Source organism: Lichenostomus cassidix, chromosome 4, assembly GCF_008360975.1.
Source record: "Lichenostomus cassidix isolate B80296 chromosome 4, HeHo_3.0, whole genome shotgun sequence".
NCBI lineage: Eukaryota > Metazoa > Chordata > Aves > Passeriformes > Meliphagidae > Lichenostomus > Lichenostomus cassidix.
Window position 1 is genome coordinate 7,209,703 of NC_139484.1, and position 140,868 is coordinate 7,350,570.

Genomic DNA, 140,868 nt, shown 5'->3' on the forward strand with positions numbered 1-140,868 from the left:
CTTCTGCAGCCATGATGCTCGGGTTCCAAACCCACAGCTCTAGCCGAGCTTGGGCCATCCGTGGGTAAACCATGACATCTGGTGGCCACAGTGGAGCTCTGCAAGTGTCAGGACCTCTGATACCAGAGTGTCTTCGGAGATACTCCAAACATATACGGAGGTTTTCCTGTGTCACCTGCTCGAGGTGACCCTGCCTTAGCAGGGGGCTTGGACCAGACAATCTCCAGAAGTCCCTTCCAACCTTAACAATTCTGTGAGTCTGTGATTTTGGCTGGGTTTGGTTCATCCGTGGGCACACCACACACGAGCTCAGGGAGAGTCTGGACATCTGGTAGCAAACTGTTCCTCAGAATCACTGTGGCAGGCCCTGATGGGTGCAGAACCATTCCTTGGAAATCCTTCCATGCGTGTGGCCTCACTGGTTGCAGGGCTTTTGTTCCCAGTCTCTAGCGCTGGCTCGGTTTGGCCCATCCGTACAGGTAAACCATGACATCTGGTGGTCACACTCGAGCTTTGCAAGCACTAGGACCCCTGGAAGCAAAACCTTCCCCGGGATCACTGTGGCAGTCCCTGATGGATACAGAGCCCTGCCAGAGGATAAACAGGGACTAAATAATCGCCTGGGCAGCTTTCTACCTCCCAGCTGCACACATGTCCCCAGGCCACCGAGAGGAGAATGCAGCCTGAGGCAAACCTGCTGGGCTGGTCTCAGTTTACACTGAATGTCATTGTGAGTATTCAGCAGGGAGAATCTGTCCCCAGTTGAGGGCCAGGAAAGTTATTAATAAGCTTAAACCTGTGCATCTCAGGATTACTCTGATTAATGTGGAAGCCCCACTTTTCCTTTGGCTTTGAACCATATGTGCATTTGGGGTATAAGGTCTTTATCCAGTGCCATGTTCAGATGTGTTATGCGTTTACAGGTGTTATCACACCCCACAACAGGAACCTGTAGAGTGAAAGATGTGAGCATGCAGCAACTTTGTCCCACTGTGCACCTCCTTCTTGTCTTAAGCTGCAAAGAGCAGCTCTGCAGACCCTTTGTTCCAGGAGAGGACCTAGGAATGGACAGGACAGGCTGAAAGTTAGACTAATGATACAGAATGAGTAAGGTCTTTCAGGTAACATCCATGGAAGCAGGTTAAAATACAGGCAATAAATCTGTCTGCAGAGGACAAGGAGGTGATTTGAGAGTTCAAATATGAAATTGAGAGTCATGCATGAGCTGGGAAGCACCTCTCTCCCCCTGGTCTGTCACGTAGCCTGGACACCCCGGGTCAGCACAGAGATAGGATCTGGTTGCAATGGCAGCACCTGCTGACATGGCTGGTGGGTCCCAGCTGTCCCATGCCTCAGGTCTCACCAGTGATCAGAGCTAATTAATTTTTCTTGGTGCTGAGCTCATCTGTCGCTTGCTGTCCCGGGGCTGGTCTGAGGCCACTCTGTAACACTAACCCTGGAGCATGTGCTTTCTCAGGGACCTTCCCGTGTGTAGAGTCACCAGCCTGAAGAGCCACATCCCTTCTTGACTGGCAGCAGTATCTCCCTGCAATCAGACAGGCTGTCTGCCCTGGGGTTTGTTACACTGCTTCTGGTACAACACGTGCTGCCTGCCAGCAGCGTTGATGACCTGACTGTCCCCTCTTTGCCCAGCAGTGACATTTTCAGCCTCAAGGCACAACACAGCACCAATGGTATTTTCGGCCTTGGCCTGACCTTCACATCAGCCTCAGGGTTCAAAGCCATTGCATCACCATTTGCTCCCAGTAGGATGTCCTTTATCTAGAACAGTATCATAAGGTTATTGGTTTCTTATAGAAGTGATAGGATGTGATCATAAGCTTGTCCAGACCCAGTTCTTGTTTCTGAAAGGTCATTTCAAATAAATGTCATGTTCTAGCACCTGCTTCAAGGAGAAAAGGAGTTGTGCATGTACAGTAAAACCCACAGGCTGCACAATGGAGCTATAAAATTAGCAAATAGCAGCTTGTAAGTGCCACGACTACCTATCTAGTGACAGATTCACTGCCTGCCTCCACAGAGAGGGCCTGTGGGTTTTCAAAAGTCATTTTAGCTGTACCAGCATACCAGGTGAGCATGGGAGCTCAAGCTGTAGGAACTACTTCCCCACAGGCATTTCTGCAAAGGGACACTTTGAGGCTGTTCTGTGCACAGTGGTGCCATGCGTGTGTGAGGTAGAAATGGGCCAAGTGGCATGACAGACTCACACCTTCAGAGGCAATTGAGAGGCATAGCGAGAAAAAAGGGATCTGTTGTACTTCTCTTTCACAGCAGGGTTTGGCTATAGAAGCAAAGTGCACAACTTGGCTCCCCCACAGGGGCTCTGCTCTTGTTTGAGGGCAGTTGTCCTTTTGCAGCTGCTGTCTCTCTGCACAGAAATGCACAAAGCTGGGGTCACCCAGTCAGCATTCTATTTAAAGGAGATGCTGCTTGCTGAACACTTGGGCACTCATGAGGAAGATGAGAAAAAGGTCCTGGTTCTCCTCCAGGTCTCTTAGGGGCTAAGGGAGGAACCTCCCTATGGGACAATGGCAAATGACAAGGCAGGTGGTATGAGGCTATCTGACCTATCCCAAGATGTGTTTGCCAGCCTTAAATCCCCCTCAACCACTGGCCACTCACGGCACTGACAGCTGTCCCCAGGGCTGTAGTGAGCAGCTATGTTCCACAGACCCCCACAGCTGCCTCTCCTGAGTGCCCCAAGGCCAGGGGGCTGATTGTTTGGCAACCAGTTTCACCTGAGTGCCCCAAGGCCAGGGGGCTGATTGTATGGCAAGGAGTTTCACCCCTCAATTAGTATACAGTCTCCCCACATTCAAACTTCTACCCACTCCTATAGTTTAAAGAAAGGGAGACAATCTTTCTAGTAAAGTATTCACAAAAAGAAATATCTCTTAGGCTTGTATGCACTGCTGAACACTTTGATGAAAAGAAATTCTAGGAAAAACTTCAGGCAAATGAAGAGGGTTTGGCAGTTTTTGAGCTTGCAGGAGACCAGCAAATGGCAGAGGCTGGTAACACAGGTCAGGCTGCTTTTGCTTCCCTGAAATCTGTGTTTTGCAAACAACTGGTCCAGAAAACAGTGTAGCACCTGTCTTAAAGAAATGACAAAGCCATCCCATGTTCAGACCAGGCAGCATGTGACTTTTCCTGGAAACACACCATGGAAAGAGTATACATGAAGGGACCTGCACTGCCTGGTCTGGATATGGTGTGTAAGGCCCCAGCTCTGGACTCCAGGTGCGTTGTGGTGCACTGCTGTTAACACACCCTTATCAGAATTACTTGCCCCTGCTCTTCCCTCCCGGTGCTCTCTGCAGCTCAGCACCTCTTTCCATTTCTCTGTGCCAATGTGAGCACATTGAACATGCAAAGGAGAAATCTCTGATGGATTTACCTTCTCGTTGGCAGCAGCTGCTTGCTTTGACAAAGAGACCCTGTGTAAAGGATCCGGATGCTCTGCAGAGTATGGAAAACCACCCTGCATTCGTCACAATGGGACAGGAAAAGATTCCAAAGAATAAAGAATAAATCTAATTTTCATGACACAGCCAAGAATGCAGACAAGCAAATATCTCCTGGGCAAAGGCCACCCATTTGACAATAATACAGTTATCACCAGACATGTCTGCCACCAGGAGGAAGACAGGCCAGTAGGATGGTGCAATAAAATAATCCACAGAACAGGTTTTCTAATTGGGAAAGGTGCTTTGAACAGGCTTTTTTACAACCTGTTTGTAACCAGTTTGTCTGTCTCCTGAACTCCCTACCCCACCTAGCTCTCTCTTCCTTCATTTCTTGCAATTTTAAACATTTTGTAAGTTGTACCCAAAATGAAGAATTTCCTAAACATAACACCACAGAGAAAGGCATCAAAAAATATGTTGCAGCATGCCATCTTTTGGGAAGAGCACCAGTGTTCAGATCTGCCAGATTAACAGATCCCCACCAGCGTAAAGCCAGACCAGCACTAACAGGCCTTTCACAAACTGAGGCTGTGCTCATGACTCTCATCTGTGGAAGGAGGGAGGGAGGGAATGTCCCCACTGCTCCCACTCTACAGGGCCCATCAGCTTGCCACATGTTCCATGCAAAACAAAGCCACAAGGCTTCCTGACACCACTGCTCCTCCCCTGCCCCCTTCACTCGATCCTGAAGGATCTAACACTTCCACAGAAAAGTGCTGCTTCATGGGACAGCTGACAGTGATGGGGAATGGGCTCAAGCAGACATAAGTTGGTCTGCCTTGTTCATGCAAGGATGGGCAAACGGTCACCATCACCAAACAGCAAACCCAGCAGCCACCAGAGCCCTGGGGACCGAAGCTGGCACCTCCTCCAGGGGTGGTAAAATTGATTTCCCAAGAGTGGCACCTGCAGCCCTGCATACTGCACACCACCACATACTGTACTCTCAGAATGCCCAACTTCAGCTTTGCAGGGACATCTTTTACTCCAACCCACAGCCTGTAACTGCTATTTATGCCTGTGAGTCCTGGTCTTCTTCAAATCACCGGTTGATTAAGAATGATTTTGTTTAATTTTCTTCGATCCTTTTAAAAAATTAACAGTCACTGACGGCTGTAGTGTTCCAAAAAACAAAAACTGAATCCCCACTCCTCTCTACTCAGGTGGTAAGAGCCTCAGTATGTGGTATATTATTACATTAATCTGCCACAGTAGGCTGATTTTAAACTCGTGTGTATTATAATGTATGCTTTTTAAATCAAGACAAGAAAATAAAATGAGGACTAAGTAGACATAATCTCTTTATTACCAAAAAAATTTGATGCATTTACCCTTCTCAGTTTTCTTTTAAAATTTTATCTTTTATTTACTCATAAAGAGCCAATAAGTTATATAAATCAGAGTAGTTTTCATTTCCTTACTGAAGTAGTCAATAAGATTTTAACTTATATTTATGCTGACACAGTAGCACAGTAAATCTTAGAATGTACTGGTCTCTGTTTTCCACAGCATTTCTTCACCCAAAGGCTACGTTTCTTGCACAGCTTTCAATGAAAACTCTTCCATATCATTAGCAGAGCGTTGTGGCTCCCGAGGAGGTTCTGAGTGCAGCCAAGGGAGGTGTCCAGGCACACACCTTGTGCAGGTCCACAGGCACGCCAAGAACCAGCCCCCAGGCTGGCACAGACCACCCCAACCCTTCTGCCTCCCACTGCTCTTTAGAGGAAGCCACAAGCTACAATGAAGCTCCATGCTGAAGGCAGGGGTAATGACTCCATGTGACAGATGTTAAACCAAATACTTTCGTATTTAATTATGTTAAGAGCTCGAGAAAGTTAAAACCATAGACAAATGCACAGAACTGTCAATGACAATGAACCAAGCCAGCAACATTGTCATCCCCTGCTTTAAACAGTGTCTGAAGCAACTTCTAAACAAGTACAACTTGGGATATTCATGTAGAACTGAAACTGTGATTTTTGTTTGCTTTACCTAGTACAAAGGATTTTCCAACACTTGAGTAACTTGTAACTAGGCCCATGGTTGTCATTTCCCCATCTGCTTCCCATAAGCAGATGTCTTCCTTTGTATGCCAGTAATAGATTTTTCCCCAATAACAATGCAATCTAGTTTTCATGGTAACACACAACAGCATCCTAGTCTTGCTCCTCTTCATCCCCATCCTCATCCTCATCCCCTTGATCTCCAGATTCAGTATCATCTTCATCTTCAACCTGAAATTAATACAACATCTGTTATGAGCAGTAATATCCCTTATTCTAATCCAACCTTTTAAGGGCAAGACAAATGCTGAGTGCAAATAAGCTTAAAGATAACCTAAAACTACTATGCCAGATCAATTAATGCTTATTAAATGCAACTGTCATCTTGTAATGTCCACAGTTCTTTACTTCTCTGCTGAAGATGGCTGACTACTGGGGACAACAGGCAGTGGTCATCTTTCATTGATGGCTGCCAAAATAAGTTGAAAAAGTAACTGACAGATTTAACTCCCCTCTACTTACAGAAAGGGGCCTCATCAGGCTTGTTGGATCAAGTATTACCGTGCCCACACCTGCCTCAGACCCGAGAACTCACTGGACTGATTGCTTCACTTACCGGTACACCAAGGTCCTTCAATTTGATCTTCAGTGCAGATATTTTCTGATCCTGGTCAGCCAAAAGCACCAGGAGATCATCCTGTTCTTTCTTGGATTCCGCAACTTCTCGCTGCAGTTTACTCTTCTCATCTTGCAATATAGCAACCGTACTACTGGATGAGTCCAAGTGCTGCTTTAGTGATTCCTTCTCCTCAGAAAGGGCTTTGACTTCACTCTGGCAACAGGAAAAATCTCACCTCAGGTTACAATACAAGCATAGGAAAAGCTGACGCCCCGTACCCTATTCTATACCCAACCTTTAGCAGCTCCAACCCACTGTTGGTTCCTGTAGCCTTGCTCCCACACACACTTGCACATCCTTACTCTAACTATTACCAACTTGGATAAAGCAGGAACAACATTAACAGTGTTTACCTTCCTCCCCGTCAAACTCGACTGTCCATGTCAGGGTAAAGCTATACCCTAGACTGTCCTTACCAACTGCTTAAAGGCAGACAGGTTGTCATTTCCAAAGTGAAGGAGACATCCAACTTCCCTTACAGAGCCTGCAACTCTGAGGATGCTGAGGAAACAAACCACTTGCACTAGCCTTGGCTATTTTGGAAGCTCTCCTAATTGAAGGCTGAGTATCCAATGGCTTGGTTTGGTGCTCACCCACTACCAACCTTCAGTTCTTTTATTTCTTGCTCCAGTCGTCCCTCTAATTCAGAGCTGGCTGCTGCTGTTGCACCACGGTCTCCTAACATGGGATCTGCAGTTGTATTCTGTGGACAAGGAATTCTCTATCACTGCTGCACATACTAAGAGAGCAAGCTGAGACATGACACAGTCTTTTTTAAAAAAGTATATGTATTTTCTTTTCACAACATAGCCAAGGTATGGTAATGACATACACCCCATGCTGCAAGGCATCAGTAAACAGATCTGTGCTTCCTCGGGTCTCAGACTCGTAGACACATGTACACACCAAGAAGAACACAAGGTGAAACCTTAATTTCACACCATCTACATTTGAAAGACTTAAAGGGTTTTTTCTCAGCAGACGCTATTACAGGCAATCCACCTTCACTCTGATAGTTTTCAAATGCCACAGAAGTCTTTTTATTAGGCTAAAGATCCAATTCTTTGCATAAGACTACTAAAAATAGCAACATTTTCACCTCAGTCAGCCCTACACAAAGTTATTTCCAAAATGTGGCAGCTGCCTGTCAGCTACAACTGCCACATGGCACAAATTTGAGACAATTGCCTCTCAAGTTGGAGTGCACTTAAGCCAGTACGCCAAGCAAGGGAAGCAGGAGGATGTAGGATGGTTGTGAGGTGGCCTGACAGCTGGTGGGACACTGGGAGATGCCTCTGCCTCATGAGCACACATGGCCAACACGTGTCATGTGCAAAGGCATCTTCCGTCAGAGCAGCTGAGCCTGCCTCTCTCAGACCATGTGTATATTAAACACTTGTTTGTCAATTTTTCCTGTGGCCCATCATGTTCCTGCAGCTTGATTTGTTAGCTCTGTTGTGGAAGTGTCTGGAACATTTTCAGACAACTTGTTCAGGCTCTGTAGCCCAACATTCCCTTTCTAAAGCTGTTTATTAGTTTTGAAGACAGTCACATTTATTTAGCCACAAGGCTTTACTGCTTCATCAGTTCAGCACACAGCCAAAAAAACCTCTGCAGTATTTGGAAGCCTGATCAGACAGATGAACCTATCACTTGCCCTTCAACTGTACATCAACTTTCAAATTAGTATCCTCAAGTGCTTGTAAGAATAATAATCTCTCTCGTGTATGGTATCACACAGTTGTGCCTCACAAAGACTATTTCCTTTAATTAGAGTAGAAGCTTGGAACACCCAATAGTTGATAATTGTTTAAAAACACTGAGGACCAGTGCCATCAGAGAGCACCAACTTGACTAAAAGTCCCCTCTATGCTCATGAGAGATTTGTCTGGGTAACTCATTACTTGATTTGAAACACTGTTGGAATCACTTGCTCATGTGTGCACTTAAAATAAGCTTGGTTTAGGAAAGTAGCTACAGACACTAGCAGGAAGGCAAGTCTTGAAGATTTAGTTCCCATAGATAAAAGAAGAAACTTAGTCACTGGTACCATTACTTGCAGCTTTTGGTTCTCCATCTGAAGCTTAGAGATTTCCGCAGACTGTAGTTGTATCTGACTCCTGAGCATTTCTAACTCCTTTGGGAAACAGAGATAAAACTTTTCAGTTCATTGGATAAAACAAGATATTCACATTATATTTTCCTGAGGTTAAATGCTCCCACACTAACTGCTTCATACTAGCAAATGTAATAGTTAAGCTGCCTCTCATGGAACCACAACAGCTCTTGCCCTAAATGACAAAGCTAGACAGCAACATGCATCATTGTCCACCCTGCTCTTACAAACCCTCTTCTGTGGAATGCCCAACCAAGCCACCTGTCTGAGCTTCAGTCACTTGTATAAAGGTGTTTCATACCACTTGCACTCCCATTGGTGTCCTCTGTGCATTGCCCCTCTTGGTGCAGGAAACCATGACGACTTATTAATCCAGCCACCATTAGCTATCCAAACAAAGAAACCCTCACAGGTATTTTTTGAGCAACAGCTACCTTAAAGAACCGAATCTCCAGTTACTGAAACACTTATTCTGTGCTGTACATCCAGTACCTGGAAACTTTCATATCAGCATTTAAACCTACATTTTGCACTGGATAAACACATTTTGCAAGTCAATTCAAGTGTCTTCTGCTGGCTCAAACCTGCTTAGTAAAAACAACTGATTCATTTTTAGATGCATAACCTTGATGCTCCAAGATTAGGACCATCATCACAAGGATACCTGATGAAAAGCAGCAACACATTCAGAAATCAACGCTCCTCTCTGAAGCGTAAAGCTCCTTTCCCATCCCAAGCTACCCCTGTTCACCCCAGCTTTGCTCAAATACCACAAATTCACCTTCTGCAGCTCATTACTGTGCTCCAAGCCACCAGATTTGCTGGTCTGTGAAGATTGCTCTGTAGTTCCCAATTCCGACTGGGAAGAGTTCTGTAGGAACAACAGGAAAATAGCAGCCTTATTACTGAAATTCTAAATGTAGTCACATTGTCAGAAAAACAGCTAGCTGTTCTTGCATCATCAAAATTCCCAGCAGAGAAGCCACAAGCAATGCACATGAAAGCTCTCTGATAAAATGAGAGCAGCTGGATTTGTGTCCTCAGGTGGGTGCAGAAGAACCTTTCACCAGCAGGAGACATGCACCAAATAAATAAACACAGCACATACTGCCCTGCATTGTGACAATGCACTGAGTTCCAAGGAGATGCCTGCCAATTTTTCTCCCCACCCTTTGGAAACAGGCTAAAAACCACTGATTCCACACCAATTCTTCTTGGCAACAGAGTGGAGCAGACAAGGCTCTGCTCAAGACATCTCCCACCAGATTCCCTATTTCCAGCATGCAGCTGGCCAGGATGGCTTGGCTGCCACCACAACGAGGACATGCACAGCTTAAGGCAAGTTACACTTGAAACCAGGAACTGGCAGCTGGATCAAGTTCTGCTGAGACAGCACTTACCAATTTTTCTATCACAGAATCCTTTTCCCTTAACTGCCCTTGCAGCAGCTCATGCTTGTTTTTCCACTCTTCCAACTCCTCTTTCAGTTTGCTCACTTCTTCTGTCTGAATGCCATTCATCTGAAATGTGTCACCATGGGAATTATGATGCTGGGTGTCCTTTCCTAAACAGCAAGTGTTTACAAGGAAGGTCAAACAAGCAACTCTATAACTTAGTTTCCAACACACCAGTCAAAGTACTTGTGACCCATCCTGCTCCTGTCCCACAAGGCCATACAAGCCATTCTCATTCTAACTACAGGACCAAAGCACAGTACTTAAGAATTCTCTACATATAAAAAAGAATAAACACTGATGAGCTCTCATTTGCAATTCCTTCAGGTATGTATGCTCGCCTGCTGCTTCAGCCATTCAGTTCATCCAAAGTAGCAGCATGGACAAATTCTGAAGAGAATTGTTTCCTTACATGGTTTTAATCATAAGCAATAATGAAGGCAGTTTTTATTTTTTTTTTTTTTCTTCTAATCATGTCATATCTAGCTTATCAGGCGTTTTGACCTTGGTATAAGGAGAACATACTGCCCTTATTTACACGTGAAATTAGCAATTTCTCTAGTGACAGTAACAGGCTTTGTCTTGCACACCTGCCATATAGTCTTCCCCAATTCACACTTTCATTCCAGACCCAAACTTCAGCACACTCCAGGGTCCATCTGGTCATGTTCTGAACCTGAACAGGCAGTGACTGGTTTGGATTAACTTTATCCAAGGCAGAGGCAACCTCTGCCAGCAGTTCCCACAGCAATTGTGAGCTCTTAAACCCAAAAGGCTGTGTCTGCTGGAGCTCTGCTGCAGCTTGGCAGAAATCACAACATCTTTGCACAAGCAAGATAATTTTGTACTGTTACTCATGAAGCCTACCTAGCTGTACTTTCAGGAGATTATACTGGTCCTTATGCTGTTGGATCTGGGAGACTTGCTGTGTGACTGTAGCCTGGAGCTGTTCATTTTGAGATGTTAAAGTGTTGATCCGTTGTTTTAGTTCTTCAAGCTCCTGGTCCTGTGAAAGGGAAAAAAAATGCACTTATATTAGTAACTCTTGAATACAATTCTGTCAGGAAGGTGAATGAAAGCAGCAAAACCTGAGCTCCACCACTCAATGCTACCTGGGAGAGATGAGCAGGAAAGCCCCCTGCAAACCCAGATAGCCATACCTAGGAAAAACAGCCAGGAAAGACAGCAGTAGCCTGTCACACCAACTACAGGAGAACAAAGGGAAATGTGGGCAATTGGCTGATTGTAATTTTTATCTAGCACTCTAAAGCCTACATTTGCTTAGTCTTCTACTTCAAGACTCTTAAAAGAAATCATGTTAACTACAGACATCACACTTTCAGTAAAGCCTCTGATAGTTTCCAAGGGCACCTAATGCCTCACATACTCCATACTCTGATCTCTTAACTCAAAACACCTGCTTCAGTTTCCCATTACCAGTTTAAGTTAATTTGCTTTGCTCCTCTACTCCTCCATCTAAACTGCAGCAACCACGAGTCAACTACCACTGGAAAAACGTTTTGAGAGTCCAATCCCAGCAGGTATACCCAAACTTCACCAACAAACCGTTTCTTCATTCAGCCCCATTTCATTTGTCATCTTTGAAAAGTGAGAGCACAGAACTAAGACTTGCATCTCTGAAGGGCTGTGAGTTTTCCAGTTACTCATTTGAAAAGAAACACTCCAACACAGCTAAGAGCATGTACCCCAAGAAAAAAACCAAACTTAACCAGTGTTCTTAAAACTGATGTTTCAGTTGAACCTTGACATAACTGCTGTTAGGAGCATTCTATATTGCTAGATTCCTTGTTACTTGTTCTGGACCAAGAGGGACAGAAGTGCACCACAGTGCCTCCAAAGGACAAAACAAACAGCTTTTAGAAGCACATGTATGGTCCAGCTCCCTCTTACCTGCTCTCTAATGACTTTTTTGTAGTGAGTTACAATGCTGTCATGCTGCTCCAATGTCTTCTTGACCTCCTCTTCCTTTTTATCTTCCTCGCTGGACTTGTAAATAGCTTTACTTATGACACCTGTCAAAAACAGTGTCTGTCAACTAGAGCCCAGTTCACATCTTGGGCCTCAAAATAGTCTCACAGCCTCACAGAGTTTGAGTTCATAGCATTAGAAACTCAACCTGCACGTTAAAAAAGGGATTGCCACAAAGGTTTAATAGAAATGGTGATTTTTTTTGCAGTTTGCACATTTACTGCTTTACTCTGTTTCAGACAAGTAAATGGGTGTTTTGAGTACTTGCTCTCAAAAGAGTTGTGTTTTACTTGCACTATGGCTCCACTACAGCTCCAACCCAAATCAATTTGCAAATAAATGAAAAACTTATGACTGCAAGGGCAACACACAGATGAAGCTGCTTGGACAAATCCATCTTTACCATTGCTGCTTTAAGGTTTTTTCTTTCTCTAGACCAATTTAAGTTTAGAGCAATATTAATACAGGACAGGATTAATATAGGGATGATGACAATCTGTGAAGCACAGACTAAAGAAAGTGTCCATTTCCTAACATGCCAAGAATTTCACCATTCACCTTTTTTTTTTTTAATCAATTAGAAACAGCAAATACTTGGATTATGTACTTCAACAAATGAAGCTTCTCTATGACCATTGTATGTGCTCAATACCTGAGTTTCCATGTGAGCACAGGTAAACACCTTTTGGCCACTGTGGTAACTCACAGAATCTATTAATAATCATTTCAACTAAGAATATCAGGCAATCCAGTTAGAATTACTGAATTTACTGAACACTTAAACTGCAACTTGAGTATATGCTTACTTACAGCTATTAAAATAACCTTTAGTGTCATCACACTCCTTTCAAGAGGGTAACACTCAACATATTTGGTAGCTCATCCATCAGTTTATGACAAGAACTAGAGAAATGATTATACCATCTCACCTTCCAATTCCTTTACCAGCTTTGTAAATTCATGGTCAAACATCATGTGGTCTGGGCTAGAGAAACTAGGCTGTGGTTTCTGAGCAGCTCTGGAATACAGTTCATGTTTGCTTATGAAGCCAAGCTTCTCAATGAAGTTCTCTCTGCCAATCCTCTTCTCAATCAGCTGCTTCAGTTTCTCTCTGCAAGGAAGAGACAAATCAATGACAGTGCAACAACTGGACAAGAAATGAACCCATCAAGGTGGGTTCTGCAGATACAACTCTAATTATCTGTCTCAAGTCTTAACCGCACTGTTGTCCCATTTAAAAGCCTCTTAAACCACCACCTGCCTTTCACAGAACCTTTGCCCACTGCCCTGTTATTTCTCTATCATACTTACTTCCTGTAATTCTCAAGGGAATTGTCATTGTAGTAGATGGAAATGCCAAGCAAAAGTGCACACAGGCCTTGGACAAGCTGCTCCTCTTCTCCAAGGTTTTCAGCTATCTGCCCTGTAAGCTAGAACTCTTGATAAGGATACTGGAGATACTTCATAATCACAACACATGTAACACTTCTCCCTGTATACATTCCCTTTTATTTATACACATAAACCCCAGCTTTGTTAAGAAGTAAGACAAAAGAGCTGACAAAACCCTTGCTAAGTTAACTCCTATTTGGAAGAACTTTGGTAATCAGTGGTATCCCATAAATTTCTCGGTAGCTGCCAGTTTAACCTGAGATTTACTTGTTCCAAAACACACCGGCAGATAAGGTGCCAGTTTAGCTTTATGTACTCATGTACTTGACTAATTTTTTCCTGAAAAAGAAGCATAGAAATTAACTTTAACGGAAGTACAAAGCATTCTTTCTGCTTCTTGAGTGTAAGCTTAATTCACACTAAAAATACCAACAGGCTTGTTGCACTAAAAACACACTTGGCTGGCAGACTGAGACAGTTTTCCACTGTACTTTGCTATGTGCATCCTACACACATGTCACTGTACACAGAACACTGGCAACAAAAGGCTGATTTTGTCTCTTGGCCCAACGCATTTTCTTTTATGTTATACAAAATCCCTGTAAACTGATTTGGACAAACATTTAACTTGAAGATTAATAATCCAAGTAATGTCTAAGCAAGGGGTTCTACTCCGGAAGCAGGTCAAGGATACAAAAGGAACATTGGCTGGATTGTGAAGGAAGTGGGTGACAGCAATGGAGCAGTTGCTCAGCCAAGTACAAAGCAACATCAGTAGTCCAACTCTGGTCTGTACTTTGCTGCCCTGTAAAGAATAAACACCCCCATCATTACCTTTCCACAGAGAGGACTAAAATACAAAACCTAAGCTGTTTTGGATCAGAACTCACCTACTTCCACCTTATCATTTTATAAACTACAAGTCATATCTTTCAAAACACCCATTCATTAGTTATACTGACCAGCTTTAACACCTGGATAAAACAAGCATTAAACCATTCATATTCAACTGTTTTCAGAGCAAACCAGCAAGCAACACAGATGTGAAACATCACTCTATGCAAATCAGCACCAATATAAAAATCAACATGTTAGTTTTGCATTTTTAACACAAGGGTGACTTGAAGGAACATACACAAAATCCCTTAAAAAGAAGGAACAAAGTGTACATTAGTCAGGTAATGATTCCCTAGAAAAGATGAATCACCAAGACCTCCCCTGCTAAGTATAAACTGCCAGGTGTTCCTAGTGTTCTTTCCTAAGTAAAAGAACAATAATCCTGTAATGGACTTGGGTTCAGACAAGATGCAAATTAAGCCAGTAAGACAAATGCTAACTGCAGCATTTTATTTTTGTTAGACAAAATTAGTTTTCATCTCCAAATTGACTTGTCTTACTAATTTGTCTCTGTTGCAGCTATTTGAGCACAGCCAAGCTAAAACAAGCATCCATCTGTGATCAACAGGGTAAAACACAACACAATTCCACAGCAGAAACACCTGGTTTTGTGCCACTAATAACCAACTCAGCAGTACTTTAAGTAACAGCCTGGAAGTCAAACAACTCTTCAGGGGTCACCTGCTCATAATGAAATCCCTGCTACTCAGAACTTGCAGGGCCAAGGTTAACATTTCTGCTGGTAAGTAGAAAATACAAGGTGGCTGGAAGGCAGGTGAAAGCAGTCAGGACATCAGCAGCATATCCCCACTTCTGATGGTACCTGCTGTTTGCTACAGGTCATTCAGAAAACACTATTTCTAACAGTTTTAGTTTTCCTTGTAAGAAATCACACCTATTATGTGAACAGACGGTCAATTAGTTTGCCCCCCTAGAAAGAAAGCACCCATGCTGCCCAAGATACATATCCCATAGTTTTGGGGAGCACCTCCAAAGATCCCCATGGAGGCACCAAGAGTTTGTTATGCCAGGGAAAACCCAAACCACTGCAACACATAGCTGTAAGTGGAAACACATCAAAAAGCAGTTAAAGAAAACCTCCCCAGCAGACCCCAGACAAGAGGGAAAGGCCTGCTTTTGGCAGGAAAATGCCCAAGCTGTGCCAAAACATACATACCCGTCTGTCGATCTTATCACCCTGCAAGTTACACACATATTACTTGAGAACCTTTAAGTGGAACATTGCATAAACATCCCCCCATATTTGAGTGCCTTTTATCATGTAGGGCTGAAGAATGACAAGCACTTGTATTGACTCAAATTTACCTTACACAGAAACAGCATAAAAATGAATGCTGGCTATTTTTAGCTAAAGCAGGTGAAAAGTCTAGGAACAAATTCAAAATTCCAGCCATTATTTTCACTTGCAGGAAAGTCTAACTGCCACCAGAGTTAACCACTTCCTTACTACCACACAGGCTTTTTCCCTAAATGGTTCTAACAGAGGTGAATGTCACAAGGAGGCACGGGCTAAGGAGGTGAACTTGACTCACTTGACATTTGCTGAGCCAGGTATTAACGTGTTGAACAAGCCCAAAAACAAAAAAGCTTTTATCCGTGCATAGCAAAGCCAACCATCAGTACATGACAGCCTGGTATTTTCATGGTGTTTCCGGTTAGCAGGTTCAGGTTAAATACCAAACAGTCACTTCTTCAGTGAAAAGACCCAACGTGACTGGGGATTCTGCCAGCTGGCCTTGCCCTTTAAACCAAGTTTAGGGCCTTGATGCTTTGGGGCCTAGTCAGAACAGGCAGCATCAAGCAGCAATCTGATGGAAAAGCAAGATTTGCTGCTCTTCTCCTTCCCCTGAAGGAGTGAGTGCTTTAAGCAAAGCTTCAAAAACAGCTTGCAAAAGAATCCTCCTCCTCCTCATTAAGCCAGCACTCGTGTACCTGCTATGTCCCTGCCCAGGAGGGACAGTCCCCCAGACACCTGGAGCTGTGTCCCTGCGATGTCCCCTCCCAGGAGGGATGTTCCCCCAGACACCCAGAGCTGTGTCCCTGCGATGCCCCTGCCCAGGAGGGACGCTGTCCCTGGACACCCAGAGCTGTGTCCCTGCGATGTCCCCTCCCAGGAGGGACATTCCCCCAGCCAGCCGAGCCGTGGCGGGGCAGGCAGTGCCGTACCTGCGAGAGGATGTTGGTGCACTGCTGCAGCAGCGACACGGGCGGGTTGCCAATGCTGGTGGCCAGCTGGACCCGCAGGAGCTGCTCCTTGAGCGTGGCGTTCTCCTGCAGGGCGTGGGCCAGGGCCACGGCAGCACACCAGTTGGACAGAGAGTCCGTGGAGAAGAGGCCCCCGCAGAGCAGCTGACCCGCTGAGACGGAGTTACCTGTAGCTACCAGAGGGGCCAAGAGGTACAAGGGAGATTAAAACAAGCCACATAACTGGCAAAATATTTAAGACAACACAGCTAAAACCCGGAAAAATCAAACTAATGAAGTTTTAGACAAATCTAAGCCAAATCACCCCACCTGGATCAGTCACTTAACAGCAGGTAAATTATTTTTCCCGAGACACCAGCTGGTGCATTAAACAGGCCCTAGTTCAGAACTCACTGCAGAGATGGTGCCCTGGCCTACCGTCAATAGTGGATGGCAGGAGCGTTGAGACAATTTCTCCTTGTCCTTTTTGGTTTTTGTACAGAAAGCACTGGAAACAGTAGAGAACAGCACAGCGTAGCACAAATGGCTGCCTCTCGTTTACCATGGACATCAGCAGCACTACGATTGCAGGCCTGTTGGGAAACCAAGGAAAAGCCTTTAGAGCTAAGCTGTGAATGAAGACAACTGCAGGCACACAATCTGGGTGTATTCTACAGGAAAGGTGTTTTGGCCTACCAGTGTATCTATTATTATTTCAAACAATGGTATTAAAACCCAAGGCGTTAAAAGTTTTTCAGTTATTTATACACAGATCAAGAGACTGACAATCTGTCCCCCTTGCCTCCAAATCCCTTTAGAATGTCCTCTGGCTGACAGTGGCAGCTCATCCCGATCTAGAATTTCTCAGACATTGCTCAACTGTTGTTCAGGTGCCACATAGTATCAGTTCTAGGCCTCATCTCTCTGCAAACACACCTGACACCTTAATGCTGTATCCAAAACACCCCTTATGAACTTCAAGCTGTTGCTCTGGATCTTAATTCCAAGTGTGGAATTTAAAAATTCCTTTGGACTGCCCATACCAATACATTATTACCTAAAAGAGTTCTTTCTCTACCTTGGTGGATTAGAAGGTGCATTTACAGAGGCAAAGTAGTCTTGATTTGTCTGGCATCCTCGGATGACCTCTGATACAGTATTAATGGTCTAGGGAAAGGGCAGAGAAAAAAGTTAAATCCATGTTTAAATGTGAGCCATGATCTACCACCTAGATCTCTCAGAATTATTCCAGATTACCCTGACAGTTCAGTATTGAAAAGCACATATGAAGTCTCAGCTCAAAGACTTAAGTAAAACTAATGTGCATGAAATCAAGGCACTTAACAGCTGTGAAAGATGCTGAGCAAAGGTTAAGGGACAAAAAACCTCACAGAGTTATGTCTAGATTCATCATCTATGACAGATCAGTTTTGCTATGATAGCAAAAACAGCTCAACTGGACATTTTTATAAAGTGAAAAGGTGAATCCTTTTAAGAAATTAACAACTGTAATAAAGGAACTAGTCCATGCTCAATCCAAGTACATGGTTTTGTCAAGGGAAAAACCCCTCATCCTACATTGCTGGCAGGACTTTTCTAGAAGCTAAAATCCCTCATCACTGGAAGCCTATCAAATTAGAATATTTGTAAAAATATAAATAAAAAAATAAAACCTACAAGAAACCCACCCCCAGACCAGGAAAATCATGAATCAATTTAGCTGCTCTGGGATATGTTGAAATCCAACAGAAAAAAATAGGCAAATCCAAATCCTTTCTGGTTGCAGAATACAATGTAAATGACTCTTCCATTTCTGCAGCCCACACAGGAAGCTGACATCTCTGGCATCTGAAATACTTGCTTGGCAAATATTCAGTCAGTCTCTGCAGCAGCTGGCTATCCCTGCAGACTGCTGTTATCACCCATTTGGTTGCTCCCACCCATACATCCATTTGCCCCTCTTACTTCTGTCAGGATATCAGCAGGAACCCCGGTTGCCATGAGGATTGTGCAGAGCTGCTGTAACAACCCACACTGGAACATGGCCTTCTGACAGCTGCTGGTGGCACCAGGAGGATTTGTGGGAGACACCAGGACCCGCACAAGCTAGAGAGAAGGAAACACTTGCGTGTCAAGAGAGCCTGAGACCTTCTGAATGCAAAACCAAACTCATCTGAAGTTTAACTATGAAATAGAATTGTTTCATAAAATGGAGACAATGAACAGAATGTTTATCTCATAGCTACATACAGCTGCTTGATTTTCAGTTGCATACTGGGGGATTCTTTACATAGAACACCCTTAATTATGTTTTTAGCTTAAATCACTGTTACATTTCAAGTGACATCAAGTTAAGCAATATGCCAGCCGTCACAAAATCACCTCTGACAGGCTTTGTGCTGAAAGCAGCACAGCTCATGAGCACTGGTAGCTAATTCTAAGCTAAAGTAATGGATTTCACAGTTGTGACATTACACTTTTCACTGCACGAGAGCTGACAGAGAACTGGCATTGATAATTAGGAGTTGAAAGCAGCATTTTACCTGCAGCATCAGGTGAAGATTAGTTACTTTCTGTGCAGACCACCCACAGTTGTCATCTCCAACCTCAAACCAAGGCTTCATACGCTGAATGTATGAACCTTCTTTGAAGAAATTCTGATTGGAATTATTATTTTTCAACAAGTTTTGCAACAGGAGGAGACAGTCTTCCACCACTATTCCTGGTGAGATAAAGTATCACACAATAAAGTGAATCAAAATATGCCACATGGAAACAAATTAGCTTGTCCATACCCTGAGGATGTTCTAGATGGAATAGAGCACACATTTCTGAGCTCTTCATTCTTAACACACATTAGGCTTGGATCAATAACTATGAACCTTGTGAAACCAGAATTGTTCTTCCACAAGTCCAAAGCAAATTTCCAAAGCATGTACAGCTCATATCAGTTAAGTGGGTAAATGGGAAGAACCCCCAACAAAACCTCATAATTCCCTTTATGTCCTGAAGTTCACCTGTTCCAAAATCAGACTACACTGTCCCTATCAAATGCATTCAGATGAAGTTCCTCCTGAACTGCATTGTGAATCCAAGGCAGCAGCTCTTCCTGGCTTACATATTCATTCTCTTTAATCACTGGCTAGCATCTTCAACTCATTTCAAAACTACTTTTTAGTTTTTTGATTACCCTCAGATAAAGGCTTCTGCTATCTAAGGAACAGGTAAGTAGTGGGGGGGGGAGGAAGCAGAGAAGTCTCAGCACTTAGGAATTGATATAACAAGTCTCCTAAAATTATTAACTGCCTAAAAATAGCAGCTTTAAATCAACGTTTGCTTAATATTTCCATGCTAACATATCTGGAATAATACAGCTGGGAGAGAAGCATTAACTGCTCCTGCAGCCTACAGAAAGGTCATGAAACAGCAACCTGTCATGTTACTGAAACAGACTGTAGTAGCCTCAAGTGTTGCCAGTAAAAAAAAAAAAAAGCCCCTAAGTGCTGCATTGTTTTCTGCTCATTTTTTTTATTCTTTTCCCCTCCCAACAGGTAACTGACTTGTGAAGGAGCTGACCAGAAAACTGAAGCTAGTAGTGCAACTGAAGGAACACAGCAAGCTGTCATTTCAGCCACTCCAAGCATCCAAGGATCTCGTGGGAGGAATGCAGATGCTTAACTCAGTAAGTGACAAATGCAGCACACACATCTGACACTGCCATTCCAACTACATACATTCACAGGCCTAAGTCAAGCAAGAACACACTAACTCGTTCACACATGCTCAGAGGAGTGACCTGATGTTTTAACTAAGTATGCCAATTTTTCAAAAGACACTGAAACACAACTACCTAGTCAATCTGTTTTTGCTTAATTTGTTACAACCAGTCTGTAAATTTTGATCCTTTTACCCAATGACGGAGCTCAAACCACCCACTAAGGTAAGCCTGGAAACATTAGCTCATTGTTGAAGAGGCACAAGGCTAAGTCTTGGACTTCACTGTACCTCCATCGCTGTTTCCTTCCTCTGTTATGATATCCAGAAGTCTCTCAAAGGCATTTTCAAAGGCAACAATCTTCTGTATGGCTGCATTACTTTTGGTCAATTGCTGTAACAACAGGACTCCCTTGACAGGTGGAGGAGAAGAGAAATCACACTGGGGTTTTAATAGAACTCCATTGCTTTTCACAAGTCACAGCTCTTAGAAGGATGCTGAATCAGCAGCATAATCCTTAGCCAGGATCACAGGACACAACCTCATGCTCTGCAACTCAGCACATTCAAATCCCCCATGGGCACCAGGCAGTGGCTCCCCTGTGCCTCAATACACAGATACAGAGGTTGCCAAGGGGCCATACAGAACTTCCGTACTGATATACTTACATCATTTCGGATAACCTCCCTGGAGTCTGCTAGTAAATCCATCAGTCGGGAAACACCTGCAAGACACAGGTTTTTTAAAAAAGGCATGAAAAGATGAAGCTTTTTCATGCCTGAGGTCTTTAATACATCTTGCTCAAGACTCCTCTAGGCTGCTGCCATGTCTGCTGAGCATCAAGGTCCAAGTTTATCAGCAATGGATTCAAGCACTTACCCATGGGGCTGACCAGAATAATCTGCTGCACTTGAGGCCCTTGCTGCTTTAAGAGAGATGTCAGTAGCTTCACTCCAGGCCAACGAACATGGAAATCAAACTCCTGAAAGGATGAAAAAGAGTATGTTAAGTAATGAACTCCTCAGTATTTACCTCAGATACACTGACAGATGCTTAATACTGCTCAAAGCATGACATGGGTTCCATATGGGAAAAATAAAATACCATGTTTTTTACTGAAGTTGGACTTCAAAGGAAAGGAAAAAAGAATAGAGTATTTGTATTGTTCTCTCTCTCAAGCACTATCATAGTCCTAGTTTGGGAACAAAATTTTTAACAGCTGTAAGTAAAAAGGCAGTCCATGAGGATAAAACCATTGGAAAATGAGTTAAATAGCTGTCACCCTTTCCACTTGAACTGTATCTCAGACATTACTGTTTCATGATGATTAATGATCATCTGAAAAATAATCCGTGCACAAGGGACAACCACTGCTGTTTGGGGAGCAGTAATTTTTATTGTTTCTAATTAAGTAACCAAAATCCTTTCTCAAGTAACAGGGTGAGAAAATGGCCACAAGGTGCACCAGAGGAAGTTTAGATTAGATATTTGGGAAAACCTCTGCACTGAAAAGGTGGTCAGGCACTCAACAGACTACCCAGGGCAGTGGTGGAGTCATCCCTGGAGTGTTCAGGAAACATGTGGATGTAGCACTTTGGGACATAGTTTAGCAGTGACCATGGTGGTGCTGGGTTAACAGTTGGACTCCATGATCCTGGAGGTGCTAAATGGTTCTGTGATTCTATTCCATGTTACCCTGCTTTAAAAGCTGCACTAATAGCCTTCATCCAGGTCAGTCCTGACTCACCCCCAGCCCCACCTTCACTAGATCCCAGCACACCTCACACCAGCTTCACTAAGAGGACAAAACCAGGGCTCTCTCCATTAATAAAGTACCACCCATCTCTCAGCAACCTAAATATAACAGTTACTCACCTCCACCAGAGTCAACAGCAGAGTGACATTTTCTTGCTGTTTAATGAAAATCTCTGTGAACTGACTCCCCAAATCATCAACTTGTTTTGCTGAGTTTTCTTCTGTAACAGTAAAAAACAACATATTACAACACAACTGGAACAACTTCAGCAACTGTGATTCTTATTCTTACTAAAATAAGGCCATGGGTGACCAAAAGATTTTGAGTCACTGCTAGAAATGTTAATTGAATTATTTTCACAACTAACACCGAAACAAGCTTTTCACAAAACAAAAAACCTACATTATTCTAAATGTAACTTTTGAATCTCAGCAGCTACATCCCGACATAGCTCCACTAATCCAAAAGAGCAGCCCCTTATAAGTACCCTACACTGAGGGGCAAAAGCAAAGTACATTTTACACCAAGAGTCTTGACGCATAAGGAATATAAACCATCTAATACTACATGGCCCAAACATCTTAATTATTCTATTTGATTTAGCAATAGGAAAGACCTAAACATCAGGAAGGGACAAAGTGTCACACAGATAAGCATCAAACCTGCCAGTCTTGGGATCTGAATTGATTTCAAATGTGCCAGAATTGAGTGCCATTTCATTATTCACTTAACAGTTACACAGCATTGGGCTAGCACATGAATCGTCTTACTTCATTATTTCATGCATCACTGTTGCATGAATAAAAAACAAATGCAAAAGTATCCCACAAAATGACAAAACCCCATGCAAACAGCTTCTCTGCACCACTGCTATTTTTCTAGGCTGAGTGACAATTTACATAACTGTTCCACAAAACAATGGCATGTAGGTACCACTGGTTGACATAATTAAGGCATGTCAGCTGAAAAACTGAGTAAGGGCAATTCTAATTCAAAGGGAAAGGAGTTTTTTTAAATAAAAATAAACAGAAAATAAAGAGTAAAACAAATTAATTTCTGACCAAATCCAAAAATCTTTGGATTTTTTTCCTCCTACTTGAAGTACAGGATTTATAGCCTTATCAAGTAAACAGTAACAAACCATTAGCAACTGAGCAGCAACCAAAAGGGTCAAAGACCACACACCATCTCCACACTCTGCACCTTGCTGGGCTATGGCAAAACTGAGAAATCAAAAGACTACTACAAAAGTCTGGTGCCAAGAATACAATTTTAATTCAACTAACCTAATTCAAACTGTTGGTGATGGCAATTCAAAGCAAGGTATCACTTTCTAAGGTCTACTTGTGAAAGATTTCCAATGCAGCAAAAGTTTTGTTTGGCCTCGCAGACACCAGAGAAGCTGATAATTTCTCACTTCATAGAGCTGTATTTCCCTCTTGAAGCAGGCTTAGCAGTGCACAGCTTACAAAAGGGACAGAGAACCAGCAACACTCTGCTCTAAATTTACAGCAGCAGAAATGATGAAATATTACAAAAAAATATTAGAAGGGAAGACAGACTATGTGCAAAAATAGCTCCAGCCCAGGCACATAGCATCTAGCAGGACATAAGTCCAATAGTGATCTCTCTAAAGCTGAGGGTCTTATCAAGTCTGGGCCATTCCTGAATTTACATATATTCATTTACATAAATGAAGGTAAAAACTCCACACAAGTTCAGCTTCTACACTTGCTGCTGTAGACTAAGAGGCAACTCAGCTGGGAATCAATCATACATGGATTGCACATCCTGTAGTTGGCTGCAGGCCAAGGAGATAGAGCCCAAAAAGCCTAAATACTTTACTTTCAAAATTGAAGTCAAAATATTTCACTTGGACTTTTCCATGAGATGTGACTGAACATCTTGTCCTTGTCCCAACCTCAGCTACAAATAGCAAGTGTTTGAACTCTTGATCCCAACTGTTGCCCTTGCACAAATTCCAGGTGCTAAGGCAAAACCTAAGCAGTATTCACAACTTGCACAGCCTCTCTCAGGCTGTAGTTGTTTTTTCTTACTCTAGCTCAGAATTCTTCTATGAAAGGGCCAAATCACCTTTTTTCTTTTCAAATATTTCTTCTACTATGTTTAATAAAACACTAAACAGGCAAAGGGAAACTATTTTCCACTTACACCAGAGATCTTGCAACCAGCCTTCTACCCATAATTGTTCCTTAAATCTGCACATTCCCAGGGCTATCTCAAATCAAGCCAACAGCTTCCATCTAGTAATATCAGCTCTTAGCAATTCACTAACAAGCAGCACTGCAAACTAGAACTATTTCTAAAATAAACAGCTGTAGTGCATTTTGATAAAATCAGTTTCAAAAGGAGAACATGCAAAGCATTAGTGATAACCTAGGGCAGAAGTGAACACTGTATTTTAACATGCATTGCTTAAAAGAGACACTGTGAAGGATGCTCATGTGCAGCTCATGCATTGGTGTCCAGCTTCAAGGCTTCCTGCAAACAGAAACTCTGTTCACAAACTTTGGCCCCTTAAAATCCTACCAGTTTGGGGCTGCACATCTTTGACATCCTTATTAAGAATTTATCATTATTGCAGTCTCTGGAGATCTGCTGGCATTCAACATGCCAAGTCATGGCAGAAATCAAATTGGAAACACATTTGAGCTCCAAAGAGTAAGCATAGAGCAGAAGGCAAAATGTTTTCCCTGAGCTCCAGTGCAAGTTTTTACAGTGTCCTTTTTAAATGGCAGCAAGTGTTACTGGCAGGAGTAGCAACTAGGGCTAAAACCAAGTGCCATATTTATATAAGTAAAGGTTCTTTTACCTTCAGAGTCATCTGTCAGTGCAGATAAAACAAAAAGAAACAAGAAACAGGTTTATAAGTTGAACAGCTTTCCACACAGCACAACCAATTACAGCATAAGCTCAGGTTTCCAAAGCAGCTATCCCAGCCTTCCTACAGCAGCCGGACTCCTCCGGGAAGTCCTTATGGAAGGGGTTAAACTAAACCACCCCAGAACCCTTCCAACCCTGGTCATCTCTCATACACAACTCCAGATGGACAATTCTTTACTCTTTGTAAAGATCTGCCAACACTTTCATCCAGTCCACAACCAAGGCCTCTACCACAAACATGAATTCACCAGCACCATGAAACTCAGATCTTGTTCTAAACCTTTTTATCAAGATGGGGGAAGTGGATGAACATGGAAAAGAAAGCCAAGTAAGTTAAGCACAATTTGAAATATGGTTTAGAAAAACATTTATTGGCCTTTGAAACCAGTTTAATGGCCTTCAAAAATCAAACAGGTAGGAGTGGTATGGATTTTCACAGCCCAGCTGCACAGACAAAGACAAGTAGAATCTTTCTAAATCTCTTTCTCCACTGCCACAGCAGGGTTAAACAAGGTTTTCACACTTAAATGTAGCACCTTATCACAGGTACCTGAGATTTTACATCTCAACATCCTTGTTAAATCATGAGATGGTAATGTCCCATTTGACAGTAACCACCAGAACTATCCTTTCTCAACAGCAACAGACTTGATTCTTGGCTTACAAACCAGAAAAAAAATCAGTTATCTGATTTCAACCTGGATGCTGTTCACAGAACAAAATGTTCAAAATTAATAAGCAAGAGATCCAGTGTTACTTTAATGCAAGCTGCATACAAGATTTTTAGCATTGTCCTAAGAGCTATACAATAACAAAGCAAGTCTAAGTAAGCATTAGTAAATCACAGTATTACAGTTGGTAATTTGAACAAAGCACCAGGGAAAGCAACCCCACAGTTAATACAGCTATTACTACCAAGTGCTTACCTTGCTCCTCCTCTTCTAGGTCATTGGATATTACATTGTAGAGCGTGTCCAAAGCATAGCCAATAATTTCAGAATCTGAACTGCAAATGAAAGAACCACTTTTCTTTAATGACTTATTTCCAACTGCTCTTACAACATTGCTCCTCTGCCCAGGCAGTTCCCTTTGCAGCATTAGGCCAAGTAAGAAGAACAGATTTTTTGCAGTACCAAAAAAACAGGAGCTGTCTGCTCCCTGAACAGAGTCAAACTCCTTTTCCCAAATCCATTTCCTGAGGTGAGCCTCAGGGAGTCTGGTGACACCAGGTGCCCACAGGACTCTTCACTGGAGGTGTCTTTAATTTTCTGAGTCACTCCCTCCAACCTGTTCTTATACCAGGAGAAATCTCTGGGAATGCTTCAGACTTGCCAGAAAGTTACCCAAGGAAGCTGCTGACAAGCTTCAGCACCTTACCAGGTGAGACCCTGCCTGCTACACTGTCAGACAGAACCAGAGCCAAACCTCGGAGCTCCAGGGGAACGCAGTAACAGCTGTGAATTCTCGCAAACAGGTGGCCTCTGTGTCACCAAACCCACTAAACCTAATTATTGAAGGGTTTTGAACTCCAGCATCCCCAGGAAGCTGCAGGGAAGCTTTGCTAACCCCAAAGCATTAGTTCACCTGCTCACACCCAGAGTCTTCTCTTAAGCCCTGCTTCAGGAGGGATCTGTTTCTTCTGCATTACCAAGACTGAAACATCTGTAAACCCTATGCTACAACCAAGACACAGCACTCGAGTTTATGGGGCAGAATATAACCATTTCTGCTACTTGCTTTGTTGCTCCTAAGCCAAAAACAAAAAAAAAAAAAAAAAAGAAAGCATAATTGGGTAAAAAAAAAGGAAAACAAAACATACAGTCACAGGGGAAGGTGTCTCCAAGTGCAGAAGGGCACACCTCATAGCACTTTCATTACTCTGCCAAACATCTGAAAAGCAGACTATCAAAACAGGATCTCTCACTCCAGCTCCTAAGTATTTACTCTCACTGATCTCCAAGGCATTCCAAGTAAGTGCTCCACATGAAGATAAATTTGCATTTCATGAGGCTGCTAGGCTGGTTCAGAGCAGAGGCCTGAACAACTACCTAGTTTTAGTCCATGGAAACAGTCTCATCTAGCAGGTAAGATCATATCTCCAGCCTGCTTATGTTTTCCCTTTACTGTCATTTTAGTTCCTCAACACATTACTATTAAGTCTGTGCTTTCCTTTTCATAGAAATGAAACAATTCCACATCTAAAAACATACAAATTATTTCTTAGAAGCTTGAAAAGCAAAGCTACAGCTTGAAGGATTTCATAACTTACCTTGTTATGGAAATTACAGCAGCTCCAAAACAATAAGCAAATTTAATGTACACGTGATTAAAAGCAGGCCTTGTTTCTCTTGTTCAAAGATCTGACATCACAAAATGAGGACAGAAGCATCCCACCTCTGCTGTTCACTGCCTTGCTACCATCTGCTGTTCAGCACATACCACATCTCATTGATTATTCTGTTTAGGCTGAAGCTGCTTTTGCTCTATAGTAAAAAACAGCCAAGAAATAAGACTTCTCAGACATCCATAAGAGGCAGGCTTTGTGCTGTGCAAGAATTCAGCACAAGCCACCTCAGCCAACCTGCCTCTGCTAGTGGTGATTTTACATGACATTCAAACGAGATGTCAGGGCCCTCTCAGTTCACAAACTACAGCAGAACCACACAGAAGTGAAAGCACCTGTGCACTGATTGTCCTGCACATGGATAACTGAGGTTTGTGCCTTAGGAGAAAAAAAAAAACAAAACATCTCTTAGGTCCACGTTATTAGGCTACAAACTTTCAACTGTTTCAATTATCACACTGAAACTCAAAAACATCTTAATATACGTAGAAACAAAGCAGTTAAGGATCAAGTTGACTTCTCACTCCAGTGCCTTCTCTGACACCAACAGTTAGGTGGTATTGGCCCATTCTACAGTCAAATGCCAATTTTTTTTCAAAATAATCCCTGGTGGGATGTAGCAACATCTCAACAAGTCCATAAAAGCCCTCTACCAGATCACTACTTTGTATTACTAAAGAAATATCTGGCATAAGAATTCTAGTGTGTCTAAGTCTGGAATATGTAAAAGCTGACTCAGGTTCCAGGATGCCTGATTCACAGAGCTGGAAAACTTAGGGTAAAGAAGTCAGTTTTCTATAGCACAAGTTTTAAGCACTTGAGCAAGAGACAGAGCTTCAGGCAACCTACAAGTAAACTGTTTAAGAAGCAGAATGATGTCTTCCACTTAAGAAGTGGTATATTGCTGTTTCAGGGTAAAGGCTGTAATTAATTCAAATGAAGACCCCAGGATCCAAGGAACTGAGAACTGGACACAAGCAGCACTTGCATTTTTCTAATCAAATTAAACCTGCTGTCATCTTAAACTTCACAGCAACACAGCCAATGGGCCACAGGGCAGCACACGTGCATGATTCACATGAATACAATGACATGTGAGAAGACAACTTGAGTCAGTCATTGACTTCTCTTTTTGAGCAGCTGCAGTGAGAAAAAAAAACAACAAACGAACAGGTGGAAAAGAACATTTTCCACTTCTGCAGAAAGCTTCAGGGTACTTCAGGCGGACACTGGAAAGGTCCAAAGATCAGGTCTGTGGGCACGCACCAAAAGAGTGTGTCTGTCACACCAGCAGCCTCCCAGTTCAACAGACCCATTACACTGGGCTTTGGTGACGGCTGAGCCTGTGACTCCCTTATCAAACACTTAATCAGTTGAGCTGGTTTTGATTCCCATTGAAAGAGTCCCTAAAGCCTCACCTGCACAATCCCTGACACCAAACAGTAACCCAAACTCCAACACATCCAACACCCACACTGATCAGACACAGGGACTACAACTCTCTCTCAGAGAAGCCACAGCACCCAACCCTTGGCCTAGCTGATATGCTGGCCCACCAAACACGCAATAGCAAATGACTCTATCAACACCTTGTCCAAGACAGCATTTCTTCAGCTGAAAACCCAAAAAGCCCCTGTATTTATTCTTTTTTTCAACTGCAGCCTGAGTCACACAAGATGTACACACAGAACTCCAGCACACACAAATTCCAAAGGATCAACTGGAGCCCAAAAAGCACTGAAAAACCTCAAGTCCCTGCCCTGAAGGGTTCAGGCTGCCTTCTCAAGCCGATCAGCCCCGCCTCCCTTTTCAAAGTTCAAATCTGCCCTCAGAGCAGATAAGTGGATGAAAGTAGGCTCCTTAACCTGGTTTTTTAAAGGGCTTCCCCTTCACATCCCTGACAGTTACTCCTATAACCTTCCCTTTCACTGTTTGCACCAGGTCAGACATTCATTTTCAACTACCCAGTCCACAGAATAGGAATACCATGGAGTTGCCTAGACAGCAACCTCACACCCTCTTCCCAGCTGGCATAACTGGCCAGGCAAGAAAGACCTCAACCAGCAGCCTTGGGCTGAGCACTGAAGGGTTTCGTGTCCTATATCCATAACTGGAGCAGGAGTCCTCCTTCCAGACACTGAACTGCAGCTTTCCTAATTCTCCTTGGTATTGGCATCAAAGGACATGCTCCTCCTTCCAGTGCATGCAAATTTAGGTATTCCACAGCTGTATGGCTGTTTTGTATAAATTTACCAGCTTGATGTTAAAATCCAGACTGAAATATTATCCCCATACATTTGCCTACCTAAATACCAAGTAGGCGCAGTATTTGAAGCTTAAATCCAAGCACTGCAAACAGGTTCCACATTACAACATATGGGCACCATCAGGTACAGCAGTGATTGCAGAGATGGATAACAAAGATATTCCAAACACTGGATTGCATAATTATTACATCCTAGTCCACACAGAGCACTCGGACTCGTGCCATCTGTTGTAGCAGCAGCCTTAGTCCTACTCTCCTGTTTACCTGAACCCTTCCATGCCAATGCCTGCAGTACTCCTCATGGCAGAATTATTCTACCAACTCGTTTTTTAACATACACCAGCAAAAACACACACCTGGTGATTTCATTCTTTTCCTCCCAATTCTGTCTAGCTCACCTTTTACCCAACAACAGGTTGATCTGGGTTATTTCAAACCCTGTAGTTAACATGATCAGTTTGGACTCACCTTCCTACAGCAGTGGGAAGATGCCCCTGATAAGCATTAAGACACACTTTGATAGTACCTTCACTCTAGAGCTTGGCTTTCTGTCCCTCATCCTGGTTCCTGAAATTCTGTTCTTTCCACCTCTGACTAGGCTCCAATGAAGTTTATCAGCACAAAAAGCCAAGGTGGCAGAGGAATTCCCAGAAACCCAGCTGCCCTCCCAGCTTTGTCAGTACAGGGCACCAGGTCTGCATTTGCTGTTTCAGCAGAAGAGAAGGGTGGGGGCAGGGGCCCAAAGTGGCTGCAGGATGCTTACCGGTCTGTCTGGAGAACGCGGATGAGGTGTTCCATGGCTTGTATGCCGACTTCCAACCGGTATTTCTGTTTGAAGGAGAGACAGTTTGTTAGTGGTCGAGCCCAAACGCCAAACAAAGCCTTTCTAGCACTAACTGACAAAGCTACTTGAAATTCATGCCGCTACTCAAGAAGTTGGCTACTTACCTTGGATAATGACTTGAGAGCACGGACAGCATCCCTCCGGTCATCCAGTAACGTGGAAGAAGCTACTCGGTCACACAGCTTCTGGATCTGGAAGCGTACATACAACACATGGGATAAGACAGCACGCCGGGGCTGCAGTGGGGACTGCCGACACACAGCCTAAGGTCAGGAGACACACGGGAGAGCCGCTCCTTCCCCGTTCCAGCCAGCAGCTCACGTCCCCGAGCGGGACCGGGCACCACCCGGGCCTGTCAGAGGGACGGGCACAGCAGGTGCCGACAGGGCGGCCCCAGCCGGGCTGTCCCGCGGCCCCGGCCCTGCCCCAGCCCGGCCGCTTCCCCGCTCACCGTGTCTGCTCCCGAGGGCTGCGGGCCGGCGCTGGGGCCGCCCATGACGCCCCGCAAGAAGTTCATGGCGGCTCGGCTCGGCTCGGCTCGGCCCGGCCCCGCTGCTCCCGCTCCCCCCGCCCCGCGGAAGCGGCCGCCGCGCCTGCGCTGCCACGTGGAGCCGACGCGGCGGCGGGCGGGGCTGGGCTCGGGAATCCCGCCTGAGCGGCGGCTGCGCTTCCGGAGTGACGCCAGCGGGCACTGCTCTTCCCGGTACCGCTCGGGGTGCACCGCGCTGCCCGCGCTGCTCGTGGGAAGAAACCGCCCCGAGCAGATCTGAATGGCAGGTCAGCTCGCAGAGCGTTTCGCTGCACGTTTGCTCACGATGAAAAGCAGATGCTGAGAGCATTAACCTGTCTGAAAATGAAAACCAGCATAACCCTGTAACACAGCTCCCCCCCGGCGGCTCGGGGTCTGTGCATCCAAAACAATCCCTAGGCAAACGCTAAGGCTTGAAATTCAGAAATTGTATTCCAATGAAAAACGAAAAGGTGAAAGCTACTCTTAACTACAAGTAGAAAATTTTCAAATCTTTTTGAAACTGAGTCACCTCAGTGAGAGCCAAAACCTTACTTAGATAATACTGATTGTTCAATCCAAGAGAAGAGCACAAAGTACTTAAATTTCAGATGCTGAATGTCCCCGTTGGATGCTACTGCAACATATTCTGGATTCCTTCTGGGGAGCAACAGCCCAGAAGCAGCACTCCAAACCTTTCAGGCACTGCATCCACACACCAGCTCCCAGCCCATGCTGCCTTCCTGATGGTTACTGGTAGGGTTTGGCAGTGTTCAGCTTACTCTACATATCTAATTAAAGCAATTTTAATTGCAACTGCAGTAAATGGGGACTGAAAATGCCACGATCATCAGTTCCAAAAACTAGCTCATTTCATACTAGGAAGAAAACCCCTCTCACATCGCAATTAAAATCAAGAGCTTTGGGGATTTGATTTTCCTTATCAACTAAAGGAAATTAACCACCCAGCACGTGGCCCAGAGGGTTTTTACCTTGCTGGGCAACAAAGAACCCTTCAGCCGGGTTTTGTCACCAAATAATCAGGTGGTTACAGCAACTATAGCCATGTGAGCAGTTTCCTGATCCAAAGGAGGACAACTGCAGCTTGCAGTCAGCAGCCACAGCCCAGCTTTGCTCCAGCCATGCACACCCGGGCTGTGCATCCTTGACTCTGCTTCTCCCCTCAGCCTGCCCAGCAGCATGCTGGTGCTACAAAACTGAGCTGGAACTCACTCATAACTGCCGTAGCCTGTAAATGCCCACATCCTCTTACACTTTATTGCCCACCAGCAGCAAAACAAATTTCTGAGAAAAGAAAAAAACTCCTTCTCCTAAGCCAAAGGTGTTTAGACATTCGAAGGTTAAGGAAGGTTTCCCCCCTTCCCAACAGTGATGCTTCAAGGTACCATTCTGGGCCAGTGCAGACACACAGCAGAATTCACCTGACATGTTCAAACTGGGCATAGATTCTGGTCCTTAGCAAGAAAAAAAAAAAACAATCAACACCAGGTTCCTCCACAACCCAAAATTTATTTCAGTATTTCCATCCTCACACATACAGCCCCTGAGAAAAAAGATGAGTTGCTTCCGAAAGAGATGTTTGAAGGACTCCAGCTGTCCTCTTGGAGACACAATATTTGCCAAGGGGCAAATCCTGCCACCTTGCAAAGGAATTATTTGGTATTTGACCTGCAATCATGGATTGCTTTATATTTCAGCATAATTCAAAAATATTTGTTTCAGTGAGAAGCCGTGAACCTCTAACAGAGCAACGGATGGGGCACATCTCTCCGCAGATCCCCGCTGTGTCCCAACCTAATCGCACCCTGGCTCTACACGCTGGAGACCTCCGGCCAAGCGACACAGCTGCGCTGGGCAGCACCAAGGCGCTCGGGAACCAAACTTGCCCGGCCATGCTGCACAGCAGACACCGGTGCCCTGAGGCCATGGCAAGGGCCGGACTCTGCCGCACGTTCAGAGAAGAACGGGTCAGTTAAACCAGGAGCAAACACCAAACCTCCCTGCCCGCCGCCATCGCTCCCCTGAGGCGCCCCTGCCTCAGCCGGCGGCAAGGACGCACGCGCACCTGACGTCACCGCGCCAGCCCGGCGGGGATTGGCGGAGCGCGCCCGTGGAGGCCCCGCCCTTCCCCCGGCCGCCCCGCCCGTCCGGCCGCTCTGCGCAGGCGCGCGCACGCAGGCACGCACGGGAGCAGCGGCCGCCCTCCCGCCCTCCCTCGCCCGCCCGGTTGTGACATCGCCGCCGCCGCCGCGCCCCGCTCGCCCTGTGCCGCCCGCGCCGCGGGACGCGCCGCCTGAGGGACACGCTCGCCTCGCCCGGCTCCGCGCAGCTCCCGGCGGCGTGGGCGAAAACGCGCCCCGGCCCCGCGCACCGAGACTTTTGTCCCTTAGGTGAGCGGCGTGGGGGGCGGGGGGCAGGGTAGGCCCGGCGCGGCTCCGTTTGTGTGCTGGGGGGGGTGGCTGTTCCGCGGGCGCTGAGGGAGCGGCGGGAACGGGAACGGGAACGGCGCGCGGGGCTGAGGGAGCGGCGCTGAGGCGCTGAGCGGGGCAGCGCCCTGGCTCCCGGCTTTGCCCTTCGCCGCCCGCCCGGCCGCTGGAGCCCGGCTCGCCTCTGCTCGGAGGGGGGGGTGGCGGCTTTTGTTCGCCGTCACCTTGGCGGCTCTTCCGCTTCTCCCCGGGCGGCGCGGGAGGCTGGGGAAAAGCGCCCCCAAGCCCCGCGATGCTCGGTGCTGGCTGTGGCGTTGGGCCCTGCGGTCGCCGCTTCCTGTCTCACCTCATGCATCGATCGCTGCTCAGGGGCCTCCAGAGGTACGTGGGCTTCGGCATGTGCAGGGTGCCGCTCCGACAGCATCTCCGGCTGCTGCAGCACCCTTAGATGCCCGTCGTCGGCTTAGCGGCCCCTCTGCTCTCCTGCAAGTTACTACTGCCGTGGCATCCTAGCTGTAAAGGCTGTCCCAGCTCTGCAGACCTCACCTTTCTCCGCTTCCCCTTTCCACGGTCGTAACCTGGGCTGCTCTGTGTGCACACGGAGTGATATCGCTGAAGTTGTTGTGTGCACCTTTTATTCTGCAGAGTTGGATGCCTTGAGTAGCTCTTTTCTAAGCTGCTCTCATTTGTCACCTGAGTTGAGCTCATTGTGTTCTCAGGCTTTTGCCTCTCTTCCCTTCGGAGATCACTGCAGTCCCAGTGTGGGTGCCCAGGAGCATCTCCACGACAAAGCTTTTGAATCCCTTGGGTAGCTGGGTGAGCCTGGATCTTGAGCTTGGTGCCAAATACCACTGCATGAAAGAACTATCACAGGAGAGAGTGAGAGGAAATGAGGTTATTGTTTGATTTCAACAAGAAAAACTCAGTCGTTCACGTAGTTTTTGTTATTGTGGCCTTCCATGCTGGTTTGGCAATTCCCAAGCCCTCTGTATATTCTAGACACTTCAGGTTCAGTGTGGAAATGTTCTGCTTTTGTACAGAAAGAAGTGTAAAGATGCCCAGAATACTTTTGAACAGTTGAGAAATAGGGTAAGCTATATCTATCTGTACACAAGTTTCTGAAGGTAATATGGCTGTGTTACCATAGCACTGTGAGTGAGTACAGGATTTGTAAACTGGGATTCCAAGCTGAGAAGCTGTGGTTGCTGACAAACTGCTGTTGCTTTACTTCTGGAGTTGATTTATCGTTCAGGAGGCATTCTGTGTCCACTGTGATTGTGGGTGTGCATCCAGGGCCATACTTCTCTTAGGAAAGCTTATCATTCGTAAGGATTCCTTCTTCTTGTGGACCCTGGTTGCTTGGATATCAGAGGCATAATCTTGGTTTGCCATTGGAAATGTTCTTGGAATATGCTACTTGGCACATGTGGGCTTGCTGTGTGAAGTGGTAATCTGTATCTAGTGATTTTTTTCATTAGGAGAATAAAATCTTTTCTGTGAAAACTAGCTTAAACTGAAGAGAAAACCAAACGTCCATCCTCTACTTAGCTGCTGATGTACATGTGAATGTTGTCCTTTATGGAAGGAAGTGAGGTTTCAAATTAAGCCTCTATTTTCACACTGAAGGTTATTTCACAGCACTGAGAATATGGTGAGGCACCACAGTACCTTAAGGCACAGTGTTGGATTTGAGTCTTCTCCTGTAGCAGTTATGGCACAGGATGTCACTGCTTCTGAGGGAATGACGAACTGCATTGCAAGTCAAGTAACATGGAGTTCATTATGTCAGACTAATAGATGTATCTGATGAGGCACTAGGAGAAAGGCACTGAACCTGGTCTTGGATGATGATTCAGAGATGGAATGGCTTCTCCAGGGCAGGTCACTGTTGTTATTGCCCTTTGGATGGATGTTGGCCCTTTTGGAGTGCACAGCTTAACTGCCCAGAGGACGGTCTCCTATGGCAGCCGTGTGCCTAAGATATAGGATGCTGTTAGATTCCTCCCCAAAAAAACCCAACCACAAACCAAAACCAAACCAACCTCTCAGGAGAGCTTGATTTGACAGAACTGCGTGCTGTGCCTTTGAGCTCAGCCAATTCAGAATGTAGCACATTAGGTAAAGGAGATCATAAAGTGAAGGGATTCTGGTAGATTACACATGTTTACTGGCCCTTGCTGCAGATGGAGGATGCCCTGAGTGCTAACCTTGCAGGGCATGACAGGGAGAAGGTGCTATCAGTACTGGAATGTTGTTTGGGACTTTTGATTGCCCTTTCAGGACTTTTTTCCTTTCCATGGTGTACCTGCCAGCCTGTGCAGAGCTGTGCTCCAGATGCCCTGCCTTGGGCCAGCTGGGCTATCAGTTGCCATTCGGATTGTTAGTTTGATTCAAGGTGTGGCTGCTCACATGATGTGTGGCAGGGATGGCATCTCAGAGTCGTGCTTCTGGATCACAGGAGCAAATGCACCCTGTAAGGCATTATTTGCTTGTCTAAAGTAAGAAATACAGTTTAGAAGTGGTAATCTGGGTTCAAGAGAAACCTATCCAAGATTGTGAAAGCTGCTCTCCCCTTCCCTTCTGTTTCCCATTGGCTCCACTGGTGTGGGAAGTGGCACTGGGCCTCTTGTGGCTTCGCTTAGTGTTCCCACTGCTTGGGGAACATCTTCCTGATTTGCAAGAACATTTTTCTCGAATTTACTTTCATTTTAAGTAGTGTATTCAAGTCTGATCAGCAGCTTGGACAAGAGTTGCCAACTTGTGGACGTACGAACAAGCCATGCTGTTGCAGATTTATATAAAATGATAGGTTGATGTCTGCATGCCTTTAGTTATGGACAAATTGTTCTGCGGATGAATTGTTCAGAGCGTAAAATTTGCTTATCAATAAACAAAATTTTACTTGCGTATAGTTCTCTGTTAAAACTACTGAGGCCCACACCTCCCTTACAAAGCTTTAAAGTTTTTTCTCTTGATGGAGGTTATGTTCAAGTTCAGGTGACTCTTTCTTCAGCTGCTGTCAGAATTCAGTTCAGCCTCATTTTTTCCTGAGTAGCATTGATGAAATGTCCAGGCAACATCACTGTTGCTGGTCTGTCTTGAAGCAGGATGAAAGTGGCTTTGAAATACCTCTTCAGGCACAGCCAAAGCCTTTGTGCCAAAGTTTATTCTCTGGATACCTAAATTCAAGCACTGTAGGCCACCATTCTGTAGCTCAGTGGTAGCCTCAGGTAACAGTGCTTTGCCACAGATGACCAACCACATTTCTGCCTTCTACAGAGCAAGGGAAATAATAATAATGTGAATGCTTGCGTATATTATAGGAGGTGAAGGCTTTGCTAGTGTCAGAGCTGCTTATTGAGCAAAATGCATGCCAGGGAACATTTCTCTACTCAACACGTAGAGGTCTTCACTACTTCCTCAGAATCAAATTGCTGCTGCCCTCTTGTGCAAACTGATGGATGATGATTTGGTGTTTGGTTTAATGTTGTTTTTTTCCATTCAGTTGAAGAAGGGAGAAACACAGCTTTTAAAGTTGTGTGCATAAAGATGATTACAGGTTCAGTGAATTTGAGTGTTCTTACTTGAGTGTGGACTTGAGAAATGATTGTAGCAGTTGATTCTCACACTTCAGCACAACTGTCTCAGTGTGAGCTGTATCTCATCCAGATAGCCCTTAGCTGTTTCACCTTGTTGCAGAGGCTGACTTCTTGCTTTATTTGTCATGGCCACCAGAAGATGTTAGGTAAAGTTCAGTACTATGCAGTTGCTCTTTGGAGGAAATTCTTTTCTACTTTTGTTCGTTTCCTTATCTTTGTCTGCAAATAACAAATAATTCCTTTCTGTGCCAGTTCTCTCATTGTTTTTGTTGTCTTGAAAGAAATCCTGCCTGTAGACTGAAGTTATTGTTATAAACTGGAGTCACACCAGTTGAAGTTGCAGGAAGTATTGCCCTGGCACACGTGCGTGTTCCTCAGTTTTGGAATTGCATTCCTCACCTCTGAGTCTTGTCTTGGGAAGGAAGAGATTCCATGTTGCAGTTTGCCTTTCAACTTGCAAGTCTATTGTAAAATATATTTTGTGGCTCTTGATTCTCCTTGGTTCAAGAAGGCACTGGAAATCTAGTGAAAAGCTAGAGGAATCTGAAGTACTGGCTAAGGTGGAAATTAAATCTCGTCAATGAGTTGTTATGTCAGCTGGATGTAGGCAGATTACCTGAGGATGGGCAGCTGCACGGGTGTTCCTGTTACCCTCTGCGTGCAGCTTAGGGTTTTTAGCCATCGTGCGTGGTGAAGGCAGTTTTTAAACAATCCAGTTGCACCATAAAGAAGCCAGCAGATAAATGATTCTTGGTGATTGCCATCTCAGTGCTCAGACTAACAGCAGTATTTTGTTTCTGGCTAGTGTGTAAACGAGTGCCTTGAGCTAGAAGTTGGTCATTAAGACCTTTCTCAATGGCTGCTCAGGGTGATCTAAGAATGTGGCTCATTTCATTCAGCTGAGAAGAGCACTCAGATTCTTCCTTCTTGGTTTTTCACTGACTCTTGAGTATGTACTGATTGAAACTGGAAATTGAGCTTTTATAGAGTATAGATATTGATGGGGCTTCCCTTGGTGCCTGGTAAGCCATGGAGAGACTGTTCTTTGTTAATTTGGCCTGTTTCAGTTTTTAATGCTGATGTCCTGACTTTTGGCTTAAATTTCACTGATGCCTTTACCTCTAAACCCCTTGGGCCTGCTAAGGATTTTGGGGAGGTGCTATACTAATTGGGACACCTGAAGATTTTAATCTTTTGGAAACCTGGTTTCACAGCACCCATGTTGCTAGCAAGGTGTACCTGTGGTTTTATTTTACTGCCTTTTAATGACCTGGGAGACATGAACAGTTCATTGAGCCTCTGCTATCCCTATTGAGATCTTTGAAGAAATAATGAAAGGAAATAGTGCTGAGACAGGTGGAGCGTTGTACTGAGACATCCTGTAAAATTGTGTGATGGTGTGATGTAAATCAGTGGTGCTGTCACTTGAAATATGGAAGAGATGCATGGTGCTTCTCTCCATGAAACAGGACAGCTTCCAGTGAAGAAAAGATGTAGTGTGATACAGATCTCCTGTAGTGTAATGACTTGTCACAGATTATGTTTTGTACCCAGAGGCATTTTCAGTGTTCATTGAGGTATGCCAGCAATTTGTTAACAAATATACTTTGCTTATTGCTGTATTCATAAGTATGTGTGGTGGCTATCATCTGCTTTTTAACAGGGTCTTTAAAAAAATCGTGGCAAGGGTCCATCTTTGTGTATTTTCCCAAGTGCTCATGGTGGGGATCCTGTCACCAATTTTGTGCTCATCATCTGCTTGTGAGGCAGGGGAGGAAAAAAAAAAAGGATAGTCTCACCTGTAGAAACTGAGACGTCCTTCTTTTAGGGCTGGTTTCTAAGTAAAATTTCCATGTACATGCCATTGCTGTAGTATGAGGTTTTTTGGGGAAGATCCTCAAGTTGCTCATATTTTGTTTTCTTTCCTTTGCTTTCACTTTGAATGTGCATAGGGCTCAAACCTTTGGTTTCCCTTAGTATTCTGACATTTGGGGTTGTGTCTCATCAGCATTAATTACTTCCTCTGGGCTTCCTGTGAGGCAGAACTAATTCTGTTTTCCAGAGTTTTAGTTACATTAAAAATTTTGGATACCCCTGTTGTAGGTTTGCTGGTTTCTTGTCTCCAGGTTCAAGATTTGTGTTTCAGGCTTTGCCTTGTGCCTTACCTGTAAGTTTTTGAGACTTGTTTCAAACCTGATTCCTGACTAACTGCATTTGGGAACAGTTCCTGGTATTGCCTTGTGGCTTGGATTGCTGGCTTGAGATAATTTTGATTGTCCATGAAGTGTAAACTATTTGAGCTAAGTATGTGGGCCTTTTTGTTTGGAGTCCCATTATGCTGCAGGATCTGACATGTTTGTCGCATTGTTCCTGTACGTGTTTTACCTCTATTACAGGCCCTTCTCAAGAGGAGGTTAATTTCCCGATTTCACTTCATATGCTTAATGTGCAGTCTGGCTGTAATTGCTTACAGTCTTTTGTTTGGCACTTGGTTTAGATTGATGGGTCAAGGTTATTTTGGTAAAAAACCAAAAATCTTACTCTAGGATTATCTCATAAGTTGGAAACTTGGATTTTTGACTTGGTCTTCTTTGCCTGTTTCCTTGCCTACACATTAATTTTTTGAGAGAGAAGATGGATGAAGCATCTGTGTGAGAACTGGTGGGAATTTCATGATCACATACAGTGGTAGTCTTAAGTGAGCTGGCAAAAGCAACATGTTGGGTGCTGGCAAGCCATCAAAAAGTTTTTTAGAGTGCTGAGGATTATTTTATGGCATGGATGATCTGCAAGACAGTATGGCTAGGCAGGAGCATAACAGGTTGAACCAGATGAGCCGTGGAAGTCCTTTCCAGCTTAGATGATTCTGTGACAAAATTGAAATGTAATTGGGTTGGACAGCTAGTACCTAAGACTTTGGTCATCTCTGGGGAAAAAAGGTTTCCCTTCCCAGTCTTCATGGAACGTGAATCCAGCCCTCACAGTTACTTCATACTGGTGCTCCCATCTTCATCTTACAGATGTGACAGTAACCTTTTGAAGCAGAGGTACTGGCTGCCTTAAGAAAATGGATTCCTGTTTGCTTTGCAGGGCTCTTGAACTGGGTTTTTTAAATATTTGTCGGCCAAAGGGGTAAATAAATGGTGCAAGAGATTTTTAAGGGGGGTTTTGTTTGTTTGTTTCAGGGTTTTTTTATGTTTTTTGAAGCACCTGTTCTGTAAGAGACTTTGTATCCACTGTTCCCTTTTCATCAAAGTAATACATGAATTGACTTAAATCTTTTTATTTACTCAAAAGAGGTGGGAGAGGGTGTCCTGAATTGGTTGAATATTTTCTAGTGAATTAAGTCCCCGTATGCATAATTGTTTCAATTCTAATATCACTATGTTTATCCTTTTGTGGGCAAGTTGTGATGCATCGAGGTGTCTTCCAACTAACATGAATATTTTCAATTACAGTGTTTGACCCTGAGTACCAAAGAAATGGTGATGGAGAAGCCAAGTCCCCTGCTCGTAGGGCGGGAGTTCGTGAGACAGTACTACACTCTGCTAAACAAAGCTCCTGACTTCTTGCACAGGTAACATTTGCAGTCACCAAGTGATAATGTTTTTGAACAAAAGTGTGTCCTGTTAGTTGTAAATCGGACATCCATTTCTGGGTGGGAGAAGATGGACCTGCCTAACTTTTGGGCTCTTGGAAAAACTGTTTCATCTTACTGCAAAATCCCTAGGCTCTAGAACCAAGTCAGATCATATGGATGTATGGCATGTTATCAAGATATATCCTCCTTGGAAAAGTGTGCTGCTTCTAAGGTGGTAAAGTGGTAATGTGGATGGATTCCAGAGATACCTGCTGAGGTTGGGGAGGCTGGAGAGATACTCCTGGGCAAGCTCCCCTGGTGCAGGTGATACTCTGTGCTCAGGAATATTCTCTGTCCACTTGAAAGGTGGCACAAGTGTCACTAACAACAGCATCTGTGGAATTTCTCTTAAATACCTCTGCACAGAACAGTCCAAGAGGTTTTGGTCTGGTTTGGTTTAATCTTACCCAGTTCTGGAGCTGCTTGTATGAAATGTTTTGTAGCCACTTGCAGTCTCTGCTACCACTTCCCCTTTTTTCTGGCCACAGCCAGATGGGGAGGACATTTGCCTTTGTGTTCTTTGGCTGCAACTTGTTTATGGGTGATGTTCTTCAGAGAGGGTGTCTTGTCCTCCCTCTTTCTCTTGCTGTTAGTCTGAACAGCAACTCGCTCTCTGCCACAGAAAGATGTGGGATTTCCTGGTGCTTGCTGTGCTCTTTGCAGCAATGAAGGAGTTTGGACAACAAATGTTAAAGTTCTTGTTTTATTCTACTAAAGCTTGAGAAGAGCACAAAGGATCCTGTTGCTGGTCATTATCCAAAGCTTGCCCAGGCTTTAGGAGCAGCAGAGATCAGTTTGCCCTCTAAATGGGTGTTATTCAGTGTACTTGGATGCCTACTGCATTTCAGTTGAGTTTGTAAGGCTTTTCTGGCCCCTCAAACGAAAGTCTTTAACTAGGGACTCTGCCTTCCATAGACTTTAAGCAGTTCCTTAAAAGCAAGTTAAAACTCTTGGTCCCTTGTGAAGACCCTTAGGAAGAACTGCTGACTTTCAGGGAGGTTGCTTTGGAATTTAGAGAGAAACGTTTTAGAGATGTTTTCCTATCTGCTTGTGCACTGCTTCCAGCTAAATTTTTCTATTTCCTTGCTGTTAGGAAGTGCTGGGCCATGCTCAAAATCATGGTTATGTAGTTGGTACCAAAGAAGACAATCTAATATTTCCCAGACTTTTTTCTGGACATAGTCAAAGGAGTAAAAGTCTTCGCCTTGTATTTTCACAAAAGTAGAACTGAGAAGAGTTTCTAAGTTCAGTAGGATAAAACAAGACATGGCAAATGTTGAAGTTCTAGTGTTTAATTCTGTATCTTAATGCTGACCATCTGCACTGGCTTGTTTAAGTAGAGAGAAATGTTCAGTGTTCTTGCCACTGTGTGACACTGAATCCATCCAAGTCCTTCATGATGATTTTATTTCATGTATACCACACAAGGGTGAATAATGAAGGTGTTAGCATTTGGACCTCATGGCAATCACACCCAAGGCAAAGCATGCTTCTAAATAAAAACACAGGGTGATATGATGATTTTTGCTGATCTATTAATATAAATGTATTGAAAATGTAAAGCATTTGTCACATGGTTTATAAGCTGGCAATAACAATCCAAATCAAAACAGACTATTCTAGGCTCAAAATGTGTAAATGGAATGAAAGTGCCAAAGGATCTCTGAAATGTAAGAAAATCTTGGAAGCAAGTGTACATATTTAAATATCAAAAACACAAGCTCAGTGCTGGTCAAGGCTGTGAAGAGAGCAGGGTTCAGAGGAGTGGCAGGAGGGTTGTGCCTTGCTGGGCTGATGCCTCTGTCAGAGGCAGGTGATTCTGAGGGTGAGTAACCTTCCAGCCAAAATGGCCACCTTCCTTAAAGGAAGCAAGAGAAAGGTTCAGGTTGACTTAGGAATTTGCTGCACTACCTTGGGCAAACTGCATTGCTGGGTAGTAAGTTTGTTTGCTCCTGTGTTCTTGGAGCCTCTTGAATTGCTGTTTGTGGTGAAAATCCTAATGCATTGAGCTCACAACTTTTGGCTAAATACTTCTTGGATTTGGTTGAATTTTTTTCACTTCTGTGACTTTTGCATCTGTTTGCAGGTTTTATGGCAGGAATTCTTCTTATGTCCATGGAGGACTGGATGCCAATGGGAAACCACAAGAAGCAGTGTATGGTCAAGCTGTGAGTATTAAAATTAGTCCTGTAATTCTCATTAATATTCTGAATAAATCAGGGTTTTTCTTTACCAGTGTCTTTGATTTTCTTACCTGGTGAGTAACAGATTGTGATACTGCTTCCTGTTCAGAGACAGGAATTTGTTAGCTTGAGGTTTTTTGTTTGCTTATTTCTGCTGTCATTGACAGTTGTGTCTGATTCTTCAGCTTTGCATCTGGGCTGCAGAAAATAACTAGGATGGAAACAAAATCAAGAGGACCTGATAGTCTAGTACTGTTAATGTATCTTATTTCAGTTAGAAGTAGTTCCTTAGGAAAGGACTGATCTTTGTGAGCGTCATGAAATTATTTTTTGAATGGAGTTTTGTTAAAGTGGAATATAACTGTATGAAGAAGTGAATGAAATGAGTTGAGGGTTACTTTGGTTGTACTTCATTATCAGAATAATGTCTGTCACCTAGGGACATCTCTTCATGTGGCAGCACATCTTTGAGCAGTGTAGCTTTTTGTCCAGGGCAAGTTTGGTTTCTTCTCCTTTCACCAGCAGAATCTCATTTGCAGCACAAAAATCTTGGCAGTGCAGATGTCCTCCACTCCTGTGATGTTTGGCACTTTGATGATGTGTAGAGGGTTGGTTTGGGGCTTTTTTGGTTGGTTTGTTTTGTTTTGGGTTTTGTTGGTTTTGGTTTCAGTTTGGTTTGCTTTGTTTGTTTGTTTGGTTGGTTTTTAATTTTTTTTTCTTTGGGGGTTTTTTTTCGTTTTCTTTGGGTTTTTTTGTTGTTTTGGGGCTGGTGTTTTTGTTGGATATTTTTGGAATTTTTCTTTATTTTTTTAACACAAGTTTAATCCTGTCCCTTTCAAAGCCCTTAAAAAATTAAAGTCTTCAAATAGGTAATAGATTTTAATACAGCTGGACAATTGGATAGCAAGTTGTATGCTATTTGACTACTCTGAGAAATACTTGAATCCTAGTGAAAAACTTCAAATTAAAAGTTAGATGAGCTCAGGAAGATTGTTCTCAGTGAAAGACATTTCTTGGTTCCTGTATTTATCATTTGAGCTTCAGGGGAGTACTTTCCTTGGGTTAGTTGAGACTGGGGTATTGAAAAGGCGTAAACTCTGTGCAGAGCTTGCTGCAGCTAAGAGGAAGCTGTCTCTTTTTAGGAGATCCACAAGAAGGTGATGTCACTGCAGTTCAGTGAGTGCCACACCAAGATCCGTCACGTGGATGCTCACGCCACTCTGAGCGATGGGGTGGTTGTGCAGGTCATGGGAGAGCTGTCAAACAATGGGCAGCCAATGAGGAAGTTCATGCAGACTTTTGTGCTTGCTCCAGAAGTAAGTATGTGTAAGATTGTGTCAAACTTCAAATCATGATGGGAAGAGCCTGACTTGATGTGTAGCCGCAATTTGTGATATTGAGACAAAAAATAGGATCTGGCTTTAAAACTTGGTCTGGAAGCTCTCATTAAATGTGTCACAGTGTGTGAGTGAAGACAAACTAGTGTACTGGACCCACCCTGAGCTGTTTTATTTTCTTGAGGTGTTGGAGCAGTAATACAAAGAATATTGAAGCTTGTGTTTGAGAGCTGCCATTGGCACAAATAATTTTTTTTTTTATAAGGTGCAGCTCTGTAGATCAGATCTCTGTGCAGTTGTGTACTTTCAGGTCTAATGGTAAATGTGAATATGGGTTGATGCTGCACAAGTTACTGCTCAAATTTAGCTCTTTGTAAGGGCAAAGCTGTATATGCATAAAAGGTGTCTTGTGTTCTTTCTACTTCTTGCCCTTCACTTCATCACAAATGACTGTGTAGTTGGAGATCAATGTTTTAGGTTCATGTTGAATTTCTTTATTGTTTTCCTGCACAAGTGCTGTTCAGGGGTTTTACTATAAAGTTTCTGTCATAGGGAAAATTGAAATTCTGTGAAGAAACTGAGGGGCTGTATACTTAATTAAAACCTGTGACTGCTGTAACTTAGCAAAATTAGTAGATTTTATTCTGCTTGAAACTTCCTTTTTCAGTTGGGCAGAAGCTACTGTTCAATTGTTTGCTTACAGAAGAAGAAAATAACTCAGAAAATAACTGTAGTGACATAGTCCTATTGCAAAATTTCAGTGTGGACCCTAAAACTTGTGTCGGTAGTCCATCTTTGTGTTGACTGCTGATATTCCATATATGCTAAACACTGCATGTTGCTCTTTTACAGGGATCTGTTCCAAACAAGTTCTATGTCCATAACGATATCTTCAGATACGAAGATGAAGTATTTGGGGATTCAGAAGGAGAACTTGACGAAGGTGAGAAGGACTGTACGCGTAGAGTTTGTGTGGTTCTTGTTCCTCGCTGCTGTGTGCAGAGCTGCCAGAAGTGTCTAGTGGAGATGTTGGGATGTAAAGTGTATTGCCTTCTCGTGGGGCACAGAGCTCACAGAGTTGTTGTTACTGCAACTCTGCTGGTTCAAAACCTTCTGTAAAATGAAGGTCCTGTAGGTAGTGCTGTGTTCCCTGAAGGGCTGAACTGCCTCATGGAGGGTGAGGCTTGATAGGGAGTGGAAGCAGTGAGCGTCAGTAGTTCTCAGCTGCATCAGGCAGGCTTGTGTTCCATGATCAGTCAAATTTGTAGGTTAAGCAATTTGAAGAAAAAGTGTAATTGTTTTGCAGATATGACACACAGTTCACTTTCACATCATCATCACATTCAGTAATTCATTTCTACTCAGGGGCTGAATTGGACCTGAAGTGGGTTTTTCCCCTCTGTTCAATGAGGCAGAGCAAGTCAGAGTATAGCCAGAATGTATGTACATGTGCTCACTGGGTAGTTTCTGGAATTTGTTCATCTCAATTCTGTGGAACAAAGCATCTTAGGCAATCATCCTTGCATTGTACTGTATTCATCTTCTTAGTCTGAGGCACTGAGATTTATGAGCTAATAGTGCAATCTTTCTCTTTTACTGCCACCATATGAAAAGAACCTGCTGCTTTAAAAGATCTTCAAAACCTCCTCCCAGAACTTCCTAGCAGTCTCTGTCTGTCAATATGTCTCTGGCTGCTTCATTTTGTGAAAATTGTAAACAGCCAAGCCCCTTGACTGAGAGGCAGGGTCTTTTTTTTTTTCTTTGGCAGTTAATTTTACCATAGTTTGTTGATGAAGCTTTGTTCTGATTGTTACTAAAGTAATAAGCATTTATTTTAACTGTAGCTCAAGTACACTTGCAGAAATGTATGAGTTTACAAGTTTTTGTTTTTGTGTCAGAGTCTGAGGAAGAGGTGGAAGAAGAGCAGGAGGAAAGACAACCATCACCTGAACCTGTGCAAGAGAATGCAAGCAGTACTTACTATGAAAACCATCCCGTAACGTAAGAAGTCCTTTTTATTACATAAAGTTGCTTTTTTAATAAAAATGACAGAATTGCTTTGGCTTTAGGTTCTGGATGTGATTTAACAGGTAGTTTAGAAAAATACACTTAGCTTGATAGGGATCTGTGTTAACATTTCATTATTTTGAGATGTTGATTCTTTATTGAAGAGAGGAAATGAGATATTTTTTAATGATTGTTATTTTCATTTCTGGTCTCAAAAGTGAGGTGAAAAGGGAGCAACCCGCATGTATGTGCACACTTAATGGAATGTTTGTAGTTCAGAGTTGTTGATACAATGTAATTTATGTAACAGGTGGGCTAACAAAGGGGGGGTTGATCACAGAATCACAGAACAGTTTGAGTTGGAAGGGACCTTTTAAAGGTCATCTAGTCCAACCCCCTGCACTGAGCAGGGACATCTTGATATGTTGCTCAGATTTGGATATCACTTGGAACTGAGAGAAAGATCTACTTTGAGAAACTGCTGTACAGCTGTTTTGGAAGCATAGGTCTCTGTCCTGCATGTCTTCCAATCTAAGCAAGATTAAAGAAACAAAGTTATTTATGATTTTTAAGAAAAATACAAAAAACAACCAAATAACCGCCACGACACGAAGCAACAAGCAAAGTCAAATCCCTATGCTTTTTTTTGAAACATAGGAATGGCTTAATAAGGGCCAGAACCAACTTTCTGGTTGCCTTGTTAAAAAAAAACATTTATGACCTCACTAGACATTACCTGCTGAGTGCATCAGTGATAATGCTAAACTTAATGCATTTCATGAGAAATCTAATGGAAAAGTGAAATCTGCTGGAATTCTTGCAGTGGCTTGCTCGAGATAACGCAGGAAGTTTTGGATGCCTGAGAGCATTAAGTCAGGTCTTGTTTTGGGGTTACTGTATCATTTGGAAAGAGGCTGTAAAGGCATTGTTCATAGAGTCATTTGGGCATATGGTGACCTGTGGCAGGAGCTGTATAGACAGAGGTATCTGGAGGTTGGTAGGATTTTGGGGTGGCTGAAGAGAGGAGAGAAGAAATACAGATCCCCTACCTTTCAACCACACAGAGTAGAGAATAATTTGCATGGAGTTTTCTGTGAATGAGACTCACAGCTGCTTGGGTAAGGAAGCTGTATAGCATTTTGGTAAAGAAACAGTAGGTTTCATTTCAAAGTCAGCTTTGTTTATGTGCACAGTTTAATCATCCATTGGTCCTCACTGTATTTCTATTCTTTTAGAAGGAGCAGTTCTTGAGTTGAGCACCTGTTCTCCAGGGTTAAATGGCTATGTGATTCTCTGCTGAGAACTGTAGAACATACCTGTGCTACAGCAGAATTAAAATCTGGTTTTGTGCCCAATATGGGAGTACAGCTTCACTTCTTACTGTATTGTATACATACACACCATGTCATAGCAATTGGAGACACAATGATCTTTTTCATAGCAGAGCTGTTACCATAGCATAGCTTACAAAAAGTGGTAGAATGCAAAGCAGTTGAAAAGCTCATAAAATGCATTTGACTATTGTAGCAATGGGATAGAGGAGGCACTGGAAGAATCTTCTCATGAACCTGAGCCAGAATTGGAATCTGAAACAAAAGCTGAGGAGCTGAAAGCTGAAGTAGAAGAAAAGACCCTTGAGGAGCTAGAAGAGAAGTCTCCATCTCCACCTCCTGTAGAACCTGTTTCACTACCGCAAGAACCACCGAAGGTTAGTTACTAGTCATATCTGTGCTACTAAGTGCAGATGGAAACCAGATTGGCCTTTGAACTTCATCTCTTTGGGTGGCTAAACTGGTACCTCTCTTTAATGTCGTGCTGTATGAACAGCTAGGCTTGACCTTTGAACTTGTAAAAATGCAAAATTTCACTAAAAAAGAAAAAAAATGTTATTTTTAAGTGCTGCTCATCACCTTTTGTAGATTTTATGCTCTGCTTGTAAAGTGTGTGTGTGTGGGTTTTTGCATGTGTAGACATTTTTAAATGTGGAGTTAACATACATTAAGAAAACCCCTAGAGCTACCACCACCAAAAATTTCATACAGTGGGAACCACTGCTCTTCCTTGAAAAAACTGGAACACACTGCCACTTGCAAAATTGCTGCAGCATAGGCTCACAATCAATATGGGGGCATTGATTGTCTCCTTAGAGGTGGGATGCCTAATCTTAAAAACCACAGTGCACACCATGCATCTTCTGGTGTGGTTACATCTGTGGGGTTGGAAAGTGCTGTGAGCACCAGGGAGAGCTGGAGCGAGGTCATTTTCTAGCTCCAGTATGTCTCCTGTATTTTTTTCCAATCCTTTTGCTCTTTTCCATTTTCAATTGTAAATTCAGGCATCCGCTTCCTTTCTTCGTGCAAAAGACAGTTAACACTGCAGAGTTTTCGGTCCTAGGCTTGGTTACATCATGGAAAGCAGTGATCTGTGAATGCTGAGGGCACTGGGCTCACTCGAGCAGCGATAGTGGGCCTGGTACATGCTTGTTCCACGCCTTTGGAATCCACAGACAGCTGGAACTGCAAATCCTTCTGTATCTCCGTTGTAATGCTTGCACAACCATTATTTAATAGTCAGATGTGAACCGAAAGTGTATTTTTAGCAGACGAGTTTCCCTGTAGGAATGTCAGTGGTTTGCCATGATTAGTAGCCTAGGTTTGTTGCATTTCCTGCAGGCTTTCTCTTGGGCTTCAGTGACCAGTAAAAACCTGCCTCCTAGTGGTACTGTTTCTTCCTCTGGAATTCCACCCCATGTTAAAGCACCAGTCTCACAGGTAACCCATCTGTGAACACCTTGGATTGTCTCATTACTTCTGCAAACTGCTTCAGTTTTTTAAATTAACAGATCAACTTGTTTGACTTAAATTGCACAAATTAATTGTGTTAAATGTTGATGCACTCACTTCCTTGTCGCAAGCAAAGGCACAAACACGCAACAGGTGTAACTTCGGGTGATGGTAATGTTAAAATCTGTTCTCGTGGAGACAGGAAATCACTAATGGGTTTTTTTTTCCTAATTTAATGACATATGGTTTGGTTTAAAGGGGAAACACCAACTCCCCACAAAATGTTACTTCTCTGAAGTGTGTTTGAAAAGGGCATTGGTGGAAGTGCCCCAGCAGTAAAAAGAGATAGCACCATTTGTGAGGTGCAAGATTGCCTTGTAAGGCTAACATCCACAGAACTATGCTGGATTTCATTATCCATGGATAATTAGCTAGTCACAGAACCCTGTACCAACTTATGACTGTGTGAGGAATGGAAGGATTCACATTTCCTTGCCAGGACAATGCTGTCTTCCCATTCCTAGGCTGACTGGGTGAGAAGGGAAAAGAGGAAAGCAAATTTGACCTGGTGACAGCTCATGTCCTGCACATGCTGAGGTGGTGTGAGACATTTTGAGACTCTCAATTCAGCTTCCTCCATCTGTATAAAAGTACTCAACGTAGAAAATGTGTCCTTCACCCTTGTGAATTGACATGGTGTGTTGGAGCACTGTATCTTGCGTTGCTCCTGTCTAACCTTTTTGACAGACTGCAATTTTCAGTAGAGTAGCTGAGTTGCTGCAGCTGTTGTCCTTGCACTGGTTTCTTTTCGATTTTGTGCTAACAGAGAGAACCCTGTCTAGGACTAGCATTGAGCCAAATGCATGTTAAAAAAGAAACGGAAGAAAAAAGGGAAATGAAAGAAAACTAACCAAACTCCCAACACCTTACATGGTGTTGCTTCTGATCTGCTGGGACTATCATGGACCTTATCATGAGATAAAGGCTATGTAATGAGTTGGGAAGTCTGTCTGTCTTCATCAGCTTAAACAGAGCTTTGAATAATTAGGTGGTATTTAATTTGTAAAAACTGTGTGTTTGCCAGTACAGAATAGATTTTCCTGATGCAAAACCAAAATAGGTTTTAATTCACTTGCCACAGAGAGGGTGGATTGTTGTAATGTGGCTATAAAAATAATTTCAAATGATCTGTCCAAGAGAGCAGGAGATATATTACAGATGTCCCCTTAAACTCTTGTGTGTTGCCTCTGCTGCTTGTCATGCTTTGTACCTTTTGATTACTTCTGCTTTGACTTTGTGTTTAAGTAATGTTGTGTGGAAGTCTCTGAACGATACTGACATGGCAGGAATTTCAACAGCTCTTCTGTAGCCAGAACTAGTCAGCTGTGAGCTTCTTTTCTTGGACACATTTTAGACATGGTATGTAGAAATCTGCTAGAAAAGGCACCTGAACAAGGAGCTGCAAATCAGTAGCAGCTTTTTCCTGTTCTCATGGATCCATTAATGCTAGACACTGTTCATGTAAGTGGACAGAAGATGAGGATTGAAGATGCACTGGTGGGTGGGTGGCTCCTTTGGGATGCTGTTCTAGCTGGTGTCAGTGATGTTACAAAGAAAGAACTGCCCTGCTCATTTCTTTCTCTGCATCACTCCAGTTTTTCCCCCCTCTTCTATCAAGTTAAAAATATAGCCCCTATAGTGTGAACTCTTCAAAGGGCTGCACATGCACTGTTCTGGATATAAACCAGTTCAGTTCTGTTTCCTTACAGCTGTGGAATGAAGCAGGTCAGCATTTTTTGGTCTTTTTCTAATTCTAGATGATTAGAAATCAACCTACCTACATTGAGAAACCGGGACTTCTCCTTATCTTTATCTCCCCTCTTTATTACTGCATTGTTTGTCGTGGGGGTGCAGAGGGGTAGGGGCAGTCAGGGCCTGATTCTTGTCTTTTGGCTTGGAAGGGATGAGTTCTTTTCCCTCTCCATGTGAGCTCCTGAAGAGAAGGGACAATGTCACCTTTTCCTTAATGGTTGTCAAAGCTCTGCCAGGCCGAGGTTTGTGCAGTACGTGGCTCCTGTGGTAGTTATCTCTTTAATTCCTTACCCAGTGTCTTTCCATCCACTCTATGCTTGCTGGGAACTGCTGGGAGGTGGGAGTTGCAAGGAGCTGCTGCTTGGGCTGTAAATGGCAGCCCTGATCTGGAGTCTTGTGATGCTGCTAATCATGGCAGTGTTTTCAGGAGCACAGCTCTGCACAAGGGCTTTCCTCTTGAGGCACTGAGGCAGCCTTTCTCTGTAAAAAAGGATGATGCTCCTTAGAAAACAACCAGAGAGATCAGCTGTTTGTGTGCTGGGTGAGAAGTTCAGTGAAATGCAAAGCAAGCAGGTACAAGTTCACCGTTACTTGGGATTTAACACCAGGACATCAGTGATTTAGCAGGTTGTGGTTGGGGCTGACAGAAGGACTGAGCATTTAAGCCTGATAGCTACGAGTATCTCAGAAAGCGGGGTCTGAAGGTGTCAAGTTTTGCGTTTGAGGTATAATTTATAATGCGTTCAAGATGTGTGAGTAAAAGATGACAGAGGAGCTCCAGTGACTCATGAGCAAATACAATGGAACAAAATTTACCAGGAAGGCTGGTTTTCCAAGCTTATTCTTAGAACTGAAGAAATTATCTTAGAAGTGTTATAGGGATAGACTAATGCCTAGCTGTGTAGAGCATAAGTGATAGGAGGGCTGAAGCATTCATTTGGTGTGTAATACTTGCATGTTGCATGTAAAATCCAGTCTTTTTCCTGGGAAGTACTCTGGAACTGTCAGTTGTTCTGAGTCCTTAAAGGAAAATAAGGGAGATGTTTAACATAAACTTCTTCTCCCCTGCGCTCTGGGCCTACAGCTGTTCACCTGGTGTTTATTCTTACTTGCAGGTTACTCATGTATTTTTATGTTCCCAAGGATAATTTTGTTTTTCTAAGATAAGAACCCAGGACACCAGCAGCTGCTTAACTGTTGTACAGAAAATGGAATTTAAAAGATATTGGGAGTTGCTTCAATGTGCAGCAGTCTGCATAGAAACATTTTTATTGTTCTATTTCTCATTAAGCAAATTTTTTGCTTGCAAAAAAATTGGAATAGGTGTTCTAGTACCTGAATATGAGGGGTGTACTTTGAGCATCATGGTCTTGACATCAGGAGGGTTGAAGCATATCCTAAGAGGTAGTGTGTAGAAACTTATTTCAGGAAATACTTACTACACTTCTGAGGGCTTTTGTTCTCCTCTTTCTTTTTGGTAGTTTTCATATAGTTGTTCAGCACTGGAGGAAAATAATTCCTCAAGGACTTGGACAGAACACGTGATTTGTCCATCTCTTTGTGTTCATCTTGGACTGCCTCCTAATCCATGAAGCTTGAGCTTGGCATGAGGAAGCTTTATGCCCTCTATGATTTAAGTCAGGCTGAGGGATTTGTGAATAACAGAATGTTGGGGTCTCAATGCCTGGTCAAACATGGAAAATTCACCTTAGCTGTGTTTTGGGGAGATGCTGTGATTGAGAGATGTTCGCTTTGCACCTTTTAACAGTGATAACACTGCAGTCCTGGATTGGTACAGAGGAATTTAGACAGATGAAAAAACCACTCCCAAACACATTGACATCGATGTCTATCTTCTGGAGTTTGTTTTGTGCATGCCACTTAATCATGTCTTGTGTTGTGGGGGTTTTTGTTTTGCTGAGTTTGGGGGTTTGGGTTTTTTTTTTTACTGGGCCAGTGTTAAATAATGTCTGTTCTCTTGTTTTAGCCAAGAGTGGAAACTAAACCTGAAGCTCAGTCTCAACCTCCTCGTGTTCGTGAGCAGCGTCCCAGGGAAAGACCGGGTTTTCCACCCCGTGGACCTCGGCCAGGTAACGTGGATCAGCTTGTGCATCTGCTTAGGACTGGTTAATGAGAGACATCTGCTGGACAGGCCTTGTCTGTACCTGTGATAATGAACTGCCTGTGCCTGCTGCCTTCAGCTGGAAATCAGGGGTTATGATTTGGAGTCCAGGCTGGCTGGAGTGAATGTGCTTGGTGCTGCCCCTAGATGTGTTCATCCAAATTTACACACGTCTTCTAACCTCAGTGGTTCTACCTTCCTCTTTCTGTTGACGGTAGGGAGAGGAGACATGGAGCAGAATGAGTCGGATAACCGTCGGATAATTCGCTATCCGGACAGCCACCAGCTCTTTGTTGGGAACTTGCCACACGATATTGATGAGAGTGAACTGAAAGAGTTCTTCATGAGTAAGTAGTGATTTCATGTGGGGGGACTAAGATGGAAAGCTGTGTTAAAAAGTCATGTAACACTGACTTAGACTACATGGGTAAGCTTTTACACTGTGCCACACGACAGATGTCTGGAATGAGGAGAAGGGTGGTAGAGCTGGCACTGCGGGTTTGGATAAAGTGTCTCTTCCCTTGTGTTTCTCCAGGCTTTGGAAATGTGGTAGAACTTCGCATCAATACTAAGGGAGTGGGAGGAAAACTGCCTAATTTTGGTTTTGTGGTATTTGACGATTCTGAGCCGGTCCAGCGAATTTTAGTTGCAAAAGTAAGTATTGGCATTGGGTACTGAGTATCCCCTTCCAGGGGTGGACCAAAAGCTATAAACCACAAGTAATGTAGGCTATCCTAGCTTGCATTGCTGTTGGCTCTGGCATTCAAAAAATAGCTGAAAGAAAAACAAGAGTTTTGGCATACCCATTCTGTCAGGAGTGCTGTGTAGCTTCAAAAGCTGTGCCAGCGTTCTTCAAACTGCATCATGGAATTTGGTTTTTTTACCTCTACATATACCCTTCACACAGAGCACAGCACTGACTTGTAGAGACCCTTTAGCTGAAAGTGGAGCAGGTAACCTTTTGAAGGGTATCACATGGATCTCTGAATTCCACTGGGGGCTGAGAGAAGGAAGCAGGGTTATTTGCAGTTTTGCTTTGAGAAACTGGAGGGGATAAAGCAGCAGTTTTAATTTCTGCGATGTGGGCGTGAGACCTAGTAGAGCAGTTCTTCAGGTACTTCAACCCTGAAGTGAAAAGGCTAAAGCTGGCAGTGAAGAGGCTGAAGACAATGCTGCTTTTGCTTGAGACAAGCACTTCAGTTCCTTGCATGCCCAAGTGAAAGTAAAAACAATATTATGTAGGGCTAAGGTTGTGCGCTGCAGGGAACCCATAGCAGGTCACATTTGTGTTGGGCATGTACGTGAAGGAAGGCTGGGGCCTGCAGCCAGCGCAGGGTTTTGGTGTGCCTTGTATAAAATGGACTTTGTGTCGTGGTGACTAACGTGTGCCTTGACCACTTTTCCCCACAAGCCCATAATGTTCCGGGGTGAGGTGCGCCTGAACGTGGAGGAGAAAAAAACCAGAGCCGCTCGTGAGCGAGAGACGCGCGGCGGCGGCGATGACCGCAGGGATATTCGCCGCAATGACAGAGGCCCGGGGGGGCCCCGCGGAATAGTGGGTGGTGGCATGATGCGGGACCGTGACGGAAGAGGACCTCCTCCACGAGGTGGCATGGCACAAAAACTTGGATCTGGACGAGGAACCGGGCAGATGGAAGGCCGTTTCACTGGACAGCGTCGCTGAAATCTCCACTGTGGGCAGACAGTCTTGGCAGTGGTACATTATCCATCGTGTTTGCATTCTTGTTAATTTTTTTTTTTGGCTTTGGAATGTGACACAGCCCTTCTGATCATTTCTTTGATGTGAAAACATCTTTTGATTTTCAGTTTAAATTGAGGTGGACGTTCTTTCCCCAGTTTCACAACAGGAGTCACACTCTTAATTTATAAATGTAGACTTGGAGAATTGAGGACTAAAAAGAAAGAAAAAAGAAAAACAAAAAAAAAGACCAGTTAACTATCTGCAACAGAAGTGAACTAAAGGACATGCCCAGTAGAATTCAGGTCCTTTCAGTCAAAAACCCTCTGCTGCACATTTTGTGTAAGCGTTACCGTTTCTGCCTACTACTGTTGGAAACACAAATAGTGCAATTTGTGCAATTGGAGAAGCTTGCCTTTTTTTTTTTCCTTCTTAGAACACTCGGCTCCAAACAAACTCGTGTTTACGCACTCATCAAAATGCACTAATGGGTCCTCTGAACTCATTTATACTGACAGCTGCAGGAGGCATCGGAGGGAAAACCTTCATCCTCTTACTCAGACAGAATAGCTTGGGGAACGATGCGGGCATCTGCTCTGCTTGCTGTGACCAACCTCTGTACACACACAAACCTTAATAAGACTACACCTTTGTTCCAGAAGGAATCCAGTTAGCTGTAAACTAACCAGAACCCAGAGTTTCCAAGTCGTAGCCCTGAGTACGCAACAAGTTTGATAGCTCATGTCAGATTTTTCTATCTGCCCCTCATCAGTGCAGGGATGGCTGCTCAACACACTCCTCCTTCCCCTTCCCCCTTCAAGAAGCGTTGTACAGTGAAACTTGTCTTGACTGTATTTGAGTTCTCTGGTAATGTAATAAGCATGATGGTGCCTTCTATGAATACATCATTCCAGTCTTGCTGGTGATTTTGTACAGTATAGTGTATGAAGTACTGTGCTGCAAAGCCAAGCGGCTGCAAAGCATTTAAAGGAAATAATTGGAAAATTGTATTAAAAAAATTGCAGTATCTTTCAATGAGTAAACGTTGCTAAAACGATCATCCACCTTGCTCTTCAATTAACAAGTTCGCCTGGTTTTTTTGCAGTGGGGGGGAAGGGAGGAAGAAGGCATCCAAGTAGTCTCCAGGTTGTCTCTTCTCTTTAATCAGTGTCAGAGTTAAAGAAAGTGGAGTTCCAATCTCTCTTGGACATGAATTTCAGAAGTCAGTCCAGACTGGTGGACGCTTCTGGCCAGCTTGTAATGGGTAAACCTAATCATCCTTTGTGGAGGTGAGCTTATCAAACGGGGATACTGCAATTTTCAGAGAACTAAACAGCAGCTCTTAAGTTCTTGCATTTTCCAGTTGCACTTTTTAAAAAAACTTGTACTCATTTTGCACATAACTCTCAGCTGAAGTTGACACTGGTGTGGCTCTGGACCAGCGGATAGAAAGGAGACATCTTCTTCTGCAGTTTGACCGGTGGTTTCTCCGTGGAGAGGTGTGTTTCTGGATGATGTCCCGGAGCGCATTCCTGTGAACTGCAGCTGCAGCAGGCGGTGCAGGTGGGCCTGGTGCCGGGGCTTGTGGCGAGCGCTGGCTCCGGGCTGTCGGGAGCCAAGGGGGTGTTAGCGTGTACATCCGTGCGAAAGTGTGACCACTTACAGCTGCTTCTGGACATGGTAGACTTCAAAGTAAAGAATGGCAATTTCAAGCAAAAGCAGGGAGGGCATCCTGGCAATCTGTCCCTGGATTATGCAATCATTTGCCGATTTTGAGTAAGCTTCAAGATTTTGCACATTTTTTCTGATACGCTAGGCAAGGTGAAGTGGCATCTGCCTGTTCTCTCCCAGACTTTAGGTCTTCTGTGTTCCATGGTAAGTCTTGCACTATTTTCATACACTTTTTTTCCTGGGACTCATTTCTACCAGTTGGCATTTTCATATTTCAGTTTTTTTGTTGAAGGTCTTGCAATTTCCGCTGTTACCTGGAAATCTGTAGTACTTGAACTGCTTGCCACACAACTCCACTCCTTAGGTTTGAAGCCCTCAGACAAATTGCTGTCATCAGTGAGCAGTTTGCCACCAGTGTGGTTTGTGTAGCCTGGAGGTTTTTTTTCCTTCTGTAGTGCTGTGGTGTTTTGCTGCCACCTAATCTGTTTTGTATGGCAAATGGCACTGGAAGTAATCAACAACAAAAACGGAATAGTAAAAAGAGCTCCTGAGCCATTCTGCATTCTGGCTTGCTTCTTGTTTAAGTGACACGAACCCTTGGAACATCATCCAGAGAAGTTTACATGGTGATAGGTCACCTGCTGTACTGTGGACTCTTATGTGTTCTTGACCCTCTCAATAGTAAATGTACCTCTTAGAGCAAAGGAAGGGATTCACTGACCATTACTGTTAGTCGCTGATTTGTGAATGGTGGGAGTATTTTGTCATTACAGTTCTATTTCAACAAACTTGGCTGACCATCTTGGCTTTAGTAGGTATTCAAGACAGTGGATTACCATCTTTATTGCTGTAACATGTCAAGCATTATATGCTAGTAGATTCTAGTTTAATTGTTGCAGGTGGAAAGTATTTTTACTTTTAAGTTTCCATTCTGAATGTGTTTTGACTAAACATACCAATAAACTACTGATGTCTGCAGCATTTATCCACGTCCCTAATTCTCTTGCATGCAGGTGGCTGTAGAGCCCTGGCACCCCTTGCTTACAGAAAAGCTTGTAAGAGCATTGTTGCTGCTGACCTGGCTGGTGACAGTGGCAAGCTGCAGTAGCACAGCATCATGTGCTTTGAAGTGTTTGACTTTGGTGGCTTCTCTCACCTTGGGGTGTGCATGGCCCAGGGAGGACGTGAGCTCCTCTCAGACATGTCCCAGCTGGGATTCCTCCACACCCTGCCAGGCTGCAGCATCTGGCTACAGGATACAGCTTAAATGGATATTGCAATGGTGCTGGGAGGAATGTGAGCTGAGCTGCCTTAAAAAAAACCAGCTAGAGTTGTTTGCTCTCCACTTTAGTGTTACTGATTCTTGATGATGCAGAAGTGACTGCCCATGTTTTGTTACTTCTTGTGTTTGTTGGAATTTACCCAAAAAGGTCAGTAAAATGGTTATTCTTGCACTGCTCATAGATAAGGTGTGGCTGAGTCATGGAATCTCTGAAGTTCCTGGTAGCTGCTGTTGGCTATGTCTTGTTTGAGGGCATGTCTTGGCTGTAATGTGTCCTGATAAATGGCAGTTAGGAAGCGACTGGAAAGTAATGCAGTTGTGCGAGTTGGAATACTGGAATGAAAAAACTGGATCCTGTAGAAGTCCCAAAGCCAGAGTTGCCAAAAGCTCCTCAGAGGAGCAGCCTTGACAGCTACAAGATCTGCTGGCACCAAAGATCTCCAGAGAAACACAATCCCCCTGCCGCCAGTGGGGCCTGCAACATTCAGACCTTGGTGCTTTGAGTTGTGAGGTAAATTGTGCCAATTCATGTTACCTGGGGCAGAGGGGAAGGGCAGGAGATAATGGTATCTGAAACCACACAGAGTCAGCCAGGACCTGCTTTTAGTTGTGCCACGAAGTCTTGTGTATTTCAGATTGTACAAGTGCACCTTTTATCAGCACAGGAGCTGATATTTAGGCTTGTAGTGGAGGTAAAAAAAGGGAATGCCAGGACAGCTGAGGGATGTGACAAAGCAGCAGCCTGGTCCATGCTGCAGAGGCCTTGCCTGTTCCCCTGGTGGTGCCCTCACTCTGGTACACCTGGTGGTTTTACAGAAGCCTTTGCAGTACAGGGATTGCTGGGGTTTTGTATTTCATATGGAGAAATACAGCTTGGAACAGTGATTTATTGGACGTGGTGGAAGAAGGATAGCAGGCTGCCTGATAATCCTTGGGATAGCCACTGATGCCTGTGGTTAAAGCTTGGCTTCTTGCAAGGGGAAGAAAAGCAGTTTAGGAAGTCAGTGTCCCTTTGGTTTGTGTTCTGCTTCGTGTGCCCTGGGCCTGAGCTGAAAGGAGACATCTTGGTAATTGTGCTGCAGCACTTGCTGCTCCTTTGGAAGGGTGGGAACAGTGGGAAGTGCAGTGTGTGCTTGGGTAGGAATTAAAGCTGAGAGCAGCTTTTGCAGATCTGACATGATGTTCCTTTTGGCTGCCTTGCTGCAGTGCAGGCTTCATTGCAGGCCTGTCCCTAGCTTTGAAGTCTGTAAGTGCCCTGAGAGGTGACATTTAGGAGTTAAGCCAGAAGCGGTAGAACAGAGCACCAAGGACTGGAGGTTCCCTGCCCACAGAAGCCCTTTGGGCCCTGCAGCCCTCACAGCCAGCAAGTCCCAAAGTGCAGCTCCACAAGTGCTGCTCTGGGCAATGTGTGGTCACCACATTTGCTCTAATGGACCATGGACACGAACGTGGCTGTTGTGTCACCTCTCCTCTGTGCCCTGCCAGCAGCGGGTAAGTAGTGGGTGTGCTCTGCCTGGAGTGCACATGGGCGGTACATCTGTCTGGGATAGACTGGGTCATTGCATGATCAGGACCAAGTCCCCTCTGGCTCAGGTCCCCTCCTCAGCAAAAAGAGACAAGAGCCTGGCAGGTACAGGGCATGGCAGCTCTGCCAAAGTCTCTCCTGGAGTACCGCAGGGCAGGGAGCAGGACATGTGGTGAGTCCCTCACCGCAGCTGCCACAAGAGCTGCTGATGTTTTCCCGAGAAGCAAGGAGCACGTGGATTTTCCCTGGTGTGTCAGCCTTTGCTGATCTGCTCCTGCAGTCTGCACACAGGCATTGCTGTGCTGGGGGCAGAGGAAGGGGTGGTCTGTGCAAAGCAGGCTCAGTCCCCCCCTACTGCAGCAGGCCTCTGAGTCCATCGAGCTGCTTATGGGAAAGCATAAAGAAACACTGGATGTAAAAGAGCACACACCAGGGTTCGTGTTCCTCTGTAAGAAAATATGCTGCAGAAATCAGCCTCTTCATCCCAGGGGGCTGCAGTGCGTGAAAGCCCATGTGTTGCTGCTGGGCTCAGGTCCCCAGAGGGCAGATCCAGACGGCAATTAGTCTCATGAAATGCGACCCAGCCACCCGCTCTCCAAGCCCGCCTCTGACAGCAGCGGCCGTTCCGCAGCAGGGAAGCGGTGGGATCCCTTCTCCCCGAGAACGATAAGGTACCAAAGGCGGTGCCGCCGTGCGGTGACACGGGAAGCACCCCGGGAGCGAGCAGGGCACCGCGGGGACACGGGGCTGGGCTGGGACGGGCCGCGTCACTGTCACCGCGCGGCCGCCAGAGGGCGCATGGCAGGAGCGCGGGGCGCTGAGCGCGGGAGCGCGGCCTCGCTCGGGGCATGCGCAGTGCGCGGCCTCGGCCGGCGGCGCCTTGCCGGGAGCTGCGGTGCGGAGGGGCTGGGAGAGGCCGGGCTGGGACAGGAGCGTCCCTGCGGCGCTGGCCGCGCTGCGACGGGCAAAGGAGCCGCCGGGGCTGCTGTGCTGGGAGCCTGCTCTTCTCTCCCAGCAGGACCGCGCGTGTGGAGAGACCTTTGGATGTCTGCGGGGATGGACGAGGCGTTGCGGAGGTCGGGCGCAGGGTGAGTGTGTGCTCTCCCACCTCGGGGCTGTGCCGGGAGCTCGGAGCTGCCCTCGGGCTGGAGCCTCTCCCGCAGGAGAGTGTTACAGGTAGAGAAGGGAGCCAGGCCGCCCTCTGGAATTTTGTACCTACACAAATGTTTTCCAAATGTATTCGCAGAGATGCAGCTGTGGAGAAACTGCAGAGAAGGCTGCCCGGCACAGCTGCCCAAAATGGGCTTCCCCCGACGGGGCAATTGCAGCCACCTGGTCATTCCCGTGAAGTTTGGTAAGTCTGGGGTTAGGTTTCCTGACTGTCCCTGTCTTCGAGCAAGCTGTGCCCTCTTGTCCAGAGGCCCTAGCCTGGGCAGCCCGGCTCGGCACAGCTCGGTTCCTGCTCCCAGGCTCACCGGAGGGAGGCAGAGCCACCAAACTGCAGGTCAGGCTGGAAAGGGACAGGTGGGACCTGCAGCCTCAGCAGGGGGAAGAAGAGGAGGGGGGCTGAGCCGGCCCCTGCAGCACGTGCAGAGAAAAGGGGGGAACACGGGGCAGGGAATGACCCGCAGGGCTCAGCTGCAGTCCTTAAAAGCAGGGTTTACTTTCACCACTGCCTGCAAAACCTGTGGTGTGGGTTGGGAGCTCTTGCTGGGGCAAGAGCTTCCTCTTCCGAGAGGCAGAGCTGCAGCCTCTTTCTCACCAGGGACTGTCTCGCTCAAAGGATCCCACTCAAGTTCTTTTCATGTCAAGGAACAGAAAGGTTTATCTATGTCTGTTTTCTCCCTTGTTTTCAGACACTCTGAGATGCTTTGTGTGGCCTGTTGGTGTGATGGGAAGTGACAGTTTTTCCTGGAGTCTTTGTCCTGGGGAGTGTTCCCCCTGTGGGTGTGTCACCGTGCCGGCACAGGAGATGGGATAACCTCTGGCAGTACCAGTCGCACATGCCCAGGCCCCACACATCTCCATGCTGCCAGAAAGCCAGCAGCAAATTCCACTGTCCTGTGGCTGCTCCAAGTCACTTGGCTGGGAATGAAACCCCTTTCCTCATGGCTTTTCTGGCAGTGCTTCTCTTGGTCCCGTTTATCCCTGGGCTCACGGGGATGTATTGGATACATGTTCCGTGGGTGGAAGATGCACTGGGTGGTTGGCATGGTCCCAGTGTTGGGAATGAATTGCCAGGTGTCCCAGGAGGACTCCTCTGTGTGGGATGTCAAGGTTCCCTCTAAAGTGCAATTTGGTCATCCCTGTGATGTGAGGACAGAGTTCTACCCTGTGAGTATTACTACCCAGATTTCCACACTGCCCTACTCCTTCTCTTCCTTTTAATTCCAGACCCGTGATAAAAGCAGAATACACTTAGCCCATGTGATGCCTTTTCAGCTGGTAGAAATATGAAGCAGACACGGCAATAAAGGGAAAAATGGATGTTACCTTGGTTTAACAGGATCCTAGGTGCACGCTTGTCAAAGGTGGAAACACGCCGAGAAGCACACCCTGTACAATGAGTATACAAATTTGTGGTCCTTGACATATCTCTCTAAAATCCCCCAATAAGAAACTTAATAAATGAAGTAATTGTCCCCATATTCTAATTATCCTCCCCTAAATGAGACTACAGCCTAGTTTACAAAAATATGTTCCAGAGAGAAGGCTCCATCCAAGGTTGGAGCCTCTAGTTCTGAGATAGTGTGAATGTTTGATCTTCCCGCTTTGCAAGACCCCCAGAGTAAGCTAAAGATCAGACTACAATAATTATAAGCATGTGGGGCTAGGTACAAGGAGGGTACAAGGAAAGAGAAAGGGTATAAAAGTGTATAAAATGGGTATAAAAAGAAAAGACAAAAAATTATCAGGCATCACGTGGAGTAGAAAAAAAACATTGTAGTAACTCTAGGACTTACGGGTTGCCTCAGAGACCACCTCTTCAGTAACAAACATTTTTGATAGTACAAAAAGTAGAGAAAATTGATATCTGCTTTGGACTTGGATGACTGACACTTCTGTTTGGGAGCTGAAGGCCCAGTCTAGTTACAGAGTCGTGTTGGTGCCAGCAGGCCTTGATCAAGAGAACTGGGTGTTTGCTTTTGTGCTGTAGGATGCTTCCCTTCACACCATAATGAAATGGTTTCATTGAATACAACCTTGTCCTACCTTAGGTGAGGATCATTTCCAGGAGAGGCTCTTCCACTTTGTGTGCTCAGTGGAATGAATGTCTTTGTGGAGAGTCTGGAATGATGTAGTTATTACCCTCTAAGAAGGAGGAAGGAATTAATAATTGATTCTGGGGGCTTCTGTGTATTGGGAGGGCAATCTGCAGCCCAATTTTGAATGTGAAAGCTTTAAAGGAATGATGTTTGTAGAGGCTGCTTCATGTGTGTTTGTTACCAACACAACATGCCCTTTTTTGGGAAGCAAAGCCTGTCTACCGGATCATTCAAGAGCATAAAATGAACCCACAACACCTGGGATGGAAGAAGAAAGAAATTCCTGAAGTGTAAACCCTCTCTGACTCACCGTCCCCTTAACCTCATAAGCAGGACACTCCTGCTTTTATCTCTGTTCCAAATCCCACTGCAGGCTGATTGCAACTGAACTGGACATGACAGAGTACAAAGGGTGACATATACAGCCTGTCCTTGGCTTATCTGGCACCTGGAGGTGCAATGGTCTGGCCAAGTGAAGCCCTGGGGCTGAGTGTCCAAACACTTGATCTCAGCACGAGGCAAACCTGGGTTGCAGTGACCTGCTTGCTCGGCACTCGTGGGCACAGCAGGGAACTAGCTCTGTCTGGCCACAGGTAGCAGAAATGTAGAGAAGCTCCAGGGAACCAGGGGGAGGCTTCCCTACCTCTCTGGGCAATGCTGAAGTGGTTAAAGAACACTTCCTGCCGGTGCAGTCCTGGATTCGGCGGCAAACTGTGCTTGGTCCTTCTCCTCAACTCGGAGGCAACAATGTAAAAAAGAAATTGAGTTCATTAGAAACTAATCCATGTGGACAAAAAATAGCAGCTGTGGAAAGCCCCAGCCCAAAAGAGAGCCCTGGAAGTAGAAGGAATATTGCTCAGCATAGTACCAAGAGCTCTTGGGAAGTAATTTCCAAAATTGTGTCAACACCAAGGCTTAAGATGCTGCTTTAAGGGCTGCAGCTTGGCTGCACAGGTCTGTCTTTATGCCAGCTGAAAGACACTGTGACGTGCAAGTCACAGAAGAGAGTTCAAGAAACTGATGAATGCCTATAGATTGTAGCAATGGGAGTGAGATCCAGCAAAATCAGTTGTTTTCACATATTTTGGTGTATTGGTATTTTACTCAATTTTATTTTCTTGACCCATTCCTCTTTTCAGCATCAACAAATGATAAATGCAGCCTGGAAATTCTCTATTAATTCTGTCTCTCTCTGGAGCCAGCAAAATGACAGATAAAAGAATTATAAACACACTTTCAATTACTAAAGCTTAATGGAATCCTTAGCCTGCTTTGCATTTGGATTTGTTCGATTGAAAAGCCACACCAGTTGTGACAGGAAAGGAACAGGCACATGTAAGAATTGTGGTGTGGAATGGTGTGGGGATCAGCTGGAAATCTAATGAGAAACTCTACAGACAGATTTGTGGGGCTGATGCTAAATTCTGTGCCTCAGAATCTTCCCTGAATCCCTTCTTACAACAGGCTTAATTTGTATTAATTAGCTACAGCCTCACTGTCCTAGAGCAGGTTGGTTTTAGCTGCAGGGAATGACTGTCAGATTTTTGCATGAATTAGATATGGGAATGGTCTTTATAAGAAGTTGGTGCTCCTTTAAACTAAGGGAAAAAGCTTAACTGTAACTGCTGAGTATTCTTGCTCAAATTCACAAAATTTGGAACCTTGATATTTGTGAGTGCCTAGGGGTCACATCAACTCTCTAAAGCAATTATGTAGCTCTGACGTACAGTGGCTGAACGTTCAAACCTTTCAAATGTAACAAGATAGGTGATCTTTCTGTTCAATTTTCAACCCAGTATCTCTGAATATTTCATTCTGTAGCCTGCAGAATACTCCCAGTTCAGGAACTGCAGGCACAAAGCTTCTCAAGGCCAAGAAACTGCCCTTGAGAAATGCGTTGTTACACAAGGGCCCTTCTAGCAGTGCAAGAGGCCCTGTTAAAGTGTTGAAGACTCAGGGGTTTTGTGTTTGTGGAATGAAATGAAATATGTCCTAGAAAATCATCCTGCTTTTGTGGCATAGCACCAGGAAGTGTCTCTCTGGGGAGTTTCCTGCAGTGAAGGGCAAGATTTCGGTGGTGAGCTTTGCAGGAGAAAATTTAAAACATTTTTTTAAAAACTAGTTAAGACATGAGAAGTGTCTTAAAGCAGGGATGTTTGCAACTCTTGGCAAATGAAGAGATACTTGATTTGTGGCTGGTGTAAAAGTAATCTTTTTTTTTAATTAGAGCTCCTTGCTAATTATCTTATTTAGATCCAAGAGTACCTTTGAAACTTCTCTTAGTATGTAATTATAATGGCTGAAGTAAAGCCTAAAATCAACATTCAATTGAGTCAGGGCATTAAGGTCTAGCTAAATGTCTTACCACTTTTCATATTCTTTTATACAAACTTCCCAAGAGCACTAAACAGAAAAAAAAATCTGAAATATGGACTCCCTGCTCATATATTCTGCTTAGAGTAGCCATTTGGTGTGGGGAGCACTCCAGAGCTTTGCCTTATGGTAGTCACCAGTAGACAAGGACAGATGCAATTTTATAAAGCCTTTATTTATTCTTTTTTTTTTTTTTAAAGTAAAGGAATTGAAAAGTACGTAGTGTGACAAAACACAGAAGATTAATGAAATGTTCATTCAGTACCAAAAGAAAAAGGGTAAAGGGTGGGAGAAGTTACACAGAAGGACTTTTTCTTCATATTTTTCCCACTGGCAACCTAGATTGGAGAGACAAAAGGAACTATTTTGTAATATGGCAGCACACTGTTAGTACTTCAATTTTTTGTGCCATGTGCAGTGGCAGATGGTAAAATTTTAGGGAAAGCAGAGGGTGGTTAAAGCGAAGCTGGATGCTTTTTGTGGGTAAAGAAGTTAAGTGGATGGAAGGGTGGGCAGGGACGGGCAGACAGACTGACAGACAAAGCAATATGTGCATTATTGCTGTTACCTACCTTAGGTTATGCACCAATTCCTAATGTGGCTCTGCTCTGGACTATTAGGGCAGCACCCTGGGAAAAGGAACACAGACAGTTGTGAGAGAGAAACCAAGGAGCAAAGTAGGTTGTGCTTGAGAAGGAACTGTTAGAAGCTTAAACTTGTGCCTGAATTTTGGTTCAAAGGATAATTTTAATGGTACTTCTGACCCTAGAACCTACATGCCCCTGGAAGTTGGATATTTTTCAATTTTGCCGAAGTAGAAAAGAAACTTTTGGAATGGATTGAAGACAGTTCTTTCATAAGTTTTCCCAATATATTTACCTATGCAATACTTTGGATATAAACAAAAAAATAAATTAATAAGCAGTTTAAGATATTATTAATAGTTATATGCCCTGCATTATAATAAGGCTGCTACTGGAAACTGTCATTTATACTTCCTGGCAATGCAATATGGCTCTAGATAAACTTTTTTTGTGATATGATCAGATGAACTCTCAATATATCTGTATTTGCTAGGCAGTTCTGAGAATTGATCCAGATGCACTTTTTACTGGTAATCCCAGAGTTTTGTGGGGATCTGTAGCACAAAGAGAAGTTTATGTATGACAGAGCTAAAGTTTAAATTCTACACATGGATATTTTTCAACTGTGGCTTGTAGATATTCAGCTCTACTGACAAGACTCTAAAGAATCTAATCTAGAATTTAGACATGCTTTGAGCTTGTGGTTTGACTAAATTACCTCCAGACAACCTGTGGAGGCATGATATACATTAACCTCTACACATTTATTGTAAGGGCACATGGACAAGTGACCATAGAAGTTTGCAGAACCACTTTCTAGAGCAGTTTCCAGGTTCCTGTATATGTGGTTTGGGGGTCTTTTGTGATTGTGTGTGTGTGTTTTTTTGTTTTGTTTTTTTAAAGAAAGGAGATAGAAGGTACCTCTTCCCCAAGGCACTCATCAACATTTGATTGCTTGCAGCACTTTTCCATCATGGCAGTGAAACCGCCAGCAATTGTCTTTATTTGTTCTTCTGTCATCTGGGGCTTGCGCTTGATGAGGTTGATGAGCAATCTGAAAACAAAGCCACAAGACACAATTAATATTGCCTGTTGTAGTCGGAATCCCCAGTCTGCAAAACACCATTCTACCCAGGCACAGCTCACTTGTGAGGGGTTTTTTTGTCATGCCTACATGAGCCTGTGCCTGTTGGTAACTCCTAACTCCCAGTCTAATACAACCATTTGTTTGTTTTGTGTTAACCCAGTTACAGGTGGGGAAAACTTAGGGAAATTATCTGTATGTTGTCTTAATTAAGTACATCTCAAGACTTGCAGTGGCAGTGGACCTACATGAAACTGGTCAGTTAAGAGAGTGATTTTAAGTGAAGAAAACATCCTATTTCACCTCTTCCAAACTACATGATATTATAGGCTGACCCAGGTCAGTGGTTCTATGTGGTTTTCTCTGTCACTTAGTGAAACCCCAGTCAGATGACAAAACAGGGTGTTTGTAGGTTCCTTCCACACCCCCTCTGCTACAAAGTGCTACACTTCAGAAGCTTTCCTGCAAGGTATTTCTTGGAGCTTACTTCAGTTGCCCTTCTTCGCGCTCAGCAGGGGGAGCATTGCACATTTTCTCATCAAAATTGAACATGTTGGGGTCAAATGGCGGAGGCACGAATTTGGTATCTACGCCCATGGCAGTGAAACATGGTCTCCTGTAAGAGTAGAGTTCGCTGCAGCACTGTGAAACCTGATCATTTATGGGGGTGCTCTCCTGTCTCTTGCACATATCTTCAATGATGATGCTCAGCTGAAAAGAAAAGGGCAAAGGTGAGTTACATCCTCCCAAAAACACAGGAACTAGGTGATGTTTGTGTCACAATACCATAGCTGGAAGTGGAAGCTATTGGATCTAACACCTGCTGGGAAATGGCATGTGTTTAAAATTTAAAATAAATAGATATTCCTGGAGTAAGGCATTTCTTCTGCAACAGTCTGGGCATTGGGCTACAATCAGTAGGTTTGAAGGTTTTAAGAGACTATTTAGCTTTTCCAAATGCAACCTGCCACAGTCCCAGTCATGGAGCACTGAGCAACCTGGTCCAATGGAAGGTGTCCCTGCCCATAGCGCAGGGTGTTGGAACTGAATGATCTTTAAGGTTCCTTTCAAGCCAGGCCATTCTACGGTTCTGTGACTCGATGATTCTATTAACTTAATTTTGCTTTCTGAGGGAAAACAAAGTTTAACTAAAATTTTCACAAGCTATCATCAGATAGCTATTTAGGCTCTCACATCCATTAAAAAATCAACAGACTTGAAATTCTGTTAGGTAGAGGCTTAGCATGGTGTTAGTGAAAAATCACTGTGTTTGCTATCTCACCAGAATTCAGTATTATTGAGAATAGGAAAAATCTCAAAGAGAGAAGGAAGACGAATAAGTCCATGTACTCACATAGTGCTCAGAACAAGACATGCGTTTCTCCTCAGGAAGACTGCAGCACTTTTTGCCAACAGCTGTCATTTTCTTCCCGATTTCAAGCAAGGTGTCAGTTGATACCTGAGGCATTTTCTTAGTGTAGCGGATCAGAAGTCTGAGAAAGTCAGATCAAGTTGACTGTTAGTACAGTGTTCTTCAAATATGAACACATCTAGCCCACTGAAGGGAAAATGGAAATGAAGACCAAATCAATCTGCCCAAAGCAGCCAATGTAGGTCATTACACCCCCAAATATTTATCAGGAAGCGCTCACCCTTTAAGGAAGTCTGCCTCGCCATGGGTGTTGAACAGCTCACAGTTTGTCTTCACAACATCTTCGGTTTCCTTGACATGCTTGTTCGCTTCTTCGTGCTACAAACAAGTACAAAGTTAGTTATTAGTAATGTAAGAGCAGGACTTGTTGGTAACAATCATACAATGTAACTTTTAACCTCTTCTAAACCTCTTTAACTACAAAATACTCGTTTTGTAAGGTTGATCACTTCCGTATAGCCAGGATGGCATAGGCAGGACTTGATTCCCTTGTGGGTCTTAAGTTCTAACAGAAATTCCCTTGAGAAAGGCAGCCATATTTTAAAAATTCAATTTAAATTAATTACCTGTTGGACTTCTTCTCTAAACAGTGGGGTTTAATGTTTGTTTAAATCGAGTAAATATTTCTAATTATTATCAACCATGAAGGGAACATCTCTTGGCCAAAGCTTTCAGGAACTCAACTTACGCTGTGTCTTGTGTGTGACTGAGTCGCAGATCAGACCTAAGTTTAGGTGTCTCTATGTGTTGGTCATGCACATTCCCATCACAATCCATGAGCAGCCATACTCAGCATAGGTAGTGGAGCCCAGAGAATAATTGAGCTGTTAATTGTCAGCCTCAGGACAAGCAGAATTGCTTTTGAGGTACAGAGGCATCAGACAGTTGAGTGAGACTGGTCTGAAATATTGTAAGGTGGCCAATGAAATTACACTGTGATCTGAGGTAACCTGTATCCTTGCCATGGGCTATGGACTGCTTCATGTCCCACCAGGACATTAATTTCCCCTGGGTTTAGTCTCTCCAAAAGCTTTCTGTCTGCTCTTCTGTAGGAGCTTCTCAACCCAATTGTTTCGTGACAGGTACCAAGCAAGCACTCTAGACATCTGCAAGCAAAGCTTTGCACCTACAGCATGTCCGTAGCAATCGGCAGGGTTGTCTGTCTTGCAGCACTTATCCAGGAGTGTTTCATATCCCTTAGTAACCCTCATAATCAGCTGTGTGGAGAACTCGGCATGTCTTCGTGAATATTCATAAACAAACCTGAAAGGCACATGAGCAGACAGAGCTCCTGAATAATGTGCTGCTTTCATCTGGCACAGTGCAGTAATAACAAGGACATTTCCTCAGGTGGACAAGGAGCTTGGAATGCTGTTGGCACTACTTACTCTGACAGGAATGCATCATGGTTTGGCTCATAGCTTTTACACACTTCCTTATCTTGAACATATTTTTCAACTAGTGAAGGAAGATTGTCAGGTTTGTCATCAAAATCTGCCTCCATGATGCACTTGGTCCGTTCCACAACTGGCTTCTCACAGCAGGGCTTGAGTTTACTTGAGATAACATCTTGTTTAGAGCACATAGAGGTCACGAGCTCTGACTGTAAAATTAAAACATAGTATCAGACAAGCTATGAAATAATAATTTAAAGGCAGATTAATTAATCTCTCTCTGCTTCAGACTCTTCGCTTTTCACTCAGGTTGCCTATTTACTTAGCACTTTGCTAAAAAAATGTTTTCTGTTCCTACAAAGAGGAATAACCAGGGGATGAGCATATCCCATGTGTACTGAACATGATGTATGGGTTGAATGGTTCTCTTCCAGAGAATCCAGACTCTGGAAAGCCAGGGCACATCACTAAGTGCTCTGTCACAAGGATGCCTGATGGATCTTGTCAGATGCCCAGCTCCGATAGAGGACAAAACCTGATAAAACCCAAGCACTGGAACCAGCTGCCTCAACAAGTGTGTCCAAGTTTGAGTCAGCCAGGCAATATTGAAATCATGTGACTGTTGCAGAGGTTTGTTAGTCTGTTCTCTAGCATTCATTGACACTGCCGGAAAGCTGGATTAATGGCAGTACACTCAACAGGACAGGAAAAAAAATTGCAGCCTTTTTGCCTCTCCTTTCTTTTGCTTTGTTTATGTTTGAGTTGAAGTGAATGAATACCACCAAACAACCTCCCTGATAAATGTTCTGATTTCAGCCAAACACACTTGTTAGACTCTAAGCAACAGCTCCTTGTCCTCTTCATCAGACAGGGCAAGATCCAGAGCTTGGCTGAAACCTACTTCCACTAACAGTCAGCTGAGCTGATCCTGAGTTTGTCAGTGCTTGAGGAGCCTTCCTGCAGTGCTGAGTACAAGTTTGAGTTCCTGGGACTGTGAATGAGTAGTTGCACAAATTACTACCTTTCTAAACATTTTAAAGTATGTAAACGTTGTTTTAAAACAGTGAGCTTACCCAGTCATCCACACATTCTACCATGTCACCTTCACAGCACTCTTTGTAGACATCCTTCACATCATGGACCATCTTAACAAGTTCTGCAAATGGAGCCTTAGGGTATTTCTGGCTTAAACGAGCAAGTTTACTGGGTAGAAAAGGAGAAAAAAACACTTGTTTTAAAGCACTGTAGGAAAGAGAAACTTTACAAGTCACTAATACATGATATGGTAGATCAGGATTGTTTCAAGAAAATACTCATTCTTCTCATCTAATTTTGGTGGCTAAAAAAAAAGGGCATCAACATCTGCACCAGAAAGGAGCAAGTTTGTGGTTCTTCTGTTCTGCCTGAACTGTAAGAATCACACCCCAGAATTCCCCATCGCTCTTGAGCGACTGGAAAGCACTTCAGATTACTTTGCACAGATAGATATAGTCCTGATTATACCTTTAAATCAATGCTGACTGTCTGTAAAATAACCCTAGTCAATGTAAGTGTATCAGACTGGCCACAGAAGGAAAGCACTTCTCTTATTAATTGTAAAAGTGTTTCTTTATCTTACGAACAAATGCTTTAACAGATATGATTCTGCCAAATCTGACTTTTTGGTTGCCTTAAGGTTCAAACTAGCACCTTACTTTGCTGATTAGAGATGTGTCCATCACTGAAAGCTGTAGGCACTGGAATGGGGTACAACTTTGGCAGAAGTGTGGATTAAAGATACTGTAATCACTGGTTCTGAATGACACTCCAACAGTTAATTTTGCATCTTCTGGACTGGTTTCAGAGATGGTCTCCTTGCTCTGCAGCTCTCACAGCTGAGCTTTTTCCTAGTACTCGCTCACAGGCTGACAAACCTACGTTTTACCAAAAAAAGTGATTGGAACTTACTTTGCTTGGAAAGTCCTCTCACCATCCTTCTCAAGGAGTCGACATCCGTGCTGCTGTTTCACACCTATCATCTTGGCTCTTTCTTTGATTACAGCTGCCTGTGGGAACAGGACACACATTGTCACATTTAACTGATTACATCCAATGGATGGGATTAATCCCAACCTGTCTCTCCAAGTTCTTCATGCGAAGATTTGCACGGACAGGAAAATTCTGCCTGTTTCTCAGTTGCTTAGTGTTTGTCCACAGAGACAAATTTGCTGTACCTTTGCATCCAAGCAAGCACCAATATCACTCTCTGGGCAGCAGCCTTTCAGTGCATTTTCATACTCAGCAGCCAGACCCAGGATTGCTGGGGCATGCAAGAAGGGGTTTCTTCTTGCGACAGTATAGACGAAACTAGAAGGAAAAGGAAAGCATTAATTCCATGTTCCAGTGACATTTCCAGCAGCAAATGGCCTAAAACGTCTTGTAGCTTCTCTAACTTTTTTTTCTAGTTTAGAAATATACTTCAGAAATCTAGTTGACTAATCTGCTTTCGAGACATAATGCCTACTAATGGGAAATGCTCTGCTAAATCTCACTCTTCCCAAGGCAGGACTCAGTAACTGTGAGTGAAGGGTGAATTCCTGGTGTCAAAAATCATGTATATTGGCTTTTTTAAAATGTATTGTCAAATATTTGAAAATTCTGATTTTCAGTGTGAAAAAATCATCTATGGCATTTTCACCAAGATTTTATTGCCAGTTCTTATTCTTTTTTGTATTATCTCCATTCTTGCCAATTATACCAAGAGTAGTGGGAAGCTGGAGCAAGGAAGTTATTAAATCAATATTGGAAACACCATGGGTTTTCAGCAGGTTTGGGGAAGAAAAGTCATCCAAGATTTAAAAAACGTGATCCTTAACTCCCGTTTTGAATGGAAAAACCTGCTGTAGCATGAAACGAGGAAATGGGATCAGGATAAAAAAGTAGAAGTGGGCATTTTCCTTACTTTCCCAGGAGTTTCACACGGTCATCCTTGTACTCGTTGCATATCACATCAGCAGCTGGTCTCTGGTATGGTGGAATGAAGTCTGGCTGGTGAACTTTGAAGGACAGGAAGCAGTGATTTCTTTCAGGATCAGCTTTAGCACAGCAGTCAGCCATGTCACCATATGAGTCACGGAGCTTCTCAACTTGGCAGATTTCATCCAGGAAAACAGAGGGCTGCAAGGGGGTCAGAATTAGTGTTTATAGACAGTGGGATGTCTTGTCTGTTTCTCTATAAAAGAAAACCCAGGCTGAATAGTAAATATAGTTTTACTGCATAAGATTTAGACCACAAATCAAAAAAATCTAGTGTTTCTCACAGAATTTGATAAAGTTTTATTTTACATAGTCCAATATCAAAACAGTTCCAATGCTTTACTGAAAAAAAAAATTGTAATTTAAAATACTCTGTGCAAGACAGTGATCTCCTTTTACTTATAATCTGACTAAACTGAATTTTCAGATTATTGAAGCAGGATTTGGTATTCTACTTGATGTGCAGCTTGGGAAGCCTTTAGGGACAAGCTGCTGTCTAGCTGAACCTGTTAGGCATCAGGGATCCTAAATACTTGCAAACTTCTTTTGCTACCTGAATTTTGAGGAATTTTTTTAAACCTTCATAAACTAAGTGCCTGAAATTAGTACACACACCTTTTCAAGTTACCCCCCCAGTGTGAAAATCCACACACTTGTGTCACTTCAATACCTAGAATGATGCCTGTATTTTACACCTGGGGTTGGTTTTGTACTAATGCTAACGTTTATTTTTAGGCAATGCTAAGCTGAATGTGCCAGAGCATGGTGTTTGGTCTCCAATATAGGGCTCCATGGAGCATTCAGGCACTTCTTAAAGGCAGAGTTTTAGAACCTGACAAAAACAAGTTCTTTGTTCGAGCAATAAAATCTGAGCTTTGGCTAATGACAACATCCACACATGAAAGTTGAGGTGTAAGTCCTCAGGGAGGGTTGTCCTGGCAGCTGCACAGAGTGAGGAGAAATACAATATTGAAGGATTCACTGCCTACCAGTGGTTTTGTGCACTCAGGAGCATCCTCGTTGGCCACACACTTGTGTGCCAAATCAACAACATCCTTCACCAGCTTAGACAGTCCATCGTAGGAACATTTCTGGAGGTACTGGGCAAATGTGATCATGGTACTGAAACACAAAGCATAGTTTGGAACATGAAAATGAGAAATATCATCAGTCAATATTTTCAAAGGTGCTTCCGAATTAAACTTGTTTGTTCAAATGACATGCACAAAGGTTAACCAGAATACTAGCAGAGCATAGTGCCATATCCCCCACTTCTTCTCACCTCCTTTCTGAACGTGTTTTTAACCTTCCCAATAAAACAGGTCTTGAATAATAAATTAGAAACAAACCAAAAAATACTGTGATTGGAGTTTTCTGCCACTTTTACCAGAAAACTCATAAATGCCATAACCTAAGCTGGATTTGGTCACTGTTACACCTTATGATCTTCAGGCTGCCTTCTCTCAGTACTTATGTTTCTGTCAAGGCCCTCTGTCTTTTCCAAAACCAGTTTCAAATGAAAATCACTGAATTGTCTCAGAAAACATGTTGCAGGTTTGATTTTTGAGATTGCTGGTTTGTTTGTGGTTTTTTCTGGCAAATAATTTTATTCTGAGGATATCGAACCTGTATTCCTCTCCCTATTTTATTTTCAGAGAAGGAACAGAGGCTTTTTCACAAGGTTTGCAAGGAGTTCTTTTCCCACACAGCAAGAAAGTCATTGGACATCTGCAGGTCTAAAAATATTTCTAGGTTTTGCATAGTAACAGTAAGGGGCTAACTCAGTGTTTCAGTAAGACATACACACTGCTTGTAAGCTCATGCAGTGTGTCTTACTTTCCATTTTTGGTACAATATTAAGAGAGACAAAAAACCAATCAGCAGATGGAAGCTGAACATTCACTTACACTGCCTTAAATGTCTCTTCCTTCAAGTCATTGAAGCGATGGGCAATCGGACTCTTGTGGTCTGGGAAGAAAAGCACAGGGAACACTGATGATCACTATCACACCGATTGTGCTGGACGCCAAAAAACACATTCTGGGCACCATGGGCCAGATTTGCACAAGTGCTCAGCATTCACCCTGAATGGCACAACTTTTATACTCAAGAGCATAAGAACTTGAACTCTTTCTTGTTCATTTGTCTACAGATACCCAACTCTTATGTTTGCTTGTCTTTCTGAAGGAACCCAAACTTGTGATTTTTAGGATTCTAATACAATGTTTATTTTTGTAAGCAGCTACTTAATTCAGACATTTAAGATGACTGTTGAGACTTACTATTCAGGGTTAGCAAATATGTCCTTTGCATAACCAGCTACAACAAACACTACAAATAAAGCAATGTGGCTGCAGTTTGATCAGAGCAAACATCCTCCTTGTGAAGATTAAATTTTTAACTTGTCAAAAGACAGAGCTTCCAAAAGCACAGTGTACCTGCTTCTTCCATGCTGAAAAGGAATAGATCCTGATTCATTAACATGTGTTCATGCACCACACTTACTCTCCCAGTTAAATTTTCCTGAGTGTCCTACCTATCTCTCCACTGTCTCTTCATTTAGTTTCTTTTCAAATGAATCATATTTTCCTGTTCAATATAGATCAGACTCCCACGAATTGCTTGTGAAACTGTATTAAAGACATTAAATTGATAGAACAAAGACTTTCAAGAGAAGTAAATAACTTTCTTACCTGCATCTCGTGCAATTCTTTGCAGGTTCCTGGATCTGGCAGAACTTAGGAGAAAAAGAAATGAAATTAATGTTAACCACTTCATGGTTGCAGGTTATGATGTGAGCAAAATTGCTCAAAAATGCTAGGACGATTGAAGGAAGAGCATTTGCTTATATACCCTTCACTACCCATGCTTGTAAAATATTAACCCTAGAGCTGATATTTGTAGATTTCCATTTAGTCCAAAGAAGATTACAAAACTTCAGCTGCCCTTGCCAAAAATTAATTTGATTTTTGTTATTTATTCTGTGTTGTTACTCTGGGCCTTTTCGTCCTGAAGAGGCTGAACCTTCCAGCACCCAAAAAAGATAAAGTTTTGCGTAAATTTCCTTATCAAATGACAAACAAAGAGTTCAAGGCATCAGACAAGAAAGTCATCAGGGCTAATCCTATAGCCTTTTTTTTGCTTGTATTTGTTCAAAAGCAAAGCGTGTTGGTGTCGTATAGTAGGAACTCGCTCATATAGGACTCAGTGCACTTGAAATTAGAGAATTTTAATTTTAAATCATTTTATGAAGATGAGATGGCTAATCTAGACATCTAGGGCTGATCTGAGCACCTGAATTTGTTAGGTTGTTCTGATTTTCTGTGGGTACAGCCAAACACGTGGGTAAATGTGTGCAAGAGCTGTCATTTCAGAATTTTTGCAATTTCTCATTTGCACCGACATCCTTCCAAGAGTAATCTCTTAATTAAACATCACTCTCCTCTCTTAAAAATTTCCTAATGATTAGTCAGTAACTTAGGAGATTGGACACAGGAAGAAATGTGCAGTTTGCACAGAGCCCCAGGACATGGAATAAAATTGAAATTACTTTCCCAGGATACCCAGTGAGATGCTTTGAAAAATCCTGAACAAGTAAAAGGTTGGATCCTTGCTGAGTGCAAAGTGATGCAGGTTCCCAGTGGGAAATACTATGATTTATTTTAATGAATCTGTGTCCCTGGTGTCTGGATGTCAAACCACACAAACTGGAGGTTGTGTGCTGCCTTGCAACTCTTTGCTTTGCGAGCACCCACATGGTAGAGCTGAGAATGTGGTCTCCAAACACTTCCTTACTTCTTAAGGTTCCCTTTTCTGTTTTTCTTCCTCAGGTGGGCATTTTTGCCATAACTCTGTATTATTCCTAATGGGAATAGTAAGAACAAATCAATGATCAGTTTCTGGAAACTGGACAAAATTAATAAGTACGTGTATACTTACTTTTGTTCCTGAGTGTGAGGTTTTAAAGACATTTAAAATAAAGCAAATGACATGTCTAAGCTCAAAATATTTGCAGGCAGTTTTCATTCAGAAAAATGCCAAGGCAATGCATCTTGTGTTCCAGAAAGGCCTTTCTGTTCTCCAGGAATAACCACATAAAACTGAGGTGAGTTCACAGAATAGTTTGATACAATGAAATTTTTACTGGCAGCTGCTGTTGTAAAATATTTTTGCATTTTCCTGAGTCTGCTCCTGATATTTTTGCAGGTAAAAACCAGCATTGTGTTAGTGATTTAAATGAAAAAGGCTCTGCTTTGGGAATGAAAAGGTTATTTGGATAACTCTTACATGTTATCCAAATGGTGCAGGATGGTGCAGGAAAGCCAGGTTGGCAGAAAAGCAATTTTAGAAATGTCATCATGTTAGACATTGGGGTTGTTTTCAGGTGGTTGTAGCAAAATCCCACATTTCTGGAAAAAGATGGGAATTATGATGAACAATCTGGATGTTTCAGACTGGTGCTGCTTTAGCATAACAAAATCTGAGTAAAGAGCTTGTTAATTCTGTCTGTAATTGTTTTACTGACTATATCACTCTGTCAGAGAAGTTCCATCTCCTTTCAAATCTTAACAGAGCATTCTGTGGGACAGAAACACATGTTTAGGTATTTTGTGAATAACCATAAGGTGGTAAAAAATTGTGGTATTGGTGAATAATGTCTTAGAACAGCTCTTGAGAAGCTCTCAGGCTGCACTAAAGAAGTCTCCAGAAAACTACAGCTAAGGGCTGGGAGGGCAAAGCTGAAATTCAGCACAATGACTGCAATGTTGCATCTTGAAAGCTCTCTGGAATTTTCTCTTGCAGCATTGTGCAGTGTTAGCAAGAACACTGCTGGTCCCCTAGAGTTAATATGTAAGTTTGGAATACAGGGTCCATGTTTATTTCTAGATATCTTCTGTTGTCTGTCCTGTACTTCATGCCAATGGTTCATATAACCACTGAGAGCTGAACTCCAATGCTCATGTTTGTTTAACGATATTAAATATTATACTGAGCTTCCTCTTACTCAATGCTTTCATAACGTGTTAGTTCACTCCAACAAACTTGTTCTGGTATTAAAGAAAGGAATTTATCAATGGCATTTTAAGATGATCCATTTTCACACTCATTTATGACTCAAATTACAGGTAATAACAAGTTTTATTCCAGGTGTGGGGAACCAAAGGACAGTAATCCCAAGAGTAATTGACCTGGAAATAAAAAGGATTTATAATTCTTTAAATATTTCATTGTACCAGCCTGTGCAAAGTGGAAGAGTAGAAACAAATTGGACCAAGATGTACTAATATGACATGAGGCTCTTGAGAAAAAAAAGTGATATATCACAAGAACAACTGTCAGAGCCCTTTTGGAAAGTAAGTCCTTTTCAAAGAAATCTCCCAAAAACTGAAGAACATCAAGAAACCCTTTGCTTTTGTGGCCCTCAATTTTATTTACTGCTGTTTCTTCTATTTTTCAAGACCTAAAGTTCTGTTTGTGGAATGGGATCATGAGACACACACAAGACCAAGAGACATTCCTGTGCCAGTTGCCACCGTTCTGTTTTTTGGAGAGGGTTTTGTTCCTTGGTTTGCTTTGGTTTTTTTACACTTTTCATGAGGACAAGAAAGGGGGCAGCAAGCTAGCAATCTATTTTCTTCCTCAAAATGTGAAACAGCCTTCTGCTAAAGCTGAGGGAACCAGAAAAAAATATTCCTTCTCACCTGTCTGCAGGGGGAGGTTACGGAACATTGAAAAAGGTGTTGCTAGCTCCTATTTCCAGTCCTGTGCCTACAGACATGGTTTGCCTGGAATGGTTTTTCTTCCATTAGAGAGTAGCTAATTTTTTTAATAACTAACGATCAGTGTATTGCTAAATAAATATCTGTAGCTCTAAATGTCTAGCTCTGGACAAATGGACAGGTATCAGGTATTACCTTTTTTTTCTGCTTTGGTGCATGATGTTTGCCATTCTTATCGCTGATGTTTGGCTCCTGTGCAGAACGAGTCAAACATCTCAGATATATGGCTTTTGTTTGAACAGAGATGGACTCATTGATGTGAAACAAGCAAACATAAAGATAGACAGGGTTTGATCACTGTAGCAGAGCAGGCAGAGACCTGCTCAGGTGTAACTAACAGCATTCCATGTGAGGTGTATCTCCTGGGCATCAATGAGTTCTGATACTCAAGTGTTCATCTTCTGTCAGCCACTCACCTGCAGTCCTAGCGAGTTCTTGATCATTCAGAGAAGGATTTTTGAATCAACAAGAATGACTGCTCTTGCTAATCCTGTACATTTGATCAGTAGGGCATTCTACCATCCCTACCCCTTTGTCTCACAAGTCCTCAATGTGGTGATGTAGCTGTTTTCCTTAGTAATTACCATTTGCCAACATGATCCTTGGGCAGCAGGTACAAGAACAGCATTGCTTTGCCTATTAAGCATTCAATTGCTTAAGCCTTCACTGCTTTTGGAAGGTATCAGTTCTGAGACTTCTCAGAATTGTCTCTTTTTTCCATGTCCCCATGACTTACTTTTCTGCCAATTCAAGTAGGTAATCCACAAAATAGATGAGTACTGGTTTAATCTATTAGCCATTTCTAGTTATAAGGTCCCTCCAAAAAGAAAAAAAAATCAGTGTTATGTCTTGGTATGGGTGTATCTAAATTTTGTATCTAAATACGAAATAGATGAGGGAAAAAAATACCCGAGGTGCAGCATGGCTCTGTTTGGGAAGTCCTTCTCAGGAAGATTTTTTTCTTCAGTGTTTCTTATATCAATGTCTTTGATAATTGTCTCTGGAACTGAAATTGTTGTGGTGGTGTGATTGATCTTTGGCTCATGATAGGACTGTCGGTGGGGATCTTTTTTCTTCCTCTTACATAAGTCCTGGAGGCCTTTGGAATCCAGTGCATTCACTTGTACCCTAGAAACTTTTTGGCACTCAGTTTCCAATTTCTATGCTGCTCTGCTATGCTGCCTGATGGCCTTGGCAGGAGAGAAGAGCCATTTAATGTGGCACAGTCAAGAGCCAAAGCTGAAAGCTTTTGTTTGGCGAGAGACTGTTAATATTTCTTCCCTGGGTTTGATGTACTTCAGGTTTAGCAGTAAAAGAAATACTGAAAACTTTTGAAGAACAGCAGGGAATGCTTGGAGGGGTTCTTTTTTGGCTTGAGTTTCTTCAGGCCATTGATCTGTAATCTCCAATTTCTATTAAAAACATGGCTAAAAACATTTTTTCTAAGTGTAAGCAAGTGTATTTGCTAAAATTAGAAACAAAGTATGTGTAAAATGAGCTAATATTAGATTCTGGGAGCCACTGGGTTTGCTCTCAACTTGAAACACTTCAAGGGTTGAAAAAAAATCCTGTGTGTCTAGAGGGGCTATAGGACTTGTGGAAGATTTTTGCCATTCTGCAGCTGCCCCCTGCAATGTTACTGCATCACTGGCGGCGCTGACACTCTTACTTTGTCCTATTTTTCATCTAGTTTCATTGTAAACTTATGGTTTCCCCATTCTGGCCTAAAAACTGCCAAGCTGATAAATATTTTCTCTTTCATGTCCATCTCCATAGAAACAGAATCTGTGTTACTGCTATGATTGTTCTCTTGGGCTGTTTTTTTCTGTTAGGGCCTTGGGGTTTTTTATGTTGGTTTCTTTCTTGGGAAGATCCCAGTTCATCTATTTCAGACAACTTGTAAATGTTCAAGCATTAAGGAGATAAAGGAAGTGATTCTCTTCTCAGTCTTTCCTCTATTCCTGAGCAAAGAATTCCTTAAGATAAAGCCCTCACAACTTCGAAAAATTAAAAGATAATTATTTTAAATTAAGTCCTGGAGCCAGAATAGTATTATCCACCTCAAATATTCCCTTACTGCCTTTGGAATTTGTTTAGCTGAGAGTCAGGGCCTCAGGTGGCACCTTAGCAGGAGAAGGAAAGTTTGTAGAGCCATTTTTAGGTCCTTGTTACTTGAGGAGGCAGGACAAGGGATTTTAAAATTTGTCACTGTCATTTACTTGCTGACATAAAAAGATAATCCACTTCTGCATATTATGCTGCATTTGTGAATTCTGAGACTCCATGAATGAAATGTGAAGCATCCTGTCCCCACAAGTGAAATCCAAAGGCACAGTGAAACATTTCCACATTTCTGCCTGAGCCTGTGAAGCAAAATTCATATAGTCAAATCTAAGTACCTGCACTTTTCTGTTGTAAAAATCAATTGTTTTTCAAGCAGCATTCAACCAGACCGCATTTATTAGGTGAGCTCTGCCTTGTAGTTCCAGGTTCAATACTTCTTCAATGTGAATCAGATTCCCAATGATACTACCAGGATGTAATGATCTCTTAGAAGAGAACTGGATTTGCAGCAGCAGCAGCAGCAACAAATCACTGTCTTTCTTCTGGTTGCTGTTTTCCTTCCCATGTTCTCCTTCACCTGGTTTTGTCACACTATGACACATAGTACTGGAAACCTGGGGTTCCAGTGTTAAGGAAGTGACTGAAAATAATACGAAAGTGAGGAAATATTGCTTGGTATATTTGTGTCTTTGTTTTTCTTGAGAGTAGTGCTTGTAAACTCTGATTTCCAAAGGAGACAAATGATTGGGGTTTGAAATTCAATTCCTCTGAATTGGAAGGCCTTCAGAAAGACTGGATTTTAGAAGAAAGGTTCCTCGGTACATTCCCAGAATCAGAAAAATTTCATCAAGACCAAAAACTGTGATTGAGCTTAGCAAAGATCTGTATGGTTCTTGTGGTTCTCTTAAATAAATTATCAAAAGATAATTTTGATACTAAAATATCAAAGGTTGGTCTACACACCAAAAGAACTAAAGAGAGTTATCAGGCAGATCTGTGGCTGTGCAAAACCTGAATAGCTGTGATGTTTGGTTTATTTTTTTAAACTTGAACACTAACCTGAGAATACTTCTCAAGTCATGCAAAGAAATATTAACAAACTCTTTGCACATGAAGCTTTTGGTGTTGTCTTTTGGATCAATTAGGCAGAGGCTACACTCGAGAGGCCATTCCTCTGTGGTGCCCTCCACGCCCATGCTGACAGTCCTTGACATTTGCTTTCTGCCCAAAGGCCTTTTCTGCTCATACCAACAGCGCTTCAGTACTGCCAGTCAGGCATATCCGCAGCCTATTCACAGGTCTCAAAAATAACCCAGGAAATTCCATTATAACAATTAATGCAGTAATGCCCTTATCTGCCACCTTCACTTTGGAGTGAACTTGTGTTTCTGACTTTCCTTCTTCACTCTGAGTGCTGGAAAAACAGAGTGGGGGTCTCTGGGCACCGGAGCTATTCCCAGTGCAAAGAGGCTTAAGGGTCCCCTTAAAGTCAGTGCAGATATAGGCAGATTCCAGGCTCTCTGCCTGGGGAAATGGAAGCTGGGCAAATTATGTGTTGAACCAAATTTCTCCCAGTTCCTGTTGGCAGAGAGCCTAGTGCTAAGTTAAGACTGAGGACACTGTACCTGGGGAGCCCAGGAAGCCTGAAAATGCTGAGAGTATGATATGAACACAAGTCTTAGGGTTTCCAAGGTCCTGCTGCACTGTTGGGCACTGCAGCCTCTTTGCTGCCAGCAAGTAGGAGTTTTGGGATGGTTCCTTTGACATCCCAGAATACAAATGTTCTCGCATCACTTGACAGAAATCTCTCAAGTACAGAGCCTGCCTTCCCTGCAGGTTTGTCAGAGCCAATATAGACATATAACTGTGCATTTTATGGAAGTTTATCAGTACTCTAATGTTTCCAGTCAAACATTTTGGATTCAGTTAATTTACATGCTTTATTGGTGCACTTGCCAGTGCTGAGTTAATGGTTGGATTTGATGGTATTAAAGGGACCAGATTGGTCAGGCACAATTTGTCCTTAGTGAAGCTGTGATGGCTGCCCTGGATCACTTCTCTGTCTTGCATGTGCCTCAACATTCCTTCCATGAAGAGCTGCTCCGAGGTCTTCCCCAGCTGAAAGGTAAGAGTCCCCAGTCTACAGTTCCCTGAGTCTTCCTTTCTACCCCTTTTATAAAAGGCTTCCCTTTTTCCAGTCATTGGAGACTTCACCTTATGGCTTTGAATTTTCCAGTATGATGGGGAGTGGCTTGGAGACCACCCCCAGGACCTTGGGATGGATGTCATCAGGCCCCAGAGACTTGTGGCTATAGAATGTCCCATGCCATTCCCACTATCCCATTATCACAAAAAAGAACCTCCAATGACGTAGGCTTAGGTTATTTTACCTGTCCATCCACAAGAGGAAAGCTGGTAATAAAATTCAATCCAGAACAATGTAACATTGGAACTAAAATTATTCAGTGGAGAAGTTGAAATTGAGACTAGGCTTGCCAAGAAATTTATGTGTATTATTGCATTAGTTAATTTTCAAAGAAAAACAAGATTATTTTATTTGATTCTTTGTGTTATCAGCTAGGCAATCTGTCTGCTTCTGCTGGGAAAATCAAGTTCTCCCTCCTTTTCATATACAACTGCACTTTAGGCTGGGAAAGGACTGATTTAAAGTGAGACAAAGCAGAGACTCTTGTCTCTTGGGCACCAATATCACTTAAGAAGCTCTTTGGCAACTCACTAAGGTTACCAGGTCCTCTATGCAGGATTTTGAAATATATTCAGCATTGGCCTAATTCTGGTCACATCAAAGTCAGTGCCAAAACTTGCCTGACTTCACTGGGAAGTGAGCTCGATACACGGGAGATTGTATCTTGGATCTTTCCATGCAGATTTTCAACCCTCCCTACAATATTTTAAGGAAGTTATTTCACACCAAATCACTCAAATGTTTTTAGACTGATTAGTGGAAGAGTTGGAAACGTACCTGCAAAAATGTAGGTCTAGCTCAGGTTATATCGAGATTACTCTAAAACTGATGTTCAAGCCTAATCTTTTCTTAAAAAAGAGAGCTCTGGCAGGGAAAGCTATGATGTGTCCTGAATGGACAGGAATCAGCATTCCACAAGAACTAGCCCGATTAAGTGGTTTCCAAGCTCTCAGGTGGAAGAAGTCTGCCACCTACTGTTAACTATTTTCTAGGCCGTGGGCCTCTTAGTTGAGAAAAATGTTATGTTCCTGTGGGCAAAGAAAGTGACAGTCTTAGAGGATTATTACAATGATGTGTCTAAAAAAGAGATCAGCTCTTGCTAGGGTTTGATTAATAATGGAGAGAAAACTCGGCTTGTTGATTAATAATGATGTGTGATTTATTTGGTGCTCTTATTGCAAAGTATTTGTGTAATGCTTTTGGAATTGCTTTTCTTGTAGAATGTTTTCATTGTCCTTACATGAGTCTTTTTAAATTAAAGAAACATATCAGAAATACAGAAAGTGAGAAGTTTGTTAAGATACGAGGTAATGCTGATAAAGCACTCTAAAAAACCAGCTTTTCTGGCTAATGACAGTCACTATCTAACAAAGAGATGCACAGGATTTGGAATTAGGGTACATAAACATTACACATAACGTGTTTTGCTGAATCCAAGTTTAAAACTCACTGAAATTAAGTGGCATTTAAGAGCTTTGGTGAGCATTGAGAGACTGTAGTGATGTCCGAAGGTAAGCTTGGGAATTTGTGTTCAAACTGAGTTCTGGAATACAGTATTAAGTATTGGGAATGAATATGTCTACAATTGAAAATTACACACTTGAGAAAACAAATCAGATGTTTCAGATTGAGTCTGTGCATCAAAATTCACGAATGAGAATAAAATATCCAGATTTACCTTTCAACACACTCAAAAGCTCACTCGCCAGACAGTTAAAAGTTTGACATTTGAGGTATTTTCCATTTAAAAATATAAATGAACTCATAGTCATGAAGAATAAGAGAATAACAAGTGACAAAAAGAAAATACACCCCACCAGCACTTTTTCTCCTTATTGAAAAGGTCACTAATTCAGGAACACAAAGCTATTTTAGGCAGCTCCTAACTTTGTAATTAGCTAGCAATAAAGTCAATGGCATTGTAAATGTCACACGCAGACAGAAAATCCTTGTTTAGTCTGCTGGAAATAAATTACACACAGAAAGATCACTTTCTATTTACTGTCAAATAAAAAAATAGGACATATACATTTAAGAATCAAATGCTTTAGTAAACTTAATTTCCAAAGCATTGGAAAGAGTTAAAATCAGACTAGTTTTAGCTGCAGGTGAGTTGCCAGCTTTTAGCTCCACCTACTGAACCCAACTGAAGTAACAGAAACATTGATCTTTCCTCCTGTTTTTAAAACCCCCCTATCCCAACAGCCCCCTACGATACAGAGCAGGAACATACCGTATGTAGCCAGTAAGGGGAACAGCACACAGTAAACAAGAGAGGGCAGGTTCTGTTTGAAAACCACAGGACCTTGGGCATTAGGGAATTTTACCATCAGAAATTGTAGACAGGTTTTCTAGTTCTAATTTGAACTCTGCAAAAAATGTTCTTCTTCCACTTTAAGTGCCTTTCTGAGATATCAAAGGCATTTCTTACATTGTTTTCACTGAATCGAAGGTCTTAGCAAGTTTAACATGGAGATTCCCACTCCCTTCCTTATCCAGAGATAAAACTAGGCTGGGAGGATAAATATTTTCAAGGCACACTCTATACGAGGCAAGGAGAAACAGCCTGAGCCTTGGTGTTCTGCATGCCAGCAGAAGGGTGCTTGCATTGAGATCTTCCAAGCTGCTCCAAGAGAAGCCATTTCAAGGACTAATTTCAGAACTAATCAATTGTTTACTTTAAAAGTGGTTACTATAGAAATTATCATTATGGATTGGCTGAACTCAGGCAAAACACAAAGTGTAAGAAATGTTTAACCTTCTAACTCACTCCTGTGCAGCCCACAGCTGGTGCTGCCTTAAATGTCAGCAATAAAAAAAACCCCAAACAGCAAAACATTAATTTGACAGGTAAACTTTGATATTCAAATATCGGTGATGTGGCTTTGGCTTGAGAGATCTCATTTACAGTTTTGGATGACAGATCCATTATACACAAAGTACACATAAAAAAAAATCACTTTATCTTATGATTTGTCTTGTCTTTGTTTTGCTTTACCTTCAACAACACTTGAAGAGAAAGAATCCAGAATCTTATCCAGATGCACTTTGCCTCAATTTGCCGTGGTGTTTTTCAGTGTTATACTCACAAAGGATAATAATTTTGAAAGTTTGTAAAGAAAATTAAAAACCTGAAGTACACCTTCAAAATAATTTACGCATATTAAAAAGTAAGGCTCACAGAGTACTAATGTGTTTTAGGATTTCAAGTGCTTAAGCCATTTCTTAAGTAATACTCTCAAAGTACTAAATCTATTACTGAACAAATGTTTTATTTTTTAACAGAGCACTTGAAGAAGATTTCTGAAGATTTCTTTATTGAATCAATCTTTAGCAGGTTTTGCTTTCTGGATTTGTTTTTCCTTTCACAATTCTCCCTGTGAGGAAGTGGTAAAAGCTGGCATGATGTTTTAAGAGCAACTAACAGAACATGCAATGTCAATATCTGAGATGGAATACAAATGATTTTCAAGACACTTCAGCAGGATATATATGCGTATTTCCAATGACACTGATCATGGGTAAGGATAGCCAAGGCCAAAATCACCTGACTTACCACACCAGACATAGGCTGAAGTCGATCCCAAAGGGGCTTTCAGACTGGAAGGGTTTGAGTGTTAACAATAATGTAAGTGCAGTTTGAGTGTTAACAGTAATGTAAATTTACTTTCTGCTGTAACTCTAAGCACTTCTCCCAGGCTAGCACTACTCCTCTTAAATTCTCAATATGTCTGGATTGTCTTCACTGTCTTTACTCACAAGGCCACACCACTCGAGATGCTCATAGGAAACTTGCTGTAATGAAGAAATGGAGATAGTTAAAAAAATGTAATTTAAAGCAAATGCCATGGCTACATAAAATGTTTTTACTCATTCTTTTCCGTGTGCAATTTACAGGCATTGAAGCTGAGTTCTTTAGACAAGGCTAAAAATGTTTCGCGGAAAACTGTACTTCTCTGAATGTATAAACATTTGTGTTCTTTTCCTTCTTTCTCCCTTTGCCTTGGATAGCAGTCATTGAATAATTGCTGAACAACTTCATTTTTATTACTCCTGTTTAAAATAAGTTATGGTGATCTAATTGTAGTTTCTCTTGCCTCCCATTTCAGAGGGATCTTCCATGCTATGCACCAGTCCCTTTGATATATGTGTTGAAACAATACAATCTGGGGTTCACAGTTCCCTGAATGATAGGAATACAAACATTCCAGCACATACAGAAGCTGTAACAATGGCAAAACTGTACGTATCAAAGATAACCAATGCATTCACTCATTCTGTCACCAGTGAGAATTGCAGGATTTGCGGTTTGGATTAAAGTTTATTTGCATAATCATCTTGGTAGCCCTGTGGAAGTTGTAGCAGTCCTGAGTTTGGGTTTAAAATTTAAGACATTAGGAACTTTTTTCAGTCCCTGTATTAATTGCAAACAAAACTCATGCTCCCTCTCTCCCTACTTACTTGATGATGACGCTGCTTCCAGCAGCTATAAATGAAACCAATACCAGATCCATGAGGATAATTATACCACAGCAGAGGTTTCAACAGTTTGTCCTGTAGAACTTTTTAAGGAATTTGGCACACAGGAGACAGTTCCTGAAAGTATTCACTGAATCCAGACCTCAAGCTTTCCCACTACTCACTCGTATGGAGTGCTCAGTGGAGTGGTCAAAAACCTGGAGGAAATTGAATAAATACAGAAGAAGTCACAGATCAAAGAGATAACAAAGGATTATTATTTTTCTCAAGATTTTGGAGGGTGGTGAGGCCCTGGCACGGGTTGCCCAGACAAGCTGTAGCTGCCCCTGGATCTCTGGAAGTGCCCAAGGCCAGGTTGGACAGGGTTTGGAGCAACCTGGGATAGTGAAAGTTGTCCTTGCCTAAGGCAGGGAGCTGGAACTGGATAATCTTTAATGTCTTTTCCAACCCACACCAGTGTGTGATTCTGTGATTTCCTGTAGCTTTATGCTACCAACAAACCAAAGTGTCCAAAGTTAGCGAACTTCACAGACTCATCAGATGAAGGAAATGTGTTTTTTAGGTATCACTTCCCTAATTAGAGCCTGACTTCTCAGTGATATGCAATACATTCCCTGAGCCCTAGGAACAGGAAGCACAGATATGGGTCATACACTCTCATGGAAACTGGGACACAAAAAAATACTACTTAAAAAAAAAAAAACTGATTATTTACTCCTTCATTATGTCTTGATGATTATCATAGTATTTACAAGAATGTTTTAGTTTGGGTTTCTAAAATAGAAAGTGCTGGAGAAGTTTCACACCTTCCCAAGGCATTCAGACCATCCTAAGACTGGGAGCAGATTTGTGTTAGCAGCTTTTGCCCGCAACTAAAGCAAACTTTTTAAACCCCGTGGATCTAAAGCTTCTCTAAAGAACTCAAGTGGTTTGATTGCTGTTGCACTCACAGAATCCCAGAACCATTTAGGAAGGAAAAGACCTCCAAGACCATCGAGTCCAACCAGTGACCAATCTCCAGCTTCTCAACCAGACATGGAGTGTCCCATCCAATTGTCTCTTGAACACCTCTGGGGTGGTAACTCTACCTTTTCCCTGAGCAGTCCCAATGCTTGACAACCCATTCCGTGAAGAAATTCTTCCTGATTTCCAACCTGAACATCCCATGGTACAACTTGAGGCTTGTTTCTTCTTGTTCTATTGCTTGTTACTTGGGAGCAGAGCCCAACTTTCACCTGGCTGCACCTTCCTGTCAGGGAGTTCTAGAGAGCAAGAACGTTCACTGAGCCTCTTTTCTCCAGGATGAGCCTCCCCAGCTCTCTCAGCCGCTCCTCATGATTTACACTCTAGACCCTTCCCCAGCTCCATTGCCCTTCTCTGGAAGGGCTCCAGCTCAAAACAAAAGGCTCAAACCAGGGTGGCAGGGAGTGCAGGGATAAACTGGGTGGTGTGAAATGGAGGAAAAGGACTTGCTCTGCAGTGCAAAATGAGGAGGCGCCACTCTTCGATCAGAACAGAGGTCACCACCATAAAAGAAACGGAACAAACAGTCTCTGACAGGCCACACTGCCTGTGCCAACACAAGTGGTGCTGGTAACTACTTCATCTGATCCTGGGCTTGGGAATACGACACAGAGAGAGAAAACACTACGGTTGCTTTCATCAGCAAGAAAGGCGACGCTTTCCAAGCCTAACAATCTGAGTGGATGCTTGGAGTAAGGTGCAAATGTACCCAGTATTACAGGCAGATTTGTGATACAATGTAGCTGAGAGTAACCGCAGCCCCAGCTCTGCCTTAGAGCCCTTGGAGGCCATTTCCCACCTTACAGCGTCCTGGGAAGGAACAGAGAGAGGGCAGCTAACAGCTCAAAGTGTAGAATGCAGCTCTGCAACCACCCTTCCAGGACCCAGGTGGGTGAATGTGGTGCATTTGGATAATCTGTTGGCTGCTAGGACAGCCAGAGCAATCTCAGATGCATTTTGTTTAAAGACAGTTGCCTCTTGGATCAAACAATGAAGATTAGGTCATTTTTCCAGGTTTATCCGTTGGAAAAGTGATATTCTTGTAACACCACACCACAAATCTCAGGTGGTAGGGCTGAGATTATCTATATTCACTTACAGTTCTCTTTTCTGCCTCTTGTGATGACAACAAATAAGATATAACATAAATACTACATAAGACATCTAATGTTACATATAAGTAACAAATGTTTAATTTGTGCTTGCACCCCAATAGAAACCAGTAAAAATTAATGCACTTGCATTAATTTAATGCAAAAAAGAAAAAAGAAAGATGACAGAAGCATTATTGTCACTGATCTGGTATCACACATCTCATGCTGGTGTGGTTCGAGATTTCTGTGCAGTTACACCAGGACGTTGGAGGTAGGTGCTGGAATATTCTGTTTATTCCTCCTGGATCACATCAAACTATCATCTTCAGAGATATTTATAAAGGTATTGTTCAGTTTAGACCTTGTACCTGAAGATCAGAGATTCATCTTCTGAGTTAGGAGGTTAAGAGTGTGTGTCAGTTATTTCCAGATCCCTTGAAAATAATGTAATTTAGCAATGGAGCTCTTACAACCAAGGCAGTCCTCTTATTAAAAACAGAGGCATGTGACAGGATATTTTGGTGGGATTTCAGCAGCATGAAAATTTGGGGGAACTGTGCAGACTCCATGATGAGTGCCAGTTGAGGATTTTTTTAAAAAGCAATGTTTAATTTCAGAGGTGCTGCAGACCTGATTGATGTTCTCCAACATCAGCCAACTAAGAGAAACAACACCTAAGTAGTCAAATAGCAACAATCTCTTTTCATTTCTGTAAAATATAAATAGAATAGTCATTGTTGGTTTGAAACACCAATTCCAAAACATCTGTAGTGAACCAGTGCATAGAGCTGTTACTGATTTTTATAATCGTGTGTTTCCGTGGTTAAAATAATTTCTTTTCCCCAACAGGTCTAAAAAGTAAAATGGAAAAAGCCCATTTCTTCGATGACGAAGCCCCAATTTAAATATATAACATTTGACTTATATTTATATTTGTGTTTAACATATGTATAACTTTGGTCACTGCAGGACTTGGCCTGCTACAGTGGAGGCAACAGTATTGGTATCCTAAGTACACTTAAGGGATGAAAATCTGGGGTAGGGGTCCTGATGGCTGGACTGGGGAGTGATGACACATTAAAAGTGTTTCATTAAAGAACTATGATCAAATTGACATGAGCATCTTGATGGTTGTCATTTTTAGTGATATTCTAAGAAAATTGTTGTAAAATGGGGGTTTGGATGTTACTTTTGAGTGAGTGCAGGGTGTCTGGTGAAAACGAACTGTGTGGAAGGAAACAGAATCCCCCAATCACTTATGTTGGAAAAGGTCTCCAAGACCACCGACTTCAACCTTTGACTGATCACCACCTGGTCAGCTTGACCAGAGCACTGACTGCTATGTCCGGTCGTTCCTCGGACATTACTTTTAACTGGAATTCTGGGCGTTGCGGTTTCACTGACCACTGCTTTTATTGATACTCCACCAATTTGTTTGCTGACCCTTTTACCGACGCCCCACCAATTTCTATTATAAGAGGTGTTTGGAGGTTGCTTTTTACTGCACGCTGTATGAGAGCCCACCGCTTTTCAGCGTAATTCCGCGGCCTGCGGGGTTTCGCCACGGGCCGTTCGTTCCCTCACGGGTTTCCCGCCCTCGGCGCGCTCCCTCACGCTCCGGGCGCAGCGCTGCCCCGCACACCGCAGGGCCCGCCGGGCGCTCACCGGGTAACTCGGCACCGCCGGGCCCGCGGGAGGCTCTCGGGAAAGGCTCTCGGGGAGAGGCTCTCGGGAGAAGGCTCCCGGGGGAAGGCTCCCGAGGGAGGCTCGGCCGGAGTACCCGTTGCCCTTACCGAGGCGGAGCGGGCTGAAGGCTGAGGGTGATGACGCGCGCGGCGGTTCCGGCGCCGGGGCGGTGACCGAGGCGGCGGCGCGGGCGGAAGGAAGGAAGGAAGGGAAGGAAGCGGGGCAAGGGGGTGTCTCGCCGCCGGCGGCGCGGTGCCATTGCCGGGAACGGGGAAGGGCCGCGAGAGGAGCGCGAGCGGGCGGCGTGAGGGGAGAGCGAGAGCGCGCGCGGCGCCAGGGGAGCGAGAGCGGCGCGAGCGGCGCCCGCAGGAAGTATCGCGAGAGTTGGCGCGGCTGCGGCGCCGGCGCTAGAGGTGACCGAGGCAGCGGCGGCCGCGGGCGCCTCCTCCTCTTTTTCCTCCTCCTCCTCCTCCTTCTTCTCCTCCTCCTCCTCCTTTTCCTTCCTCTCCGGCCATGGAGAAGGCGGTCGGCGCGGCGGTAGTGGTGACGGAGGAGGGAGGCGGTGAGGGCGGCGGCGGCGAGGCCGGCAGTGCCACGGCAGGGCCCGGTCCCCCGGAGGGGCCGAGCGGCCCCGCCGCGCCCCCATCGCCGTGCGGGCCCGGGGCGGCGGGGCTGGTGCGGGTGTGCGACCTCCTGCTGAAGAAGAAGGCGGTGCCGGGCAAGGCGAAGCGCGGCGGGCGGGCGGCTCGGCCGGCCAGCAGCAGCGAGAGCGGCGGCGGCGGCAGCGAGAGCAGCAACAACGGCAGCGACGAGGAGGAGGAGGAGGAGGAGGAAGACGAGGAGGAGGAGGAGGAGGAAGAGGAGGTCTCCGAGGTACGGCGCGGGGGAGGCCCCGGGGGTTTCCCTGCTGATCCGGTTTCATAATTCCAGCCTGCTCGCGGCTCCCCCCGCCCTCGGCCCTGCGGCAGAGCCGGGAAGGGGCAGCACCTCGTGGCGGGGGCACGGCCGATCCCGGCCTCCGCGAGCGGCCGCCGCTCCCCACTGCTCGCCGAGGCGCGGGGCCAGCGCCCCCCGCTTTGCCCCAGGGGTCGGAGGCTCCCTGGGAACCTCAACCAGCGGCCGCCTTCATCCCTGGTGTGGCTTTATCCCGAGGGGAAAGGCCCAGGAGCCGCTGCAGGTGCTCTCTGCCGCCGTGCCGTGTGCCATGTGCTATATCGCTGTGCATATGGGAGCCGGGAGAGGGAGAGTCGAGCGGTGGCAATGCTGCTGGCAAGCCCGGCGTGAGGCTCCGCAGATAGGCCGGAGGGCTGGCTGCGTGGCTGGAAAGGTGTTGGCGCGCCCAGCGGTGGGAATAGGAGAGAGTGTGCAGGTAAAGCAGGTGAAGGTGCAGCCAGGCAAAGGCTGCCAGAGAGCCCAGGGTGTTGAACTGCTGTGTGACACTTTCTCCGAACCTGACAGCCACTCTGCTTCCGTGCAATGCAGAAACAAGCCCAAGGAAGCATTAATAACTCGATTTTATCCGGTATTGGGTTTTTCAGGTAGGTATTGTTGGAAAAGGCCAGTAAGGCTGGGAGCCCCTTATTTGCATATGTAGTCACACAGGGTTACTTTGCTGAATGGTTTTAATTCTGTAACCTCCCCAGCTGAACATTCACTTCTGCTTTTTTTTTTCATTAGTAGTGTCCGCAAAAAAGTCCACTTGAAGTTCTTTAGCTTTTCTTTGAACTTGGTTTCTAAGCAGTTTGGCTTTCAAGTGACATATCTATAGTTCTGTTAGAAATTGGGCAGGAAGGAAGAGTCTGATAGGTTCAAGGAAGGGCTGGGCTAGGATGGTCATAGGTTTTTCCACGGTTAAGCAGCGCTCTGCATTTTATTCCCGCTGAAGTTGACATAAGAAGCATTTTATCCAACTGTTTAAGATAAATTGCATACAGTGAGCACGTCTCAACAAGTCGGTACGCTGGGCATTTTGTTCCTGTGGTGTTGAATTTTAGGAAAGTCAGTATCATTGTGTGGGTAGAAGTTTTTGTGGTGTAAGATTTGTAGGATAACTGGTTTGCTGCAGAACTGTGCTGTCCAGACTCTGTTGAGCGAATGCCTTTGAGTTTTGCTCTGGTGATGTGTGGTGAAGGGATGGAGGGCCCTGAGTGACTTTGATGTATGGGTTGACAAGCACTGAGATCAGTTGCTTGTGGTGGAAACAGTCAACAGAATTTGTATCCAGTGAGACCTGCTGGAGAAGTCACAGGCAGGTTTTATTTAGCGCTCCATCTTCCAAATGGCTCCTTATACTGGGAGCTTGCAGATGGAATCGTGTGTGTGGCAGGACAAGAGGGGCAGAGACAGCTGAGGAGTACAGGTAGCTGTAGGGGAAATCCCTGGATGAGGTGAGCCTTTGCCTGCATGCTGTGCCTTACAGAGCCATAGGCACCTATTTGACATGCTTTGAGACCTGCAGAGAGAAAAAAAAATCCAGTGATCATTAACTATGAGGCAGCAGCAGAATACTTCACTTTTTTTGGAAAGTGTGACATATGCTATAGATACTGATACAGGGAATTTGTGAAGGCAGTTTGTACATCTGGAAGCTTCCCTGATGGCTTCATCTTATACTAAGTGAAGGCTTTCCTAGGCTGGGTGGTCTGGGATTAAATATTAAGCAGGGCTAAGTAAGCAAGTGAATAATACTGAGATGATGAAGTTCAAGGCGTCACAACAAAATATATGTGACCTGCTTCGTTTATAATTGCTCTTGATCATGGAAGTTGCTTGCAAAAATCTGTTCTACTCTTTCTCCTAGTGACTTCAGGATAAAATGATGCAGCCTGTAGAATATGCACAGCTAAAATTACAGTTTCTAGGAATGTGAACATGAGGATGGCCTGATAAATGGAGCAGAGTATTCAACTTGAAAGTTGTTCCCAGCAGCTCCTGGGAACGAAATTTGTTTTGAGTGTGCTTAGTGAAAGGGAGGTTTCCTTGTCTGAAAGCAACCAGATGGTTAGTTTTGGCTTTTAGAAGCTTAAAAAAAAATCACACTGTAGAAACAAAGGGGTTTTTAGTTGTTTGGGGGTTAAACTTTTTATTTCAGATTTTCTTGAGTTGTGCCCTTCAGATTTTCTTGAGTTGTGCCAAGCTCTGCAGTTGGATTGTGGTCTTCTGACCACGGGCAGTCTGGAAGGCACATAAAATGAAAAACACAAAGAAATGTAAGTTTCTGGTTTTGCTGTAAATGGAAACTACTGTGGGAATGCTGCAGAAGCTGGTGTTCCCTCCCAACCATTCCCTTCATTATCTCTGTAAACTTAAGACAGTTTGTCTTAGGCTATTTTTTGCCCGTCCCATGCTTAATACATTAAGACTTCTCTAATCTCTGAAGCAAAGTGCTTCTAGATTTGACTGCTAATGAGACAGCTTCTAAAATTCAGGAGTACAATAGCAACAAGTGCAAGGAGTTCTAAAGGGAAACGTGGCACATCCTAAGTCACAGAAACCCCAGGAGTAGAAAGACATTGTTTGGCTTAGTTGCTGAGCTGATGGAATGGAATAAGGAGTTGTAATCAGAGGTTTTCATCTCTGTGTCTAAACTCCATCAGATCTCAATGTGGAAACACAGGCACTGTGGAGAGCTTTGGGAGAAGTTTAATGGAAATTTCTTGCCAACAACTTAATGAGCTCCTGTGACACTGTTCATGGCAACCTCTAAGGCTGGTTTTTGAAATTGCAGCACATTACTGCAAAACCCCAATATTTTAGGTAGTGGAATTCAGTGTTGTCTGTAAATGGCAAATTGCCTTTCCCCTAAAAAAACAGTCAATAAAAAAAGGCAACTTTTCTCAGTACACAGGAAGAGGAATCTTAAGGTATGAGAAAAATGACAGTAGGAGTTACATAGCAGGGGAGGCCAGCTTGCAGGTTCCTTGAAAGTGTTCTTGTCCGTGCAGATTTTGTTCAGTTCTTCAATTCATAGTGATATAGTGTAAGAAATGAGCAGGTCCCCATAGCAAGTTGCTGCTTAGAAACCTGATGTCCAGAGTGCATTAGGGCTTCTCTTATTTAACACTGAAAGGTTCAGTTGTGTAATAGAAATTGTTTACAAGTTTATTTCAAGTCTTTGAACTTGGAGGATATTTGCTACCAGCAGTGAAATTTATAATTGCCCTTTATATCCATCCTAAGAGGTTGTACATTACAGTTTGTCCATGAATCTTGTGATGATCCAAGGTGTAGATCCATCTTGGATTTGTGTGTGTTTATTACTGTACCTTCTTCCTTTTCTTCCTGTTACTGGATTCTTACATGTTGTGCAAATTCGCTTTCCAGAATATAATCCTCAGTTAACTATACCTGAAAGCACTGCCCTATGCAAAGGATGCTTTTTCAGAAGTTTTGGCTGTTTTTTAAGTATTCTTGGCTTCACTTGTGCCTAAGTAAAAGTTCATTTTTGTTTTTTCAGCTGCAATTGAATTAGTAATTGAACTGAGCTAGTAAGATGAAGTAAGTAGAACAATAAAACACCACCAGTCCTCTAAAATTTCTTCATGCAGAAGAAACTACTCTGAATTCCTTGGATTCAGATTTAAGGTGTTAATCTGAGAATTTGGGCTTCTTGGTGTGGTTTCAAGAGCATCACAGGCACATAGTTGTAATACTTAAATTGGAAAAGACTTGAAGAGCTTAAGTGTTCAAATGAGCTGATTTGAAACACAGAATTTATTTTATAAGACTTTTTCTTTTTTAACCCTAACAGTCTTCATCAGAATCCTGGAACAAGACCTTTGGATTCTGCAGGGCCAGTATGTCTGGCTTGACCACTGTGTGATGCGTTCAGTTTGCTGCCATTGCTTTCATGTCCTTGGTCCTCACAGACTGACTGAACATGCAACTAATTGGGCCCTGTCCTTGTGAGTGTGTGACGTCCCGAGGTGCAGCTCAGTCTCTGATTCTGCTGCATTGGTTACGTTGTAATGCTTTTTTTTTTTTTTTTTCTGTTTATTTCAGTTGTGTTTTGCCCGTTTCTTCCCTTAGAGAAATACCTTAGGATGGTTCTCAAAAATCCCTGAAATCTCGTGCCTGATCCCTGGGCTGTTGGGAGGGGAATCCCACAAGCAGGTTTCACAGTACTGAAATCTGCTGTAGTTGACCCCAGGAAGTGTTAGCCATAATTGTTTAACATCCTTTCCTTACTGTTCCTAGACTAGGTTCCAACAAAATCAGTTTGGTAAGACCTAATGCATATTTTTTTAAAGAATTCTTAAATATTACTATATTTTTTGTGTGCTTTATTTAATTAAAGTAATCAGTGAATACCTGGGTTGAAAAAGAAACCCCCAGCATAAAGTGACCACTGCAGAAGGTGGAGTTCAATATTGTCAGCACTGTGTGAATTTGTTTACTTCCTCAGATATTTCTTCAGGAAATGTCCTTATAAACATAATTCCTATGTGCAGGCTGGAGTCAAACAACCCCACATTTTAAGCCAGTAATTCAGTTCTGTAAAGAGAATGGTCTCTGGAAGAGATTTAGCTGAGAGAATTTCCTCATCTGTCAAGGTTGAAGGCAAATGGGATTATGTGTGTTTGTTTTTTTTCCTCTATCTGTGTTTTAAAGGCAAAACTGTTGGTGCTTATTTAGGATATAGCTGATGTGCAATTGGATTTAGGAGTTGAAAAATCAATGCTGCAGATCCAAGATAAGTAAGAAGCCTTTGTTTTGGGGGTAAAGGGAACAGCCCTTGGTGTTAAATAAAAATTGCCTAAATTTGCTATTAGTGTTTTTAGACCATCGGAGCAGAATCCATGGCTGCCTTGGTAGACATGGTGTGGTTTTTTTCTGAAACGCTGTGCTTCTGGTGTCTTGATAGTTTGGCTTTGTAGGTGACTCAATTGAAATGACATCCTGAATATGTGTTGTGTCTGTAGAGCTCCTCCACCTGTATGGGACTTCTTTTGTCATGTCTGTAACTTTTGATCTGTTGAGAAAGAAAACCATTGGTAAGGAAGGATAAATGCTGGCAAACGGTTTGGGTAAGGTGATTTAGCTGGCATGTGTGTTTAGGGAAAAAGTCTCCCTTAATGTGAAGTTTCCTTTACCAGTGAACATCAGTATGTCTTGGTGTTAGTGTGGGAATTCTGGTGACCTCCAACCAGTCATTGTACTATGTCCACAGGAATTCTGGAGAAAAAAACATTGTTGACCAATGAAGGGCAGCATTTCCTCTCTGTTTCCACTAAGCAGTGCTTTGTGTTAATTGGTACTGGGAGAGGTTATCTCAGTATTCCAGATGTTTTTCAGCCAGGTTATCCCCCATACACCATCCTGAGCTCATGACTTTGAAGAGCTAAAGCCACGTGGAGGTGTTACTTAACTGTTGTGTCACCTTGTTTTCACATGAGGTAATATAATAGTCCTACACCAGGCTAAAAATCAGCCACAAAGCCAAGCACGTCTTAAACACATCCTTGTTTGTGCTTGCACTATTTTCTTTTAGGCTGGATGTTGTCATTAGGACCATTTTGTTGGTGTTACCCAAAGCAGTTTTTGACAAATTCAAATTACAGGTGTTTGATGTACAGGAGTTACTCCTCTTCTGTATTTTACCTGCGTCCTCGAATTCCAGGAGTATAACAGTGTATTCTAGGAAATGAGCTGAAGTGAACCTTGATTTTATGTTTTTCCCTCCCCCACCCCAATAGTTTATGTGGTATTAATCATCAAGTGTAGATAACATGTCTAAATAGGCAGCTGCTCAGAGGTAGAAAACAGAGCTAGAAAGATATATTAAGAGTATTAAGAAACATGGTGAAATATTGATATTTAGAATATCAGTCTGGGGTTTTGGCTTCCATTCTCCTTAAGTTCAACTTGAAACAATCAAAAGGTGCCTAGATTCTTTATTTTTTTGGTTAACATTGAAGACATCTTGCACACAGTAACACAAGTTCAAACTGCTGCTAAGGGGGTTGCCTCGTATTTGATGTCAGGTTTGCTTCCCCTTGCGCTGATGAACAACAAATGGTTGTTTCTAAGTCTGTACATCTGTTCAGCTGTTCAGGAGCAGTTTTGGGGATTACAACCCCAGCAAACAGGGAGTATCTGAAACCCCCCTCTCGGGCAGGGAGTGATTCAGAGATAAGAGGAGGAAGGTCGTTCTTATTCTCCCAGCTGTACCTCCCAGTTCTTCCCACACACAAGAAAAATCCTAAACACTTTAAGGAGAAGCTGGAGCTCCCTTGTGCATCTCTGTCTGGCAGGTGACTCACATATTTTCCTGTCCTGGAGCTTTCTCATTTCCAAACTTCAGGTATTCTTGCCTTCTGTTCAGTCTTGTCCTGAAATGCTTTGCCAGTGGAATTTTCCTCTTGAAGCTGTTCTGCAGGTGCGAATTGTTCTCCTCCACAGAATGAGGAACAATGCTTTAATGAAGTTGAAATTTTCAAGTCATGATGTGCCTTAGTTTTTTTTCCTTGAGTGCTCAGTGCTGTTCAGCCCCTGCATCAGCGTGGGTACTAATCCCTCTACAGCTGGGGGAGTTGGGCTTGGAGGAAGGAAGAGAAAAAAAAAAAAAAAAGGCATTCAGTGCTCCTCCCAGCCACTTGGGAAATGATCTCGTTGAAAAAAAACCTCAGCAACAGAAAAAACACGTTTCCAGTTGATCAGTTCCTGGATCCAGTTTGTCAAGCACAAGCACTTGTGCTGACACAGCGAAGAGCAGGAACTCAGGCAGGGAGCAGGATGAGCACTGCCTCTTTTGGTGGGATAGTTAATTTAAATACCTGTCGTAGAAAACACTTGCATTGTTTCTGAGGGCTCCGATTGGTAAGAATGGTGCTGATCAGTGAGAATTTTTGTCTTCAAGGGCACACTGGTCCACTTGACACTTCCTCTGGATCTTCTCTTTGGAGGTGCCTGGAACAGATAAAACACACAGAATTCTTTTTTTGTGTGTAGCTTAAAAACTTAGAGCTTCTTCAGATAAAATCAGCACTGACTTTTGTCTCTGGTATTTGTTGAAGTTCTTGAAAGCAGCATATTAAGGATAGGGAAAAAGAGAGGAATTAAGCAGGATTTTATTAAAATACTGTAGCATTTTGGTTTATCACCATCACTTCTGTGTCATTTAGTGTAGTGCAGCAAAGGAGTCACTTTGGAGACTGACTAAAAAAGTCACAGAGCACAATTATGATCCTAATCATAACACAAAAAAACTAAGCTAGCTTAAAGAAAAAAAGCACTTTGAATGTAACAGGCTGCTCCATGGATGAACATATGCCTTCTGTCCATCTCTGTGACTAACAGAAGTGAAAGTTGGCATAACAGCACGCTGGTATTTTTGTGGAGAATCAGCTTGATCAAGGAGCTCCTCAAGGATAAATATAGTGGCCAACTTTCTGTGCTAAACCTCAGAAAAGGGCTTTTCTGGAGCTTGCATGAGGGGGAAAAGTCTACAGTTATGTGTAAAATCACTCTCTAAATGCACTTGTGTCTTCGAGCTGAGAAAATTTACTAGTGTCTTGAAGTTGAGGTGGGCTTTAGAAGCGTGCTAGTCCTGCACCACAGCTGGGTTCTGCAAAAATACTTAGGATAGGGAATGGCACAGGGTGATGGTGTTGACTTAACAGCTTACCTCTGCTAAGAGGGGGGAGTCTCTCCTTCTGTGCCCTCTGTAGCTGAGCACTGGTGGAACAGCTGTGCCAAGTTTGTTATGAAAGTTGATATGGATGCTAATTCCTCCTGTGCTTTGGAACAGTTGTGGGCTGTCGTGTCCCAGCACTGCTTAGTTAGGTCAGAGCATGGCCAAAACCTCAGTTAGGCCTTCAAAAATTGTACAATAATAATAATAATTTTTAAATTATATATATATTATAATAATGGTTTTGAAGAAGTGTGTGAAGTAGTGACACCCAATAAGCACTTCCTTGAGTGAATTAGACTTGAAGTAAGGTTACTGCTAGAACTCTCAATGAACTTCATTTAAAAAAAAATTTACATTAGAAAAAAATTGCCAAAATGTTTTCAAGAAAGGCAGATGTCTTCAATGGTGGCTTTCATTGTCATCCAGAATTGACTATTACAGAGTATGCAGGCTTTCCATAAAACATTGGAATACTTATTAATATAAATAACTCAAGCAATTGATTTCGTAACAAAAGTACTGTGCACCAAGTCCAGAAGACAGTTTTTTTAAAATGTTTTTGTCAACTTCCAAAGCATTTATTAAACTTGGTCAGAATAAAATAATTAAACTTGGTCAGAGTAAAATAATTCCTTCAGGCTCTGTGTGTATGATGTAATTTAAATGTGGTGGAGGGGAAGAGGTCCTGCTATGGGATGGGGGTGCCTGTGTGTTGGGTTGGCAGGGGACCTCAGCTCGCCTGCTAAGGCAGTGAGGAGTTTAGCCATGCTGTTGATGAGGGTTTAAGTTTTTTTTTGGTTTGGACTCTTGAAAGCCTTTAGGGTTAGTCTTGGGCTAAAATCAGGCTCTTACTGCGAGCACATCTTGAATTAAGGGCAAATGTTTGTGAGTTAAATGTTGTATCTTCTGGTAATCTGAGATCAGCTGAACCTGTGATTTTATTTCTGAAGGCCCAACAAAGAAGACATGGGGAACAGGAGATAGTGAACTCCAGTGTTCAGCTAGAAGTGTTTCCATCTGGCAGCTGGTCCAGCTACACTGGTAGTAAATGCTGGGAGATGTGCTGTGTGGTCCCCAGTCTGTCTTGGTCTTCCAGGTAACCTCAGATGAAAAAGGAAATGAACAAACATATTAAAAGAAAATAGAGATTACAGTAGTATCTCATTTTTTAATTCAGCTGATGTATTTTTCCCTCTTCAGCCTCATCTAACAGCTTGCTCTGTTAAATTCCAGGCTTGATATTGCTGTCAATGAATGGAGTAGATTTTCCAGCCATTTTAGTCTGTGAATTTGAAGATGCTGAGTAACTCTGATTATGGAGAGTTTTATAAAAGAAAGAAACATAAAGTACATTGTTATGGTTCCTGCTTTTGGAATAGGTTTCAAAATCTGGTATTAACCAAGTCCAAATTCACTATGAACAGCCTATCTGAGCTGAATATAGAGCTGTTGGAAGAACCATCTGGTTCACAGCCAGGAAAAGGAAGACAGGGACATCCTGATCCAGCAGATCCTGGATTAGAATTTGATGTGAAAATACTTGATATAATATTCACTCAATTAGAATTTATGCATAGAAGTAAATGATGGACAGGGCTACTTGAAAACGAGGAGACTTTGTCCTAAGAAGTGGCTTTTCCTGGTTAGAAGGTTTCCTAACTCTCAGCAGGGGACATGTCTGCACTTAAAAGAACTTGCACTCAAGTTTTCATGTGCTAATGTGGAGATATCTTAGATTAGTACCTGCCTTGAGATTTGAGAGACATTACTATAAATGTTTTTGGACTGTACATGCTGCCTCATTACACATGGCTTTTCTGTCACCAGTATTTCACATGTGGAATGAGAAAGGAATATATGTTCATTCATTTTAAGAAGGATTTTCTATGGCCCAAATTGTCTTTTCTGAACGTGTACCTCATTTCACTTGTGTTTATCCCAAGGCCAGAGTTCTTTAGTGTGTTCAAAGGAAGCTCTCTTATAGAAAGCTCCCCTTAGACAAAAATGTGTGCCAGTAATCTTACACCTCTGATGAAAAACCCTTTTAAAATGCTCATATAATTTTGTCTCCCTTTTTCACCTTTTGTCAGGTACATTTGGATTTGCATTGGGCAGTTCCTCCTTAGCAAAATCACAGGAGCTATCTTCACATGGTGGCTTTTTAATGATGTTCTAGTTCAGTTCATCTTCAGGGCAGTGCTGTGGATGAGTAAAGATGCTTTCTTTCCTCCTTTTTCCATGCTTAGGTTTGCCTTAGGGAGTTGGAATCCAAACGAATAGGGCTGATGAGCACTGACCAGGGCAGAAGGCTCCTGGCTGATGAGCAGGGTTTGTCTCTCCCTGTGCCAGGATACTGCTTGCTTACTGGCCTGTGAAACTCTGCTCAGGTGTCAGATGCATTTAGGCAGAGAAAAAGACCCAATTCAGAGATGTTTTTATATTGTGCATCTAGCTTCTGTCTGGAGATGGATGGTGTAAGAATAAGAGGCTGCTGATAAAGTGAAGATGATTAGCTCATGACTCTTGACAGGAGTGTTGCAGTCTCACTCCAGACAGAGTTTTTGACATTCCCTGTCTTCAGGTTCATGGGAAAAGTGCTATAAAGAGGGTGCTTTTGGGCTGAGCTTGTATGATCTGTTGGTGAATCCTTATATTTCTCTTAACGTCGTGGCATGATGGTGCTAACTCTTAATTCAGTTGTGAAATTAATCACCTTTTCTATTGACCCTTGAATGAGAAATTGTCTATGAAATGGTAATGCAGGTGGAATGCTGAAATTCCTAATTCCCCAGCTATTACTGGGAGGATGTCTCCACCTCTTTGAGAATGCTTCTCTGGGCATGGAGTCTTTATATTCCCTGATCCCACCACATCCTGACAGCTCATGCAAGCTGCCAAGTCAACTTGGGTAGTGTAGTGCTTCTGTTCAGGAAGAACAGATCTGAGGAGCATTTCATGGAGGGAATTGGGGAAGTAACTCCATCAGACAGGTCATAACCATCTGAGTCTCTTGTCAACACTCAGTCTTGAAACCTTTTTAGTGTTATGGAGTCTTTTAAATTGGCATAAAAAACCTCAGGATGTGTTAATTGTGATGCTTTCAAAGGTAGTTAAGTCAGACCTTTTCAAGATCCTAGTTTCCCTGGAGCTGTGGAAAACCTAGATCTCAAGGACACCATAAGGAACAGAATTTCATCCTTTCCAGCTTTGTCTCTTTACCAAAATGAGTAAATGAACAGAAAACACTGAATGTGTCAGAAGGGTCTGGAATGCCTTGCTACTGCCCTAGGCCAGGGGAAGAATAGGCTTGAGAGAAATGAAAGATCTGTCTTGGCAGAAAAATTAGTTTTTGAGTGGGAAATCATCTTGGATGGTCAAAAAAAGTTGTTACATGGTTGTTAGAGAAGAAAAATATGTGGCTTTGTTATCAAAGTTTCCTTGTCTGTGGGAGGTAACGGAGCTGAATCAAGGGGGGTGTGATAATGAGAATGGGCAGCAAGGATCATCTTGTGACTGTAAAACTCACGTGAAAGCTCCACCACAGCTTTCAGCAAGAATGTCTGAAATGCTCAGAGAGAGACATTGAATTATAAGGCTAAGTGAATAAAAAAAACCAGAATACAAGTATGTCTTCAGTATTTATCAGGTTAAAACCTATCATCCCTGCACATCCCCACCCCAATAATGAAAATGAAAGGAAGAAAGTAGGCTTCTTTTATTCGAAATTCACTAAAGCACCTGCCTGAAGGATGTTGGAAATTCAGTCAGGCTGACAACTACAGAGCTGTGATTGCTGCAAAAAGTGAAGAAAAGGAAACCAATATACAATGTGAAAATAGAAAAAATAGATGGGGGTCGTGACTTCAGGGCGCTGCTTGAGGTTTGGGTTTGGACTCAATTGTTTTTATGTAACCACCAAGGAACTAGAAGAAGGAGTTGGATGAATCTCTCTGGAGGGAGAACTTGAAACAGTAGGTTTAAAGCTCATTTTGTTTTGTATTGACATAGAACGAAGAGACTTTAAAAATTGCACCAAGTGGTGCCTGATGCAAACTGCCACAAAGCAGAGATTATGCTTTTGGGCTATAACACGATTTTTGTATTTAAGAAAGAAAAGATGATACAAGAAGTAGCAGAGAAGAGCATTTTTGGTGTCTTAGTGGTTATACTGATATGATGGAGAGCTGCAAGTGATAGGCACAGCTGGGGCTGTAGTTCCTAATGAAGGCTGATAAATCCTAGTGCACTTATCTGGAGCAGTGAGTACCCTTAGGGGTGGTGTCTGTTTGGGGAAACATTCAGTTCTGACGTAGTTGTAAAGGGGTTTGAAAAACTGTTTTTATTCTAAGAGCAGATAAGAAGAACTGGGCTCAGTCCAGCAAAATGAACATAGCTTGGAGTATCATCACTCTAGAAAAGGAAGAATTGGGCCCAACACAAGTTTGAAGCAGCCTTTGAACAATCTATCTGGATATTCCTTGCACCATCGAGTGTTTTTCTTGGATATCAACAACTGCTCCTGTATCCTGTCATGGTTTTTTGTTTCATGTTAGAAGAGGAAACTTGGTCATTTGAACGTTTTAATGATGGGATTTTTCCCTTTGTGAATTAACTGAGTTTTCTGATTTCAAGGGTATTTCTAATTAATGCAAAATGCACATCTTGTGTTTTGTAAGTGTATCTTGTTTGGATTTTTTATTGTGATAGGTACCTCAATTTTCAAGATAGTCCATATGACAGTGGTGGGGTTTTTGCCTCTTGGCACTCTACATTTTATCAGATAATCAGAATGTCACAAAATTTGGGCTGTAAATTCACTCTGTTTTTTTCTCTTAACTGTCTCAGGAACTTCTGGATTCTATTTGTCTACCTACTTCTGTAAAGGGAAATACTTGGGAAAGCTTGCTAAAGGGTATAAATAAGTGAGTGATAATTTGTTCTGTACTGAAGGCCTATTTTCAGCTCTCCTTTTTTTCTTCTCAGAATTATTTGTTTTTTTTAGTAATTAATGCACCTCATGATTTTGCTGAATAAGGTGTTAGTAGCTGCATGGGACACGGTTTAAACAACCCAACCTTGACACTGTGCTCTGTGGCTCTGAAACACACAAAAAAAGTGTGTTTATATGCTTTGGGACAGTTGGTGACCAGTACTGCTCGATCAGCTGTAAATAGATAACAATGTGCTTTTGTGATATAAGAGTGGGAATTGTCTGATCAATTGTTCAATGCTCACATTTCTGGGTGCCAGAATCTGTCTCGGATCAATGGTTGAAATGCTTGTGCTTCAGGGTGACGTGATGCCAGTTCAAAATTCGTGGTGGCTTGCATGGTACTGGAAGGTTGGAATGAAAAATCTTCTTAAAAACTGTCTGCGAGCTCTTGAGCGTGTACAGCTCTGCTCTGCATGAACAACTGTGTTCTTGTGGAGGTTTTTATTCTCCCTTTGGTCATTTCCACGTAGTTACCAGTGCTGTGTGGGGAACACAGTGCAGACTAAACCAGCCTTGATTTGTACCCATCCCTAGCTTTGCTTTTCCCAGAACACTCTCAGGATTTCCCTTGGTTTAACATGCTTCATGTGGCTTGAAATAGGACTTTGTTCCCCCTTTTTAAGAGTGTCTCCTCAAGCTGCGCTTCAGATGTTCTCTCTCTCCCACCTTCTGTGTGGGGAACAGAAAGGGTTTTTGTGTTTTAGGTTCACAGAGTGTAAGGGACATGATGGATGAACATGGCTCAGACAGCTCCATGGTTTTAGGGTACCTCTTGATCAGGAGAAAAGGCTGATTTCTAGCGGTGGATGGTAATAAATGAGGGCACTGAGTGGATCATGCCCTTCAGCATAAAATTAAATAAAGATCGTTAGCTTTCAAGTAGGAGCTGAGATGTTTTGAAGAGATAATGTGTTTTATCTTTTCTAATCAAACGGTTCAAGTAATTCCTAGAGCTGGACTTGAAAGCAAGGAAGAAGTGGGTTTGTGTTTACCTGTGCAGAGTTGAAGATATATTTTCTGACCTGTGTGTAAAACCCAAAATCACACAGTAGAAATATGAACAAAATCAATCACAAGGGTCTAAATATTTTTTTATTTTCCCTTAGAAAGTTCTATTTTATTTCTTTCTTTATTTTTCAGGAACAGAGTGGAAGTATGTGTTAAAGCCTTTACTTTGCACTACTGTGAGATCTTCAGTAAAACATAAAGAGTTGGGGATGGGCTTTTTGGAATTCGGTATTCCATACTACAAATATTTTTGAAGTATGAAAAGAAAGTATGAGATATCATTTGGCAAACCAATGCTGCTTTCTAAGCCAGCACCAGAGAGCTGCGTATTAAGGTGGGCCAAGGGAGAGGAGGAGGGATTGGGAATTGAGGTTATTGAGGTTTTGAGCATGAAATGAGAAGTGTTTTGTTTGCTGCCCTCAAACAAATGTTGAGGGTGACTGCCTGAAGTGCCAGGAAGGTTCTTCACTGCCCTCATGGCTCACATGTAGAACCCAAGTCCTCGCGTCTCTCATGATGTAAGGGAAGCTCTGAATTACTATTTGGCTTAGGATTTTGTAAATGAAGTGGTGCTGTTGCAGACAGGACTCTGTAGTTTCCCAAGTTTCCACCCAAGTGGGGTGGGAAATGGTCCAACTCTGGAGGTGATGCTGTTCCTTCTCCTGAAAACCTTGTGCTTGTTTTGTAGAGCTGGAGAAGATGAGGCCGTTCAGCTTGCCCTGTGTGGAGCAGACAATGCTTTTATTCCTGTGTAGTGTTGTCTTTCCATTTGAAAATGTTTTCAGTGGTGTCATGTGTGAAGTATCTCTAGTCAGTGCTAAGTTGAGTGTTTTAAGGTGTGGTTGCTTTTTTGGTTTTTTTTTTTAAATTTTGGTTTTTGGTTTTTTTGGAGGGGAGGGGTTGGTTTTTTCTGGTTTTGTTTGTTTGGAGTTTTTTTGTTTGGTTTGGTTTGGTTTTGGGGTTTTTTTTGGTTGGTTGGTTTTTTGGGGTTTTTTGTGTGTGTGTGTGATATAAGGTATCTGTTAATTCTTTCTGAGGCTCAAAAGACTGAATAACTTGTCTTTTGAGACATGAGTGTTACGTGGGAGGTGGTGGTTGGTTTTTCTTTTTTCTTTTTATATATATATACAAAGAAATCCTTCAAGCTGTCAGGGACAGCTTTGTGCTTGGGCTAATGTTTGTGTGTTATTGCTGGATTTCATGTACACAGGAGCAGTTGCAAGGGGCTGCTGGGGATGTTAGAAATGCTGCCCTAAAAACATGACTCCAGAGGAACCATGGAATATTGTTCTGTGGTTCTTGAATTAGTTCTTGTAAAGCAGTGTAAAATCTGGGGTGTTCCCTAAAGTGGAAAAATAGTATGGGCAGGTGTTGAGTTTGTGTAAGATAAGGGACTGTGTGATAGAGTAGGATGTAATTCCCATTTTTGGTGGTTAAATAACATTTTTAAATGGCAGAATGTAGCTTTATCAACTAGAATTTCTCTTTGTGATGTTATTAACCCGTCTGGCCAGTTTCCTAAATCCAGGTAAGAATATTCTTGCTGTTAAGTGAATGTTTTTAACAATTAGAGTATGTTTTGGGAAAAGATAGCATTGATTAAACCAAGTGACTCCTATGAGCATTTCTTCAAGTCAAAATGTAAATTTAATTCTTTTGGCCATTAGACTCCTTTGTGCTCTGCTAAAACAACATCATGAGAGAGAAGATTTTTGTGGGGTTGACAAGAGTTATTATGCTGCATGTTTTGAACTGGAAAATGAGTTGTTTTGAGAGCTGCAGATATGATTGCTCAATGATTTTGACCTGCTGAGTGCAGAATTGGTACCAAGGGTTGAAGGAATATGTAGAATATCATATTTTGGTCCACTTGGTGTTTTGGGCAAAGCAGAGAAGCGTGTAGGTAAGAAGTGGATCCTCATCTTGGTGCCTAGATGATGATGATGGTTCTCCAAGCTACATTGTGGAGACCTCTCTCCATGCGGTCAGGACCTTTTTGTATTGGTGTGGTAGCCTCTTGGTGGAATTCCTGCCCCCCTGGAGCTGGGTGGAGGGGGAAAGGATGAGGGCCGTTGATGGAGCAGCATTTGAAAGAGGCTCAGGGAGGTTCTGGTGTAATGGGAAGACAGGTCACAGCACAGAAACAAATGTGGCATGGCACGGATCTGCCTAATCTGAGGGCTGCGGTTTCTGCGAGTTCACGGCGGGGAATGAGGAAAAATGATCCGTGGGACGCGTTAAAACGAGCTGTTTCCGCTCAGGTTTTTTACGTTTATTCTTATTTATTTTCAGCGCCGAGGTGCAGGCGGAGGGGCGCGGGCTGGGCGTTGGAGAGCGGCGCGGCTCGGCGCGCAGCCCCCCCCGCACGCGGGTGGTAGGCGCCGGGCGCGCACGGGGTGGAACGGTCCATTTCCTGTTCCCGTGCCGGCGGCGGGGGGGGCCCGGCCGTGAGGGAGGGGGCGGCGGGGCATGGCGGCGGCGCGGTGAGGCGGGGCGCGGGCGGCCGCGATGGAGGCGTACGTGCTGGAGGACATCCTGGAGGTACGGCCGGGGCACGAACAAAGGGGGCCGGGGGATGGCGGGGGCCTCGGGGCCGGCTCCCCGCGATGCCCCGGCCGTTGGGGCTGCGGCGCTCGGTGGGCCCGGGCGAGCGGGGCCGGGCAGCGGCACTGCCCTCCCCCCGGGCAGGGGTCCGGGACACAGCCCCGGGGTGACATTGCGGTCACGTTACCGGCGATTGCAGCCACTGCCTGCCGTAACTCTCTCTCTCTTAATCTTTATTTGTGCCAGTGTTTCCGTTCCATAGAATCATGGGATCACAGAATGGCTTGCTTTGCAAGGGACCCTGAGGATCATCTCATTCCAGCCCTGTGCTGTGGACAGGGACACCTTCTACTGTCCCAGGCTGCTCCAAGCCCCGTCCAATCTGGCCTTGGACACTTCCAGGGATGGGGCAGCCACAGCTTCTCTGGGCACCCTGTGCCAGTGCCTCAGCACCCTCACAGGGAATAATTTTTTTCTTCATATCTAAATCTACTCTCAGTTAATTTGAACCCATTTCCCCTTGACCTGTCACTACACACTTGTTTAAGTAGTCTCTCCTCCTGTTTCCTGTAAGTTCCCTTCAGGTGCTGGAAGGCCTCAATTGGGTCACCCCAAAGCCTTTTCTTTTCCAATCTGAACAACCCCAATTCTCTCAGCCTTTCTTCATAGCAAAGGGGCTCCATCCCTCAGATCACCTTGGTGGCCTCCTCTGGACCTGCTCCAACAGTTCCATGTCCTTCCTGTGCTGGGGACCCAAGTGCTGGAGGTGAGGCTCGAGGTGAGGTCTCAGCAGAGCAGAGAGGCACATTTGTTGCAGTATGTAATTTCTCTTACTGCATTTCCAGTTGTTTAAATGTAGCCTGTTCTGGCTTCCTCTACAGAAGTAGATCTCCTTCTGCAGCAGTAATTTATTGTGAAATAAGTGACATTGTCCCTTCCTGTGAGGGTAAGCTGGAAGTGCCCTTTCAGCCAAATGGAGAGGCCAGCCTATAAATCATAGAGTGAAACGGGTCTCTATTACAGGTTATATTTGCTGTAAGTGTTTGAAGAAATGTTCCCTGGCACAGGTTGCCCAGAGAAGCTGTGGCTGCCCCATCCCCGAAAGTGTCCAAGGCCAGGTTGGACAGGACTTGGAGCAACCTGGGATAGTGAAAGGTGCCCATGCCATGGCAGGAGAGTGGAACGAGATGAGCTTTAAGGTCCCTTCCAAACCATTTTATGATTCCGTGAAATACCTTTTTCTTGTTCCTGTGGTTTTTCAGGTTTTGCAAGCGAAAACATGATTTCATTGCCAGATGACTTGTCAAAATATTTGCATGCATTTTTTATTGTGACAAGAAGCTGCAACCTTACTAGCTCCTCTCAGAATTCTGACAAAACAGTGCTTCCACTGATGCTTGTCCTGTTGGCTTTTTCCCACAGTAGCCACACTTAGGTTGCCCTAAAATTTTTGATCAATAGGAATACTTGGTATTAACTTGCGTGTGGACTTTGAAACTGTTCAATGTAATTACATGCAGAATATTAACTCAGCTGTTCACTTTGTGCTAAATAAACTGGCACAGATGTATGAGCAAGGCATTTTCACCAGTGTCTGTGTTTGTGGCTGGGTTTGTGTGGGGAGGTAGGAAGAGCAATAGTGAGCTGGGCTTCGTACCATCAAACAAAACTTTCAGTACTTCACTTGCCTCATTGCATACTGAAAGTTTTCCTTTTTTTTTGTTCTTCATTTTAACTACAGTTGCTATATGCAGCTTCATAGTATGTAGTATGTCAAATTAATAAGGTACGTGGTGCTTATTAGTAGTCCAGTTTAGAAGGGCAGTTGGGAAGTTAATTTTGGTAGCATAACAAAATTTTCGAGTTGTGTGAACTGAGCAATTACATTTTGCTTCTCAGTGTGATGTGGTGGCTTTTTTTTCGATAATTTTGTTAAATGTTTACTTCCTGTTCTCAGCACCGGCTGGACCCAGGTAAAACATCCTCAGGAATCAAGCATGGCTTGTCTGGCTTTAGATGTGTGTGAACTGTGCCTGAGTCAGTTAATGACTCTTTCATAGACTCTGGTAGCAGTGGAATCTATTCATGATTTCTTAGCACATCACCAGAAGCAACGCAATTGTCATGCGTTCCAGGACATGTCCAGAAGTACAATTTATAGTTCCTTCCAAACTTGTTTCTCTTGTAACTTTGAACAGTCTGTTTACTGTGTGTGTCTTATTTTCCCATTTCAGGGTTTTTTTCTCCCATGGAGCAGTTTCTGGTGCTCATTCAAAGGCAGCAGTGTGAAGATGGAGAGAACTGCTCTTGCTTGGGCAGCAGGATCTGTCATCTCTGTTGTTTTGAACATACTTAGTACTGCTTAGTATTTAGTTAAATTTGAAGTGATCAGACCTTGCCTCTTCATGAAATCTTCAAGAATATTTTCCCCCTAAGCTGGTTATAACTTAAAACAAGAAGGTGTTTTCTGTAGTGTGCTAATTGTGTTGAGTTACCAAAGAGACTGAGGTTCAGATGGTGTTAGAGGTCTTTACTGCAAGGGGTGCTTCTGGGGCCAAAATCACTTCTGAGTGATAAAACAAAAATAAGTCTTCAGCAAATTTAATGCAGCTGGAGGCAGACATGGCTGTCAGCCCAGAGGATTTCACACAGCGTCCTGGCTGCCCTGTGCTTAGGCCACCTTCAAAGGAGGTGCACTTGGTGCAGAACTGGAGCTGGCTTTGCTACTTTCAGCTGAAGATGAGCGTTGTCTTGGCTCTGTCACTTCAATCTGGCATTGAAAGCTTTGTGTGGGAATACTGGTGAATAAAATTTCAGCACTGTGGGGTTAATCTGCAGTTAGCTTCAGTTCTCTTGGTTCTTTTGCTCCTGTATCTTGACCATTTTTGTTTGTTCATGTGACTTTACTGACACAAGGCTTTTTTTTGTTGGTTTAAGCTTTCAGGTTTTGGCTTGTGTGTGCCAGTGAAAGAGAAATTATGGTACAGGAGACCTTAGTATGGTATTCAAAGTAGGTGTAAACTTGTAGTTGTGTTTTTGATGCTTGAATTAGTTAAGAGAAGCATTTTACTGGGTGGGAAAATAGGAGGCAAGTTCTGTCCTGGCAGAGGGGGATGTAGTCTGTGTTGTGCACTGAACTCAGGCTCGTTAGCTCAGAAATCCACTTAGGAAGCTTATGACAGTGGAGGTGTAAATTTGTATTCCCTGTGTTGATTTGAGACTTTTCAAGAGCAGCAGCCACGTGCTCTGACCTTCACGTACTTTGAAAGCTCGTTTGTGCTTGGCTTTAGGGAGATGCTGGAGTCTGGTGCAGGTCCACATGTGGCGGTTACTTTATGTCCTTACTAAGTGCTTTTATGTCCTTCAGCTTTCTAGCTTAAGGTAAATATCTTCCACCTGCTTTGAACTGAAACTCAAAATGACTGTGAAAAAAGCTTTCTTTGTCACTGTGATGATATTGGAAGTATTTCCTGACTGCAAAAGGGTTTTTTTAATTTAATTATGTAGTGGAGCCATGGGGATAATTTAATCATGTCCAAGATCCTACCTTGGTTTCTTTTTATGTAGTTGCCAGTGGTGCAGGTAAGAGGTGAGGTGATATGAAAGGATCAGGTGTTACATCTTAAATTGTCTAACTGAGCCACAGTGAGGACAGTACAGCATAGTTTAGGTGGTGACCACAAGATTTACACAGAGCAGAAACTGCGCTGCTTGAGCACACAGGTGCTCCATGAAACACTGGTGGAAGGGAGAGCAAACATTAAATAGCAGAGTGGGGTCTGCAGTGCACATTCAGAGATCAGGGAGGCCTCTGCAATGCAATTTCTCTTTTTTTTTTTAACAGGCCCAGTCTTTTTAATATTTATAAACGTTGTAGTCTCTTGGTCTGAAGATTAAAATCAGCATTATATTGCAGTGTTGGGGCATTAGTAGCCTTCCCACGTTCCAGCTCTCAAACAGGCTAATCCTTTCCCTGTTTTCTTTCTCACAGTTTCTCTTGGTAATCTTAACTGGTTTACTTTTTACCTGTTTTCCTGTCTTTAAAAAGAATTTGCCCATATGAAGTCTGTGTTGGCTACTACTGTGCACCAGTATTTCCTGGTGATTTCAATTACAGAATATCCTGAGTTGGAAGGGACCCACAGGGTCCCATTCAAGTCTCACTTCCCCCTGAAGTCCAGCTCGAAATCCAGCTGAGTTGTTGCAGTTGTTCACAGGTTGTTGGGACAGCCTCTGTATGCATTACTTTCAAGTAAGTTGGAGCCTTGCTGTGGTATCCCTTTCGCTGAGGCACCATTACTGAGTCTGGACCACATCTAGTCCCAGCCCCAGAAGATGAATGTTGGAAGCTGATATTCCTGTGTCCAAGGTTGTAGTATGAGGAGGAGAAGCAGCAATCCCCCCAGAAACAACGCAGCACCGAGACACCCACACGGGACCAGGAAAAAGCTTCCTTGCAATAAAGTCTGGATGGTTCCCAAGGGCTCATTCTGCATCATTGTCTAGTGCTTTCAAACAAACCATGGGAAGGTGATTCCACTTCCTTGGAGGTAATCTCCTTCTCATACTGCCTCCTCTGCCTGTTTTTCCTGTGATGTGAGGCAAAGGGCTTGGAACAAGCACGTGTTGAATCTTCCTAGAAAAGCAAATTGTATCTTGGATTTCTGGTACTTTCCTCCTTCCAGGTGATTTGCTAAGACTGTTGTGCTGAGTAGAGAGCTGATTCTGGGTTCTTTTGTGTGGCAAATGGGACAGAAAATCTGGCATATACAATTTCTCTGGGTCTTAAGTTGTTTCTTCTTGACTTGCAGAAAGAGGTTACAGACTTAATGGTATAACTTGAAACCACTCTTGTTATTTATGCTTTATTGCTTTATCTTTTTCAGTAACAGTAATATGAAAATGCAATTATTGTGTGAGAAATCTCTAAGTAACTAACTTCATACTGAGTAACTGCTGTTTAAAAGGTCAATATCATTCAGTGGTTCAGTGTCTGCTAGTGAGTGTCTTACTAACTGGGAAATCCTAAGGAAGGACTTGACTAGCAGATGGGATCAGTTGAATAGTGAAGGTCTCTTCAGACCCAGACCAACAGTCTTTCAAGCTGTTGGTTCAAATTGAGTCCTTAATCAAAAACAGAGAATTGAGAGAGACATTTCAGACAGGTGAATTTATTTAGGTTTTTTTCTTTTTTCCACCCCTTTATACATCCTGTCTTTCAACGTTCATAGAAACGTGTTAAGAGGTTGTTTTCATGGCCAAGGTGCTTCTTACTTTTTTCCTGCATGTGCCTGAAATTTTTTCAGATCTTTGCCTTGCTGGAATTTGCTGGCTGTGTTGACTGATAGGAAGTCACATGCACTAAAGCTGAAACCCACACTCAAAACAACCTGTTGCACTGCCTTGGCATCAGAATCCTGCAAGAAGGAAATCCAGCGAGCTGGCTGGCATAAATAGTGGTTCTCTGTCACTTTATGGCCATGTAAATATGGAATAAATAAGATTAAATATCTTCATGGAACAGATGTTACTGGAAGCATTAAGGGGAGAGTAGAAATAAAAATTGTGGTGGTGACTTGAAGGAAATTGGCACATGATTTTTATATCTAACATGGGAAGAAAACACCAAAAAGGAAGGACTCCACTTAAGCTTTCCGTCTTTGCCCTTAAACATGGATATTTTTTTTTGTGAATAGAACCTCTTTTTAATAAGATGGGAAAAATAGATATATTTGGATTTAGTCATACTTGTGCATTGCTTTAACTACCTTCACAAGCCTGTTCATTTACCATATGTTAAAAACTGTTCAAATCCTTTCAATATGCTGCAGCTTTCAGTTGGGTGTGCCAAATAGAGCAAAAAAAAATGTAATTAATTTATTAGGTATGCCTAACAGTAGTTTGTATTGAAGGAAGAATTCAGGGACTGTCAAGCTTGTCAGAATTTTAACCAAATGAGTTGAAATTATTAGAAATAATTCCTTCTGTTCTCGGTTCCCCAGGCAGTAACAATAGGAATTCTAATCAGATACTGAATCCAACTGTCTCCTGCTGTAACTTTATCCTTTCACTTCTCATCGTAAGAGAAGATTGGTGAACTAGGCCATACTGATTCCTTCATTGAAAAAAATACTTCCATTGTAAATGCCAAAAAAGGAAAGGAAATCTGCATTATGATTCAGCTGGTTCATTTCACTCCTTTGTTGAGCTCAGTTTTTGTGTAAGTGTGGTTGGTGGTTTGGGACAGTGGCACAGCTATTTCTTCATTTAACCTTATAGGACAGGGATAAATACAAATGAATTAAACTGGAATAACTCAAAGTAATTTCAAAGCTCTTGACCTAACTAGTCATATCTCCCCAAACTATTTTTGGTTAACATTATTAATGTCTCTGCATAATATTTGGACTTGGTTATGCTGCATGATGAGAGATACCAGGAATTTTTGATATTAATAATTACTTCAGCAAGATAATTACATGAAGAAATGCAGATGTCCTCTAAGGACCTCTGGTTTCTACTATCCCCTCCCTGATCCTGGTAGGTTAAATTCGGTGTGGGCTGCAGAACTTGTGGAGGCAAGGTAAAACCATCTTCCTGTCTTCCTTTTCCTTCATATGCACTTCCTTATGGAGTCATTCTTGAGTCTCCAGGTTCAGCTGTGATGGTGAATTTCAGGCAGTAGCAGCTTTGCTGGTGTCTTTGCTGTTTCCTGGCTTGGGAAGTAAAGGCGAGGGAAATGTTAGCTAAACCTTCATACACTAAAATGGTTTGACAATTTCACTTAAACTTTGGGGGGCTGGAATCAAAATGCACATGTCTAAAATGTCTTTTTTAATTATTAGAGAAATAGTTGAAAATTCTGTCCTTCTAGTAACAATAATTTTCCCCATGTTGTATTGTATTTTTTGTTTCTAATGTGCATTACTGTGCACACCTCCTGTCCATCAGTCACTTAGTGTTGCATGGCTTGAGTAAAGGATCCTGGTGTCAAGGAAGATGAGTTGTTGGGCAAATAAACCACATTTCTTTGGTTTTTTCAGACCTTGGAATTGTGTTTTGCATTAAGACCATGAGAAGGGGATGGAGTCCTCTCATAGGTGTCCTTTCAGTGAACTGGTGCTCTTAATTGCTTTGGTGATGGGAAGGGAAAGCTCTGACTAAGTCAAGCTACATGTGGCATTGCTTGATGAAAAAATTTGTCCTCACATTCCTGCCTTTTTTTTCTTTTTTTTTTTTTTAACATATCTGCTCACCAGTAGATGCTGTATTGCTGTGAAGGAGCCCATGCACACGTCAGTGTTTCATTCATGCCAAAGGGAATTCTGAGTTGGACTAGAACAGAGTAGCTGTTTGTGTGTTCATCCTGTCCCTCCTCCACATGTCCTCCTTCCCTTCTGCTGCCTCATCCTTCAGTGCAGAGCACTTGCTTGCTGTTGTGAAGAGCAGCTGACCAAAACTACTTACAGAAGGGAAAGATTGCCTGCCAAATTTGTGTAAGAAAACATGTGGGCAGCTTAGAACTATTTCTGTTTCAAGCCCAGCTGGTGCTGTGCAGTTCAGGCCGCTTGCTCACTGCGTTTTATGCTCCGTGGCCACAGTGAATGATTGAATAAATTTGTGTGTCCTACGGGTGGCTGTGGACCTGCTGCCTGAAATGCACATGGCAGAGTGTGTGCAAGAGTGATCAGAATTGAGAATCTGAGAGGATTTCCTTTTCGCAGGAGCAAGGAGGAAGAAATATGCTGCTTAGGTGTGCCTTCAGTGTTTTTTTTTTTTCCCCCAAGGCTTTTAATCCCCAGTGTTGTCTTGTAGAAGAGAAACACAGTTCTAGAGGGAGTGTGAGTTATACATAGTGGGCAAAACAGGCAGACTGGAGTGGGAGGAGAACAGCTTTTCTTCCTTGCAGTGCCGGGAGAGATGGATGTCTGCCACTGACATGTCTTTTTCTCCCAAGTAAATCTTCATTTTCCTGAGCACAGGCAAGGAGACAGTCTGCTGCCTTGGAGGGGACAGACAGGGCTTGGGAGTGTGTTGTATGAGAGTATTTTTTGCCACAGTTCTTTTCCTGCACTTCATCAACTCCCTGTGTTTGTACTGCAAGATGCCCTTTTGTTGCCCTGGGGTTGGTGTATCATCCTTTAGGTGGCTGAGAAAAAGCGGGTGTCTTTGCTTCTTGCATGATGTTAACCTGGTGTCGTACAGGGGTTGTCAAAGCTTTGAGACACCACAGTGTTGGGTAAAAGCCTCAGCTGTTCTAAAGAAAGCTCTCCAGGTGGTTTTTGGGCATGACAAAGTATTCAAAGTGCTACTACAGAAATAAAATTTAACTTGTCCATGAAGCAGGGAAATCATTTTTTTTCTTAGTTTTGTTGGTAATGGGACAGCTTTGTGGTTGGGAAGGGGAATTCTCCTAAGCAACAGGTTTGTGTGCATCCCAGATCCAATTTTAGTAGTAAATTGGTGTGATGCAGAGCTTTTTAAAAAGTGTGTGTTGGATTCACAAAGATTGATCATGTTTTCATGGAACTGTGATGTTGCAGGCACTTTTTCCCATGATAGGAATGCCTGGGATTGATCATCACTGCAGAGCCGAGGACAGCTGGTCCTGTTGGGTGGGTGCTAGTGGTGGGTTTCTACAAACGCTGTAAGGAGGGCCTCATCCCAGGAGAAAACAGAGCTACTACCTTGGAGGGGTTGAGGAGGGCAAGGAGTTTCTTAGAGATGGGAAGATGAGGTGTTTGAATCCACAAAAGAGGGCATTACGAATCAGAATAACTTCATCATACAATGTATTGAATCCCTTATTTCTGCTCCCATTGTTTCTCTTGTCCTGTGATCTGACCAATCTATATATCTCGATATCTGTGTGTGGGGGTGAAAATATATGGACCAACATGGATTACTTACTTGCCTTCTGATACTGTTGAAGTGAAATACTGCTGACTTGATAGCTTGTCTGCATGTCAAATTTCCATGGAATGGAGGTCTGTCTTCTGTTTGGAAGCTTTATGGTGTATATGAGCATGTGAGCTGCCCTCTGTTTTGGGGATGAGTTTGACTTTAGGATCAGAATTGGGAAACAGACAGAAATAAATCATTTGACAACAGTTAGGAAGCAGGAGTAAGCTCCTTAGGGGAATTGTAGCTGCTGTACCACTGTTGTAGTCGCTTGCGGATGCAGGAGGAATGCAGCCAAGCTGACTAGGCTGGTTGCTGAAAGTCTGTGTTGGCTGAGAAATGCTTTCTGGCACCTTCAGTGTAAAAATTTAGAACATTTCTTGGTGAAGACTGGAAAAGTCCATGGCTTGTCTCAACTTTTAAAATGGAGCATGCTGTGTCAGGGAAAACACGCCATGCAGAGGCTTCCTTTCGGGAAATTTGTTTTGAGTGGATATAGATGATTCTGATTGAGGGGTAGGAGGGTGGTCTTGCCTGTGACTGACATGATGAGCTATAAATGCCTGTCCTCTTTTTCCTCTGGATATGCATGGTTGCTGAGTTCAGCAGCTTCCTTGGCATGGGCTCTAGAGGAGCTGCTTTGATCCGAGGCCTGGCTGCACTGCAAGAAATGATGATGTGCTCAGACGGGAGAGGGCTGCTCCTGCATGGACACACTTCAGCTCTGCTGTTAGGAAATCTGGGTGAAGTCAAGGCCTCACAGCTCGGTCTGCCCAGAGCTTTGTTGCTGCTGGCTTTGTCCACTTACAAGTTCGGATGTCGTGTTTCCATTGTTCAGCTGCGCTGAGCTGCAGTCCTTAAAAAAACAACTTGTTTCAGCTGGAAATGGATGGGTGTGCACAGTTCTGAGCTGAAACTTGGACACAGTGCATGAGGCCAGGGAAATGGAATAGGGGAAAAATACTCCAGAAAAAGTGTTTGTGAGAAGTTGGTTCACCTTTAGTTACTCTAAATTGCAAAGCTGCTCTAAACTCCCTTCTCAAAGGATTAGTGAAGGATCTTGGTCTGTTGCAGTGAGGTCTGAGAGTGACATAGAAAGGGCTGCTTATTGATCTGTGAGTAGAAAGCTCAAGGTACTTCTCCTTGAAGACTCTGCAGGCAACAAATGTGTAGACAAGCCCCCCGAAGTTAATCGGTGATAAAGATGATAAATTATCATTGGCATGTAGAGATAGCACTGAAACAATGCATTTGTGTTCTTAACAGCTTAGGGTTTTGGGGTTTCTTTTAGGTCTTCACCTTTTCCATAGGTATCATTTTAAAGGAAGGTGCTTCAAGAATCCAGGTCAGTTGCTGTGGATCTGTCAGTGTACCAAGGTACTTCATGGCATGCTTAGAAGTGTCTTGTATTGAAAATTAGTCAAATGTATCCTTGGGCAGTCAAGGCAAAAGGTGAGTCCAGTGGAACAGGAATGTGACCGACTGTTAGAGAAGGATTTTCTCTGTCTTGGGAGCTCACCTTCCTTAAACAAGGCTTAAGAGAATAATTAGTCCGTTGAAAGTAGGGCAGTGAGGAATAGGATGTAACAGTGCACAGCAGGACTCCTCAGTCATTTCTCAGCGGTGCACACACTGAAGATTGCTGGTGTTGCTGTGAATAAAGTGTGTTTCAGGTAGATGGCTAAAATCTTGTGTTAAGAGCAGTGTCATGCTTAAGGGTACTTCCTAGTTTTTACCTATTGAATTGACGAAGTTGAAAGACTTCATATAGCAACTGCTGCAGAGCTACATTATTCTGTACTATTTGTGTTCTTTGCATTCAATTGTTCTCACTACTGGATCCATCCAAGCTGGACATGTCATGTTTAAGGGTCTGTCTGAGTCTGTGGTGATGGTCCTCGGGAAGTGCTTATCCAAGTAGGCTTAGAGTCCTTGAGCTGTCCTTCAGGAAAACTCTAAAATGCCATTCCTGTAGCTGTTGTTACTGAGCCTGTGGCACAGTCTGGGGGGTCAGAGCGAATGTAACCCCTCTAAGCTTTTCACAGCTGTGGTGAGGTGGCTCTGGTTTGAGTGGCCCTGTAAGTAATTTGTTAAGTAGCTTAGGTGATGCTTACCTCGGGTACTTGAGGGAGAGTCTTAGTGGGCTGCAGTTGTTCAGGTTTCACATTTGGGGACTTTGGCAACAAGGGAAGAGGGTGATTCTGGGAAACCCAGTGGCATCATCTCCTCCTTCATCGTTATGTGGCTGCCTTTGCTTTGTCTCTGCTAAATAGACATAATAGTGGGCAATACGTGACAGGTGACTTGCTAAGGGCAGCAAAAACTGCCTGCATAGGCTCAAGCTGTCCCTTTTGTATCCCTCAGTTGTCAGGGGTGTTTTGCAGGGGGTGATTTCCATTTTGGTTCTGCAACATCATGGGAACAACGTTTATTACGGGTGTTAGTGTTTGTCTGTGGCTCTTATGTAGACCACCACATCTCTGGTGATGTACACTGTCAAAGCTTTGCTTCTGTGGTCAGTTCTTTCCCAGCCTACTCCAAAAGAAGAGGTTTCTGTCAAAAGTTCAGTTTGGGGGAGGGTTGGGAGGAGAGGGAAGGTGCAATTTTGTGTTAGGGGCTTGGATTGAAAATGTGGCAGCTTTATATTGTTGATGTAACAGTGTTGTCTGAAGCTCAGCTTTCAGAGGCAATAGTATGTGTTTCAATGTTTTTTTTAAACTGTGATTTTTATATCTTGTTATTCATGTCAGAGACTAAGATGTGTATTTTTTCCCCCCACATAAATGTGAAATTGGGGCAGGGAACTTAAAATGATAGCGAGACGAGGTGTTGTTATTTTTACATTGGCATGAAATTTTTCTCGCATGAACGGTTGCAGCTGAATACCAGTTAATGCATGAATTTGCTTCTTGTGGAAGTGCCAAGCGCTTAGAATGAGGGTTTGAAATGGAAAAAGAATATTATTCCTTGTAGTTTCACAACCTTCTCATAGCTACAGCTTTCAGCATGCCTGCCTCTCTGTTTTATTGCTGTGTATGCTGCTGGGAATGCAGCGTGCGGAGGAGAGGAGGGAATTTTCCTGTGAATACCTCAGCACCTGTCTCGTCATCAGAAGCACACTGCAGTCCTAATGCAGGTGTCCCTGCAGCAGAGGCTCGGCTGGTGCCAGTCGTGGGGACTGTGTTATGCCATTTCAGCAGCGCGTTACTCCTCACCTCCCTCCCCCTCTCCCCTTTTCGGTTTTTTTAGCAGTAGCAAGAGAAATGGAGTATATAGTTAAAGGAATAAAATGAAAGAAGATACTGTTGAGATGTTCCAGCTGCCAGACTTCTTCAGATTTCTGCTGAACGAGGCATTTTGGTTGGGGAGGGTCAGTGCATGTTGGGAAGACAATGGATCTGATTGTGTATCCCCCGTAAGTGGGAGCAATCCTCACTGTACAGGGAAGAGGTGGTGCTGTCAGACAGTGTCTGTGGTGACAGTGCTGCTGTAGTAGCAGGATAGGGCAAGTGAGAATCACACTGCTTGTTCCTCTCAGAAAATGGATTTGAGGAGAACCCACAAAATATGCAAGGCTGAAATGGAGTGGTCATCTGCTGCGCTTGGCTTCCATGTCTGCTTTCCCTTGCAGTGACCAGGCAGCTGATCTTTATCTAAAGAAAATGGTGTCTTGTATAAGGAGCCAGGAAACCATCACTTTCACTTCAGGGCTATGTCATCCAGGTTGGGTGTTGGTGGTGGTATGACCCACAGAAATGACAGGCACTGCTGGAGCCTTGGCTTCAGTAAAGCCTTGGATGGAATTTTTTCTATAATGCATTATTAATGCTGTGAAGATGTGCGTCTTAAAATGCCTTGAAACCTGTGTTAGTGAAGTTGTAGTTTCACCTGATAACATGTAGGTGAAAAGGCAGAACTGTATTCTTTGCCTCAATAGTTAGTTTGTGACAGTCAAAATCCGTTCCCACTGTTGTATTTGAAGACATGTAAATTAATTTCTCTGTCTTGCTGTTTCAGATCAGAGTATTTTTTTCCAGTAAGCTGCCCTGAAACTGAGATGGACTCATGTATTTTGAAAGCATCAGAGGTCATATTGTGAAGGCTAAAAGGTAGCAGGGCGAGGGAGAGCAGACATTAAATTCTTGCTGTAGTATGGGATATTATACCTTGTTATTTGCAGGGGGTTTGGGTTGCCTGTTTAAATGCTGTGTAAAGTTTAAAAATGGTGCATGAAATATTTGGCCCAGTTTGCCACATTTCAAGTGTATCATTGCTTTGTTTTGATTCACTTTTGAATCCCTCATGAATCCCTTGATGTGCATCAAATGGTTAGATAGAAGGCATGAAAAAGACCTAGCAGCGTCTTGCAAAGTGAACTTAGCTAGTTATTAGTCAGAGCTGGACTTTGTTCTTGCAGTGGGAATGGGGGTTTATTTCCTCTTGTGTGTTCCACTTACAAGGTAATAGTATAAGCCTTGCTATTTCTGTGTGAAACAAACTCCAAGTGTATTCCTGAAGTGAGCAGTAGAAAATATGCTGTCAAGAAATGCTCAGTAATGTATGAAATGTAGATAGATTGATAGATTGATTAATTGATTAATTGATTTTCAGTGCAGTGTCTTGGAGGTGTGAGAGCTAAAATTGTCCTGGAGAGAAAGCTGAGATTATCTTGGACAGGATTTGCTAGAGCACCAGGAAAGCGGTGTGGCTGTAGGTCAGGCATGACGAGTTCCTCATGGAAATCAGGATTAAAACTGCTCACTGTAAGGAAGTAATTTTTAGCTGTGTAAGGAAAGAATCTGAAGCTTTCTTGCTCTTCTAACAAGGAAGTGGGGCTGAAATCAGTGTAGTAGGACTAAAGGTTATTAACTGACCTGGTCATGACTGTGGTTTTGGTCTGAAGGTGGCTTTGCAACACTAGATGGGCTTGAAAATTCTTAGTACATTTAATGATGTCTTTAGAAAACTTTTGCTACTCTCCAAAAATTTTGGAGCTGAGAAAAATCAACTGTTAGAGCACTTGCTAATTGGCAGTAAGTGCCTGATAAAGAACTGATCCAAAAGGAGTGTCAGGTAAGGTTTATTTTAAGGGGTGTAGTTTGCTATCTGGGAAGAGCCACTGGCTGTTCCTTGTCCTTAAGTTTCTTGGGAAAGGCTTTGCTCTGGTCCTCATAGGATCCGTTTGGCACCCTCTGGGTGTCAAACACCAAAGGCCCAAATGCCAAGTTAAAAATACTACAAATTCTAAATTTTGTTCAGTGCCTAATATAAGGCAAAAGTCATGGGTCTCATCTGAGAAAACCTGAAACACGAAGTTGTGCTGGATTGTAAGACTGGAAAATAGGGGCCAGCCCCCAAAAAAAATCTTAAGAGAAAACTTTTTTTCATGAAAGGTGGGATTTTTTTTGTCTTTTAATACTTGTCTGAGCTAGTGTGGTTCATCCAAATCCAGTTTCAGATGCTGCTGTGTTATATTATGGTGCTTAAAAACACTGAAGCTTAAAAAATGAATCCTGTTATGTTAATGAGCCTGACTTGCTATTTCACAGCCGTGGAGAGCTGCTGTGTGCAGCCTGGCTGCCAGACACTTCTCTGCAGTGCACTGCTTCCTTGGTACTGCTTCAAGAACTCTTTACTAATGTTTTGAGCATGTCATTGGGATAAGGAAATACTATATTGTCGTCTTCTTTATTATAAATAGCTCAATTCCAGCTCAGAACTCCTGTTATTTTTAGGGAGATGTCTGTGGATATTTGGCCAAAGGTGCCATTCAGGTTCTTCTGATCAAGTGTTTGGCCTGGTTAATGACACTTGAGTGCCCAAATGTACCATTTAAAGAACTTGGTACTGTTCTGCCTCCACATGGCACATTACAGACATGATTTTAGCTTTTGTAGTTTATACAGAATGCTTGCTCTTGCTAAATGCTGGAAAGCAGGAGCACATCAACACTGGGTGCATGCAGGACGGTCTGAAGGAGAAGCAAATGGGATCAGCAAAATAAGCTTGTGGAATCATGCAGGGTAACCTGAGATAGGAAGGAGAAAATTATTTTTACAGCCTTTTCTTAATGCTTCTGGGTTGTCCTTGTAGCAAAAGTGTCATTTAGGAAAACTGTAAATCAGTGATTACCAAATGCTAGAGATGCTCTGTAAATGAGCAGAGCCATGCACTGATGAGATGGATAAATAATGGGCTTGTGACATCTGCAGTGAGGGTGGTGGGTGCTGGAAACCAAGTCTTTTCTGCCTTATTCATAAAGCAAGTTTTTAAGAGTTGATTTTATTCTTACAAAGTTTAGGTCATTCTAAAACTCTCAGGTAATGGCACTGATGATAGGTTCCTCGGCTGGGAGAAAGGTTAAAGTTGCTGTAGTTTTAAGCTTGTGATGCTAATTTAGGCTTTGTATACTCATTTTGGTATTTAAGGAACTTGCCTTCCTTAAAAAAAGGAAGTTTTTCTTCAAGTCCTTAATGCTTGAGTCTTGTTTCTGTGGTTTTTCTTTGTTTGTTTTGGGGTTTTTTTATGTCTGTATAGTTACTTGTTTTTTTGTTGTGTGTTCTTATTGCGAGGGAAGCTCTCAGAGGAAGTTGATTCTTTGACCTTAGTTTACATCTCTGGGAGATGATGTGGAGGCTTATGTATAGACTTGGGTGCAGGGTGGGATCTGTGCTGATGGCAGTTTTATGTGTGGGTGGCTGGATGGAGAGAGATGGATGCAGTCAGAGTCACCATCAAGAGCTGAATTCTGTCTCTGATTCAGCATCATGTGGTGGCAAGAGCCACGCCAGTTAGGGCAGCTCAGGTGTGCTTTGTCTTCCTGTCCTTTAACCTGGCATTGGTTAAAATGCATGTTCAGTATTTGCTGTGTGGCAGTCAAAACACAAAATTACTGACATCTTACAGGGCTATCTTGAGGGTGTGCAGACATGAGTCCTGTTTGAGAGCAGCCAGAACTTGGGAATTTTGTTCTCCTGGCTTCTTTTTGACAGCAGAAGCATCAAATACACTAAAAATTATTTTGAGCAAAGGAAACTTAGGCAAGGACAGAGACTTTTACTGCAGGATGAGAGAGTAGGAGAAGTCTTGTAAAAGGGCTTATGTTGGGGCCTGTCTAAATAATTGGGTTATGTCAGAGTATTTGTCTGGAGGAATACTGATGGAGAATGCAGATGAAATATTCTCATATATAAGGTGGAGCATTTGTATGCTATTCTATACTTCTTTCAGTTAAGGGAAATAAAATACATCTGAAGCCCTTTAAAGGAAATGTCTGTTTACTTGACCTGGAACATGGAAATGCTTACTCTTCATTTGAGGCTTCTGTGGAGAAGGCAGGATTTTCTGAGAAACAGAAGTAGAGTTTTCCCTTCTACCAAAATACGGTTTTATTCCCAGCTTTGAAATACCATGCCTTTATCACTATCCCTGTATGATATTTGGTGTGTTGAAAAGCTGAAAAGACAAGACTGTAAATCTAATGAAATTCTGAATGAAAATAACAATTTTGAAACTCCAGTGGAGATGAGAAGTTCTGCAAGCTGCAAGTTGAAGGTGGTTATCTTCTACCTTGCAATCAAAAAGATTTTTAATCTGTATTTAATATTAAAATATAGTCTAAAGCGTTTTTCCAATAAGTTAATTTCTTGATATTGTTCTGAAATATTTTCAGTGACAGCATATAATACAAACATTCCCAAAACTTCATTGCAAGGATGTTTTCTCCTGGTCCCTCGTGGGTGTCTCGGTGCTGTGTTGTTTGTGGGTGGGTTTCTGCTTCTCCCTGTTCTCCTTGGGTTGTTTAATCACACCGTGCACATATTCTTAGTTGGAAGTAAGATGGGAAATTTTTCCATTTGAAACTTAAACTGCATAAAAGACCTAATTTTGGGGAGAGGATATGTGTGGGGGAGAGTAGTTTTCCTATTTTGTCTTCTTTTTTAGCAAATATTTCATAGTGTTAGGAAGAACCACGACCAGCTGTTCATTATTTCACTTGGAGGAGATTTTTTCAGTTAGTCTGAGCAGTTGGGATTTTGCATGAGTGGGGTGAGCCAAGAATCCTTCCAACGGCTCCGGAGCTTGCCTTTCCAGTGGTGAAATCTGTCGCTTGGCTCCTGAGCAGCGCAGCGGTTCCTCTGTCTTGCCGCAGCAGGCTGTCCTCTGGAAGAAGACAAATGGCAAGTCCTCAGATGAACCAAACAGGCCTAAAATAGTGTTGTAGGTGCAGAGAGCAGTGATGGGCAAAGGACCCTGGCAAGGCAGGAGTAGATCGTTCCTTGGGACTGCAGAGGAAACTAGGAGTTGCCTTCACCAGTTTGCCAAACTGGACAGAGCAGCCTGTGAATGTCACTTGGGTAAAACACTGCTGAGGAGCGACAGGCAGTGCTGCTGGACTGTTCTGCTGTTGGCATCAGAGCCACTTTGATGTGGAAGTCCTCCCCTTCAGCTTGATCTTCCCAGATGGGGAGGAGGAGGGCAGAGAGGCTGCAAAAGAGCAGAGGGAGGCTTTGGAGGTGCCCTTGTGTATTGCCAAGAGCTGACCCGAGGTTTTGTTTCTCAGTGATGGTGTTGAAGGGAGAAAATGAAGAAATCTGGGAAGTAGTTCTCAGCCTGCCTTCCTTAGCAAACAAGGCATTTAGGTTAAAGCTGAATGTGTCCTAGAAGTGTTGAGTGGGAGACAGATGGCAGAAGGTAAAAGTCATGTGAGCTCTCTGCTTGTGACAAAAGAATGGATGGGAGGCTGGAGGGACCTTCCAGGAGTCCTTAGCTGAGCTGGTCACTCTTCTGGTTTATCTGCCCACATAGATGGATTCTTGGGGAATTTATCTGCAGGAATCTGAACTTGTGATGCTCATGGGACTGCTTTGAAACTTTGGAGACACAAATGAAACTTAAGAATAAAATGATTTTCTGTCTCAATGAGGAATATTCCATGTGGAAGTATATACAGACAGTGTCTGCTTTTATCCAGAGGTGACTGAAGTTTTTAATCGTTGTAGGGGTGGCTGGCCCATGTAGTTGCTCTGTTGGGCAGACTAACATTTAAATTGATTCTGATTTGGGATTGGGATTGGGATTTGGGTTTTGAAACTAGGAATTTTGGAAGGTGTTGAGCTTTGTAGGGGGATGTATAACTTGGTCTTTATAATTTGATAATTGTTGTGGTGACTAGTTCACCAGCTGTGGAGTGAGTTCATGGAACTCTCAGAGAAGTGTCTTCTCTAAACTACATGCCCCAGTCATCCTCTAGCAGGCAGGATAACACAAATGGGTATTAGGGGCTTTCCTCTCCAGTACACTCATCTCTTCCTTGATTTCTACATATTTCACAGCAAAAACAAATGGACAGCACAGGAAAGTAGGGTCTACAGAAGAACTCAGACAACTCAGCATCTGTTTTCTAAAGAAGGCAGATGCACAGTGGCATATTCTATCGATAAAGTTTTAAATAAATGCTTTCTTGAGAGAGATTCTGTGACACGAATTCTGTGACAGACTCCGACTCTGTGGAGTTGATATTATGTGGAAGGTATTGCTTGTCCCTTTGTTTGTTTTCTTTGGATGTTGGATTAGGAGACATCAGACATGAAGTGAGATACCTGAGGCCAGCAAAGGAGTTAAAAATAAAATGCTTAAATAATAACTGCAGCTGTAGGGTTTTTTGTGTGTTAAGTCTATTTTTGTCAGTTATATCACTCTTAAACCAGGTCTGTTACTTTTCAGGTGGAATCATTTATCTTGGATCAGGATGATCTCGAAAACCCTATGTTGGAAACAGCTTCTAAATTGCTGTTAAGTACTGCTGATGGTGCTGACATGAGAACAGTAGATCCCGAAACCCAGGCAAGATTAGAAGCTTTACTTGAAGCTGCAGGTAAGTCCTCGTGTCCCATACAGGTTTAACCCCGAAGCCCTGACAAGAGTCCATACTGGAAACACTTGCATAAGGTTAATCCATGGGACCATGATACAGCTGCAAAATGTGTGGAGGTGTGGACTTGGCAAGGGTGTCATGGAAGAGAACAAAGTCTATTTAGTCTATTTCAAGGTTTGGAAGATCAGAATTTCATGTGAAGATGCTTCAAATCACATCCCTCCAATGTTGGTGTTCTAAAAGCCTGAGTCAGAATTGCCGCCTGACTTTGGCTTGTGCCATTATGTCAAACACTAAATTGCTAAATAGGTTTTATTTTGTAACAGTTGCTTTATGAAAAGCTTTAGTAGTTTCTTATATTAAGTAGTTTCAGCAGTTAAAAGCTGATTCCTTCTGTGGATTGGACAGTTTCAGTCATGTGAAGCTTTTAAATTAGTCTTGTAAACAGTTAAACCTGTAGTTTTGGAATTGTGCTTGGAATGCTTCTGCTGACAGATCTCATAGGCTCAATTTCAACTTGTCTGTTCTCTCCTTTCCTGCCACCCGTCCCCGTGGTTGTGAATTGGAATGGAAGGAATAGGGAAGCTGTCGACAGCGGATGGTAAAGCCTTTGCCGATCCCGAGGTGCTCCGCAGGCTGACCTCCTCGGTCAGCTGCGCGTTGGATGAAGCTGCCGCTGCGCTGACCCGGATGAGAGCGGAGAGCACAGCGAATGCAGGGCAGACGGACAAGTAAGCCAACTTTTATCCTGGAGGTTTTCAGCCCTTTGCTACTTTTAGAAGCAGCTTTTCTTGTTCTATCACTTGTGCTTATGGGATGATGAAACTCTTACTCAAGTGGAATTGGTGCCAAGTTATCACCTGTGCTTCTTCTGTTTAAATATTTGTGGACTGGCAGGTCTGGCAGCGGAGAGTGAAGCAATTAATACTGCTTAGAATTCAGGAATGACACTTCAAGGAGTTCATCGTGACCAACTATAGAAACATTTCTAAACTCTTCAGTAGTATGGGCCTTAGAACTGTTCCAAAGAGTTGCAAATCCCAAAATGGGTCATTCAGTGATAGCATGAAACGAGATTTGGGATTAAAAAAAAAGTCTTCTAGGCAATTTCAGAGTGTCTTTATAATTGAGATGGGGAAACAGCCATGAGGGACTGGAGCTGCATGGTGGTCAGTGTTGCACAGGACCTGGATAGAGCCTCAGCCAGGGAGTTGCTGCTCTTTTACTGGATTTTGTGGCTTTATCTGTGGGATTTTGTCTTACTGGGGTATTGAGGAGGTAAAGAAGAAGAAGGTTTCCTTCCAGGCTGTGATTAAGCTTCAGTACAGTGGAAACAGTGTTAGTAGGAACAATCAGGTGCTGCTGTGCTAGTTGGAAGTTTGTTCCTTCTACACAGAGTAACTCCAAAGGAACATATCTTGCTATGAGAACAGGACACACGAAGAGCAGCATAATTTTGGGTTATGTCTGTTTCTATTCTCTGTGCATCCCTTCTTCTCCCCAGCACCTCTTCTTGGGAATGACGATGGTTGCCAAAGTTGTTACAGGGACAGAGGATCTTGGAAATTTAAAAAAAAAGGCCAACATGTGGTGAAGAGGCAGATTTGAGAACTGATTGTCCGTATATTAAAATTGTGTCTGGTTACAAGATCTTGGTATTTTCAGCACAGGAGAGAGGAGAAGTGGTTACGTTTGTTACAGGAGAAAAGTGATGTGGGTGATTTGTTTTAATTTAATTAACTTTATTTGTTCAGCACTATAACTGTTTTCTTAAGACTGAGAGGTGATTTCTGTGTCCCCTGGTTCTGGGATATCCTGCATGTGTTTCTCTTGTAAACTTACGTTAAAAATTAATAACAGGAGTGGATATGGACATGACTTAATTTTCAGCCAAGTTAGCTGGGAAACCTCAAGTGTAAAACTGGCACTTCTTTAATTAGCAGTTGGCACGTTTTTAGCTTGTGTTTCCTTTTTTGCTGACTGCATCCTCATGGCATGCTGGAGTTCAGGCATAGTCCATTTTCACTTTTCAATGCTTTCTGCCTTGTTAGCCGCAGCTTGGCCGAGGCTTGTTCCGAAGGAGATGTGAATGCTGTGCGGAAGTTGCTCATTGAAGGCCGGAGTGTGAACGAGCACACAGAGGAAGGGGAAAGCCTCCTTTGTTTGGCCTGCTCAGCAGGATATTATGAGCTTGCACAGGTTGGTTTCCTGGCTGTTTGTACTATGTGTGTGTTGTACAAAAAGAAGTGTTAAATCAGTGCATTACAATCTTGTGCACCTGGAAGGGGGTGTTAAGGGTGTAAGTGGGAAATGTCAGTTCCCTGGCAAATGTGTCTCACACATACACTGAATGTTGCTAATGCATTCTTGGTGCTTATTTTCTGCAAGGGTTTCTCACGCAGCACTGTGTTTCTCAGCAGAGGCACCGTTTGTCACTTCAGTGCTGTTGATCGCTTCTCTTGGCAGGTTCTCCTGGCAATGCATGCCAATGTGGAGGACCGGGGAATCAAAGGAGACATCACACCTCTCATGGCTGCTGCCAACGGCGGGCACGTCAAAATTGTCAAGCTGCTGCTAGCTCATGGTGCTGATGTGAACGCACAGTCATCCACAGGTAAAGCAGGGTGTTGGGAACGACTGCAGAGCTGGGATTTGCGGAGTGTGGGGAACTTGACGTGGAAGTTTGGGAGGAATGGCTCTCAGCACAGCAAGGCAGAATGCTTCCTTGTGTTTTTGCCATTTAAATTCTCTTTTTTTAAAATGAACTCTGAAATACTGTTGGATGCAGATAAAATATTGTGGGGACACACAAGGGTGGGTAAGGTCAGTTAGTGACTGAAAACTGAAAACATGAGTACATAGCATTTGCTGTCACATTTTAAGCACAGTTTGGTAAGTTTGTGTATACCTGGAAAAGTTATTTGATGGCAGGTCTAGGAAACCAAGGGGCAATCAGGAAACATGAGAAGATGCCCCCCCCCGCCCCATTTCCATGGTAATTTGCTAGGCATTTGTGTGTAGAAGTGACCAAATTGGGAAATCTTTTAGGTTTTTGTAGCCTGGAAGTGGAGAGCTGGTGTGTAGTCAGCAGTAATTGATGGATGGAGAGCTGACCCTGAGTGAGGAGGAGGGGGGTGACCAGAAGACGCCTTATTTATTTTTTTATATCTTTTTCAGTGAAGTAGTTCTCTCAGGAGCAATGCTGCCTTGACCTTTAACATTTTCAAGGTGTCTTTCGTAAAGGCAGATTCTTTGTCTGCTGTGTGCAGATCCACGTTTTTGGTTTTTTTCCGTTGAAGTTATTTTCATCTCATAAAGACAATGAGCATTTTGCAGCCAGTTCCTTTGAGGTGTTAAAGACTTGACTGAGAAGCAGCAGTTCATTCTGCTCCTGGTTTTGAGCTTTCATTCTTAGAGCATTGTGTGTCCCTGCTGATTAACAGGAAAACTGGTGGGGTTTTGTGACAGAAGCTGGGCTAGAAATGGGAAGAGAGGTGCGTGAGTACAGGCACAGGGAGATCCTCAGTCTGTCAGCACCGAGCTGCTTAGTGCCATTATGTATTTCCCCTCCTTGTAGTTCTTCATCTGTAGCCTGGAAAACCCTGTTCCATCCAGGTAAAAGGGATGGAATGGAACAACAAGTGAAGTTCTAGGTGTAGAAACACCATCCCATTCCATTTCCAACCCTTCTTTTCCCTGGCTGTAGGCAACACAGCCCTGACCTACGCCTGTGCCGGGGGCTATGTGGATGTTGTGAAGGTGCTGCTGGAGTCGGGCGCGAGCATTGAGGACCACAACGAGAACGGTCACACGCCGCTGATGGAAGCCGGGAGCGCAGGCCACGTGGAGGTGGCCAGGGTGCTGTTGGAGAATGGAGCGGGCATCAATACGCATTCCAATGAATTCAAGGAGAGCGCGCTGACGCTGGCTTGCTACAAAGGTGCTGTAACAAGTGTGGAAAAGTGACAGGGGTGAAAAGTTGCTTCGAACATGGATTTGTTCAGCCTTGCTGCCCATGACCAGGGGAATTTAAAGGCTGTGAATAGACACTCTGATACTCTTATTCTGGCTGTGGTATCATACAGCACGTGTGTGCCATGTGTAAAATGATCTGTGTGCAGTCTAACTATCAAGATCTAAACCCTTGGTCTGAATTACGATGCTTTACAAGGTGTTCTGTTCAACAAATCAAGAGGCAAGGAACTAATATGTTATATCACAGAATAAGTAAGCTAAACTTTCTGTATTACAGCTGTATTATACAAGGTACCTCTGCTTAAGTACAGAAATTATTTCGTTTTAAAGGACTTCGCACTTGAGAATCATGCAAAATTTAGGACCTTGCCTTTTAGGTGTCAGCACTGAGGGCAGCTCAGCCTCCTTTAGAGCATTAGGCAGCCAACTTGCAGCACCCAAGGAAGGGATGAAGGTGTTAAATTAAGAGGTAAAATACGTTCCTACAGCCCAGCAGCGGCTGTTACAGTGAATTAGGACATGTCTTATTAGGCCCTTGCCATCATGGAGTAGTTGATGTTGGTAGCAGAGGTACTTGTGTGGCACCTGTATAGAGGTTGGTCTTAGTCTTTAATTTATATTTTTTATCAGTGACACTGATAAGCTGCTGTGCACATAGATGGTAGAGATATATGCATACCCTTCCAGAGTGTATTTTTTATGTTGTAACATTATAATGTGTCGTTATGTACTTTAAATCCTTTCTGTGAGTTGTGAAATGCACTTTCTCAAGCAGTTTCTCTCTTTTTAACTATTTTCTCCACACAGGCCATCTGGAAATGGTGAGGTTTCTGCTGGAAGCTGGTGCAGACCAGGAGCACAAGACAGATGAAATGCACACTGCTCTCATGGAGGCTTGCATGGTAAGAGATGTACAGCTTGAGCAGTGAGGTGTATGGGCTCTCTTTTGTTCCTGAAGATTGAGAAAGTGATTCCTTTTAGTCTCCTTTGGGTACAGAATCTAGCTGTGATGTTTTGGTTCTCTTGTCTACTTGATGGGAAGTTAATTATGGGAAAATACTTTATACATGAATTTAGAAATCAAGTAACTTTAAGTGGGAAGATTCTCAGTTGAAATGCTTTTAACATTTGTAATGTGCTAAACACAGGTAGTGAATATGGTCATAACCTGGCTTTTGGAAGCATTTAACATACCTCGATTATGTTAAAGGAATTTGTAAGCGGGTGGTTACGTATGTAACGTTGCAGTATAGTTCACATAACCACATATTCCTTGAAAGCACAGAATCAGAAGCTGTTAGGGAAGCAGCTAGGAAATGAAAGAGGAAATTGTTAATTCTTACTAGTGAGAGAGCTTTGATGTTGCTGCTTTGTCCATCGGAGGTGGCTGTATTCATCTGAAAACGGAACTTTATTGTTAAACTGAGAATTCATTTCTTACATTTCCTTTTTATCCTTCTCTCCAAACAGATTCCTCATGTGTTGGGATTTTCTTGGCATTAGCCTTGGGTAATGTCACACAGTGAACCTGGGGCTATAGAGGAGGGCAGTAAATCCCTATTTAGTCTGGCCTTCCCTGAAACAACTATTATGGTTCTAAAATCAGCCAGTTGTGTCTGTTCAAGGAAGTTAATGGCTTCAGATAGGGGAATGATTAACAGAAGCCATTATACTTAAAAGTTGTTGGAAACAAAGTCACGTAGATAAACAGGACTTGTGCTGTCCTTTATCTCACCCTGAAATCTTACTAGAGCAGCCATATAAATATCCTTGGCAATGGCCTTGCAGCCAGTTCATGGGAGCTGATGGTAAAATTACCTTGTTTGATGTTGCAGTTGCCTTCTCGTTGGGATATTTTTTTGGTGGAGCTAGCCTTCTTTTCCTTGCCATTTTCTTCCACCCTTTTAACTCCTCTAATAGACAAACAAAATTCCATTGGACTCACAGAGATGTTAAGACCTAATTTTTATTAAGAAACACTGAGCAATAGGAAAAAATTCTTCTCTCTTATTTCTTTATTTCTCTAGGAAGCTCTTCTTAGGGAGGCAATTCCATGCTGGTGCTCAGAGCTGACAGATAGTTGAGAGTCTCATACCTTCAGCTCTTTGACAAGAGAAAGGAGCAGCTTTCTCTGGCAGTATTTTAAAAACTTGCAGTGTGAAATGAAGCAGAGCAAGGACTTGAATCTCACCATGTTCTTTGTGTAGAGACAGTTACTGCTCTTCAATGGCACAAGAAAACATCCTTCTCTAGGACAGCACTGAACTTGAATGTGTGCTGACAGAACTGTCTGTCTGTGGTATAGCCAGTGCAGGTTTAAACCTTGTCCTGCAAGGCATTCGGGAGGACTTGTACCCGAGACTTTTTTATAGACAGCAGTTAATATTGATTTAATGCAGATGAGGTGTTGGGCAATGGCACTTGCTTTGTGGGAGCAAAAAGCAGGTTGGTCTAGTTGGTGTTTGCTCTCGTGGAAGGACTGATGCCCACAGAGCTTCATCTTTATAATGCAGCTGGTAGAGGTTGCTCCGGTAACTTTTTCTGATTTATTACCAGTTGCAAGGCTTTTCCTGGCTTTTGTAGGAGAGCTCAACAGCCCCACCCCCATCCTTGCAATAAACCATTGCAAGGTTTATTAAAACATTGATCCAATTCCCTTGTGTGGTGAAGCACCAGCAGTTCTCCTCCAGGCTGCTTGGCCCACATAGGAAGCTTTGAAGCAAACCTTGGTGCTGCGTTGTGCCATCCTCATTGTTGATCAGGGGTGAGCTGTGAGCTGTCTTGCCAGAGCCTGATGGATGAGGCACTTTCCTTTTCCCTGAGGAAAGATTATGGAGTCTTGGAGTTTCTCCCTAAAATAGTTATGTCATTTCATGTAAAAGGTGAATATGTCCTAGTTAATGTCCTAGATATTTTTCTGAGAGGAGACCGTGTTTTGCTCCCTGGATATCAGTAGAAAGTATAAAACACTTGAGAAAATGAAGCGGAAAAATGTCAGATGCAGTTTGGTATTTTGTCTGGAAAAGGCCTTTTTGGAGTTGTGGTTTCCAGCTTGGCAAGGATGGCTGTGGCTGTGATTTGCTGCCTCTTAGGAATTACTCTGGAATCAAGGTGTGCTTACAGCGTTCAGCAACAACCTTAGGATAGCCTTGTGTTCCTGGTGGGTGGCTGTTAATTTGCTGCAGCCCTCCTGTGTTTTGTGTGTCAGATTATGGTTACTCCAAGTTGGAATGATGGCGATTTCCTCATGGAGAAAACCAGCTTGGAGAGTTCATGCTGTTGTTGGAGCACAGCAACCAAGCCTGTCTCTCCTTCTGTCTGAACAAAGCAGAATGGAATGGCAGTTGGATGTGTCACTGTCAGGCCTCCAGTGTAAACACGGAGCTGAAAAGCCACTTCAAATAGTTGGTAAATTTATGGCATGCTGAAAATATGACGGAGATCCTATGCTTGAGTATTTTTAAAGGAAGAAAGCAAACTTAGGAGCTAGGTTTTGGTAGAACAGGTTTGACAGCACAATCATGGTATCCAGAAAACCCTGCCAGGATCCTGCCAAGGCAAAGCTGTTGCTCGGGTGGCTCTTGGGATGTGTAAGGAACCGCTGACAAATGGTCTCATTTTGGCTTCTAAACTAGTGATGAGCCCCTTCTCAACTTTTTCAGCTTTATTTTGGAATTCCCCACACCCAAAGTAAGTTGATCCCAAACACTTGAACTTGAGTCAGATACGAAGTTGTCCAGCTTGTTACTTACACCATTGACAAAGAGGTCTGATATGAGGTTCATGGTGTTTTAATTTTGAATGGCACATATTCAGTAAAACATGCTCAGCATTTCTTCAGGTGCCTGTTCAATAGAAGATCTTATCCTTTATCCAAATACATTGGAAAAATATTCAGGAAAACTGTTCAGCAAGTTAAATTACATTTTTTGGACTCATTGTATTCACTCATTGCTTTTTTTTGTTTTCTGAGGTAATTTGAGTCTGGACAAAGCTGTGGAGAAAAGCAGCTTTTCTATTTGGACAATCTTTTGATCTTTTTTTTTTTTTTAATTCCCAGGATGGTCATGTGGAAGTGGCAAGATTACTTCTGGACAGCGGAGCTCAGGTGAACATGCCTGCAGACTCCTTCGAGTCTCCATTGACTCTGGCAGCCTGTGGCGGGCACGTCGAGCTGGCAGCTTTATTAATTGAACGGGGAGCTAACTTGGAAGAGGTCAACGACGAAGGATACACACCACTGATGGAGGCAGCTCGAGAAGGCCACGAGGAGATGGTGGCACTGTTACTTGGGCAAGGTAACTGCTGTGGGGCCTTCTGTGGGCTGGAACTCACCAGGCAGTTGCATATGTTGGCAAAAAAAGCACTCAGTTACTGTGATTTTTGTTTTCTTTGATAATAAGATGCTTTTTGCATATGGAAGTGGTTTGTCTGCTGATCCTGCCTTCTGTAACTGATGTCTTGTGTTTTTTGAAGGAGCAAACATCAATGCTCAGACAGAGGAGACTCAAGAAACTGCATTAACACTGGCTTGCTGCGGAGGGTTTTTGGAGGTGGCCGATTTTCTCATTAAAGCAGGAGCTGACATAGAACTTGGGTGTTCCACACCTTTGATGGAGGCTGCTCAAGAGGGGCATTTGGAGCTGGTTAAATATTTATTAGCTGCAGGTATGGAGTCATTTCGTTAACACTTTTGTAAAGGCTTAATCTAAGAGAAAAAGTACTTTTTTTCGATATTCATTACATTTTCATTAGCAGCTTCTTGAAGCTGACTGTAAAGGTCTTCGGAGCCCTAAGTAATTTACTCATTGGATTCTAATTTAGAGCTTTTGAAGACTGAGTTGATGTAAACTTGCTTGGAACTGAACTTGCAGTTCATCTTTTTATTCTTCCTAGAGTGTGATCAAGCTATCACTTTAATAGATGCTGGATTGGAAGGGGGAAGTTTCATTTGCTGTTTGATCCTGTAAAGATTATGGAGGCTTGCATGTTTTCTGTACTGACCATCACAAAGCTTTTGTCACTTCTGTTTCAGGGGCTAATGTGCATGCAACAACAGCAACAGGTGACACAGCACTGACATATGCCTGTGAAAATGGCCACACCGATGTAGCAGATGTCTTACTTCAGGCAGGTGCAGATCTGGTAAGTCATTTATCTTGAGAAAATCTAAGTAGGAAATGAAATTACCAACATCTTGTATTTTTTTGTTCGTTTCTGTGTTCATTGCTGAAAACTTAGAGGTTCTTTAATGTATTTTAGGCTGTTAAATTACCCTAAAGTGCTGAGGTCAGTTACAGTCCATCTGGTCATTGATGTCTAAAGCATTTCCAAGCCATTCAAGGTTGCCTGGACAGGAAAATAGGGGATTTCATTCTTTTGTCATGGTATTCAGCTTTGAATTGTTGAGCTGATTCTGGGTTAGTCCTTGTACCTGCAAATCTGTTCTATACCTTGTACCTGCAAATCTGTTCTATACCTTATACATCAGATAGTTGACAATCTGTTTGGGGTGTACTGTAATGGAATTAAGATGATGGAGGTAAACTGATACTTACTTTTCAGTAGGCTTGTGCCACCAGTGTGTTATCAAAAAGTGAAGTTAAGCATGTCAGAAGATTCTGTGTTTAACTAAAATCCCTACCATGTGCCTGAGTGCTTCTTGTCCAGGAGTTACACCTCTGCAGAGACAAGTGGTGAATGGTTCATTTGCCTTCAAGATACCCTCAGTTCAGATGTTAGCTAGATATTTATGTCTGAGTTTATAAAACACTAAAAAAGGATGCTCCGTGGCTAGTGCCTTTCCATTCAGAAACCCAGAAGGCAGGTTTGCCTCCTTTCGCATGCTACTTTGGATTTTGAAGCCTTTCTTTATCTCCTCTAGGAGCATGAATCGGAAGGTGGAAGAACCCCTCTCATGAAAGCTGCCAGGGCAGGTCATGTTTGCACTGTTCAGTTCTTGATTAGCAAAGGTAAGACTGTGGAAAGGTTTGGGTTTTCCTGACATTAGAAACACGTTAAGAACATGTCAGAACTAGTGTAACTTCCTTGGATTTGTTTTAGATATCCTAACTCAAGTAGGCAGTTGATTCTCCCACTAGGTATGTAACGATTACCTGTGGTTTCTGCTGAGATTAGTGGAATTGCAACTAGTTGTAAAAATAGTGTGTTTCAGTCTTTAATTCCTAGTAAGAGCAGCAATAGTAGGGATCACTGGGGTCTCCATGCCCCTCATGCAGCTTTGGAGCACTGTCTTCAGTGCTCCAAAGTTCAACTTGGAGTTGAACTACAAGTGCCTATTGGTTTCCAGCTTTTGACTATAGCTTGATACTTTGCTACAAACCTGGAATTTCCATTTTCTTATGAATTCTCATGAATTTTTCTTGTCCCTACCTTGCATGGAGTAAGAACATCCAGCAGGATGGAATTTGCCTTGTGTAGATTGCAGAGTAGTTAGTTCTGTTACTTTTGATAGAGATGAACCTGTTGAACTTTTTTTTAGCTGATGTTTCCCCTTTTCACAGGAGCAAATGTGAACAGGACCACAGCGAACAACGATCACACAGTGTTGTCGCTGGCCTGTGCAGGAGGTCACTTGGCAGTGGTGGAGCTACTGCTCGCTCATGGTGCTGATCCCACACACAGACTCAAGGTTTGTCCCTCAGCTGCCTCATTTTCTTCTAAAACTAAGGACACCCAACTGAATTTTCTCCTTTTGTATTCTCTGCAACTTATCCAACCTGTCATGATTTAAATGGAAGTTTCCACAAGCAGGTATTTTGCTCATGTACATATTGTTGGAGTTAGTGCAGGCCTATTGAGCATCATGAATATAAATTATTAGGCACTCCAGTTATAAGGTCCTGGTTGTGGAAGAGGAAAAAAGAATTTAAGTACTATTTTTCTTTTTGAAAATACTTCATCAAGTCTTTAAATTTAAATGTGAACTTGCTGGAGATCGAGTGAATATACTAAAGCAGAAAGCAGTCATCATAGTACTGTGTTGTGTCTCTCAAAATGCTGCAGTGTTGTGTTGATGATGTCAGTGTTGTTTTGATGATGCTCTTTTCTGACTCTGTGATCTTTTCCTCTTCAGGACGGATCAACTATGCTAATTGAGGCAGCCAAAGGCGGTCACACCAGCGTGGTTTGTTACCTTCTAGATTACCCAAACAACTTGCTTTCTGCTCCTCCACCCGATGCCACTCAGCTGACCCCACCATCCCATGATCTAAATAGGGTAAGATTTCAGGGCTGGTGTTCTGCAGGGCTTTTCTGCACTTTCTTACTTGGGAGTTTAAAGATTAGAGAAGAGTCAGTCATGTCATGCCATAAGCTGTAGGTGAGCACTCTGAAAATTACTTTGAGCTGTAATGGAAATGGGGAAGACTTTTGAACATTATGATGTAGTGCGTTCATCATTCTTATTGTTCTCTAAGTAGTATTGGAAAAAAACAGCAAGTGAAAAAGTCTGCTTATATGTGACTGTTCAGAATTGACTTTATCACCCACTGTGGCTTGTATTTGCTGTACTACAGTATAGCACTTTACCATGCTGAATATAGTTTGACAAGTCATTTTTTAGGTTAAAAATGCGAAGTATATAGAGAAGACATAATGTCTGGTTGTTAATTACTGAACTCAGTATGTTGAAAACTGTTATTAAATGTTACTAGTGTCTGCTGAAGTCTACTTTTCTAACAGGTTTTCTTTACCTTCTATTGAATTCCACCTAACACAGAGTATGAGAAAAGTAATCTGTTAGTATCCGATGTTTTAGGCTCCTCGAGTACCAGTGCAGGCGCTGCCTATGGTCGTCCCACCCCAGGAGCCTGACAAACCCCCTGCTAATGTCGCCACAACCCTTCCCATCAGAAATAAAGGTCAGTCATAGTTCTGCAGCTTATTTTCTAAATATCCTTCCTAGGTAGAAGATAGTGGCTTGCACTTGTAGCAGAGTAGTTCCTATGAAGAGTGTTTATGGATTCAGTCAAGGAAACTGCAATCTTGAAATTTTTTTTTTTTAAAGGATTTACTTATCCACCAAGTATCAGTCATCTAACCCTGTAATCATAAAACGTCAAGAAATCTGCCTAAGTAAATATGTTAAAATTTCTAGTCTGACATACTGAACTAATGCAAAATGTCACCCAGAAGTCTATAGAAATTGGATAATGGAAGTGGCAAAATCCATGTTAATCTCCATATCATAGTTGATTTGATAACTTGTGTTTCCTTAGGGTAGTAGTCTGGGAGTGGGTTTGACTAATTGGATTGAAGGCGGAATTTCTTGTGCAGTAAAATCTTTAGTCTGATGTGGCTCAGGTCCTCCTAGGACTAAATTTTGCATCTATTTTGCTCTCGCCATTTTGACACTTAACGCTTTCTGTACTTAAGAATTCTCTTCAAAAACCAATTTTTATCAAGCATCAGCAGTAGCAAATACAGGCGTGCATGTCCTAAAATTAATCCTGTGTGTACACTTGTATTGTTCTGGAGATACAGCGAGGATGGCTGGAAGAAACTGGGCACCTCCACTACCTCAGATCCTGAGTTTTGATTTGCCTTTCGCCCTTCAAAATTAACCGATTGTTGCTTCTCCACCTGGTATGGCAGAGCATGTCAGCTGTGTTACTGGGGACTTCTGCATAAAAGACCAGTTGGATTAGTCCATCGCTTGTTCTTGCAGGAAGGCTGAAATATTTGCCTTGCCTGGGCAGAGAGCTGAGTTTTGACACAGGCAAAATCATGTCTACTATGGATAAAACGTAGTGGCTAAAGACACCCTGTTAGATCCTTCTAAATCTAAATGACTACCCTGGGTTCTGGCACTGTTTGTCACCTGAGCAAAGCTGGATACCTGGAGCGAAAGGATTCCCAGTTCTAGAAAGTGTAGCACTTCTTAAAATGTACCAAGGTGGTTGCAAAACCGGTGGCCTAGTCCCAGTCCCTGAGATGTTTTTGTGTCCCTTGGGCTGTGCTTTCAGGGCTATAAGCATATGTTTATGTCCCAACACCATAAGATGCAAAACACCATGTAAAGACACAGCATATCCTTGCTTTTTGTTCCCAGTTTTCTTATGGCAGCACTCGGTAACAGCGGCTCGAGACAATCGCTTCCTTTGGCAAAAGCAGAACGATTGCTGGAGTAGATCTGTCACCGTAGCACAGGGATATGTGGGATGCATGTGCAGTAGTGTATCCTGTTAAATTGCAATCCGACTGCTGGGTACAAATTGGCAGGTGTTCTTGGAGGGCCTTCAGGACACGCTGACCTTCTGTGGGTGCTGTGCCCTGGTGCGTAGCCGGCCATGCAGCAGCCCAGCAGTAGCTCTGTAATGAGGATGCCATTCGTATGCACTTCCATTGGTTCTGAGGGGGTTTCTTTTTCACACAGCTGCTTCTAAACAAAAGTCCAGCAGTCATTTGCCAACAAACAACCAGGATGTACAGGGTTACATCACCAATCAGTCTCCAGAGAGCATTGTAGAAGAGGCTCAGGGCAAGTTGACAGAGCTGGAGCAGAGGATAAAAGAAGCCATAGAGAAGAACGCTCAGCTGCAGTCCCTGGAATTGGCACACGCTGACCAGCTCACCAAAGAGAAGATTGAGGAGCTGAACAAAACGAGAGAGGAACAAATTCAGAAGAAACAAAAGATTTTGGAGGAACTGCAGAAAGTGGAGCGAGAGTTACAGCTGAAAACTCAGCAGCAGCTAAAAAAGCAATATCTAGAGGTAAAAGCGCAAAGAATTCAGCTCCAGCAGCAGCAGCAGCAACAGTCTTGCCAGCATCTGGGACTACTGACTCCTGTTGGGGTAGGAGAGCAACTCTCAGAGGGAGACTATGCACGATTGCAGCAAGTGGACCCCATCTTGCTTAAAGATGACCCTCAGCAAGCTGCTGCGCAGACGGGTTTTGCACCAATTCAGCCTCTGGCCATGCCACAAGCTTTGCCTCTGGCAGCAGGTTCCTTACCTCCAGGGTCCATCGCAAATCTTACAGAACTGCAAGGTGTTATAGTTGGACAGCCAGTGCTGGGCCAAGCACAACTAGCAGGGCTGGGGCAAGGAATACTGACAGAAACACAGCAAGGGTTAATGGTAGCCAGCCCTGCTCAGACGCTCAATGACACGCTGGATGACATCATGGCAGGTGGGTTTATATTGTTATGAGCAGGTATAATATTTGCTTGATCAGTTGAGGGTATGTCCACTTCTTTTTATGTGTGTGTGTGTGTGTGTTTGTGTATTCCCATGAGCTCTACAGCAAGTACCACTCGCCCTCTGATCCCTATCTTGAGGAGTTGGGAAAACTAGCTTTAACTTTTCAATTTGCAGGGTGAGCTAACTGGTGCCTGTTGGTCAGGTTGGTATGGTGCAGTGGAATTTTTAACGCTTCATAATTTGGGGAAGGATGTATTAGGCTTCATGTGTTAGTTCTATTTTGGCCTGATTGTAGCTAAGGAATGATGATGATACTGGGTAGTACATTGGGCTAGCTAAGAGCTGACTTGCAGTAGGCTGAGCAACTGCAGCACCATAACAAGCCTGTAATGTGTGAAGATCCTGTGGGTTTATCTTCAGAGTAAGAGCTGCTCTAGTTGGCCTTCTGTAGTATACTTATTGGAACCTTTTACTTCTGCTTGGGAAAAAAAATGTGATAATCCTACGACTTTTTGACTCATCTACTCATAAAAATGTATGCCAGCAAAAACCATGTTTATCCTTTCCAAATTCTTGTCATTGCTTTGGAGAATTTTTTACCCAGTGACATGAATGCTTCAAGGC

At 43.2% G+C, this 140,868-nt stretch overlaps 5 protein-coding genes and 1 long non-coding RNA gene across 14 annotated transcripts in view; 3 read left to right on the forward strand and 3 right to left on the reverse strand.

The window, feature by feature from the left end:
* Positions 1-4,828: 4,828 nt before the first annotated feature.
* Positions 4,829-30,671, reverse strand: USO1 (USO1 vesicle transport factor). 3 transcript variants are annotated; one of them, XM_085057705.1, is made up of 25 exons: positions 30,504-30,671; positions 30,157-30,243; positions 29,972-30,036; positions 25,525-25,604; positions 21,814-21,914; positions 20,818-20,920; positions 20,607-20,662; positions 20,229-20,349; positions 18,767-18,945; positions 18,189-18,329; positions 17,302-17,390; positions 16,662-16,816; positions 16,206-16,411; positions 15,196-15,216; positions 13,816-13,926; positions 13,041-13,159; positions 12,659-12,840; positions 11,652-11,773; positions 10,608-10,746; positions 9,687-9,850; positions 9,068-9,157; positions 8,221-8,307; positions 6,775-6,873; positions 6,108-6,323; positions 4,829-5,722 (listed from the first exon to the last, which is right to left on the reverse strand). In XM_085057705.1, exons 1-25 carry the CDS (start codon positions 30,567-30,569, stop codon positions 5,645-5,647), a joined length of 2,877 nt encoding a protein of 958 aa, XP_084913831.1. In that variant the 5' UTR covers positions 30,570-30,671; the 3' UTR covers positions 4,829-5,644. The 3 variants fall into 3 exon arrangements, with proteins under 3 accessions (XP_084913831.1, XP_084913830.1, XP_084913832.1); XM_085057704.1 differs by having other exon boundaries at positions 16,206-16,417; XM_085057706.1 differs by lacking the exon at positions 15,196-15,216 and having other exon boundaries at positions 16,206-16,417.
* A 2,097-nt stretch (positions 30,672-32,768) lies between these two features.
* Positions 32,769-56,845, forward strand: G3BP2 (G3BP stress granule assembly factor 2). 2 transcript variants are annotated; one of them, XM_085057717.1, is made up of 12 exons: positions 32,770-32,971; positions 40,065-40,183; positions 42,333-42,414; positions 43,572-43,745; positions 44,619-44,709; positions 45,665-45,767; positions 47,301-47,481; positions 48,446-48,544; positions 52,356-52,458; positions 52,709-52,837; positions 53,026-53,144; positions 53,902-56,845. In XM_085057717.1, the coding sequence occupies exons 2-12, from the start codon at positions 40,089-40,091 to the stop codon at positions 54,172-54,174; spliced, it is 1,449 nt and encodes a 482-aa protein (XP_084913843.1). In that variant the 5' UTR covers positions 32,770-32,971; positions 40,065-40,088; the 3' UTR covers positions 54,175-56,845. The 2 variants fall into 2 exon arrangements, with proteins under 2 accessions (XP_084913844.1, XP_084913843.1); XM_085057718.1 differs by lacking the exon at positions 48,446-48,544 and having other exon boundaries at positions 32,769-32,971.
* Positions 56,846-58,578: 1,733 nt separating this feature from the next.
* LOC146437757 (uncharacterized) lies at positions 58,579-89,575 on the forward strand. The gene is made up of 6 exons (XM_085059859.1): positions 58,579-58,633; positions 58,749-58,810; positions 59,377-59,755; positions 59,914-60,021; positions 85,975-86,107; positions 89,079-89,575. Exons 1-6 carry the CDS (start codon positions 58,579-58,581, stop codon positions 89,137-89,139), a joined length of 798 nt encoding a protein of 265 aa, XP_084915985.1. The 3' UTR covers positions 89,140-89,575.
* On the reverse strand, positions 60,464-62,646 carry LOC146437758 (uncharacterized). The gene is made up of 2 exons (XR_014851516.1): positions 61,881-62,646; positions 60,464-61,223 (listed from the first exon to the last, which is right to left on the reverse strand). It is a non-coding gene; the product is annotated as an uncharacterized LOC146437758 (long non-coding RNA).
* On the reverse strand, positions 64,461-74,667 carry ALB (albumin). The gene is made up of 15 exons (XM_085057716.1): positions 74,509-74,667; positions 73,723-73,783; positions 72,805-72,937; positions 71,742-71,956; positions 71,014-71,146; positions 70,748-70,845; positions 69,874-70,003; positions 68,795-69,009; positions 68,537-68,669; positions 67,627-67,724; positions 67,329-67,467; positions 66,462-66,685; positions 65,812-65,944; positions 64,879-64,935; positions 64,461-64,644 (listed from the first exon to the last, which is right to left on the reverse strand). Exons 1-14 carry the CDS (start codon positions 74,591-74,593, stop codon positions 64,885-64,887), a joined length of 1,848 nt encoding a protein of 615 aa, XP_084913842.1. The 5' UTR covers positions 74,594-74,667; the 3' UTR covers positions 64,461-64,644; positions 64,879-64,884.
* Positions 89,576-90,281: 706 nt separating the features above from the next.
* The window catches only part of ANKRD17 (ankyrin repeat domain 17), a 70,536-nt gene continuing 19,949 nt past the window's right edge, over positions 90,282-140,868 (forward strand). For 2 of the 6 annotated variants that reach the window (XM_085057709.1, XM_085057710.1), the window contains exons 1-15: positions 90,287-91,020; positions 125,955-126,105; positions 126,680-126,836; positions 128,157-128,304; positions 128,572-128,719; positions 129,812-130,045; positions 130,888-130,982; positions 134,141-134,378; positions 134,557-134,748; positions 135,116-135,225; positions 135,965-136,052; positions 136,605-136,732; positions 137,177-137,320; positions 137,861-137,963; positions 139,478-140,233. In XM_085057709.1, the coding sequence (XP_084913835.1) occupies positions 90,661-91,020; positions 125,955-126,105; positions 126,680-126,836; positions 128,157-128,304; positions 128,572-128,719; positions 129,812-130,045; positions 130,888-130,982; positions 134,141-134,378; positions 134,557-134,748; positions 135,116-135,225; positions 135,965-136,052; positions 136,605-136,732; positions 137,177-137,320; positions 137,861-137,963; positions 139,478-140,233 (3,052 nt within the window). In that variant the 5' untranslated portion in view covers positions 90,287-90,660. Of the gene's footprint in view, positions 91,021-107,225; positions 107,325-125,954; positions 126,106-126,679; positions 126,837-128,156; positions 128,305-128,571; positions 128,720-129,811; positions 130,046-130,887; positions 130,983-134,140; positions 134,379-134,556; positions 134,749-135,115; positions 135,226-135,964; positions 136,053-136,604; positions 136,733-137,176; positions 137,321-137,860; positions 137,964-139,477; positions 140,234-140,868 lie in introns of those variants that run through there. The other 4 variants (XM_085057713.1, XM_085057714.1, XM_085057715.1 and 1 more) reach the window with 3 other exon arrangements.

What these genes read in the sequence shown, in the direction of transcription:
- ALB (XM_085057716.1), bottom strand. Translation starts at nt 74,593, where the DNA reads ATGAAGTGGTTAACATTAATTTCATTTCTTTTTCTCCTAAGTTCTGCC. An exon ending in CTGAGTGCACAAAACCACTG is followed by an intron (nt 71,957 to 72,804) that starts GTAGGCAGTGAA and finishes ACCCCCTTGCAG; the next exon opens with CCCTCTGTTTTCCTGGATGA. An exon ending in TGTCTTGTTCTGAGCACTAT is followed by an intron (nt 66,686 to 67,328) that starts GTGAGTACATGG and finishes TTTTCTTTTCAG; the next exon opens with CTGAGCATCATCATTGAAGA.
- LOC146437757 (XM_085059859.1), top strand. Translation starts at nt 58,579, where the DNA reads ATGGACACGAACGTGGCTGTTGTGTCACCTCTCCTCTGTGCCCTGCCA. An exon ending in CTGCCAAAGTCTCTCCTGGA is followed by an intron (nt 58,811 to 59,376) that starts GTACCGCAGGGC and finishes TGACACGGGAAG; the next exon opens with CACCCCGGGAGCGAGCAGGG. An exon ending in GGTCATTCCCGTGAAGTTTG is followed by an intron (nt 60,022 to 85,974) that starts GTAAGTCTGGGG and finishes CTCCCATTTCAG; the next exon opens with AGGGATCTTCCATGCTATGC.
- G3BP2 (XM_085057717.1), top strand. Translation starts at nt 40,089, where the DNA reads ATGGTGATGGAGAAGCCAAGTCCCCTGCTCGTAGGGCGGGAGTTCGTG. An exon ending in GCTCCTGACTTCTTGCACAG is followed by an intron (nt 40,184 to 42,332) that starts GTAACATTTGCA and finishes ATCTGTTTGCAG; the next exon opens with GTTTTATGGCAGGAATTCTT. An exon ending in CTTTTGTGCTTGCTCCAGAA is followed by an intron (nt 43,746 to 44,618) that starts GTAAGTATGTGT and finishes GCTCTTTTACAG; the next exon opens with GGATCTGTTCCAAACAAGTT.
- USO1 (XM_085057704.1), bottom strand. Translation starts at nt 30,569, where the DNA reads ATGAACTTCTTGCGGGGCGTCATGGGCGGCCCCAGCGCCGGCCCGCAG. An exon ending in CGCGTTCTCCAGACAGACCG is followed by an intron (nt 25,605 to 29,971) that starts GTAAGCATCCTG and finishes TTTCATTTGCAG; the next exon opens with TTCAGATTCTGAAATTATTG. An exon ending in CCTGCCATCCACTATTGACG is followed by an intron (nt 16,418 to 16,661) that starts GTAGGCCAGGGC and finishes CCCCTCTGGTAG; the next exon opens with CTACAGGTAACTCCGTCTCA.